Source organism: Mustela nigripes, chromosome 1, assembly GCF_022355385.1.
Source record: "Mustela nigripes isolate SB6536 chromosome 1, MUSNIG.SB6536, whole genome shotgun sequence".
NCBI classification, from domain to species: domain Eukaryota; kingdom Metazoa; phylum Chordata; class Mammalia; order Carnivora; family Mustelidae; genus Mustela; species Mustela nigripes.
Window position 1 is genome coordinate 52,455,752 of NC_081557.1, and position 122,564 is coordinate 52,578,315.

Genomic DNA, 122,564 nt, shown 5'->3' on the forward strand with positions numbered 1-122,564 from the left:
TTTTGTAGGTTACCTTGTAAAACCTGCATTCCTGTTTTGTGGGGAACTGCAAACGATAGGTCAGGTATAGATTTTCATAGATATGTGTAGATTTTCAGTTTATGTAATCTGTTCTGTTATATATCCTATTCTGCTGCTCATGTTCATGTTCAGCACTGCCTTTAAGACTCCCAGCCTTTTCCTAACATTCACAGAAGAAGCTACAGTTGTGCCCTTGGCACCTGGTAGGTTGTACATAGTAGACGATTAGTGTTTTTTATTTTTATTTGTTTATTTATTTATTTATCAGTAATCTCTACACCCAATGTGGGGCTTGAACTCATGACCCTGAGATTAGGAATCCCATACTCTACTGACTGAGCCAGCCAGCCATGCTCAATGTTTTTTAAATGAACTATTGCATACATTTTCATTTTTTGTTACTTTCTAAAATATTTATTTATTTATCTTCAGAGAGAGAGCGTATGTGCATGTGTTGGGGCCCAGGGGCAGAGGGATGGGGGGGAGACTCCCTGCCACATGTGGAGCCTGACACCGGGCACGATCTCAACCCAAGATGATGACCTGAGCCAGAATCAAGTCGGATATTCAACCAGCTGACCCAGGTGCCCCTACCGACATTGGAAACATCCCCGGAATCCAGCTATATTGTTTCGTCAAACGTACCAAGCAAGCACCAGAGATTTCCTGCCACAGGATTTCTTTTACAAGCCTTCGTTGGGGGGCAGCCTCGCATCCCAGAGCATGGATGCAGCATTAGTTTCTAAAGTCAATTCCTTGTTGTTAGGCATTTAGGCAATTTCTGCATTTACATTGTTATAAATAATGTAAATTATTCGTAATTGATGTTTCAAAAACTCCGTGAGCTTTAAACACTTTTGAGAAGAATCGCTTGATTTCTGGACTGCTAATTTGGAGGACAGGCTGCTAGGGCGAAGGGGAATTTGGGTGACAAAATGGTGTGGTTTGGTGGGACAAACACTGATCTAGGAGCCAGTGATATGGATTACAGTGTTGGCTTTGCTGTGACCTGCTCTGTGACCTTAGCGGTGTGCTTGACCTCTCTGAGTCCCCAAAATGTGCCCTGGAAGGTGAGGGATTTCAGCTGGCTGGGGATTGTGAGCTGGGAATTCTTTCCACATTGCTCCCCAGGCTGGCGGGCTGTTACCAGGCCCTGGATGGAGGCAACACTGCAGATGCGTTGGTGGACTTCACAGGTGGCGTGTCTGAGCCCATCGACCTGACCGAGGGTGGCTTCGCCCACGATGAGGCCAAGAGGAACCAGCTCTTTGAGCGTGTGTTGAAGGTGCACAGCCGGGGAGGCCTCATCAGTGCCTCCATCAAGGTGAGAGCACAGAGGCTGCCCTCCCGAGCTTCTTCGCAGGCCCTTACTGGGGAGCGAGCTGGCCGTGCTGTCCCCACCAGGGCCCCTGCTCAGATTGGCTCCTAAATCTTTGCCCTCAGCCTGGGGGGTGGAGGGGAGCAGTTGGGGGTGGCCTTCCCCCCCCCCCCCAGTGCTGGGCAGCACAGGCCATAGGCCCCTGTGCCCTAATTTCTATGGTATGAAATACCTTCTGGTTTGACCAGCATTCCCCTTTTATGGGCATCTTGTACTGGGGTGAGGGTTGTCTGTACCTCTGATGGTCCCTTAGTCTGGGTTTGAGGCATCACGAGCTACAAGGTAACGGGAAAGGGGGGAGCCACTTTCTGTAGCTGGCGCAGGCCTGAGTGCTTCAAGAGGATCATCTCTTTGACTTACTCCTAATCCAGGTGGGGAATCGGGCTCAGTGCAGACACCAGTGGGGGGTTGTCTAGACCAGAAAAAGGAAAAGCCCTGATTTAGAGCATTTACGGTGTCAGTACTTTCGCCATGTTGATTTCAAGCTAATGTTTTAACAGTTGCACAGCTGAGCCAGTGGCAGTGAACTCCAGTACACCCCTGGGCCAACCCCACTTTAGGCCCCTTCCTTGACCCCACACTGCTGCTCACTGGGGGCTTTGCGAACTCTGAGCTCAGTCCCTAACCACAGCTTCTGCTTTGTGTAGGGCTGTCATTCCTTCCCTGTCCGGTAGAGGGCGGTGTAGGCGCACACCCGCCTCGCAAACCAACCCGCTGACCGGGCTCTGCCTCTCTGGGCAACTGTGTCCTCCCGCAGGCAGTGACAGCAGCAGACATGGAGGCCCGCCTGGCGTGTGGCCTGGTGAAGGGCCACGCATATGCCATCACTGACGTGCGCAAGGTGCGCCTGGGCCACGGCCTGCTGGCCTTCTTCAAGTCGGAGAAGCTCGACATGATCCGCCTTCGGAACCCCTGGGGCGAGCGGGAATGGAATGGGCCATGGAGTGACACGTGAGGCCCAGGGATGGGAGTGTGGGCACAGGACAGACCCCGGGTGGGTGGGCCCCGGTATGAGATCTTGGGCAAGGGCAAAGCCTGGAGGTGGTGTCTGGGCCTAGAAGGCTTTGGGAGGAGGATGACATTAGGAGACCTATGTTGTAGGAGGTGTGTGTGGGAGTGGGTTGGGGTGGAGGGTGGATTCTGCAGGGCAAGGACCTGGAGGTAGGGATAAGCTGATTCCTATAGGGGACAGAGAGCCCCACCTGGTGGTGAGTGGGGAAGAAAGCAGGGAGGGAGACCACCAGGGGTGAGAATGGGGGTGACTGCTCTGTGTTTTTAGCTCATGGCCCTGGTGAAGCTAGGACAGGAACAGAGCCAGGCCTCCAGTGGGGGAGCCCCCTCCCCTGAGGGTCATTCTGCCCTTGCCGCCAGTCTGTGGCTTTGCTCTCAGACCTCCGGCCCCTGGCATGGAAGCAGCCCATGGTTACCTGTGGGAGTGGCAGACAGGCTTTTTGGAGAGGGGCTGGGCCTGGCCCTGGGGCTCCCAGCTATACCCACACTGATGGAGGCCTGGTGCTGAGCTCGCCCTCATGCCTCCTTTCCCTTGCCAGGGTGGCCCTGGTGGGGTCTCTCCTCTTACGCTCCCCCTCTTCCTCCCCATGTCCATATGCCAGGTCGGAGGAGTGGCAGAAAGTGAGCAAGAGTGAGCGGGAAAAGATGGGTGTGACCGTGCAGGACGACGGGGAGTTCTGGTGAGTGAGCTTTCGTCCCAGGTGGGCGTCCGGGGGCTGTGGCAGGGGGCACCGAAGGGGAGGCCAGGGCCAGGGCTCTAGCCGATGCCCCACCATCAGCTTGCTCTTTGGCTTTGGACAAGCCATTTCTGTGCACTGAGTTGGGCACTAATGGGCCCATCATCCCCATGGTCCCCAGTGCCGACCACAGGGGACTCCGAGCTGTTCGAGCTGGGCCCTCAGCAAGTAGGCTGGGATACCAGCAGGTGGGGCCTTGACCCCTTCGGCAGGGGGCATGCTGGCTGCCTGATTGGTGGGAGCAGGGAGAGGAGAGGCCTCTCGGGGTGGCTGCCCCCTAAGCTGGCTTCTGGGTGCAGAGGAGCCTTTAGTGGGCCAGGAGGGAGACCCAGCCCAGGGGTGAGAGAGTACACTGGGTTTGAGATGAGGGAGTTCAGGGAGGCGAGGGGAACTCCGGGATTGGAGGGTTGGCTGGGAAGATGACAGCAGCCTTGCTTAAAGAGCCCAATAATGAATGATTCCTGCATTCATCCACCTGTGCGTCCAGTAGTCCCGACTCTGTGCCAAGCTCAGAGTCATTCTTCAGCAGGACCCCTGATCCCCATAGGCCATTGCCTCCTGGAGGGGCACAGGGCACCCTTAGTGCCGTAGATGCTGCGAGAGTCCCAGGCCAGCTCAGAGGCTGATGGCAGTGATCCAGGGGTCAGGGGAGCCACAGCAGGTCCCCCCTAGGCCCTCTGGTCTGGGCTCCTGCAGATAAAATCTGCTTTGCCCAGTGTGGCTCGGGGGTCAGTTGAATTAAAACGGAGCAGTGGAGAACCCTCATCAGGGGAAAGGGCTTCTTCATAAGGCCTATCTCCTGTGTGCTCACACTTAATGCATGTATGTGCCTATTCTCGTGTATGTGCCCACTCAAAGGGGGGTGGGCATAGCTGACCTTCCCCGGGCTCCTGAGGTATGCTGGGCGGCGCGTTCCCCAAGGGGCTCCTGCCACCAGTGTCTTTGGGCCTCCCAGCAGCGTGGTTGATGATGGATGGAAACATGCTTTATAAACTGTAGAGGGCTGGCCACAGGCGTCCTTTGTACTATTAACAACTGAAGAGCTGGCCTCTGCCAGTTCATGTCCTCTGGAATTTGTACCACAGGCTTGGATTGCTTTCCTCAGTTCCTGCACGAGCTGTGAGAGGGGCGGCTGCTGTGAGGGTCAGTCCTGTCTTACACGTCAGGAGACTGGGGCCAGAGGAGTCGTGAGGCAGGCGTCTGCACACAACCCAGTGTGGGTGGTGGCTCAGGGCACATAGGGTGAGGGGGCAGGTGGGCCAGGCAGGGGACCTGGCCGGCTCACTGCCCCACCGTGGCCAGGATGACCTTCGAGGACATGTGCCGATACTTCACTGACATCATCAAGTGTCGCCTGATCAACACATCTTACCTGAGCGTCCACAAGACGTGGGAGGAGGCCCGGCTCCGGGGTGCCTGGACGAGGCACGAGGACCCCCAGAAGAACCGCAGTGGAGGTTGCATCAATCATAAGAACACCTTCTTCCAGAACCCACAAGTGAGCGTGCTCGGGGATCCCATCCCCTGCCCTTGCCACCGTCCTGCATGACCCTGGGTACCTCCCTGTCCCCCTGCGGGCCTCTGTGCACCTGTCTGTTTAGTTGGGGGGGGGCACGTTCAGGGGAGGTCCTGGGCAACCTGCAGATGATAAAGACAAGGAACTAAGGCTCTGGGAACTCATGGCTGTCTCGTCCAGAGTTACCAGGACATTTAGAGGGAAGCTGAGCTGAGGACTCGAACCCTGTGTTTCTATACCTACGGTGCTGCTCTTGCCAGAGGAGCTTGCCAGGCTGGCTTTCCCTCAGGGAGGACGTCTCCCCTGCAGCCTCCTTGGTTGTGAACCTGGCAGCTTATTAGTTCTCATGTGCGACGTGCCTTCATTTGGCACCAACTGCATGCGGGCTCGGAGCTGAGCCTCCCTGAAGTCACCAAGTCTTGTTGCCACTCCTACAGGGTGGGCATCATGGGCCTGAATCATAGATGAGGGACTGAGGCTCAGAGAGGCGCTGTGATTCATGTGAGCTCTCCCCTTTGAGCTGGAGCCTGGCTCCGGCCTAGCTTCAGGGAGCCGGCAAGCCCATGTCCGGCACAGTCTTACCACAGTATCTCTCTTCCTCGGCTGTCCCTGCAGTACATCTTTGATGTCAAGAAGCCAGAAGATGAAGTGCTGATCTGTATCCAGCAGCGGCCGAAACAGTCCACCCGCCGGGATGGCAAGGGTGAAAATCTGGCCATTGGCTTTGATATCTACAAGGTAAGGCCAGCTGGGTCCCCTGCTCTGGGTGAGGAGATCGAGGGAGCTGGATTTTAGGCCATCTGGGCCTGGGGAGAATATTCTAGAACACTTGGGTCCCTGACCTCATCCCTGCCCTCTGGCCGCAGTGGCTGATGCCCTGGGCCTGCTGTGGCATGAGCCCTCTTTGGAACATCGGCAGAGGGCTCCACCTGCCTGGGGTTGGCTGCCCTGGAAGCTCTCAGTCTGGTTTCTTCCCTTCCAGGACCCACAGGCTCTTTGGTGTTTGGGAAGGGGAAGACAGCCAGTGGTCAGGCCACACCCTGGGAGGCTCTGGGTCCCCCTGAGCTAGAGGCCCTGCTGGGCCCTGGGAGCAGGCATCCCGGGCAGAGCCAGGCAGGCTTCCCGCTGGTGGCTCCCACTGGTCTGGGGCCCGAGACTATGCTCATGTTGCAACACCTGGGGTGTGACAGCACACAGCATAACAGGATACCACGGGCCCCCCAGATGCCCAGAACCTCAGGAGACCACATGTGGGCTAAGCCCCTGTATTAGGTGTGCTTGGTCATGTACTGACGGTCTGTGCATGTCCTTGTGTTGCGACGTCCGCCGTGTGCTAGAGTGTCCTGACTTTGACCTGTTGGGACCTCACGTGATGGGCCTGCAGCTCATCATGGCAGGAGTTGGCTAGCATGTCCCGGCAACTGGTGACATCATTGCCTGGCCCCGGGCTGTGATGTGGGCTGATAGTGACTCTGGGGGCTGCCATTGAGTCAGAAACCACAGGGACCTCATGACCAGGGAGGAGTCCTGGTGCCTTCCTACTCTTAATGGCTTTGCTGAGACCTAATCCACATGCCATACAGCTCACTCACTCAGTGTGCTGTGACTTAGAGCATATTTGGAGAGTTGTGTGACCATTGTCACTATTTTATTTTTAATTTTTTTTTCCAAATGATTTTTTTCCCATTTTATTTTATTTTATTTTATTTCTCTTCGATGTTCCAGCATTCATTGTTTATGCACCACAGGCAGTGCTCCGTGCAATACGTGTCCTCCATAATACCCACCACCAGGCTCATGCAACCCCCTACCCATCCTCCTCCCTCCAAAACCCTCAGTTTGTTCCTCAGAGTCCACAGTCTCTCATGGTTTGCATCGCCACAATTTTAGAGCATTTTTGTCACCCCGAAAAGAAACCTGGCACCCTTCAGCCCCCACTGCTCAGTGCCGGCCTCACCCAGCCACAGGACTCGGGCAAGCACCCATCTACCCCGGTCTCTGCCCATTTGCCTTTTCCGGGCAGTGCATGGACGCAGATTCTGTCACTGTATTCACGGGCGGGAGCACGGGAGCCGGAACTGGGATGGGGGTGTGGGGGTTGAGGGGGGGTGGGGGTTGAAAGAGCCCCGAGGGGATGGGGGGGAGCAGGGGGCGGGGCATGCGTGTGGCCCAGCCCCCTCTCCCTGTGCACATGGGCAGGTGGAAGAGAACCGGCAGTACCGCATGCACAGCCTGCAGCACCGGGCTGCCAGCTCCATCTACATCAACTCGCGCAGTGTCTTCCTGAGGACCGACCAGCCCGAGGGCCGCTTTGTCATAATCCCCACCACCTTCGAGCCTGGCCACACTGGCGAGTTCCTGCTTCGGGTCTTCACTGACGTGCCCTCCAACTGCCAGTGCGTGGGGGCAGCTTGGGCCGCGGTTGGGAGGGCCCAGTCCCTATACCAGGCTGCCCCAGAATCTGCAGCCACAGAGATGTTAGGTATCTGCCCCAGGCATGGAGCCCAGCCTTCCAGCCTCCCTAGGATGGCACTGGCGCTCATGGCACCCATGGCCATCCTTCTTCTCCCCTCCCCTGCTCCTCCATCCCCTCTCTTGGCTACATAAAGGGACAATGTCTCGTATGTGCACAGCACTTCACAGTTTACAAAGCTTTCAGTCATCTCATTTGCTCTTCCAGAATCCCAAGTGGGTGGCCTGACCCCTCCATTTTACAGATCAGGATTGGGGATCATGGTTGGGGCTTGGTTTCCAAGGTCATGACACCAGTGGTTGAGTTGGGCTAGGTGGACTGCTGGAACCATTCCATCCCTGCTGGGGTGCAGACCCTGTGAGTCCCACACTGCCCTCCCACTTCGGCAGGCAGCTCCTTGCACCCATGGCAGACCTGGGAGGCAGCATGTGTGGTGGGCTCAGTGCAACTGAGTCCTGCCAGTCCACATTCCACCTCTGTCCCGCTGTGGGGCAGATCCCTTCTCTTGATGAGCCCAGTGCTTCATAGTCTGTTAAATGGGCATGGTAATAGTCACCTATCACCCGGGGCTTCGGGAAGATGACACATAATACCTGTAACATCCCAGCAGAGGGCTGGGCCCACAGCAGGTGCTCAGTATATTGCTTTTCTCTCCGGCAGAATGGGGCACCCTTACAGAGAGAAAGAGCAGCAGGAAGCCCAGGGTGGTTTGCCCAGGATAAGTAGTGTCTGGACTAAATATTACTCCCCTCCCCTTCCCCCTTCTCAAACCCTCTCACCTCACCCCTCTCCTCCTCTGCCCTGTCCCAGGGAGCTGCGCCTGGATGAGCCCCCTCGCTCCTGCTGGAGCTCCTTGTGTGGCTACCCCCAGCAGGTGACCCAGGTGCACGTCCTAGGGGCTGCTGGTCTCAAGGACTCCTCGACAGGTGAGTTAGCCCAGGGAAAGCTCCAGGACCTACCTTGCTGAGAAGGTGGCTCCGTCCTCTTCCCAGCCCCGTCCTCTTCCCTCTGCTCAACAACAGACACCCAGCCTCCAGATCTCTCCTGCTCTCACTCACTGAGTGAGCAATCCTTTCCTAACATCCATGCTGGGCTGAGTCTTGGAATGAAACTGGGTGCCTAGAGAGGAACTGGGCACCTGCTCTTGGGCAGCTTCCTATGTGGTGGAGACAGTCAGACACAGGAACAGACAGCCAGGAGGCACGGCTTAGGGAAGGCTTCCTGGAGGAGGTGGTCTTTCTCCAAGCTGAGGAAGCATTAACATACGTTGGTGAAGTGGAATAGGGGAGTGCTCAGGATGGAGGCCAGGGATCGACAGTGTGCTGCCCACCCCCCGCCCCATTTCTGGAAGTTAGGAAGTGAGTCAGGCTCTGTCTCCCTTCTATTGAATATAGGACTCGGACTTCTGCTTTGGTGAGGGGAACTCACTTCTCAGACACCTGTCCCAACCCCCACCACCCCTACCCCAACCCCACCATCACCCCATTGCCCACTCAATTTGTCTAGGAGCCAACTCTTATGTTATCATTAAGTGTGAGGGGGACAAAGTCCGCTCGGCCGTGCAGAAAGGTACCTCAACGCCCGAGTATGATGTGAAAGGCATCTTCTACCGCAAGAAGCCGGGCCAGCCCATCACAGTCCAGGTGAGCCTGCCCGTCCCAAGGGCCCCTCCTGGCGTGCCACTTCCCCCTGCCCCCAGCCCCCACCTGATGCTTCCCCATTCACAGGGGCTGGGCCCGGGATTGCAGATTTTTTTGTTTTGGGGACCTAGGAACACTATGTGCTGATTCCTATTCTCTCCCTGACATGGTATGGCCTCAGGAATTCTCTTACCTGCCCTGCCCAGTGTCCCAGAGTCTGTGGGGTGGGCAGATTAGATTAGCTGGTAAGAATTTGCGACACAGCAGGGTTAGGCCAGGGACAGTGGTCTTCTTTGCCAGCTTTGCCCCAGTGGCTTGGGAGTTGTTCCTTAAATACCTCCAGAGATGGGTCTGCCTGAGAGCTTGTACCAAGATAAGATGCAGTGTAATGGGGGTGGCTGTCCTGAGAGCGAGGGACCAGAAAGCTGAGGTCCTGGGCATGGGATGATTCTGGGCTCATTAGTGGGAAGTCCTCTGCCCCTGGGCCCAGGCCAGCCCCTCCCTGGGTGAGAAACCATCTGTAAACAAATGTCCAGTTCCCCTGGAGAAGCCACTATAGGATTTCCAAGTTTTCCTAACACTGGATGCCATTGGATCAAATCACAGACCCGTAGATGTTGGGGCTAAAAAGACCCATAGGGGCTGCTGATCCAGCCCTTGTATTGAAGATGGGGGAAGTCAGAGCAGCAGGTGTATCGCTTGTCCAGTGTCACCTAAAGTCTGCCGCAGTGCTAATAACACACTTAACTGTATACGTGGTAGGGAGTTGGACAGATAGGAGGAAGCCTGAGATTCTGGAAGGGGTACGGCCTGACCTATATTCCGGCTCTTCAAGATGCCTCCCCCTCCCATCCCATGTTCCTCTGTCTCCTTCCAGATATGGAACCACCGAGTCCTGAAAGACGAATTCTTGGGCCAGGTGCAGCTGAAGGCTGACCCCGATGACCTCCAGGCCCTGCACACCCTCCACCTCCGGGACCGCAACAGCCGGCAGCCCAGCGACCTGCCTGGCACCGTCGCCGTGCGTGTCTTCAGCAGCACTTCCCTCATGGCTGTCTGACACCTACCCACCCACCTGGCTGTCACAGTTTTAAACCATCTGCATGTCCCCAACCTGGCCAGGGACTCACCTGAGAGCCAGGACGCTGGGAGCTTCTTCCCAGCTTTTCCACTGACTTGCTGTGTGACCTGGGGAGGCCTCTGCCCTTCTCAGGGCCTCAGTGTCCCAAGGGTCCCGAAGTGTTCCCTTCTCATGGAGGAACCTTCCTGCCTGAGATTTATAATCACACCCCTTACCCCAGCTGTCACTACTGCTAAGGGATTCTATCCGTTGAAAACATTTTCCCAAGGCCCTGCTGTCTGCCGACGGAGTGCCAAGATGTCACTTGTTTACACACAATCTGCCACCTCCCCGAACCCCACTCTTGCCCCTGTTGTCCCTGGGCCCGCTTTTTCTGTCCCCTATACCTGGTTTGCTAGCCACCTTAAAAGGGCTCTTGGCTCTTGCTGGGTTCCTGCTTGGGCTGGAGTCAGGAAAATGGGCAGGTGACATTTGTTCGTTCTCTCATCCTGTTCACTTGCTCGTCCATTTATTTATTCAACAGAGGTTTGCCAAATGAATAAATGACACCCATGAGAGTCCCAGTGGTGCCGGCCACCTCCCTACCACTCTGGGAGACCCGGCATCTGTGTGGGGCCTCACTCCTGCTCTCAGGTCCTCTCCGAGGCGGATGCCCACATGCCCAGAGGAGCTACTGTGGCTGCCATCTTGCCCCAGGCTCTGATTGCTCTCCTAGTCTCTGGGTGAAGCCCCCTAGTGGGATGGCATCAGTGGTTGTGGGAGGAAGGGAATTTTCCTGCCTCTGTTGCCTTCATGCCAGAAGGTGTGTGCTTGGTTTGGTGGCCAGGAGGATGTGAGGAGGCCTGGGGACCTGAAGGTTCCTCTCTGCTGCAAGACTTTTCCTAGGAGGAGGGACCCTGGGACAGTGGTCTCAGGCCCACTGGGCTCAGGTCACTTGTTGGGCTTGGAAGGAGACAGGTGAATCCATCATCTGACCAGAGGCGGCTCTCCCCAAAATTCCCCCCCAGAATGCAGCCCGATGAGCTATGGCCCTCCTCTTGCTGCCTGGACCAAAATGTTCCTTTAGTCTTCAATGTTTTATATTCTTCATGTGTTACCAATTTCAACCAGGGGCTTTGAAAGGAAAACAAAAGCCTGAGCCCCTTTATTCATCTTCAGCTCCAGTTCCTGTGGTCCTCTGATTTTAATTTTGATTCTGCCAGGGTGGGCGGGGTATATAGGGATGAGGAGAAGTCCTGCCTTCTCAGACAGGCCCACGGTGGGGGGGGAGGGGTGGTGAAGAAGAGGGTGTTTCCTACTTGGATGTGTTGCCAGCTGGCCCCACCCAGTTCTTAGTGAGTGTTGGTGCCACAACCTGCTTGGGTCCCTTCTGTGCCCTTCTCTGGCTCCAGACAGGGGGATGCAAATGAAAAACCCAGTTGGTTCAAGAACAGGAATTCCTGTGGCCTTGCTGGGGATTTGTGGCTTGCTCTGTTCCTGTGCCCTGGCACCCTTCCACAGGAAGGGCTGGGAAGCGAACCAGGAGGCCAAGAGGATTCCTTCTTGAAAACCTGGGCCTGGGGCTGGGCCAGGACCACATGACCAGGAGCAAGTCACTGAAACCACCTGTGCCTCAATTTCCCTTCTGCGAAGTGGGGCCCACGGTTCTTGTTTGCCGGCACTCTTACTACCATGTGCTGAGTAAGGGCACACCCTTCATGTATCTCTGTATGCGAGCACACCATACACCTTCACGGAGTCACTCAGTGTCTTTTCCAAGTGAAGACTCCTGAGTTGGGGCGGAGAGGTGAGGGCCAGATAAGCCAGCTTGGGGCCCCTGGGGCCAACACCCGGGTCTTCGCTCTGCCATGTGCACCTGGGCTAGGAGGCAAACCGGGAGCAACTGGCTGGCCTGTGTGGGCTTCAGTCTGGGGACTGGACACTGCCTTCCCCTTTCCCCCAAGAAAAACCAGGTTTGGCAGCCCTGCCCCTACTTGCTGCCCTCAGTGGTCCAGCCTGGCTCCTGGCTGTGCAAAGGTGCCCGGTCCCTGGGCAGGTGAGGATGGCGTTCTTCCTACTGGGTGGGGAGAGCAAATGCTCCATGCTCCCGATGCGCCCTGCAGCCCGTGGGGGGCCTCAGGGTCCCCACTTGCCGCTGGGCAGGGGTTCCGGTCACACCACCTGGATGTGGTTTTCACTCCCCTCAGGACCGACCGTGGGGTCAAGAGTGGAGACCTTTTCTGTTCTCAGAATAAACATTAACCACAATCCCAGAAAGACTTTCTTGGATCTGTCTGTCCCTCTGTGGGTAAGGGAGAGTGGAGGGAATATTTCCAGCTCATGTGTGGGCAGAGGTCATGGGGATCATGCCATCATTCCTTCAGCCCACCTTGTCCCAAGCCTCGCCCCAGGCACTGGGGACGTAGGGAACCAGCCTGTCCCATCTGTGGGGCTGTCCACACACCAGGTCCATGCATACACTGTGGCCCTAACAAACACTGTGCAGGGAGTGACTGGAAAGGCAGTGTGGGTTCTGGGGGCTTCCAGCTGACCTGGGAGGGAAGGTCGGGCCCCCTGGTGCAAGTGGACTGTGGAGAGAGAGAGGAAGTCACAGAAAGAGGGGCGGGGTTTGTGGGTACAGTTGGATGGTGGGGAGGCCAGAGTGCAAGCTATTAGGAGGAAGATGCTGTCCGCTCCAGCCAGGAGCTGGGGTCGGGGGTAGGTGGGGGGGTAGGGGCTCGGGAGAACTAGTGGACAGATTTTGGAAGTAGAGTAGGACAGAATTCAGTGATGACTGGGTTAGGGTGGGTGGGGAATGAGGGGAAATTAATGAAGGTCAGTCAGTTCATAGGTCTCTCTACAGGACCGTGAGCAAAGAACATTATGAATGCTGAGCCCTGCTTAGCACAGAACATGACCGTGGGTGCTGGGTAGATTGTTGCCGTTACGGCAACCGGTGATTGCTGAGGACCTCTCCACTCCCTACCACACTGGGGCCATCCTCACATCAGGCCTGCATTCTGCCCCTGTGTTCCTCTCAGGGTCTCTCTGTTTTCCCAGCTGTGCAGGCCGTGTTCAGCCTGGGAGGCTCAGCAAGGGAGGTGATGGGAGGAGGGGTAGGTAGCAAGGGGCAGGGGCAGGCACCAGCCCAGAAGTGAGGACGGCACCCCGGAGCAACCCCTGCCCAGGGCCGCCTGATTGAGCTCACACTGGCAGCTGGAGTCCTGCAAGGGTCAGGAGTGCCGGGTCAGAGTCTTCGAGTCTGGGCAATGTTGCTTCTCACCTGCAGCTCCAGGGGGAGGCCAGACGCTCAGCCTTGCTCCCATGGGGACTCCAGGGGGCAGTTCTGCCTGCGCCCACCAGGTGGCACACTTGGCCCCCCACCCCGGTCTTTGGTTGGGGGTAGCCTCCTCCCTGCAGACACATCTCCGTTACAGAGGTGGGGGCTTGGCGAGCACCTCCCTCTACCCGGACCAAAGTTGCCCCCAGACAGGCCCACACTGATGGGTGGCAGGAGGCAGAGACCGGCAACAAGGACATGCCAGGTCTCAGCGAGGAGTCCTCAGTGTTACTGTCTTTGCCAACGCTAATAACACTGTGTACTCCTGTGTATGCCCCTCTCCTCGCACTTTTAAATCACATTATTTCCCTTCAATTCGTATGTGTCCCTGGCACAGGCAGGGTTGCCCCAAGTCAGTGGGGTTGAGAAAGTTTCCTGGTTGATTAGGGACAACACCAGCCCCCCACCCACCCCTAGAACAGGTTGTGGGGACGGTGTTGAAGTGAAGAGCTTCAGGGGACACATCTGAGGGGAGCCCTTGGGAAACAGGTCTGGGGAAGGGTGTGTGTGTGGACTGGGGAGAAAGAGCCAGAACATGGGGCTTACAACCTCCTGCCCGGCCCTGCCTGGTCCTTTCCTCTCGAGGCATTTAAGGAGAAGAAAACAAGGCTTGGTGGAGGGCCAGCAGGTGCCGAGACTCAGCAAATCAATGACCAGGTGGGGATGGGGGAGGTGCCCGCCACGTGCAGGGAGCAGGTGGTTACTGCCGGTAATAGCAGGCAGCTGAAGCCGTCTGGGGAGCTTTTGCCGGAGTCCCGCACTGGTCGGAAGCACCGCAGAGGAACCCGGGAGTCTGGGCGTCCTCACTGGGCAGCATAGCCTGCCTCCTGTGCTGATGTCACAGGGCACCCAGGTCTTGGAGGCCCCTCTGACTCCGCCTCCTGAGGGAAGGCTCCGGAGGGGGGCGCGGGGAGGGCAGCAGTGCTGTTGGACAGCTGTCCTGGTCGGGAAAGAGAAGGAGACGCTGAGAGGGAGACAGCTGGTCACACAGGTAAGAACTGACAGCTCCAGAGAGACACCCCCCTGCTCCCCCCCAAGGGTGACGAGCCTCGGAGCAAGACAGAGGAAGAGAGGACGTGTGTCAGCAGATTGTCCCAGACCCAGGACCCCAGCTCTTGAGCCTTTCGTGCAGGGGGCAGCTGCATTCCGTCTGGTGGGCAGCTGAGACTGGGGAGCTGGGACCCCGGTAAGCATGGGCTGCCTGCTCTCCTGGGTGCTGGGAGAAGGGTGTGGTGGACGTCCCGGGAATCACGGATCCGCCCATCCTGGGGCCCCTGCCCTTACAGCCGTTTCCTCCTAGTCTGGCCCCCCTGCCACAGCAGCCACTGAATGAAACTGTCCTGAACCTAGACAGATAGAGGCTTGTAACGGGGAGAAAGGCAGAGCCAAGGGATACGGTGTCCATTGAATGGTCTCTGAGAGGGCCTTGGGGCAGGGGAGCAAACGTGCTGGGGAGGCAATGAGAGAGAGAGACTCTTTTGGCCTCTGACACGATTCCTTGATCTTCTTTCTCTCTCTTTGGATAAGTGACTTCCTTCCTCTGTGCCTCAAACTTCCCCTCTGTGAAATGGGAATAAGAACCACCACATACTACCCCCCCCCCCCCCGGCCCCACTCCAAGTTGGGTAAAGTCAGCATGGACATAGAAGTGTAAATACAGTTTTTGTACAAGAAGTTTATCTTGTAGCTTTTTCCTTCTGTGTACTGTTAAATTCCATGCTCCTTTCACCCTCCAGAGCCCTGAAAAGCTGGGCTCTGCCCCAGCTTTCGAGGCTCACCCTGGTGCAGGAGGTCGGCCCAGCCACAAGGCACCCTGCTCAGATGCAGCTCCCCACGGCAGCCGCCTGCCAGCCCCGTTGAATTGCCTTCCCCACCAGTCAGGCTGGGGGCTGGTCTCCAGCAGAACTGCTCGCCTGCTGTGTTCTGGAGCTCCAGGCCAGGGGTCAGGGCTCAGGTGTCAGGCAGTGTCCTGGACAGGGGATCAAATGCCTCAGTGCCTCTGAATGGGCCTTGTGAAAAATTGATGCTCACCCTGGAGGGGCAGAGGGGCCTTCCACCAGAGCCTGTGGGCTGGGGCTATCTTGGATCACCACGTTTGGTCCCACGGTTCCTTCCTGAGCAGTCTCTGGGCCTGGCCTTATACTGTGTGAGGTAGAGGCTGAGCTCACCCCTGCCCTGGATTAACTCTCCAACTTTAGGGGGACAGAGGTGGGGACAGACCCTGACCTGACAACATAATGCATATAGTCAGAGCTGGATAGATAGAAACATCAGGGTTCTTCGATGCCTAGGGGTGGTCAGAGAAGACTTCCTGGAGGAGGTGCTATCTGAACTGAGCCATGAAGTATAGGTGGGAATTTACTAGTCAGAATTCCAGGTGGAGGGGTCAGTGTATGCAGAGGCCAGGAGCTATGAAAAGGGCTGGCATGTTTCCAGAGGAGTGAGTGCTGAGGATAGCCCAGGTGTCAGGGAGAAGGTAGGGAAAAGGCAGTGAGAGGTAAGACTAAGACTTCAGTAAGAGCTGTATCATACTGGGCCTTACAAGCCAGCCTCGCAGGCTTAGGACCCCCATCCTGAAAGCAGTGGGTGGTCTGGGGAAGGGTTTTAGGCAGGGTAGGCCATGAACAGGTCCTGCTCAGCCTATGACCATCCCCTGGGGACTGGCTTCTCCTGTCACCCAAACTCCCAGCCCTGAGCTGGGAGGCTGGAAATCAAGTCCTAGTCCTAGTTCTGAACTTGTCCTGCCTTGCTGTGTGATTTTGGCAAGTCTTGGTCCCCCTCTGTCCTGGTCGTTCCCATATGTCCAGGGCAGAGGGCTGGAATTGCTACTTCCTAAGAGTCCTTTCGAAATCTCTGAATGACTGTAACCAGGAGAAGAGCTCAGCTGCCCTGGGGTGTAGTGCTGGTGACGGCGGCTGAGGCTCAGGTCACGCAGGCTGGGCTGTGGCCAGAGGAAGAGAAGCCAGGAAGGGAGGGTTCCCCAGAGGGAGGAGTGGCTGAGGCTTCGGGAAGAGCCCAGGTGACCCCAGCCAGGCTCCCGGCTGCCGGGCCGGCCTGCTCAGAGGCTTCCCATGGTCTCTCTCCCCTCAGAACTGCAACTGGCCAGGCAGGAAGCAAGAGCATCTGACAAGGGACAATGGTGATTCTTCAGCAGGTGAGTGTCCCCCCACCCTGCCTTCATCTGTCTATGCCAGGTAGAACCCTGTGGGCTGGCTCATCTCGTCCCACCCCACATTCTCTCATCCCTATGGCTAATCATAGGACACCCTCCCCGATACTTCCTTTTAGAACTCTCCTACCTGTGCTTCAAAACCTAGCAGTGAATTGTTCCCTGCCTCTTGCAAGCCCGGTCTATAACTGCTCCTTCTGACATGTCTACTGGGGCCTTCCCTTCTCCCTACACTCACCCCACTGGGTAGAAATTATTTATTTACATACATGTCTGAATCCCCAGGCATTCCAGGAAGTCGAACAGCAGGTGCAAAGGCCCAAATGTGCAAAAGCCTTTGGGGACAGGGAATAGGAAGTTGGTCAGTCAGTCTAGTGAAGCCAGATCAGGAAGGGCCTTGAGCCGGACAGGGGAGCTGTGAGTGGGGGATGACTGCTGGGAGCTGGAGCCCTCTGGGGGTAATATGGGAAAGAAGCTACAGTGCTGGTCCTGGCTGAGTTCTCTAGCCCCCCTTTCATCCCAGGGTCACAGTGGCCCCTGACCCTCAGCCCTTCCCCGTGATCAGCCTGAGGCTCTAATGAGCTCCTAGTCTCCAGAGCTAGGAATGTGGGCCCTGGGCCAGGTCAGCTTGGCCAAGCCCTCAGACTGGTGGGAGTATGTGCCGTGGGGGCTTGGCCACAAGCTTCACCTCCTCCAGGCCCGTCAGAGGCCAGTGGACAGTCTTGTTCTGCAGCTGTGTGTGTGTGTGTGAGAGAGAGAGAGAAAGAGAGAGAGAGAGAGATTGAGGGAGGGAGAGAGAGAGAGAGAGAGAAGTTGGGCTTCTCTCCCAGAGCTGGAGGAGACCCCCCTCTAGAGCTCCTTGGTCTGACAGTCCGTTCAAAGCCCTCACAGAGATGGCCAGAGCCAGCAAGAGAAGGAAAATTGCTATTACTGAACATTTGCTGGTGCCAGGGCCTGGGCTGCCGGCAGTGCTGAGTGGGTGCAGGCATTCATATCCTCCAGAGGGGCAGCCTGGGCCACTCAGAGCCCCCAGGGGGGGGGATTCCCTCAGGAAGCTTGTGAGGCAGGTCTTTGGCTGACTGGGCCTTCTCCCTCACGTGCCTGCTCTTAATGCTGGTCCAGCTCACACTGTGGGCCGGCTCTGCTAGGAGAGGATGTTAACCGGGAAACACAGGCTTTGCCCACTCCTCACCCAGAAAGTCTGTTACTGCTTTGCTCCTGAGGAAGTTCCCAGCTCTGGGGAGCCAGTCAGCTCCAGAGCTCTACAGCTCCACAGGCCGAGCCCGCCCACCTGGGCTCCATCTTGGGCTTCATTTTTGGCAGTGGGCAGATTTGGGCATGTTCTTCAGCCTTCCTGAGCCTCTGTTTCCTCCCCTATAAAACAAAGGTGAAAAACCCATCTTTCCTGGGATGGTTCTTGTGAAGATAAAATGCCATGAAGGTTTAGTCAGGGTGCTGTTGCTTTTACCTGTTTCTCCAGCCCGCCTCTCTCCTCCCTCTGTCCTGCTTCTCCTTCCTGCCCTGAAAGATCCAGCTTCTCTGCCTTGAGCACCCGCTTCCCATTTTCCTGGCTGCCTTCTCCTGAGGCTTTGAGGTGGCCACTGTTTCCTTGGGGAGCTATTCCTGCTCTGCCGATGGTGGGGTCAGATCACACTCCATCTTTTTCCTCTGCTTACTTGAGGCCAGCAGGTGAGCCTGGAAGTGGGAGACAGCCCCTGCCCTGCTCTACAGGAAGGGTCACATTGACATAAGCTAGGGCAGGTCCAGACCGGGAAGGGAATCATGATGGCAAGGGGGCAGCAGGCAGGGAGAGGTCTCAGACCCTGGGAGGGGGCTGCTGTACAGGGTGTATGGGTGCGGCAGGAGGAGCAGGCACAGGGCTGGGGGAAGGAGAGGTCAGACTGCCCCGTTGGGCGGCACTTACAGAACATAGGCTCTTTCTTGGGGACCCTGTGGAGGTCTGGGCAGACCTGCTGGGTTGATGGCTTTGTGGGTAGGGGTGCCTGGAGACCCCTAGCATGCCAGAAGCTGCCTCCCGCCCCACCACGTTCTCACTGTCCTACGTTCTCACAGTCTCCAGCATGGCACTGAGCCCCTTCTCTGTACTAGGCTGGGCTCAAAGGATGTAGTGATCAGTTGCTCCCTGTCCTGGAGTAGTTACCGGACTAAGGTGGGAGGCAGGCTGAGTGAAACGGTCACAGCAGGAGTCCTGGGGTGGACTGGAGTGGAACAGAGGCTGGGGGTCGGGGGCGCCTCTGCCTGCCTGTGGTGGGGGGGGTGGGAGTGTCTGGGCAGGCGTCAAGGCTGTTGCAGATGGGGGTAATTGGGGTCGCCGGAGGAGGGATTGACCCAGGTTACAAGGCCAGCTGGTGCTTGCAAGAACCCACAGATCTGGGGCACACATGACCCTCTTTAAGGACCTCAGGGAGGGCTGCTGTGCTTCTGTGTGACATGCTTTCTGGCTCTGAGGTGGTCCCAGGGTAGGGACTGAATGTACTTTGTCCAGATTCAGGAGCACAGGGAAGTTCGAAGATAAATGTGTGGGCTATTGATAATAATTGAATTTACCCTTTTATTAAAATATCCTTCTTTGTCTCTTAGAACAATACTATAATGATTTCCAGTCTACTTTGTCTGGGTTACTATTTGCATGGAATATATTTTTCTATCTTTTTACCTGCAATCTATTTCTGTCTTTGGATCTAAAGTGAGTCTCTTGTAGTTGGCATATACTTGGGTTCTGGGGGTTTTTTTGGTTGTTGTTGGTGTTGCTTTTGTTTTTTTAACCTCCTTCAGCCAAACTCCACCTTTTAATTGGAGAGCTTAATTCATTTCCGTATAAAGACTTCTGCCATTTGGCTATGTTTTCCTCTATGTCCTTTCCCCCACCCCCATGCCCGCCCCGCTGCCAATTTCCTCTCTTACTGCCTCGTATGTGTGTGCTTTTTTCCCCCCCAGTGTACTCTTTCGATTCCCTTATATATCGGAGTGGTTACCCAGGGTTTGCAATTAATATCTTACCTTTAAAACAATCTAGTGGGAGTTATACCAACTTTGCTTTGATGCTACCTAAGAAATGTTGTTTTTGCTATTGTCAGAAATTACATCTTTTTTTGCCTTTTTAAAATTTAACATATAATGTATTATTTGTTTCAGGGGTGTAGGTCTATGAATCATTAGTGTTATGCAATTCACAGCACTCACCATAACACCTACCCTCCCCAGTGTCCATAACCCAGACACCCTCTCCACCCCCTCCACTCCAGCAATCCTCAGTTTCTTTCCTGAGATTAAGAGTCTCTTATGGTTTGTTTCCCTCCCTAGTCCCATCTTGTTCCATTTCCCCCCCTTCCCCCCATAATCCCCCACCCTGCCTCTCAAATTCCTCATACCAGGGAGATCATATGATAATTCTTCCTCTGATTGACTTATTTCATTCAGCATAATACCCTCTAGTTCCATCCATGTCATTGCAAATGGCAAGATTTTGGTTTTTTTGATGGCTGCATAGTATTCCATTGTGTGTGTGTGTGTGTGTGTGTGTGTGTGTGTGTGTGTGTATGTGTGTGTGTATGTACACTACATCATTTTATCCATTCACCCGTTGATGGACATCTAGGCTCTTTCTATAGTTTAGCTATTGTGGACATTGCTGCTATAAACATTCGGGTGCATGTGCCCTTTCGGATCACTACATTTGTATCTTTGGGGTAAATACCCAGTAGTGCGATTGCTGGGTCATAGGGAGCTCTACTTTCAACTTTTTAAAAAACTTTTATTTATTTATTTATTTATCAGAGAGAGAGAGAGAGAGCGCGCACAAGCAGGCAGAGTGGCAGGCAGAGGTGGGAGAGAAGCAGGCTCCTTACTGAGGAAGGAGCCCGATGTGGAACTCGGGATCCCAGGACCCTGGGATCATGACCTGAGCCGAAGGCTGCAGCTTATGTGACTGAGCCACCTAGGTGTCCCTCTATTTTCAACTTTTTTTTTTTTTTAAGATTTTATTCATTTATTTGACAGACAGAGATCACAAGTAGGCAGAGAGGCAGGCAGAGAGAGAGGAAGGGAAGCAGGCTCCCTGCTGAGCAGAGAGCCCGAAGCAGGGCTCGATCCCAGAACCCTGGGATCATGACCTGAGCTGAAGGCAGAGGCCTTAACCCACCAAACCACCCAGGCACCCCTATTTTCAACTTTTTGAGGAGCCTCCATACTGCTCAGAAATTACATCTTTATACATGGTGTGCCCATTAACATAGATTCATAGTTATTGTTTCATGCATTTGCCTTTCATGTTTATCTTAAGATTTTATTTATTTATTAGAGAGGAAGCAAGTATGAGTGGGGGCAGAGGGAGAGGGAGAAACAGACTCCTGCTGAGCTGGGAGCCCGATGATGCAGGGCTCGTTCCTAGGACCCTGGGATGATGACCTGAGCCATAGGCAGATGCTTAACCTACTGAACCACCCAGATGCCCCTGCATTTGCCTTTTAAACCATATAAGGAAAAAAAAGAGGAGTTACAAACCAAAATAACAATCATGTTGGCTTTTATTTTTGCCTATGTAAATATGCTTTTGGTAAAATTACCTCTAATGGAGTTCTTTTATTTCTTTGTATGGCTTTGAATTACTGTCTAGTACCCTTTAATTTCAGCCTGAAAGACTACTTTTAACATTTCTTGTAGGTAAGTCTACTAGCAACAGACTCCTTCAGCTTTCACTTATCTGAGAGTGTCTTAATTTTTCTGCCATTCCTGAAGGATGGTTTTGCCAGATATTGCATTCTTCTTTTAAATTTTAATTACACCGTATTTAGCATACTGTGTTATATTAGTTTCAGGTGTGCAATATAGGGAGTCAATAGTTCCATGTGCTACTTAGTGCTCATCAGGGTAAGTGTACTCTTTTTTTTTTTAAGCCTAAACATGCTTTTTTGTTATTATTATCATCATCATCATCATCATTATTATTGACAATGAGGATAGAAGGAACAGAGTTAGTGAGGTTGAGCCCTGCCGGCTTACTAATTTGGATATAAGGAAGCACCATGTAACCATCACTCAACCCCAGCGTTCCTCAGCCCACTTTCATCTCTGCCACACCTCATTTTGAAACAAGTGGCAAACAGACATCATAGCATTTAACCAAAATATCTCCAAATGTACTACAAGATAAGGAATCTTAAACAAACAAACCACCACAGCACCATATGAAGATTGAAAGCATTTGAGCAATAATTTCTTCATGTAAAGTCCCCACAGACTATATCTGATGAATCATAATCAGGTGAAAACATGGGCGTCATTTTGTTACTTGCTTTTTGCATTTTTTTGTGGTTTTCAGCCATTTTTCTCAACCAGGAGGTCAGGACCTGGGGTTTGCTGAGCCGGCCACTTAGGGAGGCCTGAGCGAGGTCCTTTGCCTTCAGCCTGGTTTGCATCCGTTATATAAGTTGGGGGTTCTTCTGTTTCCTTTTTAAAAGATTGGGGGTTTGCAGACTTTAAAAACAGTTGGAAAACTAGCACTTCCTAGCCTCCCAAACCTGGGAGTGTCCGGACATCGGCTGTACTCACAGGCTGGTGCCTAGAGCCTCCTCCTTCCAAATTGCTTTTCCTTCTAAGAAGCCGTAAGTCCAGAAAAGCATTCAGCTTGGTCTCCTGCTGCCGAGCTGCTGATCGTGCCCACCTGTCTTGTCCCCAACGCCCGGCACATGCTTGGCCGGTGCCTGGTGTGGGAAGCAGGGGGTAAGTGTACTCTTAATGCCCATCACCTGTTTCACCCACTCCTCTAGTAACCATCTGTTTGTTCTCTATACCTTAGAGTCTATTTTTTTTTGTTTTTCTCCTTTTTTCCCCTTTGTTCATCTGTTTTGTTTCTTAAATTTCACATGACTGAAATCCTATGGTATTTGTCTTTCTCTGACTGGCTTATTTCGCTTAGAATTATCCTCTCTAGATCCATCCATGTTGTTGCAAATGGCAAGATTATATTCCTTTTCGTAGCTGAGTAATACTCCATCATGTGTATATATACTGTGTCTTCTTTAGCCACTTGTCTGTTGATGGACACTTGGGCTGCTTCCATAGTTTGGGCATTTTAAATAATACTGCAATAAACATGGGGTGCCTGTAGCCCTTTGAATTCGTGTTTTTGTATTCTTTGGCTAAATACAAAGTGGTGTGATTACTGGATCATAGGGTAGTTCTGTTTTTAGCTTTTTGAGGAACCTCCGGACTATCTTTGAGAGTGGCTGCACCAATTTGCATTCCCATCAACAGTGCACTAGGGTCTCTTTTTCTCCATGTTCTGGCCAACACCAGCTGTTTCTTACTCACTGTTCTGACAGCTGTGAGGTGGTATCTCATTGTGATTTTGATTTGCAATTCCCTGGTGATGAGTGATGTTGAGCATCTTTTCATGCATCTGTTGGCCATCTGTGGGTCTTTACAGAAATGTCTGTATATGTCTTCTGCCCATTTTTAAATTGGTGTTGAGTTGTATTAGTTCTTTATATATTTGGGGTACAAACTCTTTATTGAATATGTCATTTGCAAATATCTTCTCCCATTCAGTAGGCTTTTAGTTGTGTTGGTTGTTGCCTAGTATTTAATTCTGGTCTGATTTTTCTCCCCTCTCAGTGCTTTAAACATATCCTCTCACTGCCTTCTGGCCTCCATGATTTCTTATAAGAAATCAGCTATTAACCATATTGAAGATGCTTTGTATAAAATGAGTCCCTCTTTGTCTTTTTTTTTTTTAAAGATTTTATTTATTTATTTGACAGAGAGATCCCAAGTAGGCAAAGAGGCAGGCAGAGAGAGAGAGAGAGAGGGAAGCAGGCTCCCCGCTGAGCAGAGAGCCCAATGCGGGGCTCGATCCCAGGACCCGGGATCACGACCTGAGCCGAAGGCAGAGGCTTAACCCACTGAGCCGCCCAGGTGCCCCCCTCTTTGTCTTTTGACAGTTCGATTTTAATGTGTCTCAATGTGGATCTTTTTCCTCTTTGCTGTGCAGAAGCTTTTTATTTGGAAGTCCCTGTAGTTTATTTTTGCTTTTGTTTCCCTTGCCTCAGGAGACAGGAGAGATGTTGCTACAACCAATGTCAGAGATATTAGTGTCTGGGTTCTCTTCTAGGACTTTTATGGTTTCAGGTCTTACATTTAGGTTCCCGCTCTCTCTCTCCCTCTCTTTTAAGATTTTACTTATTAGAGCACATACACAAGTGGGGGGAGGAGCAGTGGGTGGAGGGATAGAGAGAGAAGCAAGCTCCCCACTAAGCAGGGAGCCTGATTCTGGGCTCGATCCTAGGACCCCAGGATCACGACCTGAGCCCAAGGTAGCCACTTAATCAACACAGCCACCCAGATGCCCCATTATGTTTAGGTTCTTAATCTGTTTTGAGATTATTTTTGTGTGTGGTGTAAGAAAGAGGTCCAGTTTCCTTCATTTGCATGAAGCTGTCTAGGTTTCCCAGGACCATTTGTTCAAGAGACCATCTTTTTTTACCATTGCATGTTCTTCCCTCTTTTGCCGAAGGTTAATTGACCCTATAATCATGGGTTTATTTCTAGACTTTCTATTCTGTTTTATTGATCTTATGTATCTATTTTTGTGTTGGTACTGTACTGTTTTGGTCACCACAGCTTTGTAATATAATTTGAAGTCTGGAATTGTGATGTGTCCAGTTTTATTTTTCTTTTTCAAAATTGCTTTGGTTATTGGGGTCTTTTGTGGTTCCATACAAATTTTAAGATTGTTTGTTCTAGCTCTATAAAAAATGTTGTTGGTATTTTAATAGGGATTGGATTGAATATGTAGACTGCTTTAGGTAGTATAGATATTTGAATGTATTTTTTCTTTCAATCTATGAACATGGAATATCTTGCCATATCTTTGCATTGTCTTTCATCATTGTTTTATAGTTTTCAGAGTACCGGTCTTTCATCTCCCTGGTTTAGTTTATTCTAAAGTATTTTATTATTCTGGGTGTAATTGTAAATGGAATTGTTTTCTTAATTTCTCTTTCTGCTGCTTCATTATTGGTGTATAGAAATGCAGTGGATTTCTGTATATTGATTTTGTATCCCATAACCTTACTGAATTAATTTATCAGGTCTAGTAGTTTTTTGGTGGAGTCTTTGGGGTTTTCTATATCATGTTGCCTGCAAATTGTGATAATTTTACTTATTCCTTACCAATTTGGATGCCTTTTATTTTGTTGTTTTAGCTGTCTGATTATTATGGGTAAGACTCAAGGTAGATCTTTTTGAGCTCATCCTACTTGGAAATTACTGAGCTATTTGGATATGAAGATTTGTATCTTCGTTTTTGACAATTATTTCTTCTAATATCCATCTTCCCCCTTTCTCTTCTCCTCTCCTTTGGGATTCCCACTACACAGACGTTGGTCTACCATGTCACAAAGAAGTCTTAGCTTTCTTAGGTTCTGCTCCCTTTTCCTAATTCTTTTTTTTCCCTTTCTATTCCACAGATTGGATAATCTCAATTAATCTATCTTCAAGTTTGCTGATTCTTCCTTCGGCCTATTCAAATTTGCTGTTGAACCCCTCTAGTGAGGTTTTCATATTGATTATTTCCCAACATGTGATGCATAATAATTTCTATCCCTTTATTTATACTCTTTATTTGGTGAGATGTTCTGGTTTCCTTCATTCTTCAACTACATTTAAGGTAGTTGAGAAAAATCTTTGTCTATAAAGTCCAATGTCTGAGCTTCCTCAGGAAAAGTTTCTATTAATTTCCTTTTACCTATGAATGCTCCATACTTGTTTCTTTGCATGCCTCATAACTTTTTGTTACGGACTTCTCTTTTTTCTCTTTTGAAAACTGGACATCACAAAGGTAACATGATAACTCTGGAAGTCCAGTTCTCCCCTCTCTCTCCAGTTTGTTGCTACTGTTGCAGTTCTGTTCAGTGACATGTCTAAACTATCTTTATGAAGACCGTCTTATTTGCTGTGTGTGATTACTAAAATTCTGAAAACCCCTAGGACCAAAAGCTAAACAAAAAACTCTCAGTCCTGCAGCTGGGCTGTGCGTGTGTGTGTGCGTGCGTGTGTTGGAGCATGCCTTCAATGCTCAGGCCATTTACACTCCTGCCTTAGCCTTCACTTCCCTGTGTACATGGAGCTTGAGGTCAGTTGAAGGTATGCACTTAGGGTATTCTTGGACTTTTTCTGAACATCCTTCCAATCCTGTGCTTATATGAGGTTTTCTAGATTACCTCGCATGTGCAGGAAACTTTTAAAACCCATATTGCCCTGTCTTTCTTTTTTTTTTTATTTTATTTTTTTAAAAAGATTTTATTTATTTATTTGACAGAGAGAAATCACAAGTAGATGGAGAGGCAGGCAGAGAGAGAGAGGGAAGCAGGCTCCCTGCTGAGCAGAGAGCCCGATGCAGGACTCTATCCCAGGACCCTGAGATCATGACCTGAGCTGAAAGCAGCGGCTTAACCCACTGAGCCACCCAGGCGTCCCTGCCCTGTCTTTCTGCCAGGATTTCTGGAGTGTCTCTTGTTTTTTCCAACTGATTTTTCCCCCTCATGTGGCAGGGGCTAGTTCATCTGTTCTTGAATGTTTTTGACCAGAGCCCTCCCTAACTGCCCCACCACCCTGCAGAAGCTCCAAGTTAGGGAATAAAGGCAAGCTTTGTGTATTATTCCCTTAAGGAGTTCCCAGACAGGTTAAAACAACCATAATTCTTTGATAACATGTCTGTTCTGCTTCTGGCCCCAAGAACCCACACCAGGGATGTGGGCCTACATCTTCAAGATTGCCACAAGACAGGGGTATGGGGGGGTTGGTTAGAACTCCACAAAGCTCTCCTGCTGGGGTTCAGTCACTTTTCTCTTTATTAAATGTTCTGTTGGTTACTATAAATATTTGAATATTTTCTAGAGGTCTAGTACAGGTGGTTCTGACAGTTTTTGCCACATTTTTTAGTGTTTCTCTAAAGGAATAAGTTCTTGAGTTTCTTTCTTTCCCATCTTCCTTGACATCCCTTGCTCATGAAAGTTGGCACAGTTACTAAATGAAAGCTTTTTGTCTCAACTTGGTATGTGTATCCTTGGGTAAGTCTCTTTAACCCCTCTGAACCTCAGTCTCCCCACCTGGCCAGAACTGGCCTGGATGGGGGTAGGGTGGGGTGAGGGCAGCATCACGCGTCTGAGTTTGTATGAGGCACCAAAGTACAGAAAAGGTGGCAGTGGGGGTGGCGGGTGTGGAGAACAGGCGGCTGGTGGCTCTGCGGAGCCTGGTGGCTGGGCGGGGGCAGGAAAGCAGCCAGTGGGGTGAAGCATTCCTGGCAGAGGACTCACAGAAGCAAAGGAGAAGAGAGGGAGACCCTGTCCAGTCTGTTCAAGGCAGCGGCAGATGAGGCTGGAGCAGCAGTGAGGCCCTGGTTCGGGAGATGGTGTGGTGATGCCACAGTGAGTCACAGGGGCATGAGACTTGCCTTTCAGACCCGGGATGAAGGGGTCTCTTCCCAGGCTTTGGCTCAGGGTGGCCTGGTGCATGGTGTTGAGTAGTGGGTCAATACTTGCCCCAGTCTCCCTAAGGGGGCCTCTCTCCATCCACCAGACCTGTTTTATCATCTCTTTCTTCCTACCTCTGCTTCTCTGTGCTTTGCTGTTCCCTCTTCTGGAGTGCCCTTCCCTCTCATGTCTGCCAAAAATAATCAAAACACCCAGGTGTCGCCCCTAACACGACTTGCTCTCACGTGATCTAAGCAATACTCACACAGCCATTTGTTCTAATAGGCATGAATGAGTGAGTTACACACATAAACCTTTTAATCCTTGCAAGGCAACTGTGGTGCCGCTCTCTTGTCATCCCACACATGCAGAAACAAAAGCATGTACGGGTTGAGGAGCTTGCCCGGGTTTACACAGTTTGAGCTGCCTAGCCAGGACTGAACCTAAGCTGTCGGGGTCCTGAGTCCAACCGCTCAGTGGCCATGCTGTCCTGCCTCTCCAGGACAAATCCATTCCTCATCTGGTGGTATTAGGGTCTGGGTCTGTCCAGGTTCAGGCTGGGAGCTCTGAGGGTGGTGCCCCCTAAGCTCTGAGGATGGAAGCCCGAGAAGGTTGGTTAAATGGACAAATGGAAGGAATCCTGGAAGCCTCTACCCCCACTACCTTCCTGTGTCTGAAGGTCCCTTTCCCATGGACACCCATGGGTGGGGGATGGGCCAGGGTGGGTGTGCTTATTCTGTGCTTGGCAAGGGAGAGGACCTCTCCCAAGAGCAGGGTCCCTGAACGGGCACAGGAAGTAGGTGGGAACAGCTGCCGTCAGTTGGCTGGTGCCAGGTGGCAGAGTCTGGGTCCCTGAGGCTGAGATGGGGTTGGGGGTATAAGGAAGTCCAGGTCCAGTGGGGGCAGCTCTGAGTTCTGTGTGAGGCATCATGGTCTCCTTCCTACCATTCGCCTTACTCCCCATAGTGGTCCAGTTAGTGGGACCAGTTTTTGTGGGACCAGTTAGGCTTCCCGGATTCCAGACAATGCCACGGGCCAAATATGGAAACAATAGGCCTCAAAGAGAGAAGAGAGAGAGGGAGAGAGGAGAAGGGAGGAGGAGGAGAGTAATGGGGCTTGAGGATTCTGGATAGGATGGTAGCTACTGTGGCCCACAGCCCAGCATGGACCTGAGCCAGGTGCCCCGTCCTGTGTGGCTGCCAGACACAGGAGCCCAGCTTGGTGCCTGCTGTCCTGGATAACCAGGGGACACCCTCCCCCAGGCCTCTGTGCTACCTCTGCCTCCTGGAGATCACCAGCTGGCTAGTCTCATGGCTGAGAGAGGAGGACCAGAAACGAACTGCTCAGAAGCTTCCTTCTCCTGTTCCTCCCACCCCGGGAAGACAGTTTAGCTGCCATGGCTTTGTAGAGGCAGCCAGGGAGCTAGAAGGATCTTTCATGCACCTTCCCATCGGACTCAAAAATTCATGGTTTATTGCGTTCCCCTCCATAACATCCCCAGGTTGCTTTCCATAGAAAATGTACAGATTTTTCTCCAAAACTGTAGTCCCGGTGAGGTTCCAGGTGCCTCGTTTGCACTGAGGCCCGCAGTTCGGTTCCCAGGGCGCCACATATGGTGGTCTGGGTGAAACCGGCCAGGCATCCCCACGATCAGGTGGTGGGGGGTCCGGTGCAGACCCGAGAGGGCCAGGCCAGCGCCGGCGCCCCCTCCCAGGTCCCGCCCGCGGGCGTCACCTAAGCCGCCGTTGCCATGGGCCTGCAGCAGATGGCCGGGTTTAGGGTTCCCCGGCGGGCGGCGCGCACGGGATTAGGTGAATTAGGGAGCCTGAGCCGGGGACGTGCTGCCACCGGAGCCGCTGCCAGACCCTGCGCGCCATGGAGCCCTCTGCAGACCCGGCCGAACCGGCCAACCCCGCCGACCCCGCAGACCCCTCCGACCCCTCCGAAGCGCGCACCAAGCAGACGGGCAAGTGGGCGCTGGTGCGCACCCTGAACCACGCGCTGAAGAGTTATGCGGTCCTGCCGGTGAGGCCTGTGCTGGGAGGGGGAGGGTGCACCCGCGGCAAGGCGCCCTGGGCCTCTGTTTCCCCTCCTGGTGGGAACTGGGTGGTGGCCCCGAGGGCCAGGGTGCACACGGGCAGGGCCCTCTGGTGGGGCGTACCATTCCTGATTTTCAGCGTTAACTTGGCCCTGGCTGCCCCTCCTTGTGCCTGGAGCTTTTGCATTCACCCAAGATGGAGGGGCCAGATCCCAGAAGGGGCTTCCCCAGCTCTCTGGGGTCTGGAGCAGGAAGCCTCTTCAGGTGCTCGGAGGGGACTCTGGGAGATGCTTCTGGTCTGGCTGGTTCACCGGCATCAGAGCATGGCTGTGGGTCTCCTCTACCACCTGAGGTTAGCAACTGGAGACTTCTCGCTCACAGGGGCCCTTGACAAGGCATTTCCCACCTGTGAAAATAGGGCTACTAAAGCCAGTGTCCCAGAGTGATTATGAGGATGAGAGGGGAAAACAGATCCTGAGACAGATTCCTTTTCATCCCACCAAGGAAGACTGAGCCCTAGGCCCTCCCCAAGAAGGGAAGGGGCATTAGGGGCCAAGGCCCTGTTGGAAGTTGATGTTCATCCACACTGGGCTGCATGCCTGGGAGGGCAGGTGGGGGGGACCTGAAGGCTTGTGGGCTCTCTCCTCTTCCTGTGCCCTGACTCTGAGTGGGTGAACACTGTGAGCACTGAGGCCCAGAGAGACAGAAAGGCTTACCCAAAGTCATCCAGTTTTAGTGGCAGAGCTGGGACTGGAACCAAGATCTCTCTCTTTCTTTTCTTTCTTTTTTTAAATTTAATTTTATCTTTTCAGTGTTCCAAGATTCATTGTTTATGCACCACACCCAGTGCTCCATGCAATACATGCTCTCCTTAATGCCCACCACCAGGCTCACCCAACCCCCCACCTCCACCCCTCCAAAACCCTCAGATTGCTTCTCAGAGTCCACAGTCTCTCATGGTTTGTCTCCCCCTCCAATTTCCCCCAACTCACTTCGCTTCTCCATCTCCCCTTGTCCTCCATGTTATTTCTCATGCTCCACAAATAAGTGAAACCATATGATAATTGACTCTCTCTGCTTGACTTACTTCACTCAGCATAATTTCTTCCAGTCCCGCCCATGTTGATAGAAAAGCTGGGTATTCATCCTTTCTGCTGGAGGCATAATATTCCATTGTATATATGGACCACATCTTCCTTATCCATTGGACAATTGAAGGGCATCTTGGCTCTTTCCACAGTTTGGAAACTGTGGTCATTGCTGCTATGAATATTGGGGTACAGATGGACCTTGTGTTCACTACATCTTTGGGGTAAATACCCAATAGTGCAATTGCAGGGTCATAGGGTAGCCCTGTTTTTAATTTCTTAAGGAATCTCCACACTGTTTTCCAAAGTGGCTGCACCAACTTGCATTCCCACCAACAGTGTAAGAGGGTTCCCCTTTCTCCACATTCTCTCCAACATATGTTGTTTACTGTCTTGTTGATTTTGGCCGTTCTAACTGGTGTAAGGTGGTATATCAATGTGGTTTTGATTTGAATCTCCCTGATGGCTAATGATGATGAACATTTTTTCACGTGTCTGTTAGCCATTTGTATGTCTTCTTTAGAGAAGTGTCTGCTCATGTCTTCTGCCCATTTTTTGACATGATTATCTATTTTTTGGGTATTGAGTTTGAGGAATTCTTATAGATCTTGGATATCAACCCTTTGTAGTGTCATTTGTGAATATCTTCTCCCATTCTGTGGGTTGCCTCTTTGTTTTGCTGGCTGTTTCCTTTGCTATGCAGAAGCCTTTGATCTTGATGAAGTCCCAAAGTTCATTTTCACTTTTGTTTCCTTTGCCTTTGGAGACATGTCTTTAAAGAAATTGCTGTGGCTGATGTCGAAGAGGTTACTGACTATGTTCTCCTCTAGGATTTTGATAGATTTTTCTGCCTCATGTTGAGGTCTATTATCCATTTTGAGTTTATCTTTGTGTATGGTGTAAGAGAAGGTCGAGTTTCATTCCTCTAAACAAAGTTGTCCAATTTTCCCAGAACCACTTATTGAAGAGACTATCTTTTTTCCACTGTGTATTTTGTCCTGCTTTGTTGAAGATTAGTTGGCCATAGAATTGCAGGTCCATATCTGGGCTGTCTACTCTGTTCCACTCATCTATGTGTCTGTTTTTGTGTCAGTACCATGCTGTCTTGGTGGTCACAGCTTTGTAGTAAAGCTTGAAATCAGGTAACGTGATACCTCCAGTTTTATTTTTCTTTTTCAGCATTTCCTTAGCAATTCAGGGTCTCCTCTGGTTCCATACAAATTTTAGGATTGTTTGTGTCAGCACTGAAAAATGTCGGAATTTTGATCAGAATGGCATTGAAAGTATAAATGACCCCAGGCAGTGTAGACTTTTTTTTTTTTTTTTTAAGAAAGAAGCAGGCTCCCGTTGAGCAGAGAGCCCGATGTGGGACTTGATCCCAGGACCCTGAGACCATGACCTGAGCTGAAGTCAGAGGCTTAACCCTCTGAGCCACCCAGGCGCCCCAGACATTTTTTTAAAATAAAGATTTTATTTATTTATTTGACAGAGAGAGATCACAAGTAGGCAGAGAGGCAGGCAGAGAGAGAGAGGAAGGGAAGCAGGCTCCCTGCTGAGCAGAGATCCCGATGTGTGGCTTGATCCCAGGAACCTGAGATCATGACCTGAGCCGAAGGCAGAGGCTTAACCCACGGAGCCACCCAGGCACCCTCAGTGTAGACATTTAAACAATGTTTATTCTTCCGATCCATGAACATGGAATGCTTTTCCATCTTTTTGTGTCTTCTTCAATTTCTTTCATGAGCGTTCTGTAGTTCCTTGAGTACAGATCCTTTACTTCTTTGGTTAGGTTGATTTCCAGGTATCTTATGGCTCTTGGTGCTATAGTAAATGGAATCAATTCTCTAATTTCCCTTTCTGTATTTTCATTGTTAGTGTATAAGAAAGCAACAGATTTCTGTACATTGACTTTGTATCCTGCCACATTACTGAGTTGCTGTATGAGTTCTAGTAGTTTGGGGATGGAGTCTTTTGGGTTTTCCATATAAAGTATTGTGTCGTCTGTGAAGAGAGAGTTTGACTTCTTTGCCAATTTGAATACCTTTTAATTCTCTTTGTTGTCTGATTGCTCTTGCTAGAACTTCTAATACTATGTTGAACAGGAGTGGCGATTGTGGGCATCCTTGTAGGGTTCCTGATCACAAAGGGAAGGCTGTCAGCTTTTTCCCATTGAGGGTGATATTCACTGTGGGTTCTTCATAGATAGATTTTATGAAGTTGAGGAATGTTCCCTCTATCCCTATACTTTGAAGCATTTTAATCAGGAACGGATGCTGTATCTTGTCAAATGCTTTTTCTGAATCAATTGAGAGGACAATATGGTTCTTCTCCCTTCTCCTATTGATTTGTTCTCACACTGACTGATTTGTGAATGTTGAACCACCCTTGCACCCCAGGGGTAAATCCCACCTGCTCATGGTGGATAATCTTTTTAATGCACTGTTGGATCCTATTAGCTAGCATCTTGTTGAGAATCTTGGCATCCAAGTTCATCTAGGGATATTGGTCTGAAATTCTCTTTTTTGGTGGGGTCTTTGCTTGGTTTGGGGATCAGGATAATGCTAGCTTCATAGAAAGAGTCTGAAAGTTTTCCTTCTGTTTCTATTTTTTAAAAAGATTTTTTACTTATTTATTTGACAGAAAGAGAGAAATCACAAGTAGGCAGAGCAGCAGGCAGAGAGAGAGGGGGGAAGCAACCTCCCCACTGAGCAGAGAGCCCAATGTGGGGGTCGATCCAGGACCCTGAGATCATGACCTGAGCTGAAGGCAGAGGTTTAACCCACTGAGCCACTCAGGCACCCCTGTTTCTATTTTTTGAAATAGCTTCAGGAGAATGGGTATTATTTCTTCTTTGAAAGTTTGGTAGAGGGGCACCTGGGTGGCTCAGTGGGTTAAGGCCTCTGCCTTCGGCTCAGGTCATGGTCCCGGGGTCCTGGGATAGAGCCCCACATCGGGCTCTCTGCTCCGCAGGGAGCCTGCTTCCTCCCCTCTCTCTCTCTCTCTGCCTTCCTCTCTGCCTACTTGTGATTTCTCTCTCTCTGTCAAATAAACAAAAATCTTTATAAAAAAGAAAGGAAAAGAAAGTTTGGTAGAATTCTTCAGGGAATCCGTCAGGTCCTGGGCTCATGTTTTTTGGAAGGTTTTTGACCACTGCTTCAATCTTGTTACTAGATATTGGTCTATTCAGGTTGTCAATTTCTTCCTGATTCAGTCTTGGAAGTTTATAGGTTTCCAGGAATGCATCCATTTCTTCTACGTTGCTTAACTTATTGGCATATGACTGTTAATAATTTCTGATGGTTGCTTCTATTTGGTGTTAGTTGTGATCACTCTCCTTTCATTCATAATCTTATTAATTTGGGTCCTCTCTTTTCTTTTGGATTAGTCTGGCAAGTGGTTTATTGATCTTATTGATTCTTTCAAAGAACCAGCTTCTAGTTTCGTTGATGTGTTCTACTGTATCTTTAGTTTCTCTCTCATTGATCTCTGCTCTAATCTCGGTTATTTTCCTTATTGTGTGTGGGGTTGGCTTAATTTGTTGTTGGTTTTTACAGTTCTTTAAGGTGTAAAGAGAGCTGGTGTATTCTGGATTTTTCAATTTTTTTTTTTAAGATTTTATTTTTATTTGTCAGAGAGAGAAGAGCGAGAGTGAGCGCAGGCAGGCAGAGTGGCAGGTAGAGGCAGAGGGAGAAGCAGGCTCCCTGCCAAGCAAGGAGCCTGATGTGGGCCTCGATCCCAGGACGCTGGGTCATGACCTGGGCCGAAGGCAGCTGCTTAACCAACTGAGCCACCCAGGCGTCCTGGATTTTTCAATTTTTTGAGCGAGACTTGGATGGCTGTGTATTTTCCCCTTAGGACCAACTTTGCCATATCCCATAGATTTTGGGCCGAATTGTCTTCATTCTCATTGGTTTCCATGAATTGTTTAAGTTCTTCTTTGATTTCTTGGTTGATCCAAACATTCTTAAGCAGGGTGGTCTTAAGCTTCTTTCTTGAATTCTCTCCAAACTTTTTCTTGTGGTTGAGTTCCAGTTTCAAAGCATTGTGGTCTGAGAATATGCAAGGAATAATCTCAATCTTTTGGTTCTTTCTTTTTTAAGATATTGTTTATTTTGAGAGAGAAAGGGTACACACAAGCAGGGGTAACAGCAGGCAGAGGGAGAAGCAGGCTCCCTGCTTAGCAAGGAACCTGATGTGGGACTCGATCCCAGGACCCCGGGGATTGTTTATAACCTGAGCAGAAGGCAGACAGTTAAGATTTCTAAATTGTGTGTTCACTGTGGGTGTGTCCAGCTTCCCTGGTGAGGGGGGTGGGGTCCCAGGTACTTTTGAGAACTTTTAAGATCGATCCATTCTGAGAAATCACCACTCAGGGTCTGGGAGACTCTCTGCTCTAGCCACACATGTGACAGAAGAGAAACTGGAACTGGCCCCCTGTCATGTGGCCATACTGAGGCATCCATCAGGTCACAAAAAGGATTCTCAATTCAAAGTGAAGTCCCTAGTGGGGCGCCCTTCACAACGAGTGGTTATGAATGGGGCCAGATGCAGGCATCAGTGCCTGGGGTCTGGGGATTGGAGGGGTCAGTGGGGTAAGACCTGGGGCCCAATACTCCTTTCCTCTCCTCCCTCTTTCTGCCCCACAAAGACAGTTCCTGTTCTTTTCCATCTTCCTTCCCTCACCCAGCTGAGACTCCCAACCCATGCTGCTTTTGGTCCAGGCCCTGCCCTGCAGGTGCTCCCAGTTTTATCCATCACCATCATGACTATGACCAGGTACATTTGTTTCTTTGGGCCTCAGTTTCCTCATCTGTAAAAATGAAGACTCCTTCAACCCACCTGCATTCTGATGCCCTAAGAACTTACCCTGGGACCATGGAAACTTCTCTCCTCAGAAGTTCTCAGGTCTCAGAATTTCCCCTGAGGCCTCTTAGCTGCCATTTTAGCCTTTTTCTTCAAGTTGAGACCCAGAGAAGAAGAAGAGAAATTTAAGTCCCTGTCCTCCTCCTGACTGTTCTTGATTAGGAGAGTTCTAGTCATTGTTTCTGTAGGCTCTGAGCTCCCTGCTCAGCCTCTCTGAGCTCCCATTTCCTGATCCCATGAGGTCTTTTATTTTGGTTATCCTCTGTTCCCTGAGCAGGATGCATTTTTCTGTGTGCCAGGCTCTGTCCTGGGTCAGGGGATACAGGTGACTCAGACTCTTGCCTTCCAGCTCTGCCCTCCACTGAGGCTCCCAACATGACCCACAAGCCATGTAAGGCCAGGGGTCCTATCAGTGTTTCCTGTTTTGCTCACAGAACTGGGTTCAGAGAAATGTCAGGAAAGAGCACTGGATTTCGTTTGGCAGCTTTGGGCTTCATTCCTAGTTTTACTACAGAACAGCTGGGTGAATTTGGGCAAGTTTCTTGAACTCTTTTGAGGAGATGAGGTAGATATAGAATGCTCTGCCTGAGGGGTGTCAGTGAGATTAATCACAGGGAAGCATCTAACTTGCTGCCTGGCCCATCGTGGGTGTACTGGGAGTTAGCATGAAGAAACATCCTGGCCAGCCTGGCTTCTAGAAGTTAGTGTTTGTCTCTGTCTCTGGCTCTTTCTCTCTCCTGCTATACATTCTTCATTCTTTCTCACACACCCGCGGTCACATGCTTTGTCTCTTAGACACACACACACTCTCTCTCTCTCTCTTTCTCTCTCATCGAGAGACAAATTCTGTTTTTTGGTGTTTGACTCTGGGGAGTCCCTGATGAGACACAGCCCCAGCCCTATACTTGGCGGTGTGTGTGTGTGTGTGTGTGTGTGTGTGTGTGTGTGTTCCATGCTAGTGGTGAAATGTTGCATAGATGGTGGTCATCCCGTGTGGTGCTGGCTGTCAGGGGCAAGCCCAGAGGCCCTGGAGCCTGGAGGAGTGCCCCCATTCTCTACAGCAGCCAGAGAGAGCTTTTGAAAATGTAAATTTGTCATGTCATTCTCCTGCTTAAAACCTTCCAATGGCTTTTTGTCATCCGTAAAAGAAAGTCCAACCTCTGTCATGGTTACAGGGCCCTGTGTAACCTGGTACCTGCTCGTGGTCCTCCCACACCCTCCTCTCATCTGGCTGTAGGCACTCTGCCTTTCCCATCTGTTCCCGGCTCTGTCCCCAGAGCTGGAATGGGGCGGGTCCACAGGGGGTTCTCCATAAATACCTGCGGGATGAATGAATGAGCTCTTCAGCAGTTGGGCAGGAGATGGAGGAGGAAGATGGGGAGGTGGGTGGGGCCAGAATTCCTGCACAGACTGGTGGGCATCCTCCCTGTGGACAGGTGGGCAGGGGAGTGGGCAGGTGGAGAAGAGCAGTATGAGCAGCCGGTGGCCGGTGGCCTGGAACTCAGTGTGACTGAAGGCTGTCAGGAAGCGCAGTTTGGGACAGAAGGGTGACATGGGGCACCTTATGGGAAGCAGCCATGCAGCCTGGGCACGCAGCACAGATGCTCGGGAAATAGTTCTCTTCCCCAGAGGCTCTCCAATTTTCCCCTCCGTTTTCTGGGAGAAAGCTCACATTCAGAGCTAGCCTGTCTCTGACAGCCTGTCTCTTGACATGCGTAACCTCCCACGAAGTGGCAGCTATGGCTGAAAAATAGTTGATTCCGAAGGGAAGAGGGGGAGGCCAACGCAGGGAGGTGCTGGCCTTGAGACTCCCTGAGCCCACCCATCAGACACTGGCAGAGACTGAGGCTCAAGTTAGTCAGCGACTTGTCCAAGGCCCAGCCTGGACAAGCCTGGAGCCCGTTCTCCTGCCTCCCCGCCCAGAGCCCAGAGCCGTTTACTCTCGGCTGTCCCCGCAGGGTGACTGGATTGTCCTCTGTTTTATCAGCTGTTCTGTTTCTAACTGCTGGGAGGTAGTGGTAAATTCTCCTTTTATTAGGATGTCTGCATTCTCTCACCCTCTGGGGCAATACTCTGGTTCGGATTAAGATAAACTCCCAGCTGTACCTGCAGGCCGGTGACGGGGAGCCTCTGTGGTGCTGGGTCTTGCCCGGGGCTGTGAGGGCTGTTGTCCGCTCTGCCGTCCATGTGCTTGGGCCCTTCCCAGTCCTCACCATCCTCTGCAGCAATGGCGTGAGCGTGTTTGCTCAGCTGTTTGTTTTCTGTCTCCTCCCAGATGCAGTGCAGACTCCACTGTCACTGCGGGATCCCCAGTATTTAGATCAGTCAGTGCCTCGTATTTAGTAGGTGCTCAGTACATATTTGTGGAATGTACCCGTGCCGAAAGCATCTGTTCTAAGTCCATTTCTCTGCCTCTGGGTTTTGGGTTTGTCTTCCGTGTTCCTTACTGGGTATGTAGTAAGAGCAGGGGCACAGCGTGACACCCTCCCCCTCAAGGTCAGGGCTCTTCCTGCAAGCCAGGAGGCAGTGTTGGGGGACTCATATCGCAGGGCCCAGCTCAGAGCAGTCACTGTGAGGAGCCCACCCCTGTGACTCTGAGACTTGCCCCTGCAGGTGATGGGGGCTGTTTGGGTATCCTGTGAGGATGCCTCCTTTAGGACAGAGAGAAAGTGGTTTGGGTGTCTTGGTGTTTCAGCCTGAATCTCAACAGATTTGCTATCTGTGTAGGGGGTGTAGAGCCTTGGAGAGAGCTGGGCACTGGACAGGCCTGGGTGTGAAGCTGCCCAGCCAAGGGGTCTCTTTCCTGCTCCAAGCCTCCGCTTATCTATCTGTGAGATGGGGACAGTAAGAGCTGATAAGAGGGGGGATTGAAGACCTTGGATCAGAGCTGGGCCTGGGGCCTGGCACCAGCTGGCTTCCAGCCCTTTCTTCCCTCTCCTGTGGTTGGCACAGGAGCCTCTGTTGGGATGCATGACGGCCCAGGATACCCCTCCCTGCTCACCTGGCTGTGACTCTGTCTCACCCACAGGGGGACTATGTCTGGATGGACCTGAGATCTGGGCAGGAATTTGACGTACCCATCGGAGCAGTGGTGAAGCTCTGTGACTCTGGGCAGATCCAGGTGGTGGACGATGAAGGCAATGTGAGTAGCCCCCTACCTCCCCTGCCCCTAGGCCTTTGGGAAGACCCAGGCAGACAGGTCACCTGAGGCAGGGGCTGGGAAGGAACCTGAGGGTGTTGGAGGCAGTGCCTGTGCCCCTACTTCCACCTCTCAGATACCCCATCTTCCATGCAACTTTCTCACTGCCCCAGCAAGATGGTGCTTCCCTTTCTGGCCAACCTCCTGGATTCTATTTCCATGAGCACTCCGGGCATTCTGCCTAGTGTTCAAGATGGGTGTGTGTGTGTGTGTGTGTGTGTGTGTGTGTGTATGTGGTGGGGGGGCACCTGCCCGTGTGTGGTGGTGGGCAGGGGGCGATGCCAGACTGGGAGCTCCTCAGGCACAGGGGTGCTTTGAGTTAGACAGATTGGATTCCAATCCCATCCTGCCCATTTGTCACTAATGCAACCTTCACCAAGTCTCCTTCCCTTCTGAGCCTCAATTTCCTCTTCTGTAAAATGGGGATCATAGTAACTGTCTCATCAGGTTATTGACCCATATGTTGGGGCCCCCGTAGAGAATACCTCAGTAAAGTGAGCTAGACTAAAAATGCCTGTAGTCTTGCTCTATTGGGTTACAGCATCCTAGGAATTCATTGCTTACCTTGGCACTGCCCTAGGAATCTGTCTAACAGATTAACCCTTTATTTCTTGCAGCCCTGAAGGGAAAGGATACGGGAGGTTTAAGTTCTGTGGGTAGTGGGCATGGGGAAGGATGGGAAAATGTGAGGTCAGAGTCATGCCCTGGAGAAGGCAGGTAGTCTGGAGGAGGGCCCAGAGGGGAAGCACGTGTGTACGTGGCATGGGCAGGTGGGGATGTGGTCCCAAGAACAGAGTCCTAGCTTATCAGGGATGTGAGGGAACCAGGGAGATTCAGTCCTACCGTCACTGGCATTGTGCCTGGTGATATGCCCAGTGCTGGGGAACACAGAGATAGAACCAAGTTTCTGTCTTGGGGTCCAAGATTGCTGGGGGCAAAAGAGGGTGCAGTGACTGGGAACAGAGGGCCTCACTGGGGGCAGGGACAGTCTTGGGGGCCTGGAGGCCAGGTGCTGGCCATAAAGGGAGCAGGGGGCTCACTCTTGTTCCTGCAGCTTTCAGGGACACCCCCATGGGGTCTTCAAATCCCTTTGACCCCAGCTCTGTCTTTGGGTCTTCATAGCATCCATGAGAAGCAAATGTTCTGTTTCCCAAGGGGAAGTTGGGACAGGGAGGGACCACCAGACCTGGCCACACAGCTAGTAAGTGATGGTGCTGGGATGAGTACCCAGGACCTTCGGCCTCTGTGTAGTGTTTCCTGGGTCCATATCTCAGTGGCAGCTCTGGCGCTCAGATTCTGTTGAGCCAAGCTTTGTCCCTGCAGCCTTTAGAACCGGAGGGCCTGGGGCACCTGGGTGGCTCAGTGGGTTGAGCCGCTGCCTTCAGCTCGGGTCATGATCTCGGGGTCCTGGGATTGAGTCCCACATTGGGCACTCTGCTCAGCAGGGAGCCTGCTTCCTCCTCTCTCTCTGCCTGCCTCTATGCCTACTTGTGATCTCTCTCTGTCAAATAAATAAATAAAATCTTAAAAAAAAAAAAAAAAAAAAGAACCGGAGGGCCTGCAGAGCCTTCTGGAGGCTCTGGTTCTGGGACCTTCTAGGAAGCCACTGTGAGCTTAGAGCCAGAGAAGGGGGCACAGGTTCGGCTGGCAGCCCAGACAGGCCCACAAACCCGCCGAGTGGGGCCCTGGGACTCTGCCTGCAAGCTTACGTTTCACCTGGGTCATGTTGCACGTCAGATGGTGTCCTGTAACCATGTCACTGGATCCCAGAGCCCCCGTCCCACCTCTCCCACTAAAGCCCTGGGGGTAGGGGTTGCAGCTGGGGAGGGAAATGACTAGGTGGCCGGAAGCAGGTCAGGGAGTCTGGCTAGCCTCTGTGGCCTTGAGCCCAGGGCTTCTGGCCTCCTAGGGGCTTTCCCATTCCCCTCCCTACCACCTCTGCCCTCCAGGCTGTTGTCTTTGACCCCTCTGACTTCCAAGGCTCCCTTAACTCTAGGGCAGGGACTAAGGGAGTCCCATCTGCTTCCCCTGAGACCCAAGGCCAGGGCCAGAGAGGGTTCTCTGTAAAGCCTTGCTGAATGAATGAGTAGATGAATAAATGATCCTCAAGAGGACCCTAACATTCTGTCTTTGCCGGAGCTGTTCCCATTGCCAGAGGCACCCCTTCCTCCCTTCCTCTGCAGAGCTCATAGTCCCTTTCTCTCCAGTACTAGGACAGCTCCTTTTTTTTCCCGAATATGTCCCCCGTCCCTGGGGCTGGCCATGTTCTCTCTCTGGCATTCCTTCAGAGCCAGGCCTCCATTTGTGCCCTGGTTATACTTTGGTCTGTGCTGTAGGGGCCTGTGGACATTGACCTGTGGGCTGCTGACATCGGTTGAGGGTCCTTCCGTGCAGGGAAGGGGTGAGGAGAGGCTTGGCTCTGCCGTGTAACAGGGTGAGCCAGGTGATCGCTTGAGTGTGACTCCCCACTGTTAAATGGTGACTGGTTGTTCTGTTATGGGATGCTATGAGGAATGAACGAGAACAAAGATGTCCTCTGTAAAACCAGAAAGCATTGCAGTAATAATACCCAACCCTGGATGTACAGTTGCCAGGCACCAGCACTTTTTAGACATGGTGGGAGGGAAACCAAAGTTAGCCTTTAGTGTCTCAATTAATCCCCCCAAGGTCTCCAGAAGACAGGATGGTTACTCTAATTCCCATTGAATAGATGAGGTCATGGACGCCCAGGGATTCCAAGTGGCGTGCGCTGGGCTGCAGGGTTGCCTCCCCCTGCTGTGCTGAACGGTTAGGGGAGGGACCGTGGGGACTGGAGGTGGGGGTCGAGGGAGGAAGGCTGACAGCCTGCCCAGGCATCCTCTCTCTGGCCCGCGCTGGAGCCTACCACCGAGTCTGTGAGCAGGGACCGGTTAGAGGGGAATTTTCCAACTGGATCACCGTTTATCAAGAAATAGGTTAAAATGGGAGAAAGGAATGTTCCACTCAGGACTGGAAAGTCCAGGCAGGTTCTTTGATCTCCCTATCCGGCCCATTCATGCCTCAGAGAGGGCTGTGTGAGGGCCTGAGCTGGACTGAAGCACTCCTGGTCTAGGAGGGGCCATGAAATGCCAGGGCAGTTGTAGTGGTGGGCTCTGGCTGGCCCTGTCCCCGCTCCCTCTAAGGGCCAGGTGCAGGCCACCGTCCTACTCTGATCCTATTTTCTTGGGTGAAGTGAGAGGGTGGAAAAAAGGGACTATGAGGGTCTCTCCATGACTAGGATTTCTGCTTCTAATTCAGAACTGGTCCCCCGTAGCCCACCAGCTAGCTGTCTGTCCTATCAGATTCCCTGCCACATCATTCGTGTGTGGCTCCTGTGTGACGCACTGTGGACCAAGGGTCTTGAAGACACGGGGTCTGGCTGCCATGAGTCCCCAGCTTTGGGGCACACTAGGAGGTCAGAACTGCATTCAGACAATGGCAGCCCATTGTGCCCACCGCCTTTCCATGGGAGACCCAGACGACGTGGTGGTCCAGGGGAGGCGCTGACACATTCCTGTGGTGGAGGTGGGGGGATAGCACAGTGGAACGTGTAAGAGGGGGCAGCATGGTCAGCAAAGGCTTTAGAAATGGGAAACTTTTGAGCTGTGCCTCGAAGGCTGAATAGAAAGGAAGTAAAGGGAAAAGCATGAGCAAGGCCACGAAGTGTCTGGGGAAGTGGAGACCAAGCTTCTCTGGCTTGAAAGTACAGGGGATTGCTGGAGCAAAGGCCCGGAACTCCTTGTGTCCACCTCAGGCTGGCCTTTGAATACCAGGCTGCAGTGTGGGGGGAACAGGGAAGGGCTCTAAGCCCCAAAGTGCTGTGATCAGACAGGTGCATGAGGCAGCTCCCAGGGGGATGAGGGGCTGGAGGGCAGCCAGGGCCAGGGGGCCAGGTGAGAGATGATGGTCTGGATCAGGACAGGGGCTTAAAGCTGGTGAGGAGGGGACTGATTCACAGGGTTGAGTGAGTAGCCCTGGGTGACAGTTAGATTGGGGCTGAGATGAGATGAGGAGGTGATGCCTCAGATTCTTGCTAGTGTCCTGCTTTTGAGGTTGGTTATTCCAGAGGGGACCTGGAGGAGAAGCAGCTATGGGAGGACATGTGTGCATCACACCTACCCACCAAGTCTTAGGGCCAGAGCTGGGAGGTGGCAAAGGGGGTCCCCTTCTCCTCCCCTGTTTCCAAAACTCAAACTCCTGGGGGTCCTGAGGCTCCCAGGGTTCTGGCATTTGAGAACAGGTAGGGGCCCCCAGAGGGCTACGGTGTCTCACTCAGGCTGTGGCCATACCCTGGAGCACAGTTTACCCTCACCTTGCTGAGAAGCTAGATTGTGAGAAGGTGCTGGAAACTGCCTTGGGGAAGGAGGGAGGGATTTCCAGGTTTGTTGAAACTGCCAACGCCATTGGCCAGATGTCCCACTGGAAGCCCCCCTACCCCGCCCCCGCCAACCCCCAGCAGAAGATACTGCAGGGAAGAATAGGGAGAGCCATGGAGGCAACCTCTCTTCTAGTTTCCACATCTGTTCATGAGCACCAAAAGTTCAACCTTGCTCCACATTCATCAACAAGCCCAGTGAGATCTATCCCCAGTGGATCCACTGCTACACCTCATTTGCCAGCCTCAGAGGCTTAGTCTGGAACTCTCTCTCCCCACATCTTACAGGGGTCTCTTACCCATCATTCAGATCTCTGCTCAAATGTTACCTCTCTGGAGAGGTAGTTCCTGAAGACCCTAGGGGAGTTCCCCTCCCTGGTCTCTATCCTATATGCCTGTGGGTTTATTCTTGGCACTGTCTGAAATTACTTTTGATGCCTTTGTTTACCAGAGCCTGCATCTGAAGTCTAGTCTAATTCCATCTTGCAAAGTGACTGGGGGGGACTCAAATTCCCTTTATGAGAATTCTGAGTGGGGCCAAAATCCCTGCCCTGCTCAGCTTTTAGGTCTGCAGAGAGAATTCCTGGAGGGGAGGAGTGGTCCACAGAGAGTGTGGGTGGGCAGCACCATCCTCAGACGCTCACACCTGATAATGAGAGTGGCCACAGGAGAGGAGGAGGCCCTTATCAGGGTCGCACAGACCTGGGATCCCTGTGTCCAGCAGAGCACAGCCTGGGTCTCAGGGGCCCCGCCTAACTAGAACCACGGTACTTCCCCACAGGAACACTGGATCTCCCCGCAGAATGCCACGCACATCAAGCCCATGCACCCCACGTCAGTCCACGGTGTGGAGGACATGATCCGCCTGGGAGACCTCAACGAGGCCGGCATTCTGCGCAACCTGCTGATCCGCTACCGGGACCACCTCATCTACGTGAGTGCTGCCCCGCCCACGCAGCCCCGCCCATGCGCTGCCCCGCCCACTCCTGAGAGCCCGCTCTCCAGAGGCCCTCAGAGACTCTCTGCCAGCAACAGCTTGGTCTGAAATCATCCCTTCTTTAGACTGCAGCTTGTGTGGTCTGGGATTGGAGAAGGGAGCGGTGTGTACCACGTCTTCGTGTGCCTCCGCAGGCCATTGCTCGGGTCGGTGAGAGGCTACGTGTTTTGCCCAGAGTTGAGGAACTGCTGCCTCCTCTGGGTTCGCCATAGGATGAGAGCCTCCCATCCTACTGGTCCTCCAGTGAGGAGAGGATGGATCAGGAGTCTGTATCCTCAGAGGAGGAGGGAAGAGGGAACATGCTCCTTGACTCCACAAACCCTTGACCTAAGAACCAGTCATACGTACACTCCACATTCTTAGACCTTGAAACTTAAAAGGACAAATAGTCTCAGTTAGCCAGGACTGACCTGATCTCAGGAGGTGGGTTCAGAGACTGTCAGAATACAAAGAGGCCGTGGAGATTGTATCCTAAAGGTTCTCACACGTTTTGGTTTCAGGAACCTTTGATGCTCTTAAAATTATTGAGGACTCCCAAGAGGGTTTGTTAATGTAGGCTGTATCTATTGATACTTACCATATTAAGAATTAAAACCAAGAAACTTAACAAAATGGATTAATTTGTTAAAAAATAACCATAAAAATCCATTTACAGGAAAAGCTTTTTTTAATGAGACATCGCTATAAATATGCCCCCCAAATTAGCAAGAAGAGTGGTAGTGTTTTATAATTTTTTGAAATACCTTTAATGTCTGGCTTAATAGAAGACCACTAATTCTCCTGTCTGCTTCACACCCAGGCCGATGTGAGACTGTTTGGTTGAAGCATATGAGGAAGAGCAGGCCGCACAGACACGGAGGTGGAAAGGAACTTGCAGACCTCTTGAAAGGGCCTTTGGGAGCCTCAGGGGTCTCCGGACCATACTCTCAGACCCACTGACCTAGTCCCATAGTCCCATTTTATAGACAGGGAAACTGAGCCCCATGAGGTTTAGCCAGGCCCAGAGCTGTGTGCTGGGGTCGCTGCATGTCTCTGACCCAGACCCTCCCTCAAGCAGCTCCAGGTGAAGGAAAGCATGGTTGCGGAAACAGGAGAGCAGGATAGAGTCCCCCTCCCTAGGCAGGTCCCCAGGCCGCAGGCCGGTGGGTAGAGGGGGTGTCCTTGGGTGACAGGTATTGTGTGGTGTGCTCGAGGTAAGTACAGACAGAGTAGGTTCTGCAGGGTCTGGGGGTGGTGAGGCCTCACTCCCAGCTCAGGGAGAGGATTGGGGTTCCCAGAGTGGGTTAGAGAGCATTCCGGAAGGCGCGCTGTGTGGATCAAAGGCTGGAGGCAGGACAGGGCCTGGTGAGCGAGCAGCACAGTGTCCCTCACATTGTCAGCCCCATGAGGAGGAATCAGGGAGACAGGTCTAGAAGCCCTGAAATTTGTCCCTGAGCAGTCACAACAGGGAGCTGCATCAAGGTCAGGGATCCATCCTCTTGGCAGCCCTGGAATTGTGGCCACTTTGCAGCCAGGGAAGCCCTCTGCGACCCTCCCCACTCTGGGACCCTCCACCACTTCAGACTCCCAAGGGGAGACTGTGCCCAAGCCCTAGACATTTACCCACTAGGCATGAAGAGCAAGTGGCTTTTGCTGGGAGCCCTTTAGCAATGATAAAGTCCCTCTTACTCTTTCCTGCACCTGAGAGAGGGCAGGGCAGGGCACAGGTGGCCCCTCCAGATTTGAAGAGCATCACCCAGACAGAAGGATGGGGCTAGAACTGGAGCCCAGGCTGGAGATAACCCCATGAAGACCTGCGAGTTTCCTTACTCGCTCTTCTCCCTAGGTGGGAGGGGGTCACCCAGGGTGCTAGAGCACTCTGTGGTTGCTCTCCCGGGGCTGGGTGGAGCCTGACATGGGTCTGGAGATAAGTAGGGAGCCTGCCTCTCCCTCCCACCTCCCCCTCAGGGAGGCCACTACCAGAGCTAACGTCCTGACCCAATCTCCTGTCAGGAGGAGCTGGGTAAGAGGAGGATTGTCCCCACCAGAGACCCCCACCCCAGACCATATCTAAGAACAGCTCAGAGGTGAGGTCACTGGTTATTTTGCACAAAGTTTATTGATTCTTGTGGGCAAACTGGTTCCTCATGTGTGAGAGGCAGTCAGTGGACTGAATCAGAGAACCAAGGCAAACACAGGATTCACAAAGGAGGGGGAAAGAGAAAACTTCAAGAAGAGCAAATCTTATTTGTGAAATTTGGGAGGATGGATCGAGCCGCTGGCAGCTAGCAGAGAAATCAGCTTTGTGTCCTCGAGTAGGCTGGTGAGGGGAGCAAGGGAAAGAATTTCTGAGATTTATGGTTTCTCCAGAAAGCTCTGAGATCTGTGCCATTTGCTTAATTAGAAGTTCTCACCAGTAACCTTTCTGGTGGTCTCTTTTTGGGTGGGGGAGAGGGGGTAGGGGACAGGGTAGGGCACTGAGTCGAGATGAGGTGCCTAAGTAGCCTTCTTGTACAGGAATCACCTGGGCGGTCCCCAGCTCACTTGGTCCACGAGCCTAAGATTCTGGGTGTCAGTTGGTCTGGGGACCCCTTCTGTTCAAGGATTGCTCTGTTCAAGGTTTCGACTTGCTCACTCTCTGTGATGGGTAGATGGGGTAGGACCAGAGCTTTGAAGAAGCAGCTGGGCCATTGTTCCACCAGAAACCATACCTGTCCCTAACCATGGCAACCCCTGGTCACTTCATGGCTTGGGTTACCCTGGGCACAGTCCCGCGTACCTAGGATTTCCTCCAATTACCATGGCCGTTCACAGCCCTGGGCTAGATGATGTGCTGTCCCTGACTATCTGCCTTGGGCTTGCCCACTGCAGCTAGCCTGCCTCCTAGGAGCCTGAGGGACAGCACCCCAGGGCCACAAATCAGCCCCAGACACCCCCAGTGGGGAAAGACTCTCACAGGACACCTAGAAACCCCTGGCTGGGTGGTCTCAGAGGCCAGGTGTCCTCCCTGGGTCCTGCAGGAAGCAAGTGGCAGGGCCAATGGGGATCCGGGGCTCCCTGATGCTAAACGGACTAGAGTCTGGGACACCTGGGTGGCCTTTGGGGAGTCCCTGTTCTTCTCTGGTCTCAGCCTTCCCTCTGGCACAAGGAAAGACTTCCTGTGTGAGCACCTCTGTGACTCTAGGAAGGTATGTGTGCCCAGGAAGTGTCTTGGTCTCCATGGCCTGCTGAGGGAGATACCCCAGGGCCAGTAGGCCTGGAGACTTCCTGGAAGAGGTGGAGCCATTCCTGTCACATCTCTTGGAATGTGTCTCTGGCTCCAGAGAGGTCCTCAGAACTCTGCCTGGGGACCTGGGGCCCCTAGGCACCACGTGTGCTGTGTGCTTGGCTTGGGAATAGCCCTTATCTCTCCTCCTCCCAGCCTATGGCCCCAAAGGCAGACTTTCTTCCTGGAGGCTGGAGCAGGAGGCCTGTGCTGGGCAGCTGGGCATTAACCCCCTGTTGACCATGGGCCATAGAGAGAGAGAGAGGGAGAGAGAGAGAGGACTGGAGGCATTCAGGGAGCCATGCTAAGAACCTTGGGGGACAGACAGGGGTAGGATGGGCCTGGGTCTTGTTGCCCATGGTGGCCAAGCCCCTCCCTTCTGCACTCCTCCATTGCTACCTCCACAGTCCCCCAGGTGTATTCCTGGGGTTCCGATCAGCCCAGCCCTAGGTAAGACCTAGGCTTGGGTGCCAGCAGTCCCCCCCACCCCCATTCAGCTCTGTGCTTCTCTAGTATGTGATCTTGGAGTCCCTCTGCTTCCCAGAGGCTGAGTTCTCCCATCTGGAAAGGACCATGTAACTCTTCCCAGCAGCCTTCTGAGGAGGACAGGCTGGTGTCGCTGGCAGGTTCTCCCCTCGGCTCCCTTCTCTGCCCTTTCCTATGAGCAGCAATTACTGCTGTCCACTCCGTTTCTTCTCCACCTGCTCGTCATTCTTTCGATCATGCAGAAACATTCGCTGAGCCTGTTGTATGTGCCGTGCACATGCCTGGGTCTGGGTAGGGAGGACAGCGCCTCTAGAGGGTGGAGGCCTTGGACCCGAATTATAGAGGAGTCGGGGAGCTGAGGGACAGGGACCATGCAGATCACATAGGAGGTTGCCTGGCTTCCTGTGGGGGTGATCATCTCTGCGTGGACAGCAGGAGTTAGCTGGGTGAGGGGGCAGGGGGTGGAGTTTGGTGCTGTTAGCTGAAGGGTTAATGCAGACGGGGCTTCCTGGCATGGGATGCCGCTGGTGAGGACCAGCGCCCTGGCATCTTGTGTCCTGTAGGCATGGGAAACCGCTTGAGGGTTTTCAGCAGGGGATGACACAGTCCCATTCTTGAAAAGCTGGCCCTGGCTCCAAGTGAAGGGTGGATGGCAGGGGGCGCCTGCGGCAGTCTGTGAGAGCCTATGGTGCCCGGGGCCTGAGGCCTGGCTGTGCCACCCGAGAGAGGTGGGCTGGGAGGAAGGAGAGGGAGGCAGAGAAGGGCTTCCTGGGTGCCACCCTGGGTGAAGGATGGGGGACTCTGTCAGCCAAGTTGGGCAGTGTGAGAAGGAGCCGTGCTGGTGCAGAGGGTGGGGTCCGGTCTGGACAAGTGGGTGAGCAGAATGGGGGGACATCCAGGAGGGGGAGCCTGGTGCTATGGGGGGCCCTGGAAGCTCTGCAGGAGAGGGGAGGTTCTGGGCCCCACCCCAGGAAGGCTTCTCCCAGTTTTTATCAGTGCCTCCTCTCTGGCACTGCCTGGGCCTGCACATGGCTGCCGGGCCTGATCCCAGGACCACCCCTGTCTGGCTCTGGCTGCCTCTGTTGACTGGCTCATTAGGCCTGAAATGGTGTCTCTACCTCCAGACTCCAGGACAACCATTCATCCTCTCTCAGCTGCCAAAGCGACCTTTCTCCAAAAGACCTTCCAAATGCCATGCCCTTTCACGCCTCTGTGCTTGATTCCCACGGACCAGCCTTCACGCCCCCTCTCCCTCCGCCCCCATCTTCTCCACCAGAGGAATCTGCTGCCTCCCCCAGGCCCAGGCTTTTCCTCCCTGGCCCCCACAGTGTGGCTGTTGGCCTCCCCCTGAGTCCCAGTGGAGGGTCCTTGAACGACTGTGTGGAGCTGATCTCCCGCCCCATTTGTGATCACAGACCAGGTGGTTCCGTGTCACTTTATTAAGGAAGGTGGCATGTAAACACAGCTTCTCTATAACCAGGCACATGCCAAAGGCTATGCCCTTCAGTTTTCATATAACCTCGGGGTGGAGGGGTAGGGGGGAAGTGCTAACCATCCCCCTTTTACAGATGAACAAACTGAGGTGTAGACAAGCAAAGTGATCCATGGAAAAGACGTTCTTTGGGGCTGACTCCCTCCCTTGGGCCAGCTGGTTCCCACAGCCAGGGAGTGCTGAGCTGTAGGTCATGGGGTCGAGGTACCCTGGGGCTGGCAGTTCGTGGCTTCCGATCTGAGATGTGAGCCCAGTCCCAAGTTGTGTGGGGTGTTCTTGGTGGAGAAGCTCCTTGCCTCCCATTCCTCATTGACCATCTCTCTCTCCTGTTCCTTCCTTTCCAATCTCAGACCCATTGTGGAGGGCGGGTAAGTAAGGCAGAGCTGGCTCACGCTCTCAGGACGTGCTTGGCCTGGCAGCCCCCTGCAGCCTGCGTCCTTGTCCTGCCCCACCTTTCCCTGTCTGGGCTCTTGCATGCACTCAGGAGGTCTGTACCGGCAGGTGCAGCAGCCCCTGGCTTGGGCTGCTTGGAGGGAGAGCCCGGGTGGCAGAGGAGCGTCCCCTGGGGCTCAGAGCAGGGCGGTAAATGGCGAGGCGGCCAGAGCCAGGACTGGAACTTGGGTCTGGACTGCCGAGCCCGAGGCTGCTTTGCATGGCCACAGCCGACCCTGGTTTGGGCCTTTCCCTTGGAATGCGGTGCTGGCAGACGCACTTGCCCAGCATGGCCACCTTGGGCTGAGTCTGCTGGGCATGGCTTTGTTCTGGGGTGATGTTATATGGCCTTGGCAGAAGGCTGTGGACCTGGTTGTTACTTCCTCTGTGTGGTCACCTCTTTTTTCAGCCTCTCCAGGTCCAGATGTCCATCCATCCATCACCAATTATAGGCTGCGCCTGACCTTTTCAAGCTGGGCTGGGGAGGGTGGGGAGGGAGCAGTAACCCCTGGGTACTTTATTCTGCCGTGGTGGCAAGAGGCCCACACCGTGTTGGCCCCTGTGTGGCAAGGCCCCGGGCTTACAGCAGGAAACCTCGTGCATCAGCAGAGGAGCCCAAGAACAGAAAGGCCCCTAGAAGTTTATCTTAGGTGCACTGGGCCCCCCACCTGTGCTGGCCAGGATGACTGGAGGTGCCCTGTCCCCCAGAACACAGGGATCCCTCTGTCCTGGGGCCGTGCTGCAGAGACTGGGGCCTGCCCATCCCCCAGACCACATCCCGTAGCCCCTTCAGCATGCTGTGCCTTCGTTCTACTCCCCCTGAACCAACCCAGCCTCTGCTCAGGCATGGTCCAGTTTACGAATGTTACTCTAAACCTCCGGGATACAGGGCTTGGAGGCAAAAGTGGGAACTAGCATTGCAGGAGTACCTATGGTGAACTATGACTTTCATGATTTTTAAAATCCACCATCTCCTCATCTTTAGAAATAGTGACATTGTGCCCATTTTACAGATAAAGGTAAGGAAATAGAGGCTTAGAGACCCTCTCCCACTTCCTTCCTCCCTTCATCAAACCTCACTGAATACCTACTCTGACCCAGACCCAATGGTAGTTTGCAGACCCCTCCCCCAGCTCGCAGAGAGGCAGGATTCTGATCCCAGGTCCATGTGACTCCAAAGCCAGGGCTGTGCCTTCCACAGGATGGAGCAGGGTGGAGCCCGAGAACTTTCTAGAGTTCAAGCCTCCCCCATGGGAAGTAACAAGTTCCTCGTCCCTTTGTGCCCACAGACGTACACAGGCTCCATCCTGGTGGCTGTGAACCCCTACCAGCTGCTCTCCATCTACTCACCAGAGCATATCCGCCAGTATACCAACAAGAAGATTGGAGAGATGCCCCCCCACATATTTGCCATTGCTGATAATTGCTATTTCAACATGAAGCGCAACAGCCGTGACCAGTGCTGCATCATCAGGTGGGCGGCCCGGCACCGGATTGGGGCTTAGTCCCAGAGCTCCAGCTTTGTGTTCCTGCTAATGCTTCATCATGTAGAGAATCCCCTCCCTTTCCCAGGTCTTACATCTCTGTTAATGCTGCCAAAGTTCTTGTTAGCTTTTGAGGCCAACCTTGTTTATTACTGATTCCTGTTAAGTTAGAGTCAGATGACATTTTGGGCCCTTATTCTCTCTTGGGCAGAGGGTAACAAGACAAAGCATTGATACAGCATCAGTCTATGTCATGCTCCATGGAAGGTGTGGATGGCGTGGGGCGTGTGTGAGTGTGTGTGTGTTTGTGTGTGTGTGTGTCTAAATGAAGGACAAGGAAAGTACCTTTGGTGTGGCAGAGCCCTGAGGTCCTGGAGCCTTTCCCATCCCTGAAAGGTCCATACTGTCAGTCTATTTTATAGTCTGGGGAGTGGGGAGGTGTAGGTGGGGGAAGCAGCGTGAGCTGAAGCCCCGTAGGGAGAGGCCCCCACAGACCGTGATGGGCCCTGACTCTCTCTGGATCTGCTCTGCAGTGGGGAGTCTGGGGCAGGAAAGACCGAGAGCACCAAGCTGATCCTGCAGTTCCTGGCGGCCATAAGCGGGCAGCACTCCTGGATTGAGCAGCAGGTGCTGGAAGCCACCCCCATCCTGGAAGGTAGGGCCAGGGCTCGCAGAGTCGGGCTGGGGGGCTAGGTGCGTGCTGACCTCGCTCATGACCCTCTCCCCACCCCGAAGCGTTTGGGAACGCCAAGACCATCCGCAATGACAACTCAAGCCGCTTCGGGAAGTACATCGACATCCACTTCAACAAGCGGGGTGCCATCGAGGGCGCCAAGATCGAGCAGTACCTGCTGGAGAAGTCCCGTGTCTGCCGCCAGGTGGGCTGAGCCCAGGGCGGAGCTGGCCCTGCCCTGAAGCCCCAGCTTCGGGGGTGGTGGGGGTACCGCACAGTGTGGATCGGGCTAGACCGCTGCCTGCTCCCTGCGGTGCCTGAATTCCCGCCATGAAGCCGCCCACAGGGGCTTTTTTGGTCACTATTTTGTCACTTGTTAAAATAGTAAACTGTGTTTCAACCTGACCAGTTTCTGATGCCGCCTCCTCCTCCACCCCCCAACACCTCGTACTTGCTTTTGCAGGCCCCCAATGAACGAAATTACCACGTGTTCTACTGCATGCTGGAGGGCATGAGCGCGGATCAGAAGAAGAAGCTGGGCCTGGGCCAGGCCACGGACTATAACTACTTGGCTATGGTGAGGCCCGGGTGGGGCACCTAGGGAAGGGGACACCTGTCCCAGCAAGGTCATGGCCAGCAACCCCAGCTGCTCCCCAGCTTCCGGCCTGGTGGGTGGGTTCCTCTGTGTGCGCTCTCCCTGTCCCCTGACCTACCCCAGCCCACTCTGGGCTTGTATGTGGGCTTGTATGGGTCCCACTTGGGCATGCTTCCAGGGGCACATGTATCTAGCTGAATTGTCATCATGGAGACACACGTTCCTAAGTCTGCACAGATACCCTAGATCCGGGGCATGTAGATATGTGCCCGTGTGTACATGTGCACAGACCTGCCCCCACACACATGCTGTTAGTTTGGGCTTTGAGGACGTGGAGACCAGGGCCTCTGCCAGGCGCCCCAGGATTGGAAGACAGAGGCTGTTGCAGCTTCAGCCTCAGGGCTCACTGGTCACAGAGCCCTGGTGGCAGTCTCTTGCTGCTGTCTAGCTACCAAGGAGGCATGGGCCCCAGGACTCTTGCTGCCACCCAGATGGGTGGAGGTGCATGGGTACAGCAGGCCGGCTCTGGACCAGCTTCCTTAGGCCTGGAGAGGATCCCTGCCTGGCTGTCTGGGGCGGGGCAGGGCGGGGACACAGGGACACACAGGGGATGTGGGACAAAAAAGAAGTAGGTGTTGTGGGTGTGCAGGCCTTCCCAGACACTTCCTGTAGCTGGAGGGGGCAAGCGCACGTGAACAGGCACACATCCTGGGGCAGACCCCTGTCAGTGCCCTGCTTGCCTACAGTCTCCCCACCCCCAACCATGAAGCCTCCAGTCCCTGAGCGAGAGTGAGAGTGTCCATTGGGGGGGCAGTGGGAGCACGGTATGGAGTAGCACCTGTGTGCTGTGACTGCTGGGCCAGGCGACTGGCCAGGCCAGGTCTCAGTGACCCAGCTCCTCTCACTCTGGGGAAGAAGGGGCACCTGGGAGTCCTTAGAAGTGGGAAGTGTATTCTTTAAAAGCTCTAACCAGGAGCTTTCTAGACTTTCTGGAGAGGTCATGGTGCTCACGAGGTGAAGTTAGTACCTGCCACCCCAGGCTGGCCTGGCCTGGCAGAGGGGGTCTTTTGGCCCAGCCACTGCCTCTCTGGGGGTCCCCACGGCCTTACTGACACCCTCCTGTGTCCCACTCTCCCACCTCTGCTCGCCAGGGTAACTGTACCACGTGCGAAGGCCGGGAGGACAGCCAGGAATACGCCAACATCCGCTCGGCCATGAAGGTGCTCATGTTCACCGACACAGAGAACTGGGAGATCTCCAAGCTTCTGGCCGCCATCCTGCACCTGGGCAACCTGCAGTATGAGGGTGAGGGGCCCCAATGGTGCACCTCTGCTCCAGTCCTGTCCTGGCTGCAAGGGCAGCGTAACACCTAGCTGCCGGGGAAGGGGCGTGGGGGGCTGGTTGGCTCAGCTTCTGCGCCAGCCACCACATATCTGCTTCGTAGGAGCCAGGGCTGCTGTCAGGAGCTCTGGGAGTCTGGGGTGGAGGAGTGTGGGAGGGGGAAGGGCCACAACGGCCAGTGTCCCCACTTGGATACTGGGCATGGCACCAGGTGCTGGGCACACAAGTTTCCTACCTCGTGGTGCCCATAGCTCATGGGAAGAACATCCTTCAAAAATACCCTGACCCAGAGAAGTGCTTAATCACGGTGCCGGTGGCCCCTGTGGACCGGGCAGGCCCCCGAGAGCCTGGCCCTCCTAGCCTGCCCCTTTCCCCTGTGCCCACCCTCGTTTGCCTGACCCTGCGCCCCGCCGGCTGTGACAGCCCGAACTTTTGAGAACCTGGATGCCTGCGAGGTCCTCTTCTCCCCGTCCCTGGCTACAGCCGCATCCCTGCTCGAGGTCAGTGTCCGGCCTTCTGTCCTCATGGCTTCTGCTTCAGTTTCTCTCAGAGGGGCAGTCTTGACTCAGGTTCAGGGGGCTGGGCATGTGGGAACCTGGAAGCAGGGACTCTGCTTGGGAGGGTTCTAGAAGTTCCACATGGAGAACTGACTGTGAGCAGGATCTGTGCTGGGCACGGGTCTCAGGATGGGGATAGAGCCTTGGCACCCAGGAGCCTCGCCGCCCTAACTCTGGTGCCCCTGGGGATGGCATGGGGCATGAGGGACCCTGGGTGAGTCAGTCTGTCCATCTCTCAGCAAAGCCTCACTGGGCTTTGCCCTGGGATGGAAAACTGGGATAAATAAAACCAGTCTGAGCCAGTCCTAGGAGGGCCAGGTAACAGGGAGTGAGGAGGCGGTCAGGAAAAGAGCAGCCAGCCCAGGCTTTGGGTGCGGTGTGATGGCTGGGGAGGACCTGGCTGCCGAGGCTGCAGCTGTGGGGCTGTGGGGAAGGGCATTCTCAGTGGAGGAGCTGGTCTGAGCAAGGCCTGGGGGGACAGTGGGAAGGGAGCTCTTTAAGGTGGGCAGAGGGAGCGATGGGTCACGGGGGTCCGGTGAGCGCCGGGATATTGCCCCACCAGGTGAACCCTCCAGCCCTGATGAACTGCCTGACCAGCCGTACCCTCATCACCCGCGGGGAGACCGTGTCTACCCCGCTCAGCAGGGAGCAGGCGCTGGATGTGCGAGACGCCTTTGTCAAGGTGGGCTCTTTGGGGCGTGGCTCCGGCTTGCTCCACCTGCGGTGGGGGCATTACCTTGTCCATATAAGCAGGAGTGGAGGAGTCCACCCAACCAGACAGACATCTGGGCCACAACCCCTGCCTGCCCTTGGGTCCAGGCTCTGGCCACTGGCTCTGCGGGGAGGGAGCCGAGCAAGAGGCTGCCTTCTCCTGAGCTCTGTTCCTCCTGCAGGGGGCTGAGTGTTGTGCTCCTGGGGAGCCCTGCCAGCTCTGGTCCCCTCAGGTCCCCTCAGGTCCTCCATCCCCAGCCTGCTTTGCTCCCCAGCCCCATGGGCCTCATGCTGGGACATAGTGTTTGGGCACTTGGTCTACTGTGCTATTCCCAGCCCAGAGGACCAAGGAGGCCTGGTCTTTCCAAAGAAGACACTGAAGGTGGGCTGGGTCAGGTGGAGAGGGCCCCCAGCCCTTCCTGCTTCCACGCTCACTTGTTTGCCAGCCATTGCGTCCCTGCCTGTGCCGCATTCTGTGCTGGGTTCTGGGACCCTCCAAATATTCAGAGCTAATAGGGAGACAGATGTGGGTGGAGGGATGGGAGCCCAAAGGAGGGTTAGGGAAGGCTTCTTGACAGAGCTTTGAGGAGTAGGAATTGTTCCAACAGGAAAGGGGGCTCCAAAACAGAGGGAACAGCTTGAGTAAAGACTAGGGGAGTTCAAACAGCAGGGGAGGGAGTGCGTGAGGTGGTGACGGCCCCAGGAACCCAGCCTATCTCCTTGGGACGGCGTGTGGTTCCAGGGGCTGACACAGCCCCTTCTCAGGGCATCTATGGGCGGCTTTTCGTGTGGATCGTGGACAAGATCAACGCGGCCATTTACAAGCCCCCCTCCCAGGAAGTGAAGAGCTCTCGCAGGTCCATCGGCCTCCTAGACATCTTTGGGTTTGAGAACTTTGCTGTGAACAGGTACCACGAGGGGCTCTGCTCTGCCGGAATTTTCTTCCACAGAGAGAACGGGTGTTGCAGCTCTCCTTTAAACCACACTCAGCAGGCTGTGAGCACGCTATGCCGGGCTGCAGACACTTTGCCTCCAGTTGTCCTCGTGGGCTCCCTCACTCACCTTCTGGCCCATCACCTCCTGGTGCTGGGGTCAGCTGAGGCCACTGGGGGTGGGTGGGGAGAAACCTCTGACACCATCATAGACACCCCAATGACCAAGGGGCAAGGTGCCTTGAAGCGGATGAGGCTGAGCCACGCTTGGGATCCCACACACCCTGAAGGGCCATTCTTGGAGGCCGTGGCAGGGGCAGCTGGAGGGAGCGGGCCCACATAGATCCTGCCCCCAGCCTCCCCACCCACTTGCCTACCTGTGTGACTCCTAGCAACTCACTTCAATTCCTGTAGCATCTGGATGTCTCCAAGCCCCCCACCTCCACCAAATACCCATAGTGGATATGTGCAGTGTCACCTGGTAGAGCACTGGGTTAGTGACTTAGAGATGCTGGCCCTCAGGAGGTCACTTGCTAAATCTCATGAGCCCTCTTCACCTCTGCTGACAACTTTGGATCCCTCTTCATGCCCCGCCCCTGCCCCCAGGGCCATGGCTCCAGCCCCCCAACCCCGCCAGGTCTCTAAAGGGATTTGGTGCCCCCACCTGTCAGTCAGCTCACAGGCCTGGTCATGCGGGAAAACAGTTCCAGCTGTTGGCGCCTTCTGGCTCAGTGTCCCCTTCCTTACCTCCAGGGTGGGGGACTGGGCCCTGCTGCCTGCCTCAGAGGCTGGGGAGTCCGTGCAGGGAGCACAGCATGGCCAAGGACGCGCAGGGCAGAGGGCCCAGGCCTGCTCAGTCCCTCGCCCGCCCCCTGTGCCCCCCGTGCCCCCTGCAGCTTTGAGCAGCTGTGCATCAACTTCGCCAACGAGCACCTGCAGCAGTTCTTCGTGCGTCACGTGTTCAAGCTGGAGCAGGAGGAGTACGACCTGGAGAGCATCGACTGGCTGCACATCGAGTTTACTGACAACCAGGACGCCCTGGACATGATTGCCAACAAGCCCATGAACATCATCTCCCTCATCGACGAGGAGAGCAAGTTCCCCAAGGTGCGCCTGCCCGTTGTTGGACGCCTGTGCTAAACACCCCCTTCCACCTTGAGCGTCTGCTCTCCTCATCTATAAAATGGGACCAAAGATATGTGCCTCTCAGGGTGGCTCTGAGGCCAGGGCAGGCGCATTCCTCTGACATTTGGGAATCACCTGCAGTCCATGGGGCCCTGGACCAAATGATGGAGATCTAAGCATGTAGCTGATACAAAGCAGGTGCTCCAGACCTGGGATAGGTGTCGGAGAGGGAGAGGGACTGCTCCCATGATTTCCACTGTGGGAAATAGATTTTCTAAACTGGACTGAAAGCTCAAGATCGTGTAGTTCCAATCCACCCGCTTAACAGATGGTGAAATGGAGGCCCAGAGAGCTCCTGTGTGGGGTGCAAATGGAGGACGCTCTTGAGAAAGACCAAAGAGCGGGTGCAAAGGCCTAGGCCAGCGGAGGCAGGAGGACCTGGGGCAAGGGGGGCTGAGCACAGCCATCGGTTCCCACAGGGCACAGACACCACCATGCTGCATAAGCTGAACTCCCAGCACAAGCTGAACTCCAACTATATCCCCCCTAAGAACAACCACGAGACTCAGTTTGGGATCAACCACTTTGCAGGCATCGTCTACTATGAGAGCCAAGGTACAGCGGCTGTCTGGGGCTGGAGTCTCTTTGCCTGGGCTCTCTCCTGCCCTTGCCTTGCTCCTTCCCCGGGATGGGCTGGGGCCTGGAGCAGAGCCAGAAGGGGCCTTAGGAAATCCTGGGTCTGCTGCTCTTTCTTTCTTTTAGAGATTTTCTTTTCTTTTATTTATAAAGTGTTTTTTTTTTTTTTTTTTTTTTTTTTTTTTTAAATTTGAGAGAAAGCATGCTTGAGCAGGGGAAGGGGCAGAGGGAGAGGGAAAAGCAGACTCCCGCTGAACAGGGAACCCAGCTGGCGGTGGGGTGGGGGTGTGGGGGCTCCATCCCAGGACTCTGGGATCATGACCTGAGCCGAAGGCAGGTGCTTAACCAACTGGGCCACCCTGGCGCCCCTGGGTGCCTCTCTTTTAGAGATTTTAATAAGTGGTGGTTTAGTGTATATAATGTAAAATGTACCGTTTTAACAGTTTTTTAAGATTACAATTCAGTGGCATTAAATACACTCACGGTATGTGCCACAGTCCCATCTCCAGTGCCTACCCATTGCTCCCAATGAGATACTGATTAAGCAAAAATTTGCCCTTCTCCCCCGGTCCCTGGTAACCTCTATCCTATTCTCTCTCTATATATATCTGACTACTCAAGAGACCTCATCTAAGTGAAATTGTACAGCATTTGTCTTTTTGTGTCTGGTTTATTTCACTCAGCATAATGTCCTCACGGTTCTTCCGTGTCGTAGCAGGTGTCAATCCCACATATGTGTATGTATATATATATTTAATATATAAAATTCATTCATCTCTTGATGCACGTTTGGGTTGTTTCCACCTTTTAGAGGCTGTGAACATGGGTTTGCAAATATGTTTGAGTCCCTGCTTTCCATTCTTTTGGGTGGGCTCTGTGCTCCTATTTGCAGAGAGGGAAGCTGAGGCTCGAAAGGGAAAGTTAATGGTCTTTCCATCACATTGCCGGTTAGGGGCCAAGCCGGGCCTAGAGCCAGCCCCGAGACCCACTGGGACTCTGAGCACCAAGACCAAGTGTGAGCGTTGAATGGGCTGCATGGTCCATGCAGTCGGGCTGTGCAGTTGGGTTCTGTCTTAAAGCTAGCGGTGAAGGAGAGGGTCAGCCCTCAGTCAGGGTCACCCCACCTGGAATTCTTGCAGAACGCCCCTGCAACTCTGCCCCCACCACCCTGGTCTGAAGGGCCTCATCTGTCGCATGTGTCTATATTGAGCTCTTATGTTCAGCCTCCGAAAGTTTCATCGGCGGTCGAAGGCCAGTGAAATTCAAAACAAACAAGCAGAGAGCCACTGGTTTCCTACTCCCTGTGGAGTCACCCAGAAGGCTGACAAGTATATCGGTGAGCTGTGCTGCAGGGATGGGACCTGAAGCCTGCCCAGCTCTCCCCAGCTGTTAGACTGTGAGATCCAACCTCGCTGTTAGAAGGAAGGAAGCCAACTTTAAGTTTGAAGGACTTTTGGGCAAACCGATATGTCTGTTGTCGGGAGTAACAGAGGATTGTGTCTGGCCTCGTGCTGTTGCTGAGCATAGAGATGGGAAAATTGAGTGGACTCTGCACAAAGTTATAAAATTATAGAATGTTAGATCTGGAGGGAACATGAGGCTTATCTACTTCATGGATTTGAAATGGAGGCTCAGAGAGGGAAATGGCTTGCCTAAGGTCACTAGCCAGTTTTGAGCTGCTTTAAACAGTTTGGCCAGCATTTCCTGGCTCACAAAGCACTGTTTTAATCCAGCATTTTATTTACGAATCAGGTGGTGTTAGGGGATCTGAGGCAAAGCAAGAGATTATGGGTACCGTCCTTCCCATCTGACACAAGAGGAAGCTGAGGTCCAGAAGGGGGACCATCCTAGGGCCCCAGAGTGAGTCTGTTGTTGACTTTTGATTAGAGCCCACAATTCCTTTCCACCTCCAAATGCTACCCCTCCACCGCTAGATGCCTTCTGTCGCTCCCCCTCCCCAGATGCCAGGTGGGCAGCCCAATGCTACATCTCTGTGCTGTCCCCCAAGCCTGGGCACCCTGAGTCCTAGGGGAAAGGGTGCTGCTTCTCTGCAGTGTTCTTCCTCATCAGGCCTCCCCAGCCATGGGCCACTCTGTCTTCTGTCAGCCTTAGCAAGAGCCACCCCCTGCTCGCCCTATTAACCAGTCCCTAACTCCTCAGTCCCTGGGACTGGCAGGCCTCTTGAGGGTCTGTGAGGTGCAGTGAGCCTTCCTGGGCTGGGGCCAGGAGTCCTAGATTCAAGTCTCAACCTGCCCGTGGCTTGCCGTGTGGTGGTCAGATAACTTGCTTCTTTGAGCATTGGTGTCCTCCCTTGTGGGATGGGGAAGATAATCCCCTCCACCCCCCAGATAGAAGGTGCTGGGAGGGCACTTTGTGGAACATAGCACACTGTTCAAGCACACAGTGTTTTAAATGCCATTGCTCTTAGCTGTGTAGCCCAACATGTGTTCTCTCCCAGGTGACACACTTACTTAACTGGGGCTTCCGTGCCTTCATTCAAAAGACTAAGGCTGGCCTTGCAGGCACTGGGTAGCTCCCTGAGGAAGGCAGCCCTGCCCTCCCCGGGGCCGAGGCCTGCGGCCCTCCTCTCTGAACAGGTGGAGGGGGTGCATGTGGGGAGGGAGGTGCGGCTCCAGGGCCAGCTCTGTCCCCCACTCTCTCCATCATCTTGGGCAAGCCGGGCCTCTGTGTCCCCTGCTGTGGAGTGGGTATGGTTGAACTAAGCGAAGTTTGAGGGTCTTCTGGGCTCAGACACTGTGGGTTTGGGGAGCGGCTGAGTGTTGTCAGGTAGAGGCTGCCGGAGCTCTCGAGGTGTGACCCACTGCTTCTTGCCACTGCCCAGGCTTCCTGGAGAAGAACCGGGACACCCTGCATGGAGACATCATCCAGCTGGTCCACTCTTCCAGAAACAAGTTCATCAAGCAGATCTTCCAGGCCGACGTTGCCATGGTAATGTTGGGGCAGGGTCTCTATCAGGCAGGAAGGGCCCCCAGAAGCCAGGCCAGCGCCTAGGCCCACCCTTGTCCAACAGCTCTGGCTGGGTTCCTCTGACCCCAGAGTGAGGGCAGCGCTCTGCTATGGATCCAGAATGGGGCCCTGGGGTCTCCACGGTCCTCCCGTCTGGTCTTCCTGCTGCCCCAGAGAAGGGTGCCAGGAGAGGTCACAGAGCACTGCCTGATCGGGACATGGCTTACTGTGGAGGTCCCCCCAGCTGGACCTCCAGCAGCTCATAGGGACCCTGGAAGAAGGGGGCACACCTGGCCTCGAGGATGTGCACGGATGTGGGTGTTCAGAGATCCAAATACAGCAGGCATGGGCGCCCCAGCCCTGGGCCCCATACGGGGTGCAGAATTTCCCACCCTCAGCATTTCCTTTGTCCCTAGAGTGGTCATCTGGCAGACTTGTCTCCTGCGTGATTCTATGCCTCTTAAATTTCGTACTTTCCTCCTGTCCCAGGGCTTCCTGAAGGGCGTTCAGAGGGACTCGCAGGGAGGGCAGAGCCATTGTCCCCTTGGTGCCTGTCTGGGTGCCTGCACTTCCCCAAATCCCTGGGAGCCCAGACCTCTGCCCCGAGAGTTGTCCTGTCTCCCTGACTTTGCTCTCTGTTTTCTGATCCACCACGTTCTCCTTGCCCCCAACCCCATCTGGCCCTGCACTGTGGTTCCTGTTGTAGTTTCTCTGTGGCTATTCATCCGGCACTCTTCGCCAGTCGGCAGCTTCCGTGAAGGTAAAAGACCCCTGTCTGGGGCCGGCGGATGGCGGCCATGCCTCAGTGGCCCCTGGGGCTAGGCTGTGGCCTCCGCCCCCGTGGCTCTGAAGCTTGGGGAAAGGGCCGGCTTTTTCTTTTCTTTTTTCTTTTTTTGGAGTGTGTTTTTTTTTGTGGAGTGGTTTGTGGAGTGGTTTTGTGTGGTTTTTTTGCTTCTTGAGTTGTGTGAACTGTGAGCCTCTCCATTTCTTAAAGGAGGAAACGGAGTCCTAGAAAAAGAGGCAAGACTTGCCCATCATGCCCTATGAGCCGGGGGCCAAGCCAGGACTCTACTCCGGGTCTCCCATGTCCGCTGGCATTGGGCTCTTCCCCAGTCTTTCTTCTTCTCCTCCAGTCCCCAACCCACCCCCACCCCAGGCTCAGCCGTTCCTCCTGGTCTTAGGCAGACCAGGAAGATCATGGAAGCTCGTCTTCTCCTCCTGCCCTTTCTCCTCTCTTTCCGAAGCACCTGGAGACATCTGGGAACCTCCCCATAAACTTTCCTATTCTGAGGCTTCTTTCCCTGGACCCTAGGACTAGAACCTACTTATTGAGGAGCCATGGGGAGGTCCAAGTTGAAGACCCTGGGGTCTTCAGAAACAGCTCATTCTTGAGGGAGTTTTGGAGCACAGAGTTAGAACACAACAGTGGTGCGTTTGATCGTGATTTTATCTTCTTTCCTGGACCAGGCTGTGAGCTAGCCACTTCCATTTCTCACCTTCCTCACTCCTAAGAGCAACCCTGCAAGTGGTTAGTATTGTCCCCACATTAGAGACAGGAAAGCTGGGGCCCAGAGAGACCCAAAGTGCGGGCCCAAGGTCACACCGTTTGTGACACATGGGACTTTGGTCCAGGTCTGTGTCAGGGAGGTATGGGAAATCATCCAAAGTCCCACACAAGTGAGGCTGAGGGGAAGCTTTGCAAGCGTCTGCTTTGTCTCTGTGCGTGCCGCCTTACCTCAGAGAGAAAACTGTTTTGGAGACTGCTGGAAGCATGCTAGCTCTGTTAGACGGACGTGGAAATCGGGCAAAGCATGAAGTATTTAGTCACAGTTTGTTGATGACAGTGCTTTATCTTGTGGTGGAAGCCCACACCACCTCCTTCCAGTGATCCAAACCCACGTCCTATGCTCCTCTCCAACCCCCAGACTTCCATCCTTTGACTCTAGCGTCTGCCTCCTGAGGTAGCCCTGGGCAGCCCCACCCCAGCCGGTGCTGCTGGAGGGACCAGCCAGGCCATGAGCACCATGGTTCTTCCAGGCCATCCAGCCCCCCAATTGATGTCTAACCCCAGTCATATGTCCCCAGCCCCTGATTAAAGCTTTATGCAGGTGGCTTGTCCTGCCTGTATGTCCCCAGCCCTGTGCACATCCCGCTTAGGTGTCTACCCCTCAGATCCCCTCTGGGGAGTCATTTAACACTGAGCTCTGGACATTTTACTCCTGCCTTTACCCTATTTCCAAATGTCTGCAGATTCTCCCAGAAACCCATGAATATCAGAAAGGACCACCATTCCTCTCAGTGAAATACAATTGATTCAGAAACCCCGGGGGCCAGGAGGTGAGAGTAGCTCCCCTTCCCACACTCCTGCTCTCAGACACAAAGGGTAACGGGGTGTCCATTCCATGCCAGACGTCGGCCTGCATTCTGGGGACAGGACAGAGGGCAGAACTGAAAACAGCCTCTGTCCTTGTGGAGCTTATCTTCTGGCAAAGAGGAGAAATTGCTAGTAAGCAGATAACTAAATAGAATACATAGTATGTCAGAGTGATACGATGGAGAGAAATTGAGGAGGGAAAAATACCTGAGGTTTGCAATGTCGAATAGGGGCCCCCGGGAAAGGCCTTATAGGAAGTGGATAAGGAGGTGGTGGAGGCAGCAGAGGCTGCGGAGGAGAAGCTCTGCAGGGGGGAGGAGCAGCGAGTGCGAAGCCTGTGGGCCCGCCTGGAGCCCCGTGGAGAGCATGACGCAGGGGTGGCTAGAAGCACGGAGAGACTGGAAGTCAGGGGGCTGATCCCGCAGGACCCCATTAGGCCTCACCAGAACAGCGGTGCTCATGCGAGGGAAGCCAGGAGCAGTCGCAGGGGCTCTGAGTGGGGCGGGTGGAGAGCTCTGGATTTGTGTTTTGACAGCTTTCCCTGGGCAGCCGGGTGGCTAGAGGAGCGGAGGGAGGTGTGGAGTGTGGGGGGCAGAAGCCGGGAGGTAAAACCAATAAAAATTTTGACGTGTTGGAAATGAAGGAACAGGAGTTGGGGACAGTCCTTAGAGTTTGGTCCGAGCAATCGGAAAGCGGACGTTTCTGGGAGCCCGTGGACTCCAGGAGCTGCTTTTACAGGGCATTGCTGCTTGTTAGTTGTGCCAGGGCCTGGGCCACGACTGAAAACAAGGCAGATCTGCCTGTCCTCACCAGGCTCACAGCCCTAGGGAAGACAGATAGACAGACAGAAGTAGTTCCTGAGTGATCACAGAAACCAAAGAAAGGTTTGTGTCATGTATGTGCCATTCGGGGTGTGTGTGTGTGCGTGCGCGCGGGTGTGCTGCGTGTGCTGCGTGCGGGATTGTGTATCCATGTCTGTGCTGTGCGTGTGCTCGGAGTAGGGTCTCCAGTGCGGGCTGGGTGAAGCCCGCTCCGGCCCGCTCCCCCTCCAAGCTACGGGTCGTCCGGTGCTGCGGCTGGGTCAGGTTCTGGGACAGTCATGGGGGTCAGAGACCTGACAGTCACCTGACCCCATCGCAGACTCCCCAGCCTCCCTGGCGAGATCCTAGAACCTGTGCCAAATTGCACTCAGAGACCGGGCATGTTTCAGAATAGCGAGTGTTTGCTGTTTCCCAGCAAGCTCTGTTTCCGTCTGGGGCATATGGTCTAACTGCTGTCTGTGTCACACGCTGCTGCCCCCACCGCACCATACACTTCACACCGCTACACGTGCATGCCTGGCTGGCAGGGCTGAGGGATGTCAGATGAAATTAGGCCTCATTTAAAATACAAAACCTTACAATAATAATCAAATTCACTGACAAATTCTCACACAGATGCAGCTGGGAGGGAAATAACAACATCAAAATACTTTGGAATTGAGTCTGATTTCTAGGTCTAGTCTCACAGGGTTGGTCTGAGATGCCCTACTTCCTGTTTGTGGACCAGGCCCTCCCCTAGCACCCCTGCCTCGTTTCAAAGCATTCTGAGATGGGGACCCCGACAGGGGAGGGGGTGCTAGCCAGCTCACCCAGATAGCGGCTGGCCAGCCGGCCTCAGAGCGTCTGGGCTTCAGGACCACCCGGCGGGAGGCCAGCTGTGTGCCTTAGGAGGCTTATCCGAGCCTGCTGCTGACCAGCTAATCCCACAGGGAAGGGACAGGGCACGGAGAGCACCCCCGTCGACCCCAGCACACACATGGGGTCCCAGGCTGCTGTTTACTGAGATATATTCTGTGTTCACCGTCGTCACAGCCCTCGTCACAGCTAGTGAGGTGGCACTGTTCCCACTTAGGAAACAGGTTCAGGGCTGTTCAGCGAAGTGTGTGAGATCACTTCGTTAGGAGGCAGTGGGCCCGGGGTCTGAATGTCGGTCTGTCTGACCCATCTCTAGAGAGGACCTCAGTGTCCTGAGGTGACCAAATTCGGCTACTCATTTATTCCCAGCAAGGCAGAATGGGGCTGGGCCTTGCCCAGGTCCTCCAGCAACTCTGGAAGTGTTGGGGGCCAGGACCCACTCCCCCAGTGCTCCTCCAGACCCAGGTCCCAGGGGGTGCCCCCGGGATGCCTCTGGGGCCCAGAGCCAGCCTAGATGGTCAGTTACAGGAAAACCCCAAGTGCCCTGCTACCCGGCTTCTCCAGGGTAGCCCTCCCTCAGGCCTGAAGCCTGCTGACCTCCCCTGCTGCTTCCCTTCCTGGAGAGCTGGGGGCACAGGTCAGCCCCTCCCATCCCTGTGGTCCGTCCCTCCAGGGCGCCGAGACCAGGAAGCGCTCACCCACACTCAGCAGCCAGTTCAAGTGGTCGCTGGAGCTGCTGATGCGCACGCTGGGTGCCTGCCAGCCCTTCTTTGTGCGCTGCATCAAGCCCAATGAATTCAAGAAGCCCATGGTGAGTGGCCCTGGTCCCTGGTCCAGCCAGCCGGGGCACAACCTGGGGCAGGGAGGGCACCTGGCCAAGTGGCAGGGTGAGGGCTGGGCTGAGACTTTGTTCTCTTTGGGGAATAGTAGGGCACCTGAGGGGCTTATAGAACCAGTTCCGACTTACTGGAGGTAGCAGATCTCCTGGAAAGAGCCTTGACTGCAGCGGGCTCCACTCAGGTTCAAATCCTGACTCTACCGCCTTTAGCTGGGCTTAGCTCCCGGGGGCCGTTCATACGATATGCATGCAGACTGCCTGGTGTGGGAGTCAGCTGTGGTTCTTGCTGTGGCCCTGACTTCGAAAACCTCCTCTTCTTCCATCCTGCCAACCACCACTTCCTCCTTGAAGCCTTCCCAGATTCCTCTGACTTGTTGGGATGCCCTCATTTTTTGACTCTGCTGAATAATGTTGATTGGCCCTTTTCCATGTGCCTGACATGGGCCAGAGTCTCCCCACAGCCCTATTCCACCTTCCTAACAGCCTGGGAAGGAGGGATGGACCATTGCGATTCCACATTTGAGATGTGTAACTGCAGACCCGGAGCCTGAGGGGCTTGAGGCCAGAAGCTGGGAGCCCAGGCCACCCTGCATTTGGGCCCTTTCTTTCCTTAGCTCTGGGAGGTGTTGTTTACCACTCTGCTCTTCCCAGAGGCCCAGGAGGGAAGCTGGGGCCGGAGGGGTCTGGGGAGGGACGGAAGGAGGGAGGCCAGGGCTGGGCCAGGGAAAGTGCGTGGAGGGAGAGGAAACGGGTGGCGGAAGCCAGACAGCTGCATGCTGGTCCTGCCCCCAGCCTGAAAACGTTGCCCAGAGTGGGCTGGCCTGTCCCCCATGGGGCTCAGGACTGGGTCTGCTGGGGCATGAGGGTTACACAGTGTTCTCGCTCCCCATCTAGGGCAGGAAGTCTGGGGGAAGGAGGCCAGGGGCCTGCCAAGCTAGTTGGGTAACCTCTCTCCTGATCTCAGATGCTTCCAGAACCTTCTCTGGGCTCAGACCTCAGCATCTATTGCCTGAGCCTTAGCAGCAGGACCTTCTCATTGGTCTCCAGCTCCCTCTTCACTGCAGTGAGAGCCAGTGGGTCTCAAATGCAGCTCCAACCTGGTTACTCCCTGCTGCCCCCAGCCTGGCCTCTGAGCACTCTCCAGTCCCTCTACAACCTCCTGACTCTGTGCCCATGGGGACAATTGTCTCTTCCTTAAGGCTTCTTATTGCCAGCAGCCAGAAGTTGTTGGAAGAGCTGCTGTGGGGTTGAACAAGCACCCAACACCTGCACAACCATGACCTTGTCGTGCATTAGCCTCCTCAGTCCCCATAAAGTCCCCAAACATTCCTGTGCTTCAGACTGCCACACCTTTGCCCGTGTCCCCCCTGCCGCCTCTAGTGCCCTTTCACCTGACAAGTAAGAACCCAGGCCACCTCCTCCAAGGAGCCCCCTCAAGGTAGCCCAAAGGGAGTTAGGCTGTTTCTCTTCTGTGCCCCCAAAGATGCAGTTTGTCCTGCAGGAGGGTTTCATTTTGTGCTGCTAAGTAGGCTCAAACGGCAGCCCAGGGTTCAGTCTGCCTTGCTTCTCATCTGCCGGGTGGCTGGGAAAAGGCCGAGTGGGACTGAGTGCCCCCAGGAGCCACCAGTGCTGATGCCCGTGGCTCTGCGCCCGGCAGCTGTTCGACCGGCTCCTGTGCGTGCGCCAGCTGCGGTACTCGGGGATGATGGAGACCATCCGGATCCGCCGGGCGGGCTACCCCATCCGCTACAGCTTCGTGGAGTTTGTGGAGCGCTACCGTGTGCTCCTGCCCGGGGTGAAGCCCGCCTACAAGCAGGTATAGGGCTGGCGATGGAGATCGCAGGAGGGGAGGGGCCGGCTCTGGGCTGGGCAAGAGCCCTTGTTTTCTCATGGGGCTGGTGTGCTGGGCTCAACATTAGCTCAGCCACCTAGGGTGTGTCTGGGGAAGTCAGGGATGGGCCAGTAGAGGTCTTTCCAAGGACTTGGGTCACCGTGCGCAGCTGGTGTGGCCTTCACGCACGTGGGGTAGTGGACAACACCAGCGCTGCCCAGTGGGCCTTGGATGTTAGCCTCCGGCCCAGCTGAGGAGAAAACTGATGGTCAGAGAAGGCAGGACCTGGCCAGGGACACACAGCATGTCAGGGGCACAGAGCTGGAGCCAGAGTCCTGCTTTTTTTTTTTTTTTTTTAAAGATTATTTATTTATTTATTTATTTGACAGAGAGAGAGAGATCACAAGTAGGCAGAGAGGCAGGCAGAGACAGAGGGAAGCAGGCTCCCTGCTGAGCAGAGAGCCCAATGCAGGACTTGATCCCAGGACCCTGAGATCATGACCTGAGCCGAAGGCAGCGGCTTAACCCACTGAGCCACCCAGGCACCCCCAGAGTCCTGCTTCTTGACGTTGGGAGGGACACTCGGTGGCCTATCTCACTGGTGGGGCTGTCCCTTCCCTTGTGCACCCCCTAGGACGACCTTCGGGGGACATGCCAACGCATGGCTGAGGCTGTCCTGGGCACCCACGATGACTGGCAGATTGGCAAAACCAAGATCTTCCTGAAGGTGAGCATAGCCTCTGCTCTGTCGGCCTCGTGGGTGTGTGAGTTCCCGTCGCAGTGAGAATGGGGTCCTGGGGCCTCTGAAAAGAAGCTTGAGCATCAGGTCAGTTGGCGCTGGGCCTTTGTGATGTTCCTGCTCCGTGGTCTGTGATAGGGGGGTGGTTTAGGTCTCCTCTGTGGGGGATGGGAAATTGGTTTTAAGAGCATCTATGATCTGGGGGTGAGGTCAGAGGTGGTTCACCAGGGAGGTCTGGATTTAATCAGAACCCTGTGGTTGGTTGTCTGCCCTGGGATTTTGGGCCGCTCGTTGGTCCTTTCTGAGCCTCATGTTCCCATCTGTAAAATGGGATGTGTTTGGGGGCAGGGGGCTCTTGAGTATATCTTAAGGCCCCCTCCTGTGATTTCCTGCCAGGCAGGGCTCATCCTGGCTGTGCTAGGCCACATACAGCCCCCTCCTCTGTCCTCTACAGGGGCCTATTCACACCATCCCTGAGCAACACCTGGAGCTCAATGGGGCCGGACTTTAGGATGAGACAGTTGGGGAGGGGGCAGGGCTGGGAGCTGGGCCATGTGGTGTCTTGGCCTTGGAATAGAGCTTGCTGGGAATTGGCGGGGCCCTGGCAGCTGTAGCAGGGACAGTGTGAGCTCCCAGCCCGCTTGCTTCTCCATTTCCATTTCCGCTGTCCTGGGCGAGGGGCAGGGCTCCTTCCTCCCGTGGGTGGGTGGGGCCCTGGCAGCTGGGGATAGCTGCGGGAGGGAAGGGAAAAGCCAACTGAGAGCTGGAGGGAATCTGGGCTCCTCTAATTCTTCCCTGGCTCAGGGGCCATGGGCCAGTCCCTTCATCTCCCCAGGCCTTCATGTCCTTGTCAGAAAAACATGTCCACTGTGCCCTGCCTGCTCAGATTGCTGGAGCCTTTTCAAAGAGCATTCTTTGTTGTGGCAGGCCTGGTTGGGCAAGGAGGGGGTGCTTTTTATCCAGCAACTTGTTTAGTTCTCACAGTGGCTCTGGGACGTAAGAATGTCACGCCCTTTTCAGAGGCTCAGAGGGGAGAAGCCCATGGCCCAGGCAGGGCCCTGACCTGAGTGGAGAGCAGGGCTTCTAGCCTGTGTGGCGAAGGGAGGAAAGGGGCAGCAGGATGGTGTCTGGTGCCAGAGAGCGCTGAGGACCATTCTTGTCCCCACTGTCACCTCCCAGGGCTCTCCAGAAATGTGCTGTCATTTGGAGAGCCCAGACACGGACTTCTCGTTCATACACTCATTCATTCGGACAGCCTCCGCCCAGCTGCTTCTCCGTGGCCCTGTCCATAGTGATGTGGTCTGGGGTTATTGGACAAATGTGGCTCCATCTCCCCAGGGCAGGGCCCCTGTCCCCACCCCAGCACTTTGCACGGTGTTGGCGCCTGGAGACCTTCCATTCATCTGTCTGGACCATATGATGTGGTTTTGTCTAACTGGAGTGAGGAGGAGAGGCTCAGAGAAGTCCGCAGGGCCTGGGCTGTGCAGGGGGTAGTAAGGGGGACACCAGTCTTGACCCCAGGAACCAGGGGTGTCACTTTAAGGTCATCATCAGCTTTATGTTTTGGGGGGTTTCGTCCCTAAAGGAGGACCGGAGCAGGAGTGAGAGAGACCAGGAGAGAAATGGCAGGGCCCAGGTCGGCGAGCTTCGGCAGAGAGGGCCATAGGGATGAAGCCAGTGTGTGAGTGGTGGGCTCTCGGACCCTGCCTAGTCAGATTAGCTCCTCCTGGGCCATTTGTCCCACCCTGGCCTCTGGGAAATGGCCCTGAGCCGGGTCGGTCCCTGTGGCCATAGGAGGCTACCCATGGGGCCAGAGCAGGGCAGGGAGCTCTCGGCCTGGCCTCCATGGGAAGGGAGGGAGGGCCTGCATAGGGCAGCCGCAGCCGGGGGCTGAGCTGGAGTCCCTGTGAGGAGGATGGGGGTCTGGCTCAGGAGCTCTGCCCTCCAGGACCACCACGACATGCTGCTGGAGGTGGAACGGGACAAGGCCATCACCGACAGAGTCATCCTCCTCCAGAAGGTTATCCGGGGGTTCAAAGACAGGTATGTGTCGGGACCAGCTCCCCCACCTTGGCCCACACACAGACGTGTGCACGTGTGCTGGCCTTACCTCTGTCCCCTGCACAAACACCAGGAATAAACACATCCTGTGTGCACACACAGGAGCAAGCACACATGTGCATAGCGTATACACACGATCGTGCAAACACTGACGACCACAGACATGTGACTCACGCAGCCCTGCCTGGGCCCTGTCTGCGCAGTGACATGGAACACACCCTCCAAACCGGCATGCACACACGGATCTGTGAGGTGCCTGGGTGACACTCTGGTGTCTTGGATGCCTGATGAAATTTCCCAGAGAAGAAATTTGAGGTTTTGTGACTCACAGAGCATGTCCCATGTTCCCTGTAAGGGGCATGTATATGGCTGGGACAGCTCAGAGCCGGGCAGGGCTGACTCTGCTGTGTGAGCTGGGCTCCACAACTCCACAACCTGCCCCTCCCTCCCTCCCTCTGCTGTCTGTCCATCATCCTTCAGTCTGCCCTTCCCTCCATTCTTCTGTCCATGAGTCTGTCCGTCCATCTGTTCATCCCTACCCCCAGCTGCTTGCTTGTTCATGCACACCCAGGTACCAGCTCCCCGGCTCTGTCCCACGCAGACATACCCAACCTTCACCCCTGCACTGTTCACGTCTACATTCAGCAGACACCTGCTGTGTGACGTGTGGTCTCTCTGTCCTCCATCAGGTCACAGGGGACTGTCATCCCATACAAGCTGCCTCACGTGGACAGGGGGTCAGCACTGTGCTTGCTCAGAGTCCTGTGGAAGACATGGGCTCTAGTCCCAGACTCCTTAAATCTCACTTTCCTTGTCTATAAAATGGCCAAGTTAGTAATAAGTGATGTTCACAGTGTTCAAAGGTTTTAATTTTTATATCATTTCACTTATTATTCATATGTTTCTTCATTCAGTAAATGCCTTCTGAATGCCCACCTTAGTGGGCATAGGTGACGAGGCTGTGAGGCACTCAGGGTGGGTGGTATTGTACCCATTTTACAGATGAGGAAGCAGAGGCACAGAGAAGTCATATGCCTTTACCCGAGGTCATATAGCTGGGAGACACTGCGCTGGGACTCAGCCCTGGTCTCCTGAACCCCACCAAAACCCCACCAGTCCCCTGGCTGTCTCTGGGCACTATTTCTCAGATCTAAGAGCCTCTGTACCATGATGCTATTTCAGATCTAACTTTCTGAAGCTGAAGAATGCTGCCACACTGATCCAGAGGCACTGGCGGGGCCACAACTGCCGGAGGAACTATGAGCTTGTGAGCCTCCCTGGGGGCTGCTCCTTGCCCCACCAGGCCTTTGAACCCGGCCCTGTTGCCACAGCAGCAGGTTGTCTCTGTGCCCAAGGCCTCCTTGGCCTCCTGCCACTGTCCTTGCTAGCTGTTCCCGCTCCTCCAGCCCAAAGTCCAAGTTGGCTTCTTGTGGCTCTTTCCATCTGGTCAGCAAAGTCTGTGGCTTTTCTTCTGGAATGTTTTGATGGGTTGGGAGCACCTGGGCCATTAGAGACCGTGGAGGGGGCCGGGAGCCGGTGTCACATGACCTCTTGCAGAGTAACTGGGCTGTGGCCTGGGCGCTGAGCTGGGGAGGCAGACAGGAAGGGGGATGGCTCCTAGTCTGAGAATGGGGATCCATTGGGGGTAAGGGCTCTCCTTCAAGGGAAGCCAAGGCCTCTCCCTAGAGAACTCTTGTCTGAGAGGAAACAGAGCCTCACTCTGGGGAGCCCTGGTCCTAGAGAAGGCAGAGCTATGTTTGGGACAGTCAGCCTGGAGCCCTGTACCGGACTGTCCCGTGGGCAGGGCTGGCGGGCTCTGAGCTGCCGGCTCTCCTTGCAGATGCGGCTGGGCTTCCTGCGCCTGCAGGCCCTGCACCGCTCCCGGAGGCTGCACCAGCAGTACCGCCTGGCCCGCCAGCGCATCATCAAGTTCCAGGCCCGCTGCCGTGCCTACCTGGTGCGCAAGGCCTTCCGCCACCGGCTCTGGGCCGTGCTCACCGTGCAGGCCTATGCCCGGGGCCTGATCGCACGCAGGCTGCACCGGCGCCTCCGGGCTGAGGTGAGGGCTCTGAGCCCCAGGTGGGCTGCGGCCTCTGCAGGGTGCTGCTCGGCCTCAGGTCAGCAGACCACCCCTGCTTGTCAGCCGAGGCCAATACCTCCAGAGGGGATCCAGGACCCTGCCTCGTCAGGGGACCTGGAGAAGCTATGATCACACTCCTTATTTCCCTCCTCCCAGCTGAGGGCGGGATCCGGGGCCTCAGTCACTCTTGTGGTGAATCTGGGTTGGCTTTGGGAATCAGCAGTGCCCCCAACCCGCTGTGTGACCGGGAGAAATTCTCAGGTCCCTCAGTTGCCCTGTCTGCCAAATCATTTGGCAGGGTCACTCGCCATCCCAGAACCCAGTCAGGGTGGGGTGGGTGGGGGCCAGCAGCCAGTACCATGATGGTGCTCACTTGGCTGGCGGCCTGTTCCCTCAGTACCTGCGGCGTCTGGAAGTTGAGAAGATGCGGTTGGCAGAGGAGGAGAAGCTCCGAAAGGAGATGAGCGCCAAGAGGGCCAAGGAGGAGGCCGAGCGCAAGCATCAGGTGAGCTGAGTGGCCCAGCCCCATGGGTGTCTGCTCACGGGCCCAACAGCACTGGCGGACCATTCCTTGTGCAGGCGGCCTGCCCTGGTCTGAGCAGCGGGCGCTTGTCCCAGGGGGAGCCTGAGGACAGGGGGCTGTGGCTGCAGAGTGAGGGGGTCGTGCCCTCAGGAACACTTTTCCCAGTGGGAGAGAACATGGGCATAAAAAACCCGAGTCGGGGTGAGAGCACACAGCCTGGGAGCCCCCCACCACATGTGGCCGCCGAGAGCTTGGAATGGCGAGGGGCTCTAAGTGTAAAACAGACACTAGATTTTGAAGACAGGAAAAAAAAGGGGGAGGATATGAAAACTCCCAGTACTATTTTAAAAATAAGAATTAAATGTTGACATAACATTTTGGAAATACTGGGTTAAAGAAAATATATTATTAATAGAGATTTCACCTATTTCTTGTTACTCTTTTAAACAAAGCTGCTACATACATGGCCTGCATTTGATTTCTACTGGACAGGGCTGGTCCAGAGCCTCAACCTAACGGCTGTGGGATTTCTGGGTTGGTGGGGGTCCCCTCCAGGTGGGAGGCCCCATCAGGTTTCCTGGAGGAGATGGTTCCCAGCTGAGCCCTGAAGGGCGACGGCATTGCTCTGGGCTTGTCTGGAGGCTTCTCAGCAGCCGGGTTCTGGGACTCTGTCTGCTCTGGAGGGTGAAGGTGGGATGGAGCGGGGCTGAGGATGGAAAAGCCCGAGGCTCAGTCCTTGCCAGCTGTCTGGAGGTGGGGACCAAGGCCTGGCTGCTTCAGGGGTACTCCTGGGCTCCCCGAGGAGGGCTTACCCCCTGAGGCTGTCCCCCCATCTCATGTCGGACAGGCGCGCCTGGCACAACTGGCTCGTGAGGACGCAGAGCGGGAGCTGAAGGAGAAGGAGGAGGCTCGGAGGAAGAAGGAGCTCCTGGAGCAGATGGAGAGGGCCCGCCACGAGCCCATCAACCACTCGGACATGGTGGACAAGATGTTTGGCTTTTTGGGGACTTCGGGTGGCCTGCCAGGCCAGGAGGGCCAAGCGCCTAGTGGATTTGAGGTACCAAAGTGAGGACAGGGGTGGGGAGGGGACACAGTGTAATAGCCCTCCCTCCTTTGGTTCCTCTTTATGTTAAGGTCCACCTGGTCCCCTCTGAGCAAAGAGCAGCAGTGATGATGTGCGACCCCTGCCCCTGCCCAGCTGTTAGCTTGCTGTGTGACCTTCAACAGTCACTGTCTCTCTCCAGGGCCATTCACAAACTCATTCATTCATGTATCGAGGAACCTACCACACGCCAGGCTCTGTTTGTGTCTTGAACAGCATGACCCAGTTCTACCCTTGTGTAGGAGGAGCTGGCCCCACAGGGACAGGTTGGGGGAGGGCTTTGGCCTGAGTCTGTTCCCACAGCAGGAAAGCCCTCTGGCCTCCTCAGGATCTGGAGCATGGGCGCAGAGAGATGGTGGAGGAAGACCTGGACGCAGCCCTTCCCCTGCCTGACGAGGACGAGGAAGACCTCTCCGAGTACAAATTCGCCAAGTTCGCTGCCACCTACTTCCAGGGCACGACCACGCACACCTACACCCGGCGACCGCTCAAGCAGCCGCTGCTGTTCCACGATGATGAGGGCGACCAGCTGGTGAGGGCTGGGGCTGCATGGGTCCCCAGGTGGCAGGTCCCTGGGGGGCAAGACAAGGACGGACTTCACCCTGATGCCCAGGTCACATGCACACAGTCTCACAGAGCAGCGGAGCTCCTTGGGAGCAACTCGGCTCCAGCACTGGAGCCCGGCAGCCCCCTGCAGTCCCCTCCCCAGGCCGCCCTGGCCTACTGGGAAGGCTCAGCCAGGCGCTGTGTTGGTGTGCCCTGATGTGGCTCTGCCCCCAGGCGGCCCTGGCGGTCTGGATCACCATCCTGCGCTTCATGGGGGACCTCCCTGAGCCCAAGTACCACACGGCCATGAGCGATGGCAGTGAGAAGATCCCCGTGATGACCAAGATTTACGAGACCCTGGGCAAGAAGACCTACAAGAGGGAGCTGCAGGCCCTGCAGGGCGAGGGTGAGGTGAGGCTCAGCCCCCAACGGGTCTGTCCATGTCCTCCCAGACCCGTTGGAATGGCCGCCTGGTGTCCCCAGCCTCAGGGGCTCCCCAAAAGGAGCATCCTAAAATTGGCCTCTACCTCACCTCCCTGACCCCACCCCTCCTCTGTCTACCTGTGGGAACAAATGTGCACACATTCCACAAACTGCAAAGTGCAGATCATGGTTGGCCGAGATCTGTGCAGTCAGAGGCAGGGGCAAGCTCTGGGCAGCTTTCCCGAGCCTCTGTTTTCCTGTCCGTCACAGGGCTGGTGTAGGAAGTGGGGGATGAGAGGGTGGCAGCGTGGGGTATGCCTCGTAAACATTAGTGTGGAGGTGAGCCCAGCCTCTAGCCATAGCTCTGGTGTCCTTTGCTCTTGTCATTACTTGGGGCCCAGTCACTTGAGCCTGACCTTGTCTGTCCCACAGACGCAGCTGCCGGAGGGGCAGAAGAAGAGCAGCATGCGGCACAAGCTGGTGCACCTGACCCTGAAGAAGAAGTCCAAACTGACAGAGGAGGTCAGGGCACACCCTGGAGTGCCTGAGGAGATGCAGGGTGGGGCCTGGCTGAGCTTGGGGATGACAGGGAGCCTCTTCCCAGGGGCATGGGCTGGACCGTGTAGGGAGCCACTGGGCAGATAGAAGTGCGTGGAAGGGGGCAGTGAGCTCAGGCTGGGGCCAGATCCAGGAGGACTTCCCAGAAGAGGGGCCTGGAGAGCTGGAGAGGGCTGCAGTGGCACATGGTGAGAGGGAGGACATTTCCTGCCAGTGCAGGGACCCAGTGCATTTGATCCAAGGACCGTTCAGACTCTACAAACTTTTGGGGGTAAGAGTACCCATGGGGCGTTAACACTACTCATTTGTTTGAACTCTCATTCAGTCACCTGTCCTCTTCTGAGCGCCATCCTGGCCCTGTGTTCCAGGACTGTGCAGGAGGGGAGGGGAGCAGACAATAACCAAGGCATCTGCAGTAGAGGGGACTGGCTCCCTCATCCCCCTACATTCCCACACATCAGTCCCTCTGTCTAAAATTTCTCCTTCCTCTTTTCTGCCTGGGCGTCACCTCCTCCAGGAAGCCTGCCCAGACCGCTCTACAGTAGAGTCATGCTCCTCCTAAGGGCTTCCGTAGTCTGCTTTGCCTCTGCCATTGTCCTCTTCCCCATCTGAGGCTCAAATCTAGTCCTGCAGCCACGTGGCCCCAGATTTGAATGCCAGCTCTGCTGCCGGTATCTGAAGGGCCTGGTTTGGTGGGGAAGGGTGGTGGAAATGCCCAGATGGCGTGAGAGCATAGCTGTGGGTGTTCCATGGAGGTGAGGCCCTCCTCCACCCCTCCCGCCTGCAGGGGCACACTTCTACCGCTCCCCTCTCAGTCTGGGCTCCAGGCGGGGTGTGGGCTGGCACGGTGGGCTGTGTGAAAACAGACAGGAGAAATGCATCTGTCAGAACCCAGGCCTGGAACTTTCACATGGACACCAGGGCCCCAGGGATTGGAGATGGTGACTGGGTGGTTGGACCCATGGTGTATACTGGTGTCAGAGTTGTGGCCCACCCTGGAGAGATAGGGGTCCCACCAAGAGTCAGAGGATCAGGTCCTTGTCCTGGATGAAAGGGCTTCACTGGAGGCGGAGGGTTCAGGGAACCTGCCAAGGAGCCTGGTCCCTCGCAGGTGGCACCAGGCCAGTGCTGCCCAACTGTCTGGGCCTCATTGATGCCATGTCAGTTCTGTGCAGGGTCGGGGAGTGGGCAGGGCTGGGGCCATAATGGTGGTGGGGAGCCCACCCTTCCAGCCCTTCTCAGGATCTGCTCTCCAGGGGAGTGGGAGACTCCCACATGAGCCAGGGACCCCCTCACTTAACCCTGCCCGGGGCTGAGCCTTGTCCCCTCCCCCGTCCAGGTGACTAAGAGGTTGCATGATGGGGAGTCTACGGCGCATGGCAACAGCATGCTGGAGGACAGGCCCACGTCCAACCTGGAGAAGCTGCATTTCATCATCGGCAACGGCATCCTGCGCCCAGCGCTCCGGTCAGTGCCTGTGGAGCTGCTGGCTTGGGAGGCAGCCCGCGCTTCTCAGATTGGGGCTCTGAAGGGATTTGGGGGCCGAGTTGTGGTCTTGTCACCTTGACAATGGATGAGGCCAAGCAGGCCTGGGTTTAGCTCTGCTGCTAGCTCCTCATATGACTTTGATGGAGTTATTTAATCTCTCTGAGCCTCAGTTCCTTTACCCATAAAAAGGGAATAACCCAGCACCTACCTCCTAGGCATGTGGGCAGGTGGAACTCTGGAGAGGGTGTCAGGCCCCGCGGTAGGTACAACTGTTCTCATTATCAGATGCATCTCCTGCCGTAGGCCCAGTCCTGCCAGCTCCGGCCTATGGTTGGGGTTCCTGCAGCCCATGTGCCTGAACAAGGGCCTCCTTTGTTCAGGTCCCTAGGGTGGTGGGGAGGAGATAGAGTGATCTAAGAGGCACCAGCAGCAATAAAGGAATCAACTCAGCTAAGTCAGTGGAGGGAAGACAGCTAGGACTTTGCTGAGGACTCCCTCAGTGTAAGATGGCCAGTTAGGAGAGCTGATCCTGTGAATCTTTGCATACTGGTTGGGAGGACAGCAGGATAGGGCTGTGGCAGAGGCTTGGGCCCATTTCACTGACTGAAAAACTGAGGTCCAGAGAGGGGAAGAGACTTGCCTCAAGGCCCTAGTCTCCCTGACCTCCTGCCTTCCAGGCATTGCTGCTGGAGGTCAGTTACTACCTCACTGGAGATGGTCAATCACCCAGGGCCACCTGCCTCCAGGAAGAAAAGGTAGCTGCCCAAGGTGTGTTAAAGGGGCAAGAATTTGCCTCCCAATTGTCTCTCAGACCTAAACTTGTCAGTCCTGGAGAACACAGTGTCTGAATCCCTGGGCTGAGTCAGAAGGCTGGGTGTTGAATCTCTGAGGCACCATGGCTAAACCCTCCCTTCACTTGGCCTTAGCTCCCAAGTGTAAGTGAGAAAGCTTTCACTGATCTGTGATGAGATGGGAAAAATATAATGTAAATCTGATTTATTGAAAGAAATGTTTTTGTTCTAAGATTCTACCTTTTCTGCTTTTTGGATATTAAAATTACATTTGCTTTATGAAATGACTGTGATACAGACAGTGGGCAGATTGTGTATGGTGTGTTTTAAATGACCTTATTTGTCATGATAAAAAGCAAGCAACCTCAGAATTAATTTTGAAGTTGCACTGGCCCCTGAGCCCTGAAGATACAGGGTGCTGGGAGCAGCTGATTCAGATAATTGCCCCTTCCTGCCCCGCCCTGCTCTTCTGAGAGGGACACTCAGCCGGGAGCGCCGCCTGGTGGTCATTTCATTATCGACGTCCTGTCCTTGGTCCTGACCTGGCAGGCAGCGAGCGACTTCCCGGGGGAAGCTAGCCTTTATGGAGGATTTACTGTGCCAGGTGCTTTCTAAGCCTTGGCTCATTTTTCTTCACAGAAGACCTGCAAGGAAGGTTGTATATTTCCCTTTAAAGTGAAAACAAAACAAAACTACCTTTATTGCTTTGATCTGATTCACAAAATTAATACATGGCCACTTAAGTACTGTATTCAAACATTATGGAAATATAGCAAATGAAAGTCAAAGCCCTACCCATTCCACCTCCCAGACAGACTCCCCAGATGTGTTTGCTGTTTCTGCTCTTCCAGTTGCCATCAGTAGAAATTGTTGCTGCTGCCGTGACTGTAGGCAGGGCTTGGAGAGGGCAACTCACCTGCTTAGGCCACCCAGCTGGTGAGGGACAAGGAGGGACATCCCATGCTTCTCATCAGGGTGATCACCAGCATGCCCCAGAGCCAGAGGCACACCTCTCTCTGGGTCCTGGGGACCTGGCTGTGGATCTGGATTGGAGTCAGGAGCATGCTTTGTGCCTGATGCATCTGCCTCCAAGGCCAGACCCTCTTCGTGGCTCCATAGCTTTCCCAGGCTGGCCACAGGCCGCTGCCTCCTGGGTGGTCCAGGGCAAGAGGGAGAGGACAGCATGTTGTGTGTCCCACCAGTGGCTGGGCGGGGCTGGGCTTCTCTGACGCTGTCTCCCTTCCTTGCTTCTCTGCCTGCCTAGGGATGAGATCTACTGTCAGATCAGCAAGCAGCTCACTCACAACCCCTCCAAGAGCAGCTACGCCCGGGGCTGGATCCTTGTGTCTCTCTGTGTGGGCTGCTTCGCCCCCTCTGAGAAGTTCGTTAAGGTAGGGAGGCTCTTGGCCTCCTGGGGCGAGAAGGGAGTCCGAGGAGAGAACAAGGGGAGGAAGCGCTGCGGGGCTCAGCAAGGAAGCCCTGCCTGGGCCATCTCCTCCCAGGCCACAGCGCACCCCCCTGCCCCGCCCCATCCTGGCCCTCCTCCCAGGCTCCAGCCCTTCACTCTCTTCTCCCCTCAGCCTCTTTCTATTTAGGAAGAGACTGAGTTTGACAGCAGCATCTCCAGACCCTCCACTTAGGGTCTTGGAGCAGGCCCTGTGGTGGGTCTCAGGTCCCTTCCTTGACTGCACTTCAGTGCCAGGCCCTGGGTGCTGGGGACACAGAGGCAGAGTGGGTCAGAGCAGGACCAACCCCACTGGCCAGCACCATGAGGAGGAGAGTGCTCTCCCAGTCGGAAGGAATCAGGGAGGTGGGCCTAGCAATTAGGCCAGGAGAAGAGAGGGGGAGTGGTGTGTGGGGTGAAGCAGGACGCACAGCTGAGACCGGACAGGGTGAGAAGAACGTGGTGGCCTTGTTGCCAGCCTGAGGCACATGGACTCGATCCCAAGGGCAGCAGAGCGGAGCCCCAGAAGGAATGGAGGGACGTGGATGACTGGGCCTCAAGCCAGTCCTGAATGTGGGTGCAAGGGCTGGAAGCAGGAGACCTGGTGGCTGTTGTCACATTCTCGGAGCGGAGGCTGGAGTGGGGGTCCCTCAGCCAGTCCTCTGTCTACAGTACCTGCGCAACTTCATCCACGGGGGACCGCCCGGCTACGCTCCATATTGTGAGGAGCGGCTCAGGAGGACCTTTGTCAACGGGACACGGACGCAGCCGCCCAGCTGGTTGGAGCTGCAGGTGTGGCCCCGGCCCCACCCAGGCATGCATGCACGTGTGTGTGCACGTGTGGGCGTGTGTGTATCTAGTGCACTCCAGTGGCCCAGAAACATTCCCCACTCTAGGATTCTATGGTCCTTTAAGTTCTGGAATCCCAGGCTTGTTGGAACAGGAAGGCGCCCAGTGGACTCCCATCTGTTTCACGATCAAAGTGACTTGGGCAGGGGATTCCCTCTGTCTTACTAGCTGTACTTCATCTGTAATGTTGCAGTGATGACACTCATTCCCTAGGGTCTTGTGAGGGTTGCATGATGTGAGGGCAGAAGCCCCCGGCCAGTGGCAGTGCTCGGCCTCCCAATCCCAACGCCCAGGCTCAAGGCCTTAAAGGTGCTGTCAGGGCAGGGAATACTGCAAGGCTCCCTGGGCACCTGTGACCAGCTGTCAGGATATCCTGGTGGGATGCCTGGGTCTGAGGCTCTGGGCCAGCTCCAAACACCTAGGAGCAAGGAGCCAGGAAACCCAGAGGGCGTGAACAGGTGTGCAGTGAAAAGATCCCCACAAACCCTCTTTGGTCATTTTCAGGCCACCAAGTCTAAGAAGCCCATCATGTTGCCTGTGACATTCATGGACGGGACCACCAAGACCCTGCTGACCGACTCAGCCACCACGGCCAAGGAGCTCTGCAACGCGCTGGCTGACAAGATCTCGCTCAAGGACCGGTTCGGGTTCTCCCTCTACATTGCCCTGTTTGATAAGGTACGACCTCTACGCAACGCCCCCTCCTGGCACCACCCTGGTTCCTGTTCTGGGTCTGCCATGCACTGACTCAGGCCATCTCGGGTGATTACCTACCTTCCAGAGCCTTCGTTTTTTCTCAGCCACTGGTAACTCTGCCTCTGCCCAATTCATTAGGAATGTGGAGAGCATCTAGAAATCTGGTGGTGCAGTAGTAGCTGGACACCCAGAGCTCGCTTCTGTCACATACCTGGGCTGAATCAACCCTCCCCTGGTACTGGAGAGAAAACAAAGCAGACACGGACCTGTTTGGGGGGCATGGAGCTACTTAACTCTCTGAGATTCAGTTTTCTCATTTGCAAATGGGAATGTACATTTCTGTCAGTTTTCTATGGTGGTTTCTGTTTGCTTGTTAATGACCACCTAGAGTGTGTGTAACCCTGGGCACATCTGGGCTGGGGGTGGGTGATTTTGCCTCCACACTCAGCAATGCCACAGATAGCAGAGATGCCCATCCCCCCGCCACTCTGGCAGGGTCCAGGGACAGAACCACATTACCCGACAGTTTGCCTCAGTTTTTCTCACCTGCACATAGCTCCCATGTTTTCAGTGGCCATTTGTCCGTCCAGGTTTCCCATAAGTCTTACATTAGGAAATGGGAAAGCCCACAAGGCTGTGCTGGCTTGGAGCCCATGGCTGGGATCCAGAGGTCTGATCTGCTTCTTGGGTGACCTGGACACATTCGTGCTTTTCTCTGAGCCCCAGTTTTCCATCTGAACAAGAACACTTGGCACCGCTGATGGTTCTTTGTAAGTCCTTCCCTGCCTGCTCAGCTTTTCACTGGGTGACCCCCAGCCTTGTGCCCGCAGGTGTCCTCCCTGGGCAGTGGCAGTGACCATGTCATGGATGCCATCTCCCAGTGTGAGCAGTATGCCAAGGAGCAGGGTGCCCAGGAACGCAATGCGCCCTGGAGGCTCTTCTTCCGCAAAGAGGTCTTCACGCCGTGGCACAACCCCTCCGAGGACAACGTGGCCACCAACCTCATCTATCAGCAGGTGGTACGAGGGGTCAAGTTTGGGGAGTACAGGTGTGAGAAGGTGAGTGACCATGAATCTTCTGCCTGATCTTGCTCAGCTCACAGCCCTCTATGTTCCGAATCTTGACTGAATGTTACTGTCTGGGACCCATCATTAGCTTCTGTGGAGGTTAGCCTGACTGAGGTTGCTTCTAGATTAACTCTGTCCATGGGGATGGGGCCTTTGAAGCCCAGTGTGAACTCTGCCGGTGGAAGGTGTCCACGTGTCTGCAGTGCTTGTGCCTGGTACAGAGTCTGTGCTTCAGAACGTGCTGTCTTGTTCTGCGTGCATCCAGGAAACCCTGTCCTTTAGACCAGAGTTTGCAAATGTGTACTCTCTTTGTTTCCTTTTAAAGGTCAGGAATGATATGGAGTAGTAACTCGTGCTATGTTATTTTTGATGGCATTGATGATGGTTCTCATGGTGCTTATGAATCTGTTGGTGACTGTGATGTGGCAGTAAGGAAAAGGGGATGGAAAGGAAGGGGGTGGGTGGTGGCGGCGGTGGTGACGGCAGAGGAAGCACTGGTAGACGTGTGCTCAGGATAGTGGTGGTGATGATGATGGTGCTGAGGATGTGGCAGGGTTGGTGGCCCTGGAAGGTGCTGGGTTGGTGATGGTGACAGTGGTCATGGTGGTGCGGAGCTGATCCTCACCCAGAAGGCATGAGTATAGCCGTATCAGTTGTTGAAATTCTGAAATGCTTTGAATGGTCTGGGAAGCATGTACTGCCCTCATCACTCCCAAGAGCCTTTCTCTCTTCCACTTCTGCTGCAGCCCTGGTGAGTCCCAGATTGCCATGTACCCTCAGGCAGATGAGGGACAAATGCCCAGTCCCCATCACCCCGCCCTCAAAAGCCTCTGCAGCACAGCCTCCTTGTCTCTCACTACTGGGGCCATCCCAGGGAGGGGTGGTGATGGAGAGGGTAATGTGCGTCCACCCTTCACTCTGACAGTACCAGCAGTGCCAGGGCCCCCCTTCTCCCAGGCAGCCTGTCAGTCCCCATCGCTGGCTCACGGGCTGGGAATGTGGTGATCAACCCCTCACCAACAGCTGGGCCGGCCTCTCTGGGTTAGCTCATGTGCCTCTGTGCTGGTGTGAAGGGCACCCAGGAGAAGGCAGGGGCGTGGTTCTGCCCTTGGGGAGCTCATGGTTCCACTAAGCAGACAAGAACTTCTGGGGAATCCGTGAGAGCACAGTTTCCCAAAGCCTGGGGTCAACAGCTCCAGGAGGCAGGGCCCTGGGGCTTCGGGGATCAGAAGGGCTTCCCAGAGGGTGTGCGAACAGCACCCTCCTCTCCCTCCCCACCTAGGAGGATGACCTGGCCGAGCTGGCCTCCCAGCAGTACTTCGTAGACTATGGCTCCGAGATGATCCTGGAGCGCCTCCTAAACCTCGTCCCCACCTACATCCCCGACCGCGAGATCACACCCTTGAAGACACTTGAGAAGTGGGCCCAGCTGGCCATTGCTGCCCACAAGAAGGTAGGAGGACAGGGCGGGGTCTGGGGAGAGGGACTCTCTGGTGACCTGGGCTGGGAGGCAAGGATCCAGACAATCAAAGAGGTCAAGCTCTCACTGGACGTGTGTCTGCCCGCAGGGCGACTGGGAGACAGGATGGCATTCTCTACCTCCTGCCTCCCCAGCAGCTTTCCTCTGCCATGGATATCAGTTCACTTGTGTCCTATGCTGTCTACTCTGGGCTGGTGCCAGGGACATAGAGATGGATCAAATCCAGCCCTGTGGCCTCATGAGAGAAACCATGGGCATTGGGTTGGGAGGGGGACACCCTGCACTGGGCCGCAGCTGCATGCTAGAGCTGCAGCTCAGGAGTGTTGGTGCGTGCTGGGAGAGCTTCTAGGAAGCCCGCCCTTCTTTTTGCCTAAAAGAGCTCTGGCCCAGCTTCCTGCCCAGAGAACTTTAGGGACAGACCCCCCGACCCCCTTGCTTGAGGCCCCAGGCTCATAACCACCCCTGAGTAGCTCTTTCCAGGCTAAGGGGCCTGCCCAAGTAGTAGAGGAGTGGTGGGCTGGCTGCTGGAGGGGACCCACAGGCCTCTCTGTAATCCTGGCCCTAGTTGTGGGAGACCAGAGTCATCTTTGCACACAAGATCCTGGGGTCTCTGCAGACGAGCAGTCTTTCAGCTTTTTATACCCCATGCCCTCTTCCCCAACCAGAGGCCCCATGTGCCTCTCCCACCCAAGTCTTTGCCTTCCCTGATGAGTTGCCCACAGGCCTCCCCTCTTCTCTGAAACTGCCCCACTCCCTCTCTATATCTAGGCCTGGCTCTGCCACCAGGCCCTCCCCTTTCCTGCAGCCCCCTGCAGAAGAGATGCGAGTTTTCCTTCTAGCCCTCTGTCTCTTTGTCCAGGCAACCACCTGCTCCTCACCTCTCCCTCCCTGTCACCTGCCGAAGCCTGTCCACTCCACCTCGCAGATAGTTTCCAACCTTCTGCCCCTCCCCCCCACCTCCCCAGGGCCTCCTCAGTGTTCACTGTTGTCATGCACTTGGCACATTCTGGGATGGCTGCCATTGCTCATTAATTGGTTCTGTTTGGGGTGCTTGCCATGTGTCAGACACTGTACCAGGCCCTGGGGACACAGCTGTGAAGGGAACAGAGGTGGTCTCTGCCCCTCATAGCCCACGACTGAGTTTGCTGTGTCTCTCCCTCAGACCAGAGCCTGTTGGCCCATGTTCCATATCCCAGGGCCATTCTTCTCATAGGGAGGAAAGCTGTGAACTAGCATGGTTTTTAGGGCCCAGTGGGTAAAAACGTTTTATCTGGGAATAATTTCAAACTTACAGAGAAGTTGCAAATTCAAAAACCTGGAACCATATGCCCCTCTGCTTCACCCAGACTCACTGGTGGTTCTGCGCGTGTTTGCTTTATGGTCCTCTCTCTCCGTGGTTTCTTCTGACCCCGTCCCCTCGCGGGAGGGCCCTGCTTCCAGCCCTCTCCACACATGGCAGGCACGGGTGTCTTTGCTCATGTTTGTGTAGAGATGACAGATAGCTTGAGTTCCATTTGATACGTCCAATTTTACTCCAACCCCACCGAGTTGTTAATAGGGCTCTAAGCGATATTTTTCGATAGTAAAATGCCAGCCCTTTCATCTTCTGCCAGCAGCATTGCATCACTGGCTGGCTGCTCCAGCCCTCCCCTATGTGATGATCTTCCTCCTTCCCAGGTTCGCCTGTCCGGTTCTGCTAACAGCCCAGTCTGGCAGTGGCTGCCTCTTCTACACTTCCGTGTGACCTGGCTCTTCTATGTCCCTTCCCCACCCCTCTTCTTGGTGTGGCACATACATGCCTGCTTAGCCACATGTGCCCATATCCCAGATGCCTCCTCCTCACCCCTGACTTTGGGCCTTGCACACATGTGGGCCAGGACTGTGGGCTTTTCTGTCGCGGCTGAATTGGCAGCTCCCTGCAGGTGTGACCTGTGCAGTGATGGGGTTGGCTGTGGGCTAATGGGGTGTGACAAGGCCATGTGGCACAGGAGGACACCTTAGTTCCAGGGCTTTCCTGGGCTGGGGGCCACAGATGTTGGATTTCCAGACAGAGCTGATGTGACCTCTTTTTCCCCCCTGTCCATCCCCCTTAGGGGATTTATGCCCAGAGGAGAACTGATGCCCAGAAGGTCAAAGAGGATGTGGTCAATTATGCCCGTTTCAAGTGGCCCCTGCTCTTCTCCAGGTTTTATGAAGCCTACAAATTTTCAGGTACCCCCTCGGCCCTCCTGCCTCCCCGCCTTCCTCCTTGCCCTCTCCCACCCCGCACTCTGGCTCCAGACCACCACGGAAGGGAGGGATGGCCTGAGCCAGACTCCAGTCAGCCCAGCTCCGCCTGTGGGCTTGCTTGCTCATTCCAGGTCAACAAGTGTAGGGTGGCTCCTGTCTCCCCACAGTCTAGGTGCTTAGCAGCACTTTGGGTGAGATGATGGAAGGCCTGCTGACATAATTCAGCATCTGCTGTGTACAGAGGCAGGCAGCCCAGAGTCTAGGCTGCACTGACTCTGCGCTGTGGACATGACAGACACAAACCCACTTGGGCCATTGGCTCAGCCATCCTTGGGGCCGAGTGACCAGGCACCTGTTCCATGCTGGGCCCTGTGCTGGTGTCGGGCATCACAGAATCACCAGATATCTGGCTGGAGGGAACCTTGGGGCTCAGCTGACTCCCTTCCCATAGCCCACCTCCTTCCAGGGCAGGGACTTGTCCAGAGCTGCACGATGAACAGAGGCAGGGCCAGGACTCAGACAAGTTTCCTGATGTCAGTGCTGTCTTCCCACTGCCATTTGAATTTTGACTTGTAGGGAGGTTGTGCTCTCCAAGGCTCAGTTTCCCCATCTGTAAAATGGAAATCTGTTTCCCTCCCTGGGGGCATAAGGACTGGGAAGGGCTGTGCTGTGAGTGGGGCTGCCTCCCTGTCACTGCCTTGGTCTCTGCCCCAGGCCCCAGCCTCCCCAAGAATGACGTCATCGTGGCAGTCAACTGGACGGGAGTCTACTTCGTGGATGAGCAGGAGCAGGTGCTCCTGGAGCTGTCCTTCCCTGAGATCATGGCCGTGTCCAGCAGTAGGTTAGTCCAACCCCTCCCACGCCTCCCTTCCGTGCAGAGCAGGCTGTCTGACAAGGCACAACGACCCGCAGCAGGGAGGTGTCAAGCCCAGTGCTCTGATTCTGCACTGTCTGAAGCAAGAAGGGGCAGACGGAGACACAGACTGACAGAGGGGAAAGGAGAGGGCTCCTGGAGCTTTCCTGGGGGTCCGGGGGCCTTTGGGGAGTCACTGCCTCATAGAGGATGTCACTGAGATGCAGAGACATGTAGTCTCCTGTCCCGGTCCCACATGATTGAGCAGTTTGGGCCACCCTGTGCAGACCTCTCAGGCACCTACCGCCCCGCCCCGATTGGGGCCGAGCGGCCTCTAAGGGGCATCACTGGCATTCAGAGATGGATGTAGGCAGCTAGGAGACGGCCAGGGGCAGTCAAGTGTGCACAAAGAGGGCCTGGCCTGGGATCCTGGGGCTCAGGTGGGACTCACGTCCATGTCCTTGCCCCTGAAGTGGAGCTGTTAACACTTGCCTTCAATAACAGTGGTGAGGACTCAAAGTAACCATCCGTGGGAGAGCTCTGGAAACTGAAAGGTGTGGGCACACTAGAGCAGTGGTGGGAGGGGTTCCTGGAATAGCCTCGTGTTCCCAGCAAGCCCTCCCCCGATGCCTGGCTTAGGAGAATGTCTCTGGGCAGCATCTGCTATGGGCTGGGGCTGGGCCTGTGCTGAGCACAGGGACGTGGGACACTAACATAGGTCTTGCCCTCTTGCAGCCCCCTTCAGTTGAGGGAGGAGACAGACATTGAATGGGCTGTTTTAAGGCAAGGACCAGTGTGGTAAGGGCTGTGGGAAGGCAAGGACTACCTGGAGGAAGGAGTATCTAGGCTGAAATTTGAAGGGTGAGTAGGAATTAGATAGGCAAAGGGAACTAGGCCAGGCCCCTGCAGACCTCCCTCTGCACCGGGTGTGACTTTGGCAGAGCCATGTCTCACCCAGGCGGGGCCGTGTCTGACTGGGCTGGCCTTGGTCTCCTTCAGGGAGTGCCGTGTCTTGCTCTCGCTGGGCTGCTCTGATCTGGGCTGTGCTGCGCCTCACTCGGGCTGGGCAGGACTGACCCCGGCTGGGCCCTGTTCTCCGTGTTGGTCCTGCAGGGGAGCGAAACTGGTAGCCCCCAGCTTCACGCTGGCTACCATCAAAGGGGATGAGTACACGTTTACCTCCAGCAACGCTGAGGACATCCGTGACCTAGTGGTCACCTTCCTGGAAGGGCTCCGAAAGAGGTCTAAGTACGTGGTGGCCCTGCAGGACAACCCCAACCCTGGTGAGTGGCTCCTGGCACAGGGCGCCAGGCCCCGAGGCTCATGGGCATCACGCAGATCACATACCTTGGCCTTGGCCTGGCATTCAAGACTGCCAGTGCTTTTTACTACCCCTCCCAGATGCCCTTGGCTCCACCTGGACCAAAAGCCAAATTCTGCACCCTCCTTCTGTGCCCCATGGGGAGTCTTCCTCTCCTGCCCCTTCCATACTTACCACCCATCACATTCTCCAGGTGATATCAGGGGTTCCTCCTCAGTAGTCTCCAAACACCCACTGCCTTCAAGTGATGACATCAGTAATAGCTACTCTCACTGAGCCCTCCCCAGGCCTCCAAGGCTCTGGGCAGAGTTTGGAAAGGACAGAGGTAAAACGGACTCTGGCCTTCCTCTCAGCTGGGAGAGGAGCTGGAAATGGTCCCTGTGACAGTGCAGTGACCAGGGAAGCCCAGAGCCTCTGGGTGGCTGGAGGGGAGGCCCCCGGGCAGCCTGGGGCTCAGGGAGAAGGTATGTGTGGGCAGAGTGTTTGAGGCAGAGAGGAGAGGACAGACCCAGTACAGAGCCTGGAGAAAACCTGGCATGTCTGGGAGCTGCAGATAGTGTGGCTGGGCTGGTATAGGTGAGGAAAGGGAGGAAAGGCAGAAGCGAAGGGGAGGAAGTCAAGAAACCTAGCCCACAGCAGCCCTGTGAGCGTGTTGAAGAGAGTGGGCTTTCTTCCCAGGGCAGTGGGGAGCCACAGAAGGCTTGTGAGCACAGGAGTATCCTCTTCCAATGGCCATGTCTGTGTGAAGGGTTGTGGCAAGGTGGAGGCAGGGTGACCAGCAAGCAGACATGAGAGAGGCAGGGCCTCAGTTATTCAGTGGGGAGGGATAGCTTATAGGTCATCAACCCAAATAAAGATGTTCCAATCCAGCCTCTCTCTCTGCCCCCACCTCTGCCTCCCAGCGGGGGAGGAGTCGGGTTTCCTCAGCTTTGCCAAGGGAGATCTCATCATCCTGGACCATGACACAGGAGAGCAGGTCATGAACTCAGGCTGGGCCAACGGAATCAATGAGAGGACCAAGCAGCGTGGGGACTTCCCCACTGACTGCGTGTATGTCATGCCCACTGTCACCTTGCCACCGCGGGAGATTGTGGTATGTGGCTTGGGGGTGGCAGATGGATAGGAGTGTCCTCTGGGTCTCTCTTTGTCTTCTTTCCATATCTGTAAAATGGAGTGAGGAATTATAATAGATTTATGGTCTGCAGGTCCTGTGAAGAAGACCTGGGGGTCTCACAGGACCACAAACTTTGAGCTGGGGAAGCTGTCAAACCTGTGCTAGGTGGTGAGGGGCCTAGAAACTGCATCAGATGAAAAACTGCTGGGGGTGAGGGATGCGAGGAGAGTGGGGAAAGGAAGCATCACCTCGCACTGCCTGTGAGCAGAGCTGGGAAGGAAGGCCATGGCCCTTCTGGATCGCAGCCCTGAAGACTCAGAGCCCAGCTTTGCAGGCAGTTTCTGAGCTAGGCACTGCTGACTGGGCAGTTCTCTCACCACATCCCCCTACTTCAGCCAGCCTCTATGACAGACCTGGCCTGCTTCGGACACAGGATATTCAGGAAAGGATCCTGAGTCCAGCATGATGGAGGCCACAGTAGCTTCAGAGATCCCAAAGAGGGAAAGGACTCCTGGGGTCAGAATGGGGTGAGGGTCAACCCCATGGCGGGAATCTTCCCCAGCCCCAGTCCAGATGACTCTGAGCTTTACCACGTTGATGCCGGGAGCCCCAGGTGAAGAGCTGACCTCAGACTCCTGTTTCTTGGTTTCTAGGCCCTGGTCACCATGACCCCTGACCAGAGACAGGACGTTATCCGCCTCTTGCAGCTGCGGACAGCAGAGCCTGAGGTGCGCGCCAAGCCCTACACGCTGGAGGAATTTTCCTACGACTATTTCAGGTGATGGGGAAAGCGTAGAGGGGGACTAGGAGAGTGAGCCGTGGGCTTCTGTTACTGTAGTCTGTGCGGTGGGGTTGCCTTGGGATGCTCCTGCCTGGGGGCAGGGACAGTATCAGAGGGAGCAGTGGAACAGTTTGTTGAGATAACCCTTCCTGTGTCATTTTGTCCTTCTTTCATTTAATATATTGCAACTGTGATGTGGCCATCCCAGGTGGGGTCCTGTGCACTCATGACCAGTGCCTGCCTCACCAACTCACAGTCCTGGTGGGGAGCTAGGCACAAAATTGGGCAGCTGTGATTGTGTGTGCCCAGCATTGTGGTGGGGATGCTGGGGGATGGGGGTGGGGTTGGAAGATAGGCTTTCTGGAGGAGGTAGCGTCTGAGCTGAGCTATATAGGGGGTGACCCAGCAAGGCCAGAGCAGAGAAAGCAGAGAGGAACAGAGGGGAGGAGACCATGGAGATGGGCAGGGCTGGCTTTCTAGCTGAGAATGTAAGGTCCAGGGAGGGCTGATGACTCACCCCAAGTCAGTCTGTGCAACAGAAAGAGTAGGGCCTTCTGCCTCCATAACAGGTGGGAGAGGGGCGGGTCTTACAACCTGGGGGTCAGTGCCAACTGTGTTGTGTCAGGCCCCCACCCAAGCACACGCTGAGCCGGGTGATGGTATCCAAGGCCCGTGGCAAGGACCGGCTGTGGAGCCACACACGGGAACCACTCAAGCAGGCACTGCTTAAGAAGATCCTGGGCAGCGAGGAGCTCTCGCAGGAGGCCTGCATGGCCTTCATCGATATCCGCACCTGTGCGGGTGGGCACCATGGGCCCCTAGGCCCCTGCCTCTAGGGTTTCCATCCAGATACCTACTTCCTTCTGAGGGGCCTAGTTGGGTTGTGGGCCGCGTGGAGGTCTGTGGATCCATTTGCCTGGCACCAACAGTGTGTGAGCGGCAGCCTCATCCATGGTCTCCTCTGACCCTGTTCTTCGGTTCACAGATGCATACGGTGTCCTGTGCTAGGCCAGGCATGGAGACATAGCTGTGACCAGGGCCAGTCCCTGGCCTCATGGCACTTACAGCTAAAAAGGCAGACATGCTGATCGGGACTGTGCTGTGATGGGGCAGAACTGATGTGGGCTTGGAGGAGGGCAGGATGGCCTTCCTGGAAGAAGGGGTATCGAGGCTGAGATCTGAGGACTGAGCAGGCCCTAGTCAGTCAAAGGGGAGATGAGTGGGGAGTGTTCCAGATGAATGAGCATGCCTGGATGGCCTGAATCACAGAATGATGCAGCATGCAGAGGTCTAGAAGGAAATCTGAAGATGTGGGCTGACTAATGAAGGGTTCCCAAGTCCCGCTAAGAAGCTTGGACTGTATCCCAAGGCCATGAGGAGCCCCTACGTGATAGGATGGCACAGTCAGATTTGTGATTTGGAACATCCGCCCTGGTTGCTGTGAGGACTTTGGATGTGGGGTGGGGACGAGGTGGGATCACTGGTGAGGCGGTGGTCAGAGGAATGGAGGAGAGGGAGGGCAGTCAGCATAGAGAGTGGGGTGGGTGGGTCAAGCCCATCTCCTGAGTGAGTAGTCTGAGGCCCGGGGTCACACGCTGGGGTGGGGGCAGACCCCGTTAAAGAGTGTGGCCTGCTGGGTCAGTGTCCCCCACCCCCTGCTCCCACTGGTTGCAAGCCCTTCCTTGACGGCTCCCCACCCGTGCTCAAGTACATGGGCGACTACCCATCCAAGAGGACGCGCTCGGTCAATGAGCTCACTGACCAGATCTTTGAGGGTGCCCTAAAGGCTGAGCCCCTGAAGGATGAGGTGTACGTGCAGATCCTGAAGCAGCTGACCGACAACCACATCAGGTGGGTGGGAGTGGTGGCGGGTGAGGGACGTCTTCCCCCACTAGTGCTCACACATGACAGGGAGCACCTTCCCTCCTGAGGCAGCAGCTGGCCCACCTGGCAGCAGTCCTTCCTCACTCAGGACAGGAAGCTTCCCTTGGGCCCCCTCACGTCCCTCCTCTGCCTCAAGGCCCGAGGTCAAGAACCAAGAGGTGGTGACTGCACCCTCAGAATCGGTCCAAGTTTAATAGCACCAGCTCCTCCTAAACTTCCTGCCACTCACTGCCGAACCTCCTCTTGACACCTCTTCCCAGCCCAGACTCCACTGTCAGCCTGCAGGTTCTGCCCATGAGCCTGTGTCTCAGCCTGGCACAGGCTGTGTCCTGCTGGCCGGCAGCTGGAAGCTCTGGCTGAGAACTCACACAAGCTGAAGGGGCTGAGTCCCAGAGTGTGTTACTTTCTCCCTGCCTGGCCGGTCCTCGGCAGGAAGGGGACTTCAGGCCCATGCTAAGTGTCAGAGACTGAGAGAAGCCCCACCCTTATGCCCAGATCCCCAGTTCCCTCCTCAGCTTTGCCATTTTCTGCCTCTCTTACAAAATTTACCACTCAACCTTACATCAGATAGCTTCACGCTGCCAAACCACAGCCAGCATTTATCTCCTTTTCTGCGCACCCGAATTTGCCTCAGCCTTCAAAACTGAGATCAGAGGTCACCTCCTCCTAGAAGCCCTCTGTGCTTCTCTCCTATCAGGCCCAAGGACTCAGAGTGGTGCCTGAGGGAGCCCAGGGCCTGGTCTAACTCTGTGCTATTCAAGAATCCATGAGTTAAAGAGCTTCTGCCCGAACAAGGATCACACACTGCTTCCATCTCGCCGGGAAACAAAATCTTAGCTGGACCAAGAGTGCTTGGTTGATACAGCTGGCTTTCATTCTGGCACAAGCACTGGCTGGCTGGCCGTGTCGCCACTCACGGAGTGGCCCACCGCACTCTGACTAGCACTCTGGCTGTCAGGGAGCTGGGTCACGGCCGGCACACACTGCCACGGTGAGGAGCCGAGGGATGTGCTGCTCCTCGGGGCCCTCAGACCCCTGGCTGGCCTCTTCCGGCAGGTACAGCGAGGAACGGGGCTGGGAGCTGCTCTGGCTGTGCACGGGCCTCTTCCCGCCCAGCAACATCCTCCTGCCGCACGTGCAGCGCTTCCTGCAGTCCCGCAAGCACGGCCCACTCGCCCTTGACTGCCTGCAGCGCCTCCAGAAAGCCCTGAGGTACGGCCCCGCGGAGCGGAGGCAGCAGGCACAGAGCTTGGGGCAGGGGTTGGGAGGTGTTCCCAGCCACACCAAGCTTGTTGGTGTCCCCTAGGGATGAGGACGGGACCACACAGCAGGTGGGATATGTCCCTGGGGTAGCACAGCTGCCAGCCAGCCTGAGGTGGTGCCCACTCGGGACACACTTGGTGTCTGGCTGCTCAGAGGGGCTGAGGCAGGCCTGTGGTCTGCTGTGGAGGCAGGCCCCCGGGCCCCACCTCCTGTTCTGCAAAGCCCCCTCCATCCTCTGCCTCGTTCCGTCCCCTCCACAGCCCTAGGTGGGGTGCTCTTCTCCTCTCATCCTACAGTTGAGGAGCTGGAGGCTCTGAGAGGTTATGTGACTGTCACCTGGTAGGAAGTGGTGGACAAAATTAGAATTGGGGTCTGGCTCCAAAGGTCCCCCTGCTCCCTGCTCCCCATGGCCCAATGAACCTGCTGCCTCCTGACTGCTCCTCCATCCATCTCCTGGTTTTCAGAAATGGGTCCCGGAAGTATCCCCCACACCTGGTGGAGGTGGAGGCCATTCAGCACAAAACCACCCAGATTTTCCACAAGGTCTACTTCCCTGATGACACCGATGAGGTGAGGGCCTCTGGCTTCTTGGGTCACTGGATGTTCCTGAGGGCCAGGCTGAAGACACAGGGAGCAGTCCTGATGCCTCTCCCCTGCCTTCCCCACATGTGCCCCCACCCTCCTGCTCCTCAGGGGAGTCAGGGCTCAGCTGAGGGTTAGAGACTCCTGAGTCAGGAGACCTGGGGTTCCCTGTCCAACCTCCTGTTATCTCCAGCAGTTTCCCTCTCTCCTAGGAGTCTCTGGCTCAGAGAAAAGTGCTTTCTGCCTCAGAGCTGAGGTCTGTGCCGGTGCCACCTCCCTTCTGCTGGCTCTGTACCTGGGCACAGGCGCGCCTGCCCCTGCCCCCTGCCGCCCAAGCCTCCCCATTGCCCTGAGCCCACTTCCCTGCAGGCCCCTTCCTTCCTCCTCACCGGCCTGGTTGTGGGTCTCCTTGACCAAAGGTCCTGTCTGTCTTCCCATTGTGTCCATTAGGTCAGGCTGCTGCTTGACTGCTGCTCCCCGCTCCATCTGAGCACAGGGTCTCATTCAGAGGAATGAGTCCAGCACTGAAACTTCTAGCTTAAAAAGCAGTTTTAAAAACTTTAGAGACTAAAAACTCGGAAATGCCATAATAGGATTCCAGTGACAAGGACAACAAATCAAGAAATCCTTTCCTGTCCTTCCAGTGGAAGGTTAAATGAAGCAGTGCCCTAACCTCCACCCCAGGCTCCTTCCCCTCTCTCCTTTTTCCTCCCTTTCTGAAATTTGCTTTCTTCTTCCTCCAGCCTCTCTCCTCCCAAACACCCTGCCCATCTGTGCCCCCTGCCCCTCACCCCCATGCTTGCATAGCCAGGCCCAGAACCCTGGAAGCAGAGGTCAAGTCTGTGTGGGGGGTGGGGAGGACACAATCTGGGAAGGTCCAGACAGGAGTTGACTTCTTCCTTTTCTTAAATGCCATGCCCAGCTCTAGACCCATGGGAAAACCCCTCTCTTGGAGGGTGGCCTCCATGGGAGGGGAGGGGAGAGGATGGGAGGTGACAGGAAGGGGCTCAATTATAGTTGCAGGCACAGACAGAGGGATGCAGGGGGCCCCAGCAGAGGCCTTGCTAGAGCCAAGTAACTGCTTCTTCTCCCAACACTCCTCAGGCCTTTGAGGTGGAGTCCAGCACTAAGGCCAAAGACTTCTGCCAGAACATCGCAGCCCGGCTGCTCCTCAAGTCCTCAGAGGGATTCAGCCTCTTTGTCAAAATTGCAGACAAGGTGGGTTGTGGATCCCTGGCTTCCTATTAGGCCACTGTCAGTCTGTCTGTTGGAACATTTGCTTGGGCTATAGGAGCTAGGAGCTTGTGGGGCAGCAGGGAGGGGAGAGAGAATGGGGGAGGGAGGAGAGGAGAGGAGAGAGTTGTGCTTGCATGTGGCATCGGGGTCCCTCTCCTTATGTCCCCTTACTTATAGCAGCTTCCTTCAAATCTTGCTCTTCTGGTGCATAGCAGAGCACGGCCTCGAAACTCTTGGGAGCCATGTGGTACTTTATGTTCTGGATACACGAGGCTCAGCACTCTGCCACAACACACATGTACTTCCAGATTTGATTTGACTGGTCCTTCGGCAGCCTTGCTGAGACCGATTAATTGTCGAAATAACCCTTGAAAGGAGGGTGATTATCCCTCACCTAACAGATCACAAAACCTGGACTCAGAAATGTTAAGTAACTCATCCAAAGTCCCACAGCAAGGATGCAGACCCAAGCAGGTCAGACTCCAAGGCACAGGCCCCTGTCACCATAACATACCGTTCTCCCCTGCTTCTGTGTCCATGGAGGTCAAGGGCCGTTTTAGAACCTCTTCTTGTGGGAAGGCTTCCCTCACCACATCAGGTAGATCAGGGGCTTACCCACAGTTTCCCGTGCACCCATGTCTGTCTCATTTCACAACTGTCCCCATGCCAGACGTGGGGGACCTGGAGAGGATCTCAGTGAGATCCTGGACCCAGAGGAGCTTGGAGCCTGTGGGAGGAGCAGGTCACGGATGCTGCAGAATGTCCAAGGGGGGACTAGACCCCATTCTTGGTCTTCTCCCCAGGGTCTAGGGAGGCATGTAGTCAGTCTTTGCTGAATGACAAATGGAATGACTGTCACTCTGGGCAGGAAGTATGCTGTGTTCTGGAGACATTCAATAGGCACAGTCAGGGCAGGGCAGGACACCCCTTCTGGCTGTAAGAAGAGCAACCAGGAGGACCTTGGGTGGGAGAGTGAGAAAATTCAGTACTGCTGGAACTAAAATGAGTGGACTGCAATGCACATGTCCCTAGGTCATCAGTGTCCCTGAGAATGACTTCTTCTTCGACTTTGTTCGACACCTGACAGACTGGATCAAGAAAGCGAGGCCTGTCAAGGATGGTAACGTGAGGCCAGGTCCTGGGATCACATGAGGCCCGGAATGGGGCAGGTGCTGGCTCAGAGCCATACTTCAAGGTCCACCTGGGTGGGACCTGAGCTCTGGCCTCCTCCAGGGCTGGTGCTTGGTGACCCTCTGTGCTGGGACCCCCTGGGTGACCGCCCACCTTCTGCCACAGGAATTGTGCCCTCGCTCACCTACCAGGTGTTCTTCATGAAGAAGCTGTGGACGACCACAGTGCCTGGGAAGGACCCAATGGCCGATTCCATCTTCCACTATTACCAGGTGAACCCCCTCGCCCCTCTCTGCGGTGGCTGCCTCCATGCACTCCTGTCCTTGCCAGGAGAGGGGTCTATAACCACAAGGCCCCCAAGAGATTCCTGCTGGGATCCTCGGGACTGGCTCCACCTCACACTCTTCTTCCTCAGGGCCTTGTACTTTCTTCTGAGCTCTTAATCCCCACCTGTTCACACCCTTCTCTCGATGAGGGTCCTCTGAATTCTGTCCTCTGAATTAATTCCAGGATCTGCTGTTGTATCTGGGTGTATCTGAGGCCTGTGTGAATCTGCAAACCCTTTCCAGCACAAGCATGTGCCTGCGGGAAGCCTGGCTGGCAGCAGTGGGGAGCCCTCTCTTCTGTATCTGGCACTTTTCACTCATTTTGCCCTTCCAGCAAACCCCAATAAGCAGGCATATTGTTCCCATTTTATAGAGGGAGAAACTGAGATGCAGAGAGACTAAGTGACGTAATTATGATGACAGGGCTGGTGGAACTGGGGTTTGCTTCTGTGTCTTCACAATGGCAGACTTGGCAACCTTTTCTGGGCTAGCCCATTTACCTTTACCATTTACCTGTGGGGCAAACGGATGAGGATGCTGGGAAGGCTGGAGGAGACAGGGCTGGTGGCTACTAGAGTAAAGAGAACCTTGACCTGGGAGTCTGCAAGACTCCTTCACACGTGAGCTCCGCCTCTCCCCACAGTGCCCATGTAGTGACTGGCAACATGAATGTCAGCTATCAGTTCCCCTAAGGCAGAAACCCACATTAGCCACACAACTCCCTCTCCCCACTTTCCCCTGTCCCAAATCATTCACCTGATGACTTCACCTCCCAAATCTCTCTTAAAACGATCCACATCTCTCCATTACCACCTGTACCCACTCTGGTCAGTGCATCGTCTTTTCTTGTCTAGATGAAGCTAGTAACATTTCCCCTGACCTCCCCTGTCCATTTTTACCCTCTTTGAGTCCATTCTCCACAGGAGGTCATCATGCTTTCAGGACCCCTCTCAGTGGCTTCCCATGGCTCCCAAGGTAGAAACCTAAATCCTGACTGTGGCCCTGCATGGGGGTGCCACTAGCTACTTCTGCTACCTTATCTTATATCCAGCACCCCATTGTTCATGTTCTCAGGTGTGCTAGGGAGGCTTTTTAACATTCTCTCTTTTGGGAAGCTCTTCCATAGGTTCTTTCCTTCACCTACAGAGCTTTTAGATGTTTTTTCAATCATAAGGGAGGTCTTCTGTCTTCCCAAGACTAGATCAGTTCAACTAGTTATATGCTGTTATAGCACAGAGAAGATTCCATCAAAGATGATAATTATACATTGATTTGGGGGGATGGTTGTTCTGGACTACAACTACAAGTTCTATGAGAGTAGGGAGGATATATGTTGTTGCTTAAAGAGCCTGGCTCATAGTAGATGCTCAACGAGTCTGTGTCAGCTTGGTGGACGGGTGAATAGGCAGGGACTCAGTGAATGAATAGGTGGGAAGTGGATGTGGGTAGGTGGAACCATCTTGGTGGACGGATGGGTATGGATGGGTAGATAGGTGGGTGAGTAGATGAAAAGGTAAATGGGTAATAATTGACTCAGGTTTCTAATCTGCAGTGTGTCCTTAGGTCAGCCTCAGTTTCCCTGTGCTTCAAAGAGTGGGTGAGACAGTTGTGAGGCTGTGGGCAGTGTTGGCCCTTTAGAAGCTTCATCTTTGCTTTTGGTCCACTCTTCATCCTCTGTTACTCTGTTTCTGGGTCTGGAAGTTCAAAGTGGGGAAGACCTGGTGCTGCTGATGAAACCAGCCGGTCTCCAGGGAATACAATGGGAGGAGGAGGCCAGCCTGAGAGGCTTTTCTCAAGGAAGGACAGGCTTAGAAGGTTAGGGGTGTGGAACAGTCTCAGGTTCTTCAGCTGGTCACTCGCTGAAATACAGGGAGAGGAAAGAATATTCATACGTGGCTTTGCTTTCTGACTGTAACGGGCTGCATCTGTGCAGGCATGACTCCTTCCCTGTGCTGTGCCGTCTTCCCTGGGGGCACAGTGTCAGCTGAGGCTGGGGAGAGAGGGAGGCCCAAATGTGGGGTAAGGCCATGGAGCTGGCTCAGGCTGGTGTGGGGGGGGTTGGGGGGCACCTGCTTCCTCCAGTTCCTTGCACACCTACGCCCAACTCTGCCCTGGCAGGAGCTGCCCAAATACCTCCGGGGCTACCACAAGTGCACGCGGGAGGAAGTGCTACAGCTGGGGGCCCTGATCTACAGGGTCAAGTTCGAGGAGGACAAGTCCTACTTCCCCAGTATCCCCAAGCTACTACGGGAGCTGGTGCCCCAGGACCTCATCCGGCAGATCTCCCCTGATGACTGGAAGCGGGTGAGTATGGAGGAGGCAGCAGGACTAGGGACACTGCTGAATGGGTCTCTGGGCCCCCCACGGGTCAGGGGGAAGGTGCTGGCCAGCAGCCCAAGGAAGTCTCTCTTGTGGCCCCTGTGCATGAGGGTGACACTTTCCCATCTTCCCTTCCACTTGCTTTAGTATCCAGTCTTCCAGGCAAAGGACTCACCTGGCTGCTTGGGAGGAATCTGTTCTATCCTGGTTACCATGGTGACCTGATTGCACTTGATACTCTTTGGCCTACTTGCTTAGGGAAGGGCGTGGAGGGAAGGGAGATCAGGATTCCATTAACTGGGATAAGAGGCGAACCCTTCCTGGCCTCCAGGACCCCCAGGGCCCATGACAGTTAACAGTGCAGGTGGGATAGGAGTGACGGGAGAGGCCTCTGACCCATGCTCCCCCGGCAGTCTATCGTCGCCTACTTCAACAAGCATGCAGGGAAGTCCAAGGAGGAAGCCAAGCTAGCCTTCCTAAAGCTCATCTTCAAGTGGCCCACCTTTGGTTCAGCTTTCTTTGAGGTGAAGGTACGTTATGGGTGGCTTCTCAAGTGTGGGGAGTCAAGGAGTGGGGGCAAGAAGGCACAGAAACTCCTCCCCAGGACCGTGGGAAGCAGCCACAGCCTCTGCCACCTGCACTGGCAAGGAAAGGAGGGAAGTATCCTCAGCTTTGTACCACCTAGGTGTTTCAGCCTGGGGACATGAGGAACCACCAGGAGCTCAGCCTGGGAGGGGAGGCAGATAGGTAATGGAGAATGAACTGTGCCGTGTGTGACAAGGGGGAGCCCCCATCAAGGTGGGGGGAGTCTCAGAGGCCTACCCAGACATTGAAGGCTGAGGGGCAACACCTGCATTTTCCTGGAAGACCCTGGGGAGAGCTCCTGGCAGAGGGCCTAGCAAGAGCACAGGAAGTGCAAGTGGTTGAGTACAGATGGGTGTAGGCTATGAGGCACACAGACTGTGGTGAGGCAGCTTGGCAAACAGGCAAGGGAGTTGGGTTTCCTCCTGCAGGTGGTGGCTGACCTGGAGGGTTCTGAACAGTGTTGATGGGGCCAGAAATGCACTCTGACTGCAGGGTGGGGTGGGTGTGGGGCTGAGAGGCAGGGGTGAGGCAGGAAAATGGTGGACAGGCTGGCAGGAGAAGTGTGGGGATAGGTCAGGACGGAGAGGAGGGGATGGCTTGGTTACATATCTTGGAAGGGGGCCTTTTGAGAAGTCTGGCTATGCAAGGAAGAGAGGGAGGCACAGAGATAAGGGGGAGGCAGGGGTAGGGTTCAGAGAGGGTTTTTAAATATGAAAGGCATTTGGGCTGACAGAGGAGATAGCCCAGACTCCTAGAGGAGCAGGAGTGAAGGGATAAACTGTCACCAGGAAGAGTGGGGGATGGGGTCATTTGGGGACCCATAAAGGGACCTGGGTGGCACTGAGGGCCCAGCAGAGGTGGGAACCATGAGGCTGTGGCAGGGTTGCCAGCTCTGCTACATGCCTGGCATTAAGCAGGCAGCAAGAGAGGGCAACTTAGTCCTAGCACTCAGCTTTTCCTGCTCTGGGCTGCCCCAGCTAGAGCTGATGGTTTCTGGCTCTCTTTGCTAGCAAACTACGGAGCCAAACTTCCCTGAGATCCTCTTAATTGCCATCAATAAGTACGGGGTCAGCCTCATCGATCCCAGAACCAAGGTGAGCACTGACAGGGGAGAGCAGGGGTGGGGAAGTGGACTTCTCTGCCTGTACCTCTAACAACCATCTCAGTACCCAACCCCCAAAGAGCCCCTGCCAGCCACCATCCTCACTTGATCTGCCTTCTTGGCCATCCATCTTGAGAGGCTGTGTTTGCTTTGACCATTTCCTTGCCTGCTCCATCAAAACTGCTCTCTTAGAGTTATTAGCCAATGCCTTACTACTCAGTCCACTGAACTTTTTAGTACTTGGCCTGTAAGCATCACTGGACCCTATCAACCACCCCTTCCTTCAACAGTGCTCTCTGTCCCTGTTGGTCAGGATGGCAGGCTGCATGCTGACAGGGGAGGGGGGCAGGGTATAACCACTGCTCACATCCATGGGCCAGAGCAGTCCTCACCAAGGGAATCAGGAAGCACAGTCCTACTACATACCCAGGAAGGATACAACTGGACCACTGGCCACCACCTTCTGCTTGTGCTCCTGTGCCCCACATTCCTGGTTTTTCTCTTATCTCTCTTGGTCGTTCTTCTCACATACTTTAATGGGATTCTTTTCCACCCACACATATCATGCTCCAGAGGCTGTCCTTGTCACCTTCTTCCTCCTCAGGACCTCTTCATTCATGATCACTGTTGCAGATTCTTCCAGCCTCTCCAATTTCCAGTTCCAGCTCCACATGCCCCAAAGCCTCCCAGACTTCCCTGGGTGTCCCACCATCTGGCCCCAAATGAGGCAAGGAGGCCAGAGGTATCTGCTTCCCCCAGCAGCTCCATGGCATAGCTGTCTTCTATCTTCTTGCTCCTTATCTTGTCTGAGGGCCCAAGGCCTTTCCAGTGGGTGGTGTCTGTGAGCTAGAACTCAGTGAAGTGAGGCCGGAGGTTCCAGACAATACAGCTTCAGACTTTCTCTGCTTCCCCAGGACATCTTGACCACTCATCCCTTCACCAAGATCTCCAACTGGAGCAGTGGCAACACCTACTTCCACATTACCATTGGGAACCTGGTGCGTGGGAGCAAACTGCTCTGTGAGACATCACTGGTGAGAGCTCTTCTGTTTAGGCCTGGTGGCCTTCCCTGCTTTGCCTACAGCTCCAGCTATCATCTGTCTCCAGAACAGACAAGAGAGTGCCTGGCTTGGCTTGAGATTGGGATCAAGGGTCAGATTGGGCCAACGTCAGGTCCCTTTGAGGCTCAGCTTAGGTCTGGGAAAGGGGCATAATTTGGGGCTGAGGAACAGACCCCTCATTTAATAATTATTTGTTGAGTGACTTTAGTACTAATCTGGGGACTGAGACTTTAGCCCCTGAGTTCAACAGTGGACACATTAGCAATGAGGTTTCTTCGACTGAGCCGAACTTCAAAGGCATGGCTCAACTGGTAGAGCCTTTAGAGTCAGCAGTATTTAAGAGATCTATAAGCTAGGGCCTTCACGTGGGGTCCTAACAACTTAGAACCTTAGAGATCTGGTGGGATGTGTCCATCCCTTCAGGGGAGACTGAGTCCAGAGTAGGACAGGATTCTCCTTTGTCCAGGGCTCTGCCCTCTGCAGTTTCCTGGAAGTGTTCTGGGTCTCAGTGCGCTGATCCTGTCACACTTTTTGCTCTGTTTATCTTCTTGCTCCTGTTTCCAGGGCTACAAGATGGATGACCTCCTGACTTCCTATATTAGTCAGATGCTCACAGCCATGAGCAAACAGCGGGGCTCCAGGAGTGGCAAGTGAACAGTGAGGGAGGTGGTGCTGGCTTGGGCCCATCAGCTACCTCTGCAGGTGGGGGAGGACTTTGCCATCTGGGCAGGGAGGCTGGGTCAGGCGGCCACCACTGATTATATCAACTTGGCTTCCTATCCTCCTTCCAGCGAGGCAGACTTGCTGGGATGCAGAACTCCCCTTGATCTACTGCTAAGGGTTGGTTCTAGTCCCAGCTTGCCGTGGCCTTCCCAGTTGTAAGAGCCTGTGCTCCTTGGATGCCTTTCTTAGACCCGTCCTACCATGTGACCTCTTTTGACTCTCTGTGCACCACTGCAACAGGGAATCAAAAGGACAACTTGATTCTCCGTACTGGGACCAACAAAACCAAGAATATTCTGAAACCTAAGGGACTGGCTTAATTCCTGTACATCCAGGATCCTCAGCTGGTATGGGGGAGACAGACTACTTTTATATATTGTAGTGTGAGTGCTGAGCCCCTATGCTGGTTTCCCCTGATCACCTCAAGGTATAAAGTATGTGTTTCATCTTCTGACCCTATAGTGTCCTTGCTGGGGGAAGGGGAGAGAGTGGGGGTGTGTATGGGACAAAGACAGGGTCCTGGGGGGAGTGGCCTGTGTAAGTATTTCCTTTGTCTGTGTTTGGAGGGCTAAGCTTGTCTGGGTTTGGGGGTAGGGGTGCCTGAGTCCAAGGCGGACTTGAAAGGGGCTTAAAGGGACTGGCTGGGACCAGGGTGGGGTGGGAGGAAATGTTGGGATATCAGTCTGAGAGGTAGGGACCTAAGTGTGCAGGGGCTGGGGATCTAGAGGAGGAATCAGCTTCTGGGCCTTAAGTAGGGCCAGTGGAGCCAGAGTGACCCTTGCATCTGGTCAGAAACATCTCCTTAATTCCCAGATGGTGCTTTGGATTAAACCCCCATGTCCTGAGAGTGCCTATAAATTGTTACTTTGTGACCAGGATGATACAAGAAAGTGGGGCTATCTGGGACAGTATGGGGGTGGGGTCTTCAGACAGGGAAGGTATCATGTGGGGGTGGGGCATCCTCCTAGACTGTGGCTAGGAGGAGTGCCTGCCCAGAAAAGCAACAGTGGAGAATCCTCTCTAAGAGGACATGTTTCTGATCAGCCCCAAAAGATCCCTAATACAGCAGAAGAGCAGAATCCTCTTAAGTGTCCTGGGTCCTCTGCATCTGGATGCCCAAACACTCCACAGGGAATGCTATTCCCAGGCTACCTGTGTGGGAGGGGCTGCTTGTGACAATGGAGGACTCAAACCAGACAGCCCTCCTTCCTGGGGTGACCATGTGCTGTCGGAAACAGCTTTGCCCCACCAATGTTTACATGGTTCTGCAGGAAGCCCAGGATCAATCTGAACCAGAAGAAAGGTACTGTGATGGTCTGCCCCAACACCATCATATCGATGGAGATACAGAAGCTCAGAGAAGGAGTGTGAATAGGTAAAAGTCACATGGAACTCAGTTCACAGCTTCTAACATTTAGCTCTCAGACACAAGGGGCTCCAGATACTTGTTCTATGCTCTAGTTCCCCTTCAAGGCCTAGGGCTGGTGGGTGGGCACAGAATTATGCCCATGATCTCACTGCACACTAGATCACTGTGTGTGTGTGTGTATGTGTGTGTGTGTGTGTGTGTGTGTGTGTGTGATGGGGGTGGGGGGAGGAGAAGTTCTTCCTCCTAATTCATAATCATGTCTATGCTACTTCTCATTCACTGACTCAGGATGGCATTTTACACTCACCCCCTAGTCTCTGTCAGCCTGAGTGATGACACAGGGGTCCAAATAATACATGATTTACTTTCTTGGTTCCCGAGAGGTTGCCTTTATTCCCATGCTGATGTGCACAAAGCCATTCCTTTAGCAGGGAGTACCACGAAGGGTTAGGATGAGAAACCCTGTAACATCAGAGAACTAGCTCCAGCTCCAAGACCACAACTCCCTTGTTCCCCTCCCCCTTGAGATGCATTCTTTATGGAAGGCACTAGACCAAAATGGTCGTCCTGAAAGCCTCAATGGCCCTTCTGCACTCCTTTCTTGACTACTCCCCACCGTCACCACACTTACGCACAGAGAGGAAGAGGGAGGAGAAGGCAGGGTATGACTAAATTTTCTCCAAAGGCATCCTGTAGGAGAAGGAGGACATGCTAGAAAAGGAATACGCTATAGAAAAGGATTCCTGGCAGGAGGATTTAACGATGGGGGTCTCCTGGGATTTTCAGGATGGAGGCCTCGTTGGTGGGCACTGTAAATCCCAGGGTTTCTGTGGCAGGGGGCCAATGTGATTCAGTGGAGGGGGTCTGTCGGATGACGCCCCTGGGGGAGAACATTGGTGGTTAGATGTTCTTCTTAGGGAACGCTGGTGGTTTGACTTTCCCCCTGGGGGATACTGGTGGTTTGATCTTCCCCCTGTGGGACCCCAGTGGTTTGATCTCCCCCCTGGGGGACACTGGTAGTTAGATCTCCTTGGGGGATATCGGTGGCTTGACCTTCCCCTTGTGGGGTCACTGGTGGTTTCATATCCTCCTTGGAGGGGTAGTGCTGGTCTGAGGGCCTCATGCTTGGGGGCTTCTGTGACACAGAGGGAGTTTGGATATCTGAAAGTTTTAGTAATTGAGGGTGGCTGGAAGGTGGCCATGGTCCAGGGGTATCCCATGACTCATTTTCTATGTCAGGGGCTGGTTCCTGAGTATCTGTAGGGGATAGAAAAGACATAACATACTCTTTAGTGTCACTTCCCCATCTGTGCGCTGTGTGGTGAACTTACAGTCATCTCTTAAGTGTTAGAACCACCCCCACTCCCTTAGGCTCATTGATCTAAAATCCTCCCGGAAGATTTTGGGCAACCTTTGAAGTGACCCTCCAATTCTGCCTGGGGCAGCAAAAGTCCATTATGGAAGAGTATGGAAGCTCCAAAGGAAGCTCTCTAAAAGTAGCATTTGCTTAAAGAATACATATTTTACAATAATTGCTTTCAAATCAGTATAGAGAGAAGAAGGAACATGTTTCGCCACTAGAATGGGAGCCTATTGAGGCCAGAGACCTTTGACTTGCTTACCACTATATCCCTGGTACCCCAAAAATGTCACATACTAGGTACTTGATAAATATTTTTTGACTAATTGACTGATGGAAAAACTGGCATTAGAGGAAGCCTGGGTGGCTCAGTGGGTTAAAGCCTCTGCCTTCGGCTCAGGTCGTGAGATCTCCAGGTCCTGAGATTGAGCCCCGCATCGGGCTCTCTGTTCAGCAAGGAGCCTGCTTCCTCCTCTCTCTCTGCCTACCTCTCTATTTGTGATATCTCTCTGTCAAATGAATAAAATCTTAAAAAAAAAAACTGGCATTAGAGAATTCAGACCTACTCTCCTTCTCAGAGCAAATTTTTTAAATGGCTAAAACACAAAGAAACAGCAAAATTATTTGAGTTAACAATACAGTGAGGACTTATGGGGACCAAATCAGGAAGAGTGTGAAAATCCAAAAAGGTAAGCCCAGAGTCAACTGTACACTGTCTATAAGAAATTCACTTTAGATACAAAGGCACCAATAAGTAAAATAAAACAATGTAAAAATAAAAACCTTGCTAATACTACTAAAATTTTTGATGGAGGTGCTATTAATATCACACAAAGTATACTGTAGAGCAAGAATATTACCAGGGATAAAGGTCATTTTCTAATGATAAAGAGGTCATTTCACCAAGAAGACATAACTCTAAATGTTTACACACCTATCAACAGTGTTTCAAAACACAAGAAGTAAGACAAGACTGCAAAGAGAAATCTACAGTTATACTTGGGATTTAAATATTCCATTCTCAATAACCAATAGAACCTGGCAGAAAATCAATACGATATAAAACACTTGAAAAACACTACTGGTTCTAGTCCAAGATGGTGATGTAAGAAGATGCTGAACCCACCTATTTATAGGGCAACTTCTCCTGAAGATGACCTGAGGGCTGACCGGCAGCTTCTTCACCATAAAAGAAACCACACAGAGAATGGCAAGAGAGACAGAGGCACAGTAAGGAAGGGAACCCCTGTACCAACTCTGCGAACTGCAGTGGCAGGGAGTGGATAGTACTGAGGGCTTATGAACAAATTTGTCTGCCCTGAAGTGCAGAAAAAGAAAAAGAAAAAAAGCCTTTGTTTAAAAGGGCAACTAGAATATAAAAGAACCAGTCATAGAACCCTCACTGGGTAACAGGAGCTGGCAAGTGCCTTGATAGTGTGGATGGAGGCAAGTCTGGGCTGTAGCTGGCCTGTCTCAGTGAGCCCTAGCCCACATCAGCCTAGGCCAACCCTCTGAGGCAGCCCCAGCGTACCACACATCGGGACAGCCCTGGTCAGTGCTCACTGCAGTTATAGCCATCCTGCCATGGTGACATAGCTGTGAAGCACCCTGGAACACCCTGTTTGGCTCCAGACAACTTGCTAAGGTACCCCTGGCACAGATGTACACCTCAGCTCAGCCCCTGAACTGAGCACCCTGGAACACCCGGGCCTGTACCCACTTCAGTGTCAGTAGTACCGCCAGAGCACCGACTGTAGGGAGAATCCCAAGACCACCCCTGCCCACACCCACTTCAGCTTCGGCCCACCAGAGTGCTCTGGAACCCCCAACCCATAACCAGCCAGAGTCACAGGCACAACATACACAAGGGATGAGATGCCCATAAACAAGACCATTCCTCTTAGTTTAGGAGAAGTAGCTTTTCTGCCTAATTTATAGAAACAATCACAAAGTTGAGCCAAATGAGACAGAAGAATATGCTGCAAATGAAAAAACAAGATAAAAACCTCAAAAAAAGAAATAAAAGGTAGATAACCAATCTACCTGACAGTTCAGAGTGATGGTCATGAAGATGTTCAATAGACTAGAGAGAATAGTAGATGAACTTTGAACTTCAACAAAGGGAAACATAAAAGGGGCCACAGTTTAAGAACATAATAATCTAAATGAAAAACACTAGAAGAAATCAACAGATGAGAGGATGCAGAAGAACAAAGCAGACATCTGGAAGACAGGGTAATGGAGAACACCTGAGCTAAATAGCAAAAAGAAAAAAGAATTTTAAGATTTTATTATTTTCTTAAAGTAATCCCTATACCCAAACACAAAGCCTAAATTCCAGCATGAGAAGGGAAATAATAAAGATTAGGCCAAAAATCAATGACAGAAAAAAAAATAGTAGAACAGATCAACAAAGCTAGTTGAGCTTGGAACTCAACCCTGAAATCAAGAGTCACAAACTACCAACTAAACCAGCTAGGCACCCTGAGAAAAAAAGAATTTTAAAAAATGAGGATAGGATAAGATGTCTCTTGAGCAACATCAAAAGAACAAATGCTTGAATTACAGAGATTCCAGAAGGAGAAGAGAGAAAGGGAGAAAACTTATCTGAAGAAACAACTGAAAACTTCCATAACCCCGGGAAACAAACAGATATCCAGGTTTAGGATAAAGCACCTAAAGTTGAAAACAAGATGAACCCAATGACACACAGTAATAAAAATGTCAAAGTTCAGTCTTTTTTTAAGCAGAGAGAGAAGTAACTAGGGAAACTTCATAAGGCTATCAACTGGTTTTTCAGCAGAAACTTTGCAGGGCACAAGAAAGTGTCATGATATATTTAAAGTAATGAAAGGAAAAATATTCAACAATAATCTACCTGGAAAGACTTCTATTCAGAATTGAAGGGAAGGTAAAGAGTTTCCAAAACAAAAGTTAAAGGAGTTATTGCCACTACACTGGCCGTATAAGAAATGTTAAAGGGACAAAAAAAAAGTTGTAAAAAACGTATGAAAGGAAAAAAATTCATGAGTAAAAGCAAACATAAGTAAAGGCAGTAGTGCAATCACTTGTAGTAAAATAAAATATATCCAAAACATTAGTTAAGGGGACTCACAATAAAAATGACTATGTAATCATAAAATATGGAGGGTGGGACTAAAAAGTTCCTTTTCGAAATGTTCAAATTTAAGTGACTATCAACATAATAGACTAGTATTCACTTAAAGTGTTACATATGAACTTCATGGTAAACGCAAAGCAAAACCCTATAATAGATACACTAAAGCCATCAATCACAAGAAAGAGTCCAGGAGAAGAAGAAAGGAACAGAGAAGAATGATAAAAACAACCGTAAAACAATGAACAAAATAGCAATAATTACATACCTATCAATGATTAAATATACATGGTAATGCTTTAATCAAATGACACAGGGTGATGCAATGGTTAAAAAAAAAACAAGACCCAGCTACATGCTGCCTACAAGAGACTCAGTTCAGACCTAAAGACACATACAGACTGAAAGTGAAGCAATGGAAAAACATTCCATGCAAATACAAGGGGGGGGGGGAACCAGAGTAGCAATCCCTATATTAGACAAAATAGACTTTAAAACAAGACTGTAATGAGACATAAAAGGGACATAATGATAAAGGGATCGATCAAAGAAGAGGATATAACAATTGTAAATATCAATGCATCAACACTGGAGCACCTATATATCCACAGAGCAAATGTTAACATCTATAAAGAGAGAAATTAACAGAAATTAAACTAACCTTACACCTAAAAGAGCCAGAAAAAGAACAACAAATAAAGCCTAAATCCAGCAAGAGAAGGGATATAAAGATTAGGCCAAAAATCAGTGACGTAGAAATTAAAAAAAAACAAAAAACAAAAAACAGTAGAACAGATCAACAAAACGAGTAGCTGATTCTTTGAAAGAATAAACAAAATTGATAACCCCCTAGCCAGTCTTATCAAAAAGAAAAAGAGAAAGAACCCAAACAAAATCATGAATGAAAGAGGAGAGATCACAACCAACACCAAAGAAATATAATTATAAGAGGATATTATGAGCAATTATATACCAAAAAATTAGACAATCTGGAAGAAATGGGTAAATTCTTAGAAACATATAAACTACCAAAACTGAAACAGGAAAAAGTAGAAAATCTGAACCGATCCATAATCAGCAAAAAACTGAATCAGAATTTTAAAAATCTCCCAAAAAACAAGACTCCAGGGCTGGATGGTTTCCTAGGGAAATTCTACCAAACATTTAAAGATTAACATTGATCCTTCTTTTCTTTAATATTTTTTTTTAATTTCTTTTCAGCGTAACAGTATTCATTGTTTTTGCACCACACCCAGTGCTCCATGCAATCCGTGCCCTCTCTAATACCCACCACCTGGTTCCCACAACCTCTCACCCCCTGCCCCTTCAAAACCCTCAGATTGTTTTTCAGAGTCCATAGTCTCTCATGGTTCACCTCCCCTTACAATTTCCTTCAACTCCCTTCTCCTCTCCATCTCCCCTTGTCCTCCACGCTATTTGTTAGGCTCTACAAATAAATGAAACCATATGATAATTGACTCTCTCTGCTTGACTTATTTCATTCAGCATAATCTCTTCCAGTCCCGTCCATGTTGCTATAAAAGTTGGGTATTCATCCTTTCTGATGGAGGCATCATACTCCATAGTGTATATGGACCACATCTTCCTTATCTATTCGTCCATCGAAGGGCATCTTGGCTCCTTTCACAGTTTGGTGACTGTGGCCATTGCTGCTATAACCATTGGGGTACAGATGATGCTTCTTTTCACTACATCTGTATCTTTGGGGTAAATACCCAGTAGTGCAATTGCAGGGTCATAGGGAAGTTCTATTTTTAATTTCTTGAGAAATCTCCACACTGTTCTCCAAAGTGGCTGCACCAACTTGCATTCCCACCAACAGTGTAAGAGGGTTCCCCTTCTCCACATCCTCTCCAACACACGTTGTTTCCTGTCTTGCTAATTTTGGCTATTCTAACTGGTGTCAGGTGGTATCTCAATGTGGTTTTAATTTGAATCTCCCTGATGGCTAGTGATGATGAACATTTTTTCATGTGTCTGATAGCCATTTGTATGTCTTCATTAGAGAAGTGTCTGTTCATATCTTCTGCCCATTTTTTGATATTATTGCCTGTTTTGTGTGTGTTGAGTTAGAGGAGTTCTTTATAGATCCTGGATATCAACCTTTTGTCTGTACTGTCATTTGCAAATATCTTCTCCCATTCCGTGGGTTGCCTCTTTGTTTTGTTGACTGAGACCCACAGCAAATATCATCCTCAATGGGAAAAAGCTTGCAGCCTTCCCGTTGAGATCAGGAACACGACAATGATGCCCACTCTCACCACTCTTGTTCAACATAGTATTAGAAGTCCTAGCAACAGCAATCAGACAACAAAGAGAAATAAAAGGTATCCAAATTGGCAATGAAGAAGTCAAACTCTCTCTCTTTGCAGACAACATGATTCTTTATACGGAAAACCCAAAAGACTCCACCCCAAACTACTAGAACTCATACAGCAATTCAGCAACATGGCAGGATACAAAGTCAATGTACAGAAACCAGTGGCTTTCTTATACACTAACAATGAAAATACAGACAGGGAAATTAAAGAATCGATTCCATTTCCTATAGCACCAAGAACCATAAGATATCTGGAAACATCGATCCTTCTGAAACTGTCCCAAAAAAATAAAAATGGAAGGAAAACTTGTGCCCCTGAGGCTAATAATACATTATATGTTAATAATAATAAAAACTAATAAAATCTTCTAGTGACTTAAAAAAAAGAATACGTGCTATATAAGCAATGGAATATTACTCAGCCATCAGAAAGAATGAAATCATGCCATTTCCAATGACATGAATGGAGTTAGAGTGTATGTTAAGGGAAATAAGTCAGTCAGAGAGACAAATGCCAAATGATTTCATTCATATGTAGAATTTAAAAACAAAACATGAACATAGGTGAAGGGAAGGAAAAATAAGATAAAAACAGAGAGGGAGGCAAAATATACAAGACTCTTAACTACTCTCTCAGCTGAGGGTTGACAGAGGGAAGGGAGTTGGGGGTGGGCTAAATGTGTGACAGGCATTATGGCAAGCACTTGTCATGAGCACTGGGTGTTATATGTAAGTGAACAATCACTACATTCTACACCTGAAACTGATACTACACTATATGTTAACTAACTTGAGTTTAAAATCTAAAAAGGAAAACAATTCCATTAAAAAAAAAAAAACCCTAGGGATAAACTTAAACCAAGGAGATGAAAGACCTGTACTCTGAAAACCACTATGAGATAACACTTTTTACCTGTCAGAATGGCTAGAATTGTAAGAGGGATTATGCACCACTGGTAGATTTAGAAATTCGTTCAGCCATCGTGGAAAACAGTACAGAGTTTCCCCAGAACATTAAAAATAGAAATACTATACAATCCAGTAATTCCACACTGGGTGTTTACCCAAAGAAAACTAAAACACTTATTTGAAAAGATATATGCACCCCTATGTTTACTGCAGTGTTATTTACACTAGCCATGATATAGAACCAATATAAGTGTCCACTGATAGATAAATGGATGAATACACACACACACACACAGAGGAATGTTACTCAGCCATTCAAAAGAATGAGCTCTTGACATCTGCAACAAGATGGATGAATTTAGATGGTTCATCGAAGAGTCAATTTTCTTGTAATAGCCTTGTTTGGTGACTGATGGTAGCTACACTTGTGCTAAATGAAATAGGTCAGACAGAGAGACAAATACCATATGATTTCACCTATATGTGGACTCTAAAAAGCAAATGAAGAAAATAAGCAGAAAAATACCCATAAGTATACAGAACAAACTGATGATTGGCAAAGGGGAGAAGTAACCCTAGGAGGGAGGGGATGGGCAAAATGGGTGAAGGGGAGTGGGAGATAGAGGTTCCAGTTACAGAATGGATAAGTCACAGGGATGAAAGCTACAACATAGGGAATAGTCAATTTTCTTGTAATAGCCTTGTTTGGTGACAGATGGTAACTACACTTGTGGTGAACATAGCATAATGTATAGAGAAGCTGAATCACTATGCTGTATACCTGAAACTAATGAAATGTTGTGTGTCAACACTACTTAAAAATATGGGTATCTGCTGAAAGCAAACAAAATAAAATAAAAAAAACACTATTAACCAGCTTGACCTAATTGACATTTAGAACATGCCACTCAATAATAGCAAAGCACATATTCTTTTCAAGTGCACACGGACGTTTACCAAGATAGACTATGTTCTGGGCTATGAAAATAGTCCCAATAAATTTTAAAGTATTTAAGTCCTATATTATCTGGCCATACAGAATTAAGTTAGAAATAAACAACATAAAAATAACTAGAAAATCCCAAACATTTGGAAGCTAACAAACTTCTAAATAATCCAAGGGACAAAGAATAATTAACACTATCTGATCTCAAGACTTACTATGAAGCTATAGTAATCAAGGTAATAAGATACTGGCATAAAGACAGTCAAGCAGATGAATGGAGCAGAATTAAGAGTTCAGAAATAGACCCACATGTACACAGAGGACTGATTTCTTATAAAGGTGTCAAGGCAATTTGATGGAGAAATAATAGTCTTGTAAACAAATAGTCTTGTAAACAAATGGTGCTGGTATAATTAGCTACCAAAACCCCCAAAACTTCAATCCACACCTTCCACTATATACAAAAATTAATTAAAAATGCATCATGGATCCACATATAAAACCCCAAATTATAAAACCTCTAGGGAAAAAAAACTTAGAAGAAAATCTCTGGTATAGAATCCTCCTTTTTCTTTTTTTAAAAAAATATTTTATTTATTTGAGAGAGTAGGAGAGAACGCCTGAACAGGGGTGGAGGGAAAGAGAGGAGAGAGAAGCAGACCTGCTGCTGAGCAGGGAGCCCAACACAGGGTTTGATCCCAAGATGCTGAGATCATGACCTGAGCTGAAGGCTGATGTTTAATAGATTGAGCCACCCAACCTAGGTGTCCCTAGAGGCCACCTAGGGAAATGAAAATATGTAAAGGAGAAGGAGGAGGAGGAAGAGAAGTAGAAGAAGGAAGAGGAGGAGAAGAAGAAGGGATAAAGTAGTGCAAATCTTGCCACTGTAGAAATGATAGAAAGGGAAGAAAGAAGATTTAAGTTGACTGATTCTTCTCTTTCAGCTTATTTTCTGGGAGTGGTGATTCAAAGGATATCAATTAGTACAAATAAATGAAGTGACAGAGGTATATTATCCAAATAAGAATTTCTATAGGATAATTTTGGCTAGTTTTGCATTTCCCACAGATTCTATCAATGATCATAGAAAGCCACAAAGAAAGGAAAACCACCCAGAAATACCCCTGTAAACAAAGGAATAAGCAAGTTGAGCAAAGAGGTAGAAATAAATCCCAGGAAGTAGCAGAGATGGTGCTAGAGATCCTCATGGTAAGGAGAGACCAGAGAGAGCTGTGAAGACAGTGAAAGATGCAGGGATGGCTTCTGAGGGGGTGGCATCTGGAAAATGCCAATAAAGGTATTTTAAATACCTTTACAATGCCAATAGAGGTATCATGTTGAACAGGAACATATGAGAGTAGGTCTGAATCTTGGCAATAAGATCACTGGCATTGAAAGTAAAGGAATTTCCAAGTTAGGGGAGTGGAAGGACATCTTGGAAGACAACACTTCTCATTAAAGAAGGAGTCACATTTGAAGGTGGTGACATTCAGTGGAGGCAGCAGCCAGTTTCTGAAGAGAAGGAGGCACCTGACATTAAGAATGCTATTGCAACAAAACAGGTTAGACAGATCAGGGGATATTCTTCCCTGCCTTGTTGAAAATTAGTTGACCGTATGGTTGTAGGTCCATTTCTGGGTTTTCTATTGTGCTTCATTGGCCTCTGTGTCTATTTTTATGCCAGTACCATACTGTCTTGATGACTACAGCTTTGTAATATAACTTGAAGTCCAGAATTGTGATGCCCCTAGCTTTGGTTTTCTTTTTCAGGATTGCTTTGGCTATTTGATGTCTTTTGTGGTTCTATACAAATTTTATGATTGTTCTAGCTCTGTGAAAAATGCTGTTGATACTTTGATAGGGATCGCACTGAATGTGTAGATTGCTTTGGGTAGTAAAGACATTTTAATGATGATATTCCAATTCATAAGCATGAAATATTTTTCCATTTCTTTGGGTCCTCTTCAATTTCTTTCATAAGTGTTCTATAGTTTTCAGAGTACAGATCTTTTACCTCTTTGGTTAGGTTTTTCCTAGATATCTTATGGATTTTGGTGTAGTTATAAATGGGATCCATTCCTTGGTTTCTTCTGCTTCTTCTTCTTTATTAGTGTACAGAAATGCAACAGATTTCTGCACATTAATTTTACATCCTGTGACTTTACTGAATTTGTCTATCAGTTCTAGAAATTTTTTTGTGGAGTCTTTTGAGCTTTCTATACCCAGTATCAAGTCATCTGCAAATGGTGACAATTTGACTTCTTTCTTGCTGATTTGGATGCTTTTTTTTTTCTTTGATGACTTCTTTTGTTGTTTGATTGCTGGGGGCTAAAACTTCCTATACTATATTAAATAATATTGGTGGCATTGTCTTGTTCCTGACCATAAAGGAAAAGCTCTCAGTCAGTCTCTTCAACAAATGGTGTTGGGAAAACTGGACAGCAACATGCAGAAGAATGAAACCAGACCACCTTCTTACACCATACACAAAAATAAACTCAAAATGGATGAAAGACCTAAACGTGAGATAGGAATCCATCAAAATCCTAGAGAAGAACACAGGTGGCAACCTCTTTGACCTCAACTTAGCAACTTCTTACAAGATAGCTCTCTAGAGGCAAGGGAAACAAAAGCAAAAATGAACTACTGGGACTTCATCAAGAGAAAAAACTTCTGTAGAGCAAAGGAAACAATCACTAAAACTAAAAGGCAACTGACAGAATTGAAGAAGATACTTGCAAATGATGTATCTGATAAAGGGTTGGTATCCAAAATCTATAGAGAACTTATAAAACTCAACACTCAAAAAATAAATAATCCAGTAAAGAAATGGGCGCAAGACATGAAAACAGACATTTCTCCAAAGAAGACATCCAGATCGCTAACAGATACATGAAAAGATGCTCAACATTACTCATCATCAGGGAAATACAAATCAAACCCACAAGGAGATACCACCTCACATCAGTCAGAATGGCTAAACAATAGATGTTGGCGAGGAAGTGGAGAAAGCAGAACCCTCTCATACTGTTGGTGGGAATGCAAACTGAAGCAGGCATTCTGGAGAAGAATATGGAGGTTCTGCAAAAAGTTAAAAATAGTGCTACCCTATGACCCAGCAATTGCACTACTTGGTATTTATCCAGAGGATACAAAAATAGTGATTTGAAAGGACACATGCACTCCAATGTTTAGAGCAGCATTATCAACAGTAGTCAAACTGAGAAAGCCCAAATGTTGATTGATTAATGAATGGATAAAGATGTGCCATCTCTGTGTGTCTATACACACACACCACACACACACACACACAAACATGCATGCGTGCAATGGAATATTACTCAGCCATCAAAAAGAAGGCAATTGTGCCATTTGCAATGATGTGAATGGAGCTAGACTGCATTATGCTAAGTGAAATAAGTCAGTCAGGGAAAGATAAATACCATAAGATTTCATTCATATGTGGAATTTAAGAAACAAAACAGATGAACATAAGAGAAGGAAAAAAAAGGGAAGCAAACCATAAGAGACTCTTAACTATAGAGAACAGACTGAGGGTTGATGGAGGGAAGAGGTGGGGGAGGAAACAACAGATGTTGATGGAGGGAAGGAGTGGGGGAGGGATTAAATGGGTGATGGGTATTAAGGAGGGAACTTGTTGTCATGAGCACTGGACGTTATATGTAAGTGATGAATCACTAAATTCCGCTCCTGAAACAAATATTACACTATATATTAACTAACTAGAATTTTAATAAAAAATTAAAACAAAAAAAAGGTTGGGAAGTCTGTTCCCCAAAAGGTAACTGTACATTAAAGAAGTTGCCTTTAATTTGAAAAAGAAGAGAAGGAGACCTTGAAATAAGTGTGAAGTACCCAAGATTCTCCTCTTTGAAAATTAGAATTGCCTTGCTAATTATTCCATCAAATTTAATATGTTCTATTATGAACAAGAAAAATCACTGAACTATTTTTATAAGGGCACTGTGGAAATCAGCAGAAACTAAGAATCACAACTTCAGATCAAGAAATGCATACCAAAAAAATCATGCCATGGAGCAAATAAAAGCAGTAAGATACTCCAATAAGAAATAATTTTAAAAATTTTAAGCAAGCAACTATATACTTGAAATCATACCATGAATAAAAATTTAAAAACTCAGGGAATATATATGAAATCAATTGGAAGATATGAAAGTGACAGGACTAAATGAAAATGAAGAAAAATACAAAAATTACTTGTAAGACATATACAAAGGAGGAAAGTTGAGTAAGTGGCACAGAGGATAGAAATGTGCACATTCAAGGGGCACCTGGGTGTCTCAGTTGGTTAAACATCTGCCTTTATCTCAGGTCATGATCCCAGAGTCCTGGAATGGAGACTTACATCAGGCTCCCTGCTCAGTTGGGGAGTCTGCTTCTTCCTCTCCTGCTCTCCTGCTTGTGCGCGTGCTCTGTCAAATAAATAAATAAATCTTTAAAAAAATGTCCACATTCAAGAAAATGAATCAACTGGAGAAAGTAATAAAAAAGGATTAAAGAGATCTTGCAATGAACACTCCAAAAAGGAACATTTAAAAAAATCCATTTACAATAGCACCAAAAAGAATACTTAGAAATAAATTTAATCGAAGAGGTAAAATATTTGACACTGAAAACCATAAAAAAAAGATTACTAAAAGGAATTAAAGAGGGGGTACATGGGTGGTACATTCACTTGAGTGTCTGACTCTTGGTTTCAGCTCAGGTCTTGATCTCAGGGTTGTGAGATCAGGTCCTATATGGGGCTTCATGCTCAGTGTAGAGTCTGCTTGAGACTCTCTCTCTCCATCTCCTTCTGCCCCTCCCCCTGCTCTTTCTCTAAAATAAATAAATAATTTTTAAAAAGAAATTAAAGAAGACATAAATCAATGGAAAGATATCCCATGTTTCTTGATTGGAAGACAATGTTGTTAAGATGATAGTATTATTCCATTATAAGTGAATTGAAAAAGGAAAAAAAACTCCCTTGAAACCCCATCTGTCCCCTTTGCCCCTTCTCTTTTGAAAATCTAGAAATGATGTAACAAAATAAAAATTATAATGTTTACTTAAAAAAAAAAAAAGATGATAGTATTATTCAAAGTACTCTACAGATTCAATGCAATCCCTGTCAAGATCACAAAAACAGACACATAGATCAGTGGAACTGAATAGAGAATCCAGAAATGGACCCTCAACTCTATGGTCAATGATTCTTCAACAAAGCAGGAAAAAAGGACACTCTATTTAACAAATAGTGCTGGGAAAACTGGACAGCAACATGCAAACAATAAAACTGGATCACTTTCTTATATCATACACAAATAAAACTCAAAATAGATGAAAGACCTAAATGTTATAAAGGAATCCATCAAAATCCTAAAGGAAAACACAGGCAACAATCTCTTTGACCCTGGCTGCTGCTTCCCGGCAGCACATGGGAGAAGAATGAGGCACAAACAAGTCAACTGGAAGAGAAATGGAGCAGGGGTCAACAACTGAGAAGACTGTCACCCCGAACAACTCCTCAGTCTCATATTTATTGGAAAGTAGCAAAGAACAAAGTAACAAAGAAGCCAGAGTAGGTCATACATTGACCATGAGTCTTGTAGATAAGTAAGAAGTAAGACAAAATATGTCTGGTCATGTAGTACATGACCTATAGTGAGCAAGCTCAAACTAAAGCAGGTGCTCTCCAGGGAAGGGGAGATCAAAGGAAAAATGAAGCAGGCAGCATACCAGCCTGAAGGAGCCAGGCATCCCAGCTGCTCAGCTTCGAGACCATATATTGTCCTCTCCCCAGAGACCTGTTGCCAGTACATGTTTTTCTTAAGGCTATATCTGAGCATGTTTGGTAACCAGTATAATTTCTCATGGGTTATATTTTAAGCAGTAGATTGTTCTGAGGGACGGTTACACCCGGCCCTAGCAACTTCTTACTAGATATGTCTCTGGAGGCAAAGGAAACAAAAGCAAAAATGAACTATTGGGACTTCATCAGGATAAAAAGCTTTTGCACAGTTAAGGAAACAAAACTGATACCAATCAGGCATTCCTGAAGATGGCAGAGGAGTAGGAGACCTAAATATCATCAGGCCCCAGGAGTTCAGCTAGATAGGTGTCAAACCATTCTGAACATCTACAAACTCAACAGGAGATAGAAGAGAATTCTAGGAACAGAAAAGACACCACTTTCTGGAAGGTAGGACATGTGGAGAAGTGAATCCGAGACAATGAGAAGACAGACCGCAGGGGGAGGGGCCAGCTCCCAGCAAGTGAGAGAGCAGCAGAGGATAAAATCTGAACTTTTAGAAGTCCGCTCCACTGAGCGATGTCACTCTAGAGGCTAAGTCGGGGGTGGAGCCCTCATGGGGAGAGTGTGCTCTCCAGTCCCTTGGGGTCATAGAAAGATCAGGGGTATCTGAGTGTGGCAGAGCTGCCAGGTACTGGAGTGGGGAAGCCTGCTGCAGAGACAGAGCTAAGGAGTGGGCTCTCAGCTTGGGGTTACCTTAAACCAGTTGGGCCACCATTCTTTGAGCAGTGATCCCACAAGTGGGAGACCCATGGAGCTCCATCTTCCTCCACTGAAGAGTAGAGCAGCAGGAATCTGCTAGGTTTGGAGACTCCAAACAGGGCCGTGCACCAGAGATAGAAATGCTCAGTGACAGGCTGGTGAGCACGGAGTGCAGCCAGAGACCACGGAGACAGTAGTGATTGACCGCTTTTCTCCAAGGGCGCGCTGAGGAGTGGGGCCCTGAGCTCTCGGCTCCTACTGGCTGGAGATTAAGAGGCCATCATTTTCATTCCCGTCCTCCAAAGCTGTAGGAAAAGCATTCAGGGAACAAAAGCTCTCAAGAGCAAACCCAAGCAGAATACTTAGCCTGGCCCCTGGCAAGGGCAGTTCAATTCTGCCTCAGGCAAAGACATTTGAGAATCACTGCAACAGACCCCTCCCCCAGAAGATCAGCAAGACCATCCAGCCAAGACCAAGTTCACTAATCAATGAGAACTGAGGAACTCCAGAGCTAGGGAAAAGCAACAATAGAATTCATGGATTTTTTGTCCATGATTCTTTAGTCTTTCAAAGTTAAATTATTTTTTTCTTGTTTTAAAATTGTTTTTAAAAACTTTCCACTTTCCTTTTATAACTTTTTAAACTATTTTATCTTTCAATACCTTAAAAAATATTTTAAAATTTTCATTATCATAGTCCTATTTTATCCCTTCATTGTATTTAGTCTTATTGTATATATATAGATAGATAGATTTTTTTTCTTCTTTAAAATTTTGGGATATAATTCTTCTAATAGATCAAAATATATCCTAAATATAGTACATGGCTTTGTTCTAGTCTCCAGCCTGATCATATTCTTTTCTTTTCTTCTTTCAACTAACTTCTTATCAATTCCTTTTTAAGAATCTTTTCTAATTTCATCTTTAGAGTTATATTCCATCCCTTCATCATGTTTACCCATATATATTTTTTTTTCTTTCTTTAAAATCTTGGAAAATAGTTTCTTCTAACAGACCAAAATACACATGTGGCTCTATTCTGTTCACCAGTCTCTCTCTCTCTCATATATATATATATATATATATATATATATATATATATATACACACACACACATTTTTTTTTCTTTTCTTTTCTTTTTCTCCTCCTTTCTTCTTCCCCTGGTTTTGGTCTCTTGTGATTTGGTTAGTGTATATATTTCTGTTGCTACCCTTTTAGTATTCTGTTGTTTTATTCATCTATTCTTATCTGGGTAAAATGACAAGGCAGAATCACCACACACACACACACACACACAAAAACCCCCAAGAGGCAGTACCAATGGCTAGGGACCCAATCAATATGGACATTTGTAATATGTCAGAAGTAGAGTTCAGAATGATGACTATCAAGGTGCTAGCTGGGCTCAAAAAAAGCATGGAAGATATTAGAGAATCCCTTTCTGGAGAAATAAAAGAACTAAAGTCTAACCAAGTTGAAATTTAAAAAGCTACAAAGTTGGGTATTCATCCTTTCTGATGGAGGCATAATACTCCCTAGTGTATCTGGACCACATCTTCTTTATCCATTCGTCCGTTGAAGGGCATCTTGGTTCTTTCCACAGTTTGGCAACCGTGGCCATTGCTGCTATAAACATTGGGGTACAGACGGCCCTTCTTTTCACTACATCTTTATCTTTGGGGTAAATACCCAGTAGTGAAATTGCAGGATCATAGGGAAGTTCTATTTTTAATTTCTTGAGGAATCTCCACACTGTTCTCCAAAGTGGCTGCACCAACTTGCATTTCCCCCAACAGTATAAGAGGGTTCCCCTTTCTCCACATCCCCTCCAAAACATGTTGTTTCCTGTCTTGCTAATTTTGGCCATTCTAACTGGTGTAAGGTGATATCTCAATGTGGTTTTAATTTGAATCTCCCTGATGGCTAGTGATGATGAACATTTTTTCATGTGTCTGATAGCTATGTGTATGTCTTCATTGGAGAAGTGTCTGTTCATATCTTCTGCCCATTTTTTTTTATATGATTGTCTGTTTTGTGTGTGTTGAGTTAGAGGAGTTCTTTATAGATCCTGGATATCAAACTTTTGTCTGTACTGTCATTTGCAAATATCTTCTCCCAATAAATAAAAAATAAATTTAAAAAAGCTATTAACTATAGAACTAAAATCTAACCAAGTTAATTTTTTTTTTTTAAATGGAGGGTCTAACTGCTAGGATAAATGAGGCAGAAGAGAGCATTTGTGATATAGAAGACCAAATGATGGAGGCAGGGCAGGAGGTTGTGGTGGGTATGGAGGGAAAAAATTAAACAAGATGAGATCAGAGGAAGAGAAACCATAAGAGACTCTTAATCTCATGAAACACACTGAGAGTTGCTGGGGGTTGGGGGAGTAGGGATAGGGTGCCTGGGTTATGGATATTGGGGAGGGTATGTGCTATGGTGAGTGCTATGAAATATGTAAGCCTGATGATTCGTAGACCTGTACCTCTGGGGCAAATAATATATTAAATGTTAACAAAAGATTCAAAAGGCACTTTTTATATCTTAAAATCCATATGAATCTCAAGGGACCCTGGAAATTCAGAGCAATCTTGAAAAAGAATCATAAAGTTGAAGGACTCACATAACTTCTGATTTTGAAACTTATTATAAGGCTACAGAATCAAACAGTGTAGTACTAGCATAAAGACAAATCTATAGACCAATGGAATAGGATAGAAAACCCACTAATAAATGAGTTTATATATGGCTAATTTTCAGCCAAGGATGATAAGACCATTCAATGAGAAAAGGACAATCTCTTCAAAAAATGGTGCTAGGAAAACTGGATATCCCTGTACAAAAGAATGGACACTTTCTTCCATGTACAAAAGTTGGACACTTACCTTGCACCATATATAAAAATGAACTTGAAATAGATCAAAAATCTAAAGGTATAAAATAGAACTATAAAACTCTTTGAGGGAACCGTGGAGTAAATCTTCATGACACTGGGTTTGGCAATGTTTTCTTGGATATAACACCAAAGACAGAGGAAACAAGAGAAAAAATAGACAAACTGGACTTCATGAAAATTAAAAACTTTTGTGCATCAAATGACACTAATCAAGAAGACAAAAGGCAAACCACAGAATGGGAGAAAGTATTTTTAAATCATATATATAATAAGAGATTGATATTGAGAACACATAAAGAACTCCTAAAACTGAACAACAACAAAATGAACAACCAGATTTTAAAACAGCCTAAGGCCAATCATTAAAGAGGGCACATGATAGGATGAGCCCTGGGTGATACACTTAACTAATGAATCACTGAACATTGTATCAGAAACTAATGATGTACTATACCTTGGCTAATTAAATTTAAATTTAAAAATAGCAAAAAATAGGGGAGGAGTCAAGATGGTGGAGAAGTAGCAGGCTGAGACTACTTCAGCTAGCAGGAGATCAGCTAGATAGCTTATCTAAAGATTGCAAACACCTGCAAATCCATCGGCAGATCGAAGAGAAAAAGAACAGCAATTCTGGAAACCGAAAAACAACCACTTTCTGAAAGGTAGGACCGGCGGAGAAGTGAATCCAAAGCGACGGGAAGATAGACCCCGGGGGGAGGGGCCGGCTCCCGGCAAGCGGTGGAGCAACCGCGCACAAAATCAGGACTTTTAAAAGTCTGTTCTGCTGAGGGACATCGCTCCAGAGGATAAACTGCGGCGAAGCCCACGCGGGGTCAGCGTGGCCTCAGGTCCCGCAGGGTCACAGAAGGATCAGGGGTGTCCGAGTGTCGCAGACCTTGCGGGTATTGGAACGGGAAAGCCGGCTACAGAGACAGAGCGGACAGTAAGCTCGCAGCTCGGGGTGACCTTGAACCGGTCGCAGGCTCGGTGAGCTCGGAGCGCGGCCGGAGGTCAGGCAGACGGGAGTGACTGGGCACTGTTCCCTGAGGGCGCACTGAGGAGTGGGGCCCCGGGCTCTCGGCTCCTCGGTCCGGAGACCAGGAGGCCGCCATGTGTATTCCTGCCCTCAGGAACTCTACGGAAAGCGCTCAGGGAACAAAAGCTCCTGAAAGCAAACCCGAGCGGATTACCTAATTCCGCCTGGGGCAAAGACACTTGAGAATCACTACACCAGGCCCCTCCCCCAGAAGATCAACAAGAAATCCAGCCGAGACCAAGTTCACCTACCAAGGAGTGCGGTTTCAATACCAAGGAGAGCAGCAGAATTCCAGAGGAGGAGAAAGCAAAGCACGGAACTCATGGCTTTTTCCCTGTGATTTTTTTTAGTCTTGCAGTTAATTTAATTTTTTTCTTTTTCATATTTTTTTTTTCTCTCCTTCTGGTAAAATTTTTTTTAACTTTTACCTTTTTCTTTTTTAACGTTTTTTAACTAGTTAATCTAATATATATATTTTTTTTCTTTTAAAAATTTTTCTTATTTGTTTTCTTTTTTTTAATTCTTTTCTTTTCTTTTTCTTTTTTATTTTTTTATTCTTTCTTCCTTTTTGAACCTCTTTTTATCCCCTTTCTCCTCCCTCACGATTTGGGATCTCTTCTAATTTGGTTAAAGCATATTTTCCTGGGGTTGTTGCCACCCTTTTAGTATTTTCCTTGCTCCTTCATATACTCTTATCTGGACAAAATGACAAGACGGAAAAATTCGACGCAAAAAAAAGAACAAGAGGCAGTACCGAAGGCCAGGGACCTAATCAATACAGACATTGGTAATATGTCAGATCTAGAGTTCAGAATGACAATTCTCAAGTTTCTAGCCGGGCTCGAAAAAGGCATGGAAGATATGAGAGAAACCCTCTTGAGAGATAT

At 52.2% G+C, this 122,564-nt stretch overlaps 2 protein-coding genes across 5 annotated transcripts in view; both read left to right on the forward strand.

The window, feature by feature from the left end:
* Window positions 1-12,115, forward strand: part of CAPN5 (calpain 5) — a 52,818-nt gene extending 40,703 nt beyond the window's left edge. For 3 of the 4 annotated variants that reach the window (XM_059411449.1, XM_059411467.1, XM_059411439.1), the window contains exons 5-13: window positions 1,153-1,345; window positions 2,157-2,350; window positions 3,013-3,090; window positions 4,450-4,645; window positions 5,279-5,401; window positions 6,863-7,059; window positions 7,947-8,062; window positions 8,643-8,779; window positions 9,654-12,115. In XM_059411449.1, coding sequence (XP_059267432.1) covers window positions 1,153-1,345; window positions 2,157-2,350; window positions 3,013-3,090; window positions 4,450-4,645; window positions 5,279-5,401; window positions 6,863-7,059; window positions 7,947-8,062; window positions 8,643-8,779; window positions 9,654-9,836 — 1,417 coding nt within the window. In that variant the 3' untranslated portion in view covers window positions 9,837-12,115. The remainder of the gene's footprint in view (window positions 1-1,152; window positions 1,346-2,156; window positions 2,351-3,012; window positions 3,091-4,449; window positions 4,646-5,278; window positions 5,402-6,862; window positions 7,060-7,946; window positions 8,063-8,642; window positions 8,780-9,653) is intronic. The other variant, XM_059411458.1, reaches the window with a different exon arrangement.
* A 25,743-nt stretch (window positions 12,116-37,858) lies between these two features.
* Window positions 37,859-101,621, forward strand: MYO7A (myosin VIIA). Its single transcript, XM_059411494.1, has 47 exons — window positions 37,859-37,969; window positions 43,201-43,353; window positions 50,360-50,544; window positions 51,088-51,209; window positions 51,290-51,432; window positions 51,691-51,804; window positions 52,974-53,127; window positions 53,587-53,663; window positions 54,283-54,402; window positions 55,197-55,339; window positions 56,260-56,470; window positions 56,968-57,103; window positions 59,967-60,073; window positions 64,815-64,952; window positions 66,637-66,795; window positions 67,445-67,537; window positions 69,498-69,592; window positions 70,793-70,877; window positions 71,451-71,669; window positions 72,088-72,195; window positions 73,061-73,270; window positions 73,644-73,847; window positions 74,096-74,272; window positions 74,717-74,806; window positions 76,182-76,309; window positions 78,386-78,512; window positions 79,238-79,357; window positions 79,919-80,092; window positions 80,941-81,168; window positions 82,460-82,630; window positions 84,751-84,868; window positions 85,601-85,727; window positions 86,853-87,022; window positions 87,963-88,153; window positions 88,828-88,952; window positions 89,581-89,738; window positions 90,653-90,806; window positions 91,896-92,051; window positions 92,567-92,672; window positions 93,789-93,902; window positions 94,953-95,040; window positions 95,217-95,323; window positions 97,496-97,681; window positions 98,110-98,226; window positions 99,292-99,375; window positions 100,298-100,417; window positions 101,009-101,621. Exons 1-47 carry the CDS (start codon window positions 37,871-37,873, stop codon window positions 101,096-101,098), a joined length of 6,501 nt encoding a protein of 2,166 aa, XP_059267477.1. The 5' UTR covers window positions 37,859-37,870; the 3' UTR covers window positions 101,099-101,621.
* The last annotated feature ends 20,943 nt before the right edge of the window (window positions 101,622-122,564 follow it).

Bases quoted from the DNA above. Each gene is read 5' to 3' on its own strand.
- MYO7A (XM_059411494.1), top strand. From the start codon at position 37,871: ATGGACCTGAGATCTGGGCAGGAATTTGACGTACCCATCGGAGCAGTG. The intron at 70,878-71,450 runs GTGAGCCTCCCT...CTCTCCTTGCAG, and splicing joins GCCGGAGGAACTATGAGCTT to ATGCGGCTGGGCTTCCTGCG. The intron at 89,739-90,652 runs ATATCCGCACCT...ACGGCTCCCCAC, and splicing joins GGCCTGCATGGCCTTCATCG to CCGTGCTCAAGTACATGGGC.